The 144,179-nt window shown below is 43.0% G+C and overlaps 3 protein-coding genes and 1 pseudogene across 3 annotated transcripts in view; 3 read left to right on the top strand and 1 right to left on the bottom strand.

Annotated features, from left to right (window-relative positions):
• Positions 1–7,950, bottom strand: part of LOC145411870 (glutamate receptor ionotropic, delta-2-like) — an 86,642-nt gene extending 78,692 nt beyond the window's left edge. The window contains exon 1 of the mRNA XM_080281828.1: positions 7,916–7,950. Coding sequence (XP_080137954.1) covers positions 7,916–7,950 — 35 coding nt within the window. The remainder of the gene's footprint in view (positions 1–7,915) is intronic.
• Positions 7,951–40,760: 32,810 nt separating this feature from the next.
• LOC145411869 (angiopoietin-related protein 7-like) lies at positions 40,761–85,777 on the top strand. The gene is made up of 7 exons (XM_080281827.1): positions 40,761–41,012; positions 59,104–59,174; positions 62,302–62,393; positions 65,250–65,442; positions 77,290–77,415; positions 79,107–79,216; positions 85,087–85,777. The coding sequence occupies exons 1-7, from the start codon at positions 40,802–40,804 to the stop codon at positions 85,775–85,777; spliced, it is 1,494 nt and encodes a 497-aa protein (XP_080137953.1). The 5' UTR covers positions 40,761–40,801.
• Positions 85,778–90,584: 4,807 nt separating this feature from the next.
• Positions 90,585–90,703, top strand: LOC145412032 (5S ribosomal RNA; annotated as a pseudogene).
• An 8,643-nt stretch (positions 90,704–99,346) lies between these two features.
• Positions 99,347–144,179, top strand: part of Ttc7 (tetratricopeptide repeat domain 7) — a 486,033-nt gene continuing 441,200 nt past the window's right edge. Inside the window, exons 1-2 of the mRNA XM_080281945.1 lie at positions 99,347–99,476; positions 109,196–109,347. Of these exons, the coding sequence (XP_080138071.1) occupies positions 99,347–99,476; positions 109,196–109,347 (282 nt within the window). The remainder of the gene's footprint in view (positions 99,477–109,195; positions 109,348–144,179) is intronic.

Genomic DNA, 144,179 nt, shown 5'->3' with positions numbered 1-144,179 from the left:
ATATATATATATATATATATATATATATATATATATATGTGTGTATACACGGCCTTAATAACCAGGGGCTTCGGCCCCAATGGTTGATAGGCCGGGGAAAAAAAAAAAAAAAAAAAAAAAAAAGTGACGTCTGAACTACTGAGACTCGTGTCTAGATGACGTAAACTGGTGTGCAAAGGGGCATGGGTCGTATTATGAAAACTGAGTACCCATCGCTGTAAGGAAGCCTCTTATTTAAACCGGTGGTAGGGTGTGTGTGTGTGTGTGTGTGTGTGTGTATAATGGATCGCTCACCATCCACTTGCTTGGTGTAGTCATATATTCGTGTGACTGTGCAATGACTAACAATCCAAATGGATTCCAGAAGACCACGAAATCATTTACTGCGTTAGGTGGTAACCATTTAACCAAATGAACACCTGGTTGTCTAGTGGATTTAGACACTTCAACCGAATATGGTGAATAACGGTTTATATCCATGGGATGGCTGGGGTTTATTATTATTCTCTTCTTCATCATTTCTGCAACATTCGCGGCCTTTCCTCTAACTTTCGCTCTGTTAAGCACCACCTCTCCTCCTCTAAACCTCACCTTCTTTTTCTAACGGAGACTCAGCTGTCTGAGGCAACTGACAGCAAACCCTTTTCTGTATCCTCCTACTTTCTCTATACTCATTTCAAAGCCAAAGGTGGCTGTTGTGTATATATATGCAACGACTTATCTTGCTCTCGTGTTCCTGAACTCGATTCTTCTGAATTCTCTACACTCTGGCTTCGGCTTTCCTGTCATTCTCTGACTAAATATATCTGTGCTGTTTACTTATCCCCTAATTCTACTGACTATCAAAAATTCTTCGACTATCTTACTTCTACGATGGAACACATTCTATCCATTCCTCCTTTCTATGAAATCTCCATTCTAGGAGATTTCAATGTTCACCACCACCTTTGGCTCTCCTCTCCTTTCACGGATCCACCTGGTGAACAAGCCTACATCTTTTCTTTCCTTAATGACCTACAGCAGCTTGTACAGCACCCTACCCATATCCCTGACCGCCTTGGAGAGAGCTCCAACATACTTGATCTCTTCCTCACAACTAATCCTTCTGCTTACACTGTCAATCTTTTCTCTCCGTTGGGCTCCTCCGATCACAACCTTATTACCTTAACCTGTCCTATCACCCCGGCATGGCCTGTGGACCCTCCAGGGAAACGTTGTCTGTGGCATTTTGGAGCCGCGGACTGGGAGGCCCTCAGGCAGTGCTTCTTTGATTTTCCCTGGAATGATTATTGCTTCCATGGCCGGGAGCCATCTGAGTGTGCCTTGCGCATTACGGAGGTTATTCTCCCGGGCATGGAAGCATACATTCCTTTCTCATATCCTCTGACTAACGCAAGAAAGCCTTGGTTTAATCACGCTTGTTCTAATGCTGTCCGCAACAAGGAGAGCGCCTACAAAAGGTACCGGAGCCAACCCACCCCTGAATCATATCATCTTTACGTTTCTGCCCGGAATCGTGCTAAGTCTGTTCTTCGCTCTACTAAAAATAATTTCATCCATACTAAATGCTCTCAACTCTCCAACTCGAATTCTTCCCGTTCCTTCTGGCACCTTGCCAAAAATCTTTCTAACAACTTTACCTCATCATCCTTCCCTCCTCTTTTCTACTCTGATGGTTCTGTAGCTATTTCTTCTACTGATAAAGCAGATCTCTTCGCACATACTTTCTCCTCCAATTCCTCCTTAGACGATTCCGGTGCTGTTCCAACATCACTTCCCCAAACTGACTTCCTCATGGCTGACATTCAAATGTCTTCAGTTGATGTATTTTCTGCCATCACTGGCCTCAGTACTAACGACGCATTTGGGGCTGATGGGGTCCCTCCTGTTGTTCTCAAGAACTGTGCTTCTGTGCTTACACCCTGCCTAGGCAAACTCTTTCGCCTTTGTCTGTCAACTTGTACCTTTCCTTCTTGCTGGAAGTTTGCTCTCATTCAGCCAGTCCCAAAGAAGGGTGACCACTCCCAACCCTCCAACTATCGTCCAATTGCTTTAACGTCCTGTATTTCAAAAGTTTTCGAGTCAATTCTCAATAGAAAAATTTTAAGGCATCTTTCCTATTACAACCTTCTTTCCGATCGTCAGCATGGGTTCCGTCAGGGATGCTCCACTGGCGATCTTCTCACCTACCTTTCAGACTCCTGGTCAACCTCCTTTCGGGACTCTGGCGAAAGCTTTGCCATTGCACTTGACATCTCAAAGGCTTTCGATCGAGTCTGGCATAAATCTTTAATTTCCAAATTGCCCTCTTACGGTTTCTATCCTTCTATCTGTGCCTTCATCGCTAGCTTCCTTTCTGGTCGTTCTATAACCGCTGTTGTAAACAGCCATCGTTCTTCTCCTAGATCTATCAACAGTGGTGTTCCTCAGGGCTCTGTCCTATCACCAACTCTCTTCCTTTTATTCATCAATGATCTTCTACGCTGTACATCTAACCCTATCCACTCATACGCTGATGGCTCCACTCTTCACCTTTCCATTCGGTTCCCGCAACGCCCATCTCAACAGTTACTTCAACAAACAAGGGATGAGGCTATGGCACACCTAATGTCTGACTTGGCTCGTATCTCTGACTGGGGTAAAAATAATCTTGTTGTTTTTAATGCATCTAAGACTGAGTTCTTACACCTATCAACCCAACAAAATCTTCCACAGGTATACTCACTAATGTTTAATAATATTCAGCTTAATCCTGCATCATCCTTGAACATGCTTGGGGTTTCCTTTACTCGGGACTTATCTTGGAAAGATCATATTACATCTCTTGTAAAATCTGCTTCCAAGAGATTGGTTGTGCTAAGCCGACTCCGCTCTTTCTTTACCCCTGCACAATTGTTGACTCTATACAGGGGTTTTATCTGCCCCTGTGTGGAGTACAACTCTCATGTGTGGGGAGGCTCCCCACATACAGCTCTTCTCAATACGGTGGAGTCAAAGGCTTTTCGTCTCATTAACTCTCCTCCTCTTACTGACTCCCTTCAACCTCTGTCTCTTCGCCGCACTGTTGCATCTTTATCTCTTTTCTATCGCTACTTTAATGGTCACTGCACCTCTGAACTGTCTGCTTGCATTCCTCCACCTCTACGACGGGCGCGTAGCACCCAACTGGCAGCAAACTCTCATCCCTTTTCTGTCCAACTCTAATGCAAGAGTTAACCGTTACTCCCAGTCTTTCATTTATGCAACAGGTCAGCTCTGTAACTGTCTCCCTCTGTCTGTATTTCCTGCTGCCTATGATCTCCAGTCTTTCAAACGCAGTGTGTCTAGGCATCTCAAAATGATCGGATCTTGAATTTGGCTCTCTATTGTATTTTGTTTTTCTCTTGGAGGGAACTGTTACTGAGGCTCATGGCCTCTGGTTCCTTCTTCCTCGCATAAAAAAAAAAAAAAATCAAGAAAAGGTGAATGGCCACTCTTGCCTAAACGTCGCAACAAGCAGCCTAGCCTAAGACTCCTATAATCCTCTTAGGATAAAAAGGATTGGATGGTAAGCAGGTAGAATTTCAAATTACCTGTGAAAACAGAATGTGGATAGACTGCATTCTATTTACATAACAAGCAAGCTAGAAAGTTTTTTTTTTTTTTTTTCATGAACCTGTCTTTCATGAAGGATGTTAGACTTTAGGAGTTGCGTCTTCCCCTTGGCAAGCATGTCCATCAATGTGGTATTCTCGTGGGTAAAGAAGTACACCAGCACTCCTTCCATGTCGGTTTAGGTCATACTCTAACTTGCTTTGGAGATTTCGTAACACATCTTTATCGGTGATTTATTCTGCACGTTGCATCTAAGTATCCTCTTGTATGTAATTGTTGCAAACTGTTTATATAAAACGATATAACTTACATAAGAGGGAATGTTAAGGTGTAATATGCAAAGAAACCACCAGGAAGGAGGTGCTACGAAGCCTCCTGTCACCTAGAATACGGCCCTAATTCTTCATCTGTGTACCGTTTCGCAATCAAGCTTACAATCAGCGCCCTGCAGTAATTGATTTATTTTTGCAGGTAGGACATGAACAGCCGTGTGCAGAAACTGTCCATGCTTCTTGTATTTCCTTAAACACACACACACACACACACACACACACACACACACACACACACACACACACACACACAGTTACGACAGGGAACTGATCAGAAGTTGGTTTGTGGACTCCAGTTCTAGTATGAAAATATAGTATGTTCTAGTATGAAAATATAGTATATTCTTGTATATTAATTGTGTGCAGTAGATGGCAGTATCTTACCCAGAGTTGGTGTGATGGATGAGAAGGGCGTTGACCGCTCTAGGGAGTCTACCACCACCACCACCATCAGCTTCACGCTTACCATTACCATGCTTAACCACAGCCACCACCCACTTTCTCAGCAGTGCCCTCACACTCTCTCCTCCACCCTGCTCCTTCACACCGGCAAGACAAAGAAAAAGAAGAGTCATATTTTTGGTTTAAGTCATATTTTTGGTCTGAAACCGTATCAGTAATACTATGCGAGTATGTGATGTCTGTGTGTGTGGATTTCGACATGCTATACATCAAAAGATGCGGAACGACGAACTGACAACGATGGTGTAAATTATATTTGTGTACAGTTAGTTGCGTGCAAGCCACGTGCACTTTTGTGCCTAGTTTTTCGCCAAACAGGAACCCTCCACAAGCCATACAACTGGGTGGAATGAGCTGAAATTTTGCATGGGTATGCCCGGTATGTCAGAGCAGGTTCATGTCGAGTTAGGTGTCAATACTTATTTCTAGGGCCGCGTGACAGGTAATATTGTTTAATCCATCATTATTTTTAACGTTAGTCTTCGAGGGCGCCATGCACGTTAAATAAAATTTCTGTATCGAGATGAACAAATGAACAAAGCTGCCAGTTGCTATGGCAACCCTGAACCACTCGATTATATTGGCCACACAAACTTACCGATATCAGAGTGGTAAATGGAAACCATGCTTCTTGTTTAGTGCTTAACTGCTTAAAAATAAAAAGTTTCTTTTAACTTCTGGGTGTTATCGGTGAAAGCCCTAGGCAGGAGTAAGCGCTTTGCGGCCCATGAGCGCTTGCTCTGAACCACTGTAATCTGATGACGCCTTTCTTCACTTTATACCTGCTAATACCAAGTGATTTTATTCACCTTAGGAGAGATATTTCGACCTGAAGGCGTTACAGTAGATACTGACTTCAATATCCCCTTCAGTTCGTGTAGATTTTGCTGAGTTGCGCCTAACAGTCTACAGGCAGCACGAAATCACGAAAGGGAAGGCCAGACCACAATTTTTGCCTGTCATTTATGGAACACTTATAGTTTTTAATTCTGGCCATTTCAGTGCGATGGGGTATTTTTATTTTATTCCTGCTATATACAAAGTGTTCAAAATGCGGAGGGATGAGTGGGGAGTCTGACCCCTCCTGAAACATTTTAAGTCCCATGGAAACATTCTGAAGTACCCATCGAAGATCGTAACAATACCCCTCTCACCAAATAAGATGTGTTCATTTATTATCATTACGAAGGAAATGTTCTGTATGTGATGATTCTCTGAAAGTGTACATAACGAACTTAACGTATTGTTCTGATATCTGACGTTGTTGTTGCTGATAGACCTCAGTCTGTGGTCGAGCAGACCCATCAGCCGCAGGCAAACAACCGCCCATGCAGGGCTGTCCCTTGCAGTGGGCCGATGTTTGCCTGTGGCTGACAGCTCCTTGCGACAGTGAAGCGCGGGGCGCGGGAAAGAATGCGGAAGTTTGGTTCGTGAAAGGATGCCTCATTTGTGTCTCTCCACTCAGTTAACAAAGGCATCATAATAGGCTCCACGTCACCCCGTTATCTGGTTATATGGTTATCACCCAGTGTTGTAAATGTTTCCTGGGTTACAGGCAACCAGTTGGCTTCGTCAGTCAGTGACAAAGAATAATAACTAGAAAGGCACTCAGTGGAGTGCATCTCTCCGACAAGGACAACGTGATTTCCAAACCACTCTTTATAATGGGTTAGGTTTTCTCATCGCTGATTAAGGTTTCGCAAAAAGTGCTTTCGGATCCAGAATCTATGACACAATCCGAACCGGTCCCCAAAGTTAATCGATTGTTCTCGGGGAATAGGCTATCTACCCACCGATTTGGTCCAAAGCCTTTAGTTTTTAAGTAATCCTGCTAACAGACACAGACAAACAAACAAACAGGGGGAAAACATACTCTGCTTTCCCGAGGGAAAAAAAAGTGACAGGAAGGACGGAGAGAATAATGACGTTTGGAGGACAGATGCGAGACCGAATGATAAAGGTGAAGGAAGAAGTGGACTGCACTACATCAAATGAGTGGATGACGGTCGCCACCACCTACCGAAAATTATGAACTACTAATAAGCTTTGTGTATATATATATATATATATATATATATATATATATATATATATATATATATATATATATATATATATATATATATATATATATATATATCATCTCATCAGCCGTTTGAGTGTCCACTGCAGGACCGGCCTATCCCGACCAAAGTGGGGACGATACAGCCAATGTATCTCTAACAAGTGGATTAGGCTGTCTGGTAAAGACTGTATGTTGGGTGAGAAGTGCTTGTAAGTGTAACTGTTGTGTTGGAGTGGCTTTGGATGTGTGTGTAGTCTGTGAACCAAGTGTAATCAACCAGCGCAAGCCGACTGGGTGCAAATATACTTTACAGTATGCGACACTGGTTCAACCACAGCACCCCTTGTGTCTGCCAATGCAGTCCGTGGCACTCGTTAATGGATGAATCAGTGTTTATGTCCAAAACTACATTTTCGTCAACATTCCTCTACAGCTCTGAGGTTCCAAACTAATGAAGCGATATTCCAGTCTTGGAAATATGAAGGCCAGGGATTAATGTCTGTCGACTGTATAAGAGTTATTACGGCGGCAAGCGGGCTTATACCTGCAAATATAGTGCTGGGTGAACAAGGACACGTGGGAAATAAACTTCATCTTAAAGTCTAATGAGCCCGGAAACTGAACTCTCTCTAACTGCAAGGTAGACGTTCTAACCCACGCACCACCAGCTCCTCCTTCCAAACCATTTGAATGTATTGGTAAACCTTTTTGCTGCCATGGGCTCCCTTGCTTTTTTCATTTAGGCTAAATATAGGTTATTCATTTCAGATGAGGGTTAACCCAGGCAGTTTTGAACCCTTGACTACAAGAATCTGCCTCAGCTGAACGAAACCGTCTTATGATAGCCTGAGTTGTCGTTGCTGGGGCTCATCCGGAGACACAACCTCTGGACTGTAGGCTGTGGTTGCCCTTTACCTACAGTCCACCATCCTCCTTTTAGGGGTCAGGTAAGGAGTTACTGGGTGTGTACAATGCCAACATGTGAAAGCGTTCCCCTTCATCACTTGAGTAAAATAGCCTAGTGCCTCCAAGAAGACGACAGGATTAATGTGGCAAGGTCTTGCTATACTCGAATAGTTTCACGGCGGTGTACAGGGATTACAGACCGAAAGTGGACGGGAGAAAACAATCACTGAAGATGAGTTACTGAATATACCAGGTGGGAAAAAAATGATGAGTCAGAAACTTCACTATCGTGACGTATTTCAATTTTTTACTTATCATCAGACCATTTTCTTCAGTAAATGAGGAACTTTTCGTACTGAAGGAGTTACAGATTATCTTCATTAATTCCTAAAAGACTTGGGTGCTCTCCAAATCTGAATAAAATTTATTGGAGGTAGCAAAAATAAACTGAAAAAAAGTTATAGTTATGGACTAAAAACTTTTATGCTTGAGGTCCACATCATCATCATCATCATCATCATCATCATCATCATCCCAGCCTTTATTTCCACCTTACAGGACGCGGTGAGATCCTAAACTCATGGGGTTCATTTTCGCGAAGTAAACCTGCTCTAGGTTCTCTTACCATTAGCTGTTGGAGGTGGAGGACAGAAGGGAAGGGTGCGAGGCCGGGACACTTCCCCACCACCACCCTCAGCGCTCGCTTCACCTCCTCGTCTATCCTAGCACCACATTCCACCACCTCCACCACACCCACCACATCTGCAAAAACGGGATTGTATTCTAAGTGACTTGGAGCTTTCGTGATTTATTCTGCATATTGCACCTCAGTATCTTTTTGTATGTTGATCCAAATTATGCCAATATTAAAACGTTCTTAATAGCAAAAAATAAATAAAATCGATGTGGTAAAGATGCTCCGGGGTCCTTTATGCCACTAGAATAGGAGACAGGCTTCAACACCGGTGCTAATCTCAGCGTGTTACAAGGAAAGCTCCCAAACAGCCTTCCACTTCACCAGACTCAACTGACTAATTACATTCCAGGTCCCTCTTTCAGCTCTAGGTGCACATAAACTAGGAAGGGGATGGTCCAACCCAAAGGTCATATGGTTGGTCTGGTAATTGTACTCGGTTCCTCTCAATTCCGGCCCGAGTATGCTTCCAGTTACATCACCGCCTCCCCCTGGGCTAGTCCTTGCAATTACTACACCGGGATCAATATATCGAGGCACCCAGACCCTCTACCATCCTCACAGTCGCTTCTGATTAATTGATGTCATTATCGTCTCTTATTTATATGGCGTCTCCACTATTTAATCGATTTCCGTTTCCGCCCATACACATTCTCATAGAGCATCTGTTTAGCCACTACCACCTGAAATAATGTCGGAGAGCGAGAGGGTGAAAATGAGCACATCTAACCTCACAAGCATTGCACACCACCGCAGCGTTAGCTCAGTCACGCTCAAGAGGGACTGAATACATCTGAGTAACATGACTGCAGGTACTGTTGCGGACAATTATATCGGTCTACTTTTTAGCAGGGTAATTAGTAACTTACCAGAAGCTATTTTAAAATATATGTTAAGCTCCTATGATTACATTACCGAGTTTCAAAAGATAGTGTTTACTGTTTGGCTATTCACAGTCATGAAGTGTATCATTATTCATTATGTGCAGCTGTGCATCATCACCATACAATTCACAAAATACGCATGAAAAGATGATAACAGGTACGAGCAGCTACACAGCCAATAATCACAAGATAAATCGACAACGATACTAATTATATCACATCTGCCTTGAATTTCTGGCCACCTTGAATGACTCAGATATTCCTGCCGAGTAACAACACAAATCATCAAACTCTTCTGGTTTTGCTGGTGCAGTCGAACCTGCATACAGGTATTTTATTTGAATTAATATTAGATAACTTGATTTAGCAGCGAAGATCAGGATACGTAGTTGACCATTTACTACTATGAAAGTAGGCTACTATCGTAATCAATAATTTCTTTACCTTCCTCCCCCCCCCCCCCCACTCCAGCTCCAGGGAAGATGAACCCAGGGCTGAAAAAGAGCCAGGTGTGCGGACACGGTTAGTCTAGCAGCCTGATAATGATTAACGAACTGACGCCGACTTTTTATTTAAAGAGTTGCCATTAACTACAACTGAATCAGGAATTCATTCATACCACCTGATCCATTTTTGAATCCACGTGTATTTCACATACACGTTGTGATTTCGGTCCTTGTCCGACCTCGCTATATCCAAGCAGAGACCCAATACCTATGGGGTCTGAATATTAGAGTGGGCACAATACTTATGCAGTACCAAGCATTTTTAACTCCGAACTTTCTTTCCCGGTTTTATTCTTCCTCAACATTTACTATTATCTGCTTGATTTGTCTTTCACACTACTTATATCCTCATTATCCAACCACTTATAACTATAGTAATATTTAATCACCACCACGGTCAATAATGTCAACAACAAAACTGCTCACGTTACAGATATCATTACCAAAAATAATAAATGTAATACCTAATACAGTAATAGCAAAACACTGTCTGTGACAACTGATGCGCTTTGTGCTTTCTTTGAGTTACTTTTATGAACATGATATTAAAATCCTAACAGTATAACATGCTATGGCAAGCGATTCAATACTACTTCATAACTGTGTTCAGTCTCAAGGACTGAGTTGCAGTTCAGGCTAGTCAGCCTGTCATAATGAAGTGTCCTGTTTCCGCTCGTCTGATATGTCTTCTACCGTGGCTTCAGCCCACCTCGAGCTACTGGGGTAAAGAAGTTAGTGATCGTGATAGTATTAGGTACATTATTCAAACTAACACCAGCTAAATCTTTAATGTAGGATGCTGCACAATAACTATTCTCATCAACCACAGTATTAAAGGAATGGCATTGTCCAAGGATTAACATTAACTCTGGATTGCAATGAAATGTTATTCCCAAGAACTTACCAATTCACTGACTACAGTGTTCATGGGAAGATACTGTGACTGACTTTTTGAACTTTAACAGTTTTATCCTGACTTACACTCAGCATGATGAAGCTGAGCTAACCGTAACACTGAGGGAGGCGTTGTGTCCTACAGCATCTCTCGCCACCCCAACAGAATCCACAACGTGGAACCCATGTGGGTGCATCGACACCCTTCACGTGGACTCTGCACAGAGGCGTCCTGTGCTCACTCGAACGCCCACGTGAACTGACACAGCCTCATGCATAATCTCCACGTAAAATATACATAGGCAGGTGCACTCTGCGCACTTGTATTCGTATTTCACGCTCATCACTGACTGTGACACAGGAACCCACTTCATCCACGGTGGATGCATGTGAGATGGCTACACTGCCCCGTGTCTTCTGGAAGGTTTGGGTTCATTACTGTACGCGTGGGTACCATTAGGTCTCGCCACTTGTCATACGCAGGCTCCTCTCAATCTCATAAAGGTGACCTCTCCTCCTCTCCGCCAGCTGACCTCGTTACCTTGACCTTATCTAGCCTTGTTTTCCCTGTGCTCGCCAGTCTTCCCTATTCTTTCTCCTCAGTCCTAGCCACCTCCTGGTCGCTCACCTTCCCAGTTCCTCTTGCACCTATCCTCTCTGATTCATACCATCTGGTTCCTATCATCTCTAACTCTCCTACCCCTTAGCATTCCACCTATACCATCACTCTCCAACCTGCTTTATCCCTCCTGCATCTTCTCACCTTTTTCCCACATAATACCTATTCAGTTATCACACGTACCAAGCTCACAGACACACCTGTCCACCCTCCAGCCCTCTCATTACCCGTGAACACATAACTGTTGGGCAGTGATGACGCTGAGGTCAAGAGACGAAGAAAGCCGATTGCTTTACTTGGTATCAGCTACAGCAACTTCAGCAGACACTGTTGTCACCTGAAGAACCTAATGTGGGGCTGCAAATGGTGCCCGCCTGCGGAAAATGGGCCAAACTATTGTGCCCTGAGATAAATCCATGATGGGCTCAGAAGATCCTGAGAACGCTGATAACTGGGGAAACTATTCGAGATTTACTATCCCATCCAGTGATTGCAGAAACATTGTTTCTTGGACCCGGAAGGTCCACTTCGAGTACACTGAAAAATCTAATAAAGAGCAGAACGACCGCTAGTTTCTGTACCCATCCACATGACACCAAGTTGAATGGAATTTAAATGAGAAAAGGAAATGAAAGAGGGCAATACTGAACGAAGAGACTAGAGGCCATAAGTTTGAAATTCACTTCTACGAAGGCAAACCCTAGGTTTCTAACAAAAATTTCTGAATCAGGTGACAAAGATAGAACGTATTTGGACTCCTTACTCTGCTGCTGACTATATTCTGTAATATGTGGGATGCAGACAAGTCACACCAAGTAACCATAGTGGTTCCATAAAGGATAGTCGAAAGTATGGAGCTTTTCTTCCTATTCGCGATACAAGTTTCAACTTTAGTATATGGCCGAAGACCCCATCAGTGTTAAGTAGGCCTATACAGGAAAAATATTGCCTGAAAAGCCTTAGGATTACCATACGTAAGGTTGGTGTGTGCAGAGAGGCTCCCAGTAGTGTACATGACCCTGAGAATGAAGCCCAAGTCCCTGCTGAGGCCCGTCATCATCTCCTTCAGGGATCTACGCCCCATTATGGTTCCATCCACGGCCTTCTGAAGTCCTGTTTCCGGCACCTCTGACGTCCCATGCAGCACCAGACCTAAAAGGACAAGATTATTTCTGTGGACGCTGATTTCTACAGAGTCTGCTGAGGAAAAGTGGAGCTGAAAATACAAGAGTGTAAATTAAAAAAAGAAGAGGTAGCTTGCTGCTTGATGGGATGTGGGGGTTGGTAAAACAGTAGGGAAAAAAAAGGAAGAAGTGGCTAAGATACAAGAGGGGAATTTAGATGAAAGAGGGAACACATTAAAAGTGAAGAACGTATAATGACGTTCACAAAGAGAGAAAAGGAAAAGGTGAATCAGCTGACAGTCGTGCACAGTTTATGATTTTTGTTCCAGCAGGTTGTCTCTTCGGTGCAGCTGAACCTTGGTAGCGCTGGAGACAATGTCTCACTGCTGTCTATGTCTGTCAGTTGATTCTAACGTTCTGTGATTCAAGGCCTCTTAGTACTATTTTGTAGGTGATGTGTTTGTACATTAAAATGGTGGGGTCAAGGGGTGGGAGTAGGTCACTAAAGGTTAGTATCACATGACGTATTATACCCACTTCGTTCATAAATATTGTATGCTGTTAGATTTCAGCTTTGTACATGGAGTTTGGCAGTTGCAACTCTTGGGTATTGTCAATGCGGTCATGCTTTTGGTAGTAATGACATTATCATTCTAATGATGCTGGACGTGTTAGACTGGATTAGTACTTTTGTTGTTGCAACCCAAGGCGCATCTGGACGTGAATCCAGTGGACTGCAGGAAACCTTCAATTGAAGGTTGTGATTACAGAAGATTGTGTGTTATGATAGCGCGGTATATGAAGCAAGTAGGTGTGCTGAGGCAGAGGCTGCACTGCAGTGTGGGCATAATGAATCGTCTGTGAGTCGTATTATGTTAGTAATGTAGCAAGGAAGCAAGGAAGGGTAACTGCTGCATGTCTGGTTAGACGTACAGTGCTCGTGTCTCTTTAGGAAGAATATTTTCCGAGAGGTGTATGTTTGGTGGCTGTTAATGTAGGATGTTATTTGGCTGAAGGTTTTGTATGGTTGTGGTTGTTATATATATTTATGCAATGTAGTGTTGGGTGAACGAGGAGTGATGTTGCTGAGATAATTTGTTTAATGCTGGACGATTGTGTGCTTTTTGTTTGTTTGTGGAGGGGTTATGTAACGTGACGTTACAATAGTGGAGTCGTGGAACTGGTTTAGAGCTGACGAGAGGAGCTGTGTCTCTCATATTCATTTGACGTTTGGAAGTATTTTATTAATTGTAGGTGATCTAAAATTGTGATCTTGGTACATGCTTTTATTGTTCATGATATTTTTTTTTTTTTTTCTCATCCATGTTTGTGTCTGTTAAGACTGGAGTTCGGTTTAGGTTAGCGTAATTCACTTTTGTTGTAATGAACTGTTTACAGACTGTTTTAAGTATTCTTTTTGCTGTCCACAGGAAGCGCCTGTGAATGTCTTCAAGGCATCGAGTTTTCGAGTTCCCTTTTCACTGTTACCCATGTACTGAAAAAGCGTTGCGTGTGTCCCAAAAAAGCTGTAGAAATTTTTGGCGTCTTTCCAGTGGGAGTAGTTGGTAAAAGACGGAACTTGAGGGGGTGGTTGATATATATGTCAGTCTGGAGTGAAGAGGGTAGTGGTTAATTTGGTTTGTGAGGCAGTCATTCTATTTCGTCTAAGCCAATTTTCTAGTAAGTATAGGTACAGCTAGAGTTGGGCTGCTGGTTGTTGAGATTTTGGGTGTTGTGAAGCTAATGCTGAGTGGTCGGCATAGGACAGTATTGCTGGTGAATGAGTAGGGTTGGAAGGTCATGGAGGAAAAGGTTAAAAACTGACGGTGAAGGACTGACCTCTGTGGAACTACTGGAAAGTATTTTCAAATTAGAACTTTAGTTATGGTACAGCACCTGGGCTTGTCCATCTAAGAGATCTTGGCCAGTCATTTTTTCTTTCGATATGATCCATGATTGTGAGGAAGATTTTAGAATGTGTCTGTGCACAGTGTCAAAAACTGTTTATGTCTGTTCCAGCTTGTGTGGTTCTTAATAGTGCTTGTTTCTAACTGTGAAGCCATCCAAGATGGGTTTCGTTAACTTGGAGAGGTTGGCGGTGGTTGATTTTTTATACTGGAGTCCATGTTGGGAGTCATAACATATACATACATACATACATACGGTATATATATATATATATATATATATATATATATATATATATATATATATATATGAGAAGTCAGAGCAAGAGTTATGGAAAGGAAAGGAAAGTTGGTGATTAATTAAGTCTTACCACATGTATGCTTAATGTGGTGCTGTTTCCTAATACTGCAAAGGATCGTTGCAAACTGGTTGAACTTTGTGAATGTTTGAGCGTCGTGGTCTGGAAATAGTGACAATAACAATGATGGGGAACTCTGTTCCTGTTGGTGAATTGAGAGAGACTGGAAACTTTGAAAGATTTTAAGTATTTTTCTGAGATGGTGTAGATGAAAGGAAAATCGAAAGTGACTATTGCTTGGGATGTCTTGGTATGAGGTAGAAAAGAAAGAGAGAGAGAGAGAGAGAGAGAGGAATGAGTACAGGGCCTGCAGAAAGGCTCCATAATGTGTATTAGTACCCACAGGAATACGTGACGAGATATTGATACAAGATGAGTTAGAGCTGATTGAGTGAGAGCAGTGGATAAAAGAATGTAATGGCAGATACGTGGGCTGCGTTGGCTGGACAAAAGGAACACAGAGGCCCACTGATGAGCGGGTTGAAGAGAGAGTACTCAGAGGATACGGCCATATGGAGAAATTGAACATGAATAGAAAGATGTATGTATGTAGAGTAGCTGCCGACTTGTAGATTACATAATTATTTGATATGGGCAGGCGGCCTTGTTTTACGAGTCCCGAAGGGTAACTAATCTGTAGGGCCAAGAAAATCCAGTTGCTGTCATTGGAGATATGACCCACCGCCACCCAGTGCTTTACTTAGGGGTATAGGTAGGAAAGCCTTTGGGAGTGTATGTGGAAATCTGTGTTGTTGGAGTGGAAGACAGAGTGGTAAGAGGGGAGGGCGTACGTGACTGAAGGTGGAAGAGAGGTTGGAAGTCCAAGAATATGGGTGGGAATGGTTAATGAATATGTAAGAAAATGATGCATGAACGGTGAGGAAGCAGAAGAAACGGCGAAGGAATGACAGGGTGGACGAAGCATGTTTGGAGAGCTTTATGGCCAGACAACCGCTTTTTTTTTTTTATCTCGTCATTACGTAACTTAATAGTTTAGTATATTCTTGCTACTTCCTGGCGGTTTTATAAAATTCAAGAAAGAGTTCTCGTACTGATGGGGTCTCTCTCTCTCTCTCTCTCTCTCTCTCTCTCTTCCTCCTTACTGATAACTGGTGTATAAGTGTCCATGGCCACCACAGCGCCTACCACCAGCACTGCCGTCACCACCGCCTCAGCACGACACCCCACCATCCCTGCAACACAACACGCCAACAACAAGGATAAGATTTCTGTGTATCGACTGCGCAAGGAATAACACTCAAGTTCCTACACTCACTCTCAGCTGAAAAAAAAATCTTCTGGGATAAATTATGACAGGTAAATATCTTAACTCTGGTGACGAATTTATTTTCTCCCTTCAAAAGATTTTATTCATCTATAGGGAGACATTCTGAACGGGAAGGGATTGATATACTCAACATTAGCCACCTGAGTACCTGATATTAATGAAGTGAATAAAACAGCTCATTAGTGGCAAGAATTAATCGTCATCCAACTGAACAGGGTAGAACTGACATACCCAGCCTCCTGTGCTTAATCTGAGTTCAATACAGTGTTCTACTGTTAGCTGCAATGAAATGCTAGAGTTTCCCAGGGCATCACAGGGTTAAAACACACACACACACACACACACACATGCATATATAGACAGCCAGATATATATATATATATATATATATATATATATATATATATACATACAGTATACAGGTAGATAGATACATACATAGATAGACATAGAAACAGATAGATAGAAAGATAGATAGATATATAGACAGACAGACTTTCAGTGAGAGGTATGTAAACGAGTGGGAGGGAAACACAAAACCCCTTCAACCCGGGTAACTTCCTTTTGAGTCTATTCCTGCCTCTATCAGACGATTTTTTTTTTTTTTCCTGCAAAAGGCCACTTGTATTGAAGGCGATTATTTAGGCTGTACCTGATCCTTCCAGCTCGAAATGTGTGTCCTGAGCTGAGTAAAATCTTCTGGAAGCAGGAACAAAACACATAAACTAAACGGAACGAGGCTGGGCAGAAGGGGTGCTAAACTTCTCTAATGTTGTGGACCACACGGAGGCCAGCTTGAGAGAGACAGTGTTCCCCCCACCTCCTCACTCACATACACGCAGGCACAGTGACAATCAGCGTTGCCAGCTACCAAAAATTTGAGACTGCTATGTACATACTTTCTTGTTGTTCTGCGTGGAGAAAACTTTGACTTAAAGCATTACCACGGTTATATTGATCAACTTACAGTGTGCACATTCACATGTTGTATTTCTCCCGTCCTGCCCCGCCATAAGCCACTGTCCTGGTCCTGCCTGTCAGCTGCTTCCCAACATCCCCACCTCTTTTTCTGCCCCTCACATCAAACTTCTTAGGAAAATCAGCAAGTAAAGCTTTCCCATCACCAAAACCGCCCCTCAAACAGCACTCATTTTCACAGGGTGTTCTCGTCCCACCCTGCCCCACCTCAATAGCAACTCATCCTACCTACCTCTCCCCGGACATGTGCAGTCGCTCAGATGAAAACGTTCCCTTACCAAGCCCGGCCACCCACACACACACCGCAACTCAGCCAGGAGACAGGGCGTGTGTGCTGGGCATTCCCCAGGCCCTGTCTTCCCCCCTTACCTTTACTCAAGACAACCACCAGCAACCGGGCTACAGCAAGGCCCGGTCTCCTCGAATTGAGGAGAGAATCATCAACAACAACAACAGCCCGGCCACCGACATTTTGTTTTGGTAACGGTGGATAGTACACACACACATACGAACGTACAAACACCTATCTCTTTGGCGTTAATTATAGTCATCATATAACTACGTCTGTAAGGAAAGTCGAACACATATTTTCCCAAAGATATATCACCGCACAAAGAGTATCAGGTCATATTTATCTATGCATAGGAAAATTAATCACTTTTCTCCATAATGTTGTTGTCCTATTCCTCCATGGGAACCTCCTGCCACCACACGCTGTTTGATTATCATTAAAGTAAGGATATGTCTGTGTTTTGCAGTCGCAATATCTAGTAGAAATGTTTTTTACGGACAGTGAATTACTCCATTATAGCATTACTGTTTTTCACGAAGTTAATTTACTCCATTACAGCATTATTGTTTTTTACGGACAGTTAATTTACTCCATTACAGCATTATTGTTTTTTACGGACAGTTAATTTACTCCATTACAGCATTATTGTTTTTTACGGACAGTTAATTTACTCCATTATAGCATTATTGTTTTTCAGGAACAGTTAATTTATTCCATTATAACATTCTTGTTTCCTGTCCCTGAACTCGATATTTGAGGAACAGCCCCTTATGATTCGGGAATTGCACTCAGGGAAAGCTTCGTATCAGTCCTGAGGTTCACAATGACAGCTGAAGGGAGTGGGAGGGCAGGGTATGGTAGGAGACGGTGTGGCTTGCATAATTATGGAATCAAAGTTAGTGTGTTCAGTCACTTGCAGTTATACAGCACAGCAATTATTCACATACGAGTAATATCTTTAACAAAAGCTGGGTAATCAGAAGATGACAGCTCATGACGTCACATAGCACAATCCCCAACAACAGTAAATAAACAGCACACACACACACACACACACACACACACACACACACACACACACACACACACACACACACACACGCACGCACGCACGCGCGCGCGGAGGAGGGGTAGAGAGAGAGAGAGAGATTATTCCAATTGCAAGACTTCGTTTTCTGGCGATACTAACGATTAAATCCATTAATTAATATATTCATCCACTTCAGGCTTTGTTTATTTCTATTTTTATTATTATTATTATTATTATTATTATTATAAGTCTGTGCAGTGATGCCAACGTCCTGTGATGTTATATTCCGTTGTTTAACTCTATCATTTTACTCGTCCCAGGGAGAAAACGACGTCGGAATGAAGACAGTCATTAACCCATTAGCTCCCAGAGTTCCTGTGTGAGGGATCTTGCCGGATTGGTAGCCTCAAGGCCCATAGGGTAGCCTACTAAGCGTACCGCTCTCGCCCTGTCGGCTCGTAGTCTCGAAGTTCATAGGTCCCTATCTCGGGGCTCCCTTCGTTATTAACTTTTGAAACTACCCAGTTCCGTCTTAAATTGATGACACTGGGCGCAAATGAATACGCTAAGACATGTGGATATGTGGTGGAAGTAAAGTAACACAGACTGGTTAGGTCTATTTCCGTTGTCCGCGCCAACGTTACGACAGTTTTGTTCAGAGATTTAATAACAAATTTAAGATATCAGCATTTATCTACATCCAACATAATTCAGTAATACTCTCTGCTATAGGTGATTCCAAACATATTTCACTGTGTGAGTCTCCACCCATCTCCTGTTCACCTCTATGCATGTATAATACATGTTAGGGGATGGAATAACGGGAAATATCATATTCATGCTAAGAAGCTGTGTACAGGCCTTCCATGAGCAAAAGTCGTCTTACCCTAGGCAGGGTCCAATGTTACCCTAAAACCCAACATTTTACCCTAATATATATATATATATATATATATATATATATATATATATATATATATATATATATATATATATATATATTCTCTATGTATACACATATATACACTAAACCATGAAATACATAATAGCTGCTTTATTTGTTACAATAATGAATTTTATAGAAAAAAAGTGTCAAATTTCATGTTTTAATACAGCACTTCTTCTTGACACATCAAGATTTTTCATTCATTCACACATACTATCCCCGAAATAAGAAAGCAGTACATTTCTGAAAATGTGTGTGTGTGTGTGTGTGTGTGTGTGTGTGTTTCATTTCTCTGATGCAAGGAAAGAATAAGATAGTTTCTTGTATCCTACTTATAAAGGAAATATATACTGTAAAACATGTGAAACTTCAATGAAACCTTGATTAGCCTAGTATTATCCAGAAAGGTACAATGTGCATTACCTTAAACAGTTACCTAAAGGGGGTATGATCCTAGTTTAGGGTATTTTCACCCTAAAATAGAAGCGCTTCTATGCACTAACTGTAATACAGGGACCTCTGTCTGCGTATTTTCTCATGGTTCCATTAGTAAACAGATCCCACAAGTTAGGATCCACAGCCCACATAGTTCGACTGACAACAGAAGCTATGATATATTATTAAGTTGCTGGGTAACTTTATTTAGTTGATATTCCCGTTTGTCCTGCCGTGAATTGTACTATTCGTATATCCTGGAAGGTGAAAGATGATGGGCCAGTGTGATGTTGTTTCTTTCGTTGTCACTAGTAATTTTATTAAGCTGAGAAACTGCATTTGTAATCAATTCGATTAATAGTAAGTTTTTACAGGGACTCTTAAAAATATAAAATATTAAAACAAGTCGTATTTTTTAATTGTACTCTACCCTCAGGTAGTCATCTAATTATCATCTAGTATGAAAGAAAGTGTTTGGGATAATGAACAAAGTAGGGAAAAGCATTTTTTTTATATGCCATCCTACCAAAGATAAAAACATTGTTAGTACATCCCAGCCTTTTTAGACTGATGGTTAATGCATTCTGCAGTGACGCCAAAGGAAGCTTTGGTCATACAACTCAGTATCTGAGACACAGTCCCTGCACTGTCCCTTGTTGTTTCTCAGTGTCTGATGACACATGAAGTGAAGTTGGCAAGCATTAAGTGTAATAACTAAGAAAATAAATACTGCGAACGCGAGAAGCGTGTGTTATTCCGACGCCTGCGCTGATCTAGTGTACATTGAAAGGCTGACCCTATGACGAACGATTCTCTGGGCGACGTACTTCCTATACTGAACTACTGCGTTGGAGCCTGAGGCAGTGTGGGACGAGGACGTAACAGCACTAAGCGCTGACCTCACTGGTCCTGAATTGACCTAAATGGTGGTGCTCGACTTGAATTAATCTGGCTGGGCTGGACTGGTGGTGAAGGGCCTCAATGATCTTAAGTGAACCTGACTTAACCTAAACAAACCTGAGTACCCCGTATCTGACCTTACTCCATTGAATCCAGAGTTGTATTTCATACAACTTGCTGTCTCGGCGGTGGTCGAGTCGGTAAAGAGGTAGACTACTGTCTCAATGAATGTGTGTTCGAATCCCACCTGGGGCAGGAAATGGTTAAAAGGATTTGAATGCTTTAAACTGGATTTTACTGATCTACCAAAAGACCCGTCGGCATGCCGCAAAAATACCCCAGCTAATACCAATACACTAGTCCTGTATGAGACAGCCCTAGCATATGTTTCGTGTAGACGGTGGGTGTTAGCGACGAAGTGGTGACAGGTGAAGGTGTATGGTGCACTACGTAGAGGGTCTGCGAGGCATGTCAATAGCCGGGCGCACAAAAGAAGACTATATTTAAAAATGTGGTGAAATCCTTTTTAATGGTGAAATAAGAGTTTCAGTCAACACATCTTGGACTAATTTTTTTCTCTAGGTTGAATACAATCGTCTGGGAGCAGCAACAATAAATTCAAAACTACATCATGGACACGAAAGAGCTGATTGATGAAGACTGGCCTGACCATAATTAAACCTTCCGGTCTGGTAACGTATAGGCTATTTAGAGTTTTTTCTTGCTAACACCAGACGAGTTTTGCCCAACTTAGGAAGGATCTGCAAAGTGTAAAGGGGTTCATTAATGCCGTATCTCACCCCTCTAATCCAAAACGCGTCCTAAACTGAATAAAAGTCGCCTGGAATTAGCAAGAATAACGTAAAATGTTGGTTAATCGGAGTTCGGGCTGTTCTCGGCGGTATTGCAGGCGTCACACCCACCAATCTCCCTCACCCAAGCTTTGTATGTTTCATCCTGACATTTTCTAAGTTGTCATTTATATCATTTTATGGCGACAAAGTTTGCATCAATAATACACAAGAAGGTATGGAGGTGTAACGTGTACAGTAATTCGCTAATTAAGTTTTGTTACGAAATCGCCGAAGCCCCTTAAGTCAGGGCAATAAAATGTCCGTATTTTTTCGTATATGTCAGGACGCCCCATTCGGAGTTGCGGCCTTGCAATGTGCGAGGGTTTGGAAGAGATAAAGAAACTTTATCATGCAATGTTGCCATACTGAGTAAGCTGGTCATCAGTTTTTTTATATACTGGACTATGTTAACCTAGCCAGGGACCCATACACCTCGAAGGGAGTGTATGAGCGAGGCTGTTTGCCAGTTACTGTACATACTGAAGGAAAGCATAATAAAAGATAACTATAGTAGCCGCAGCGAGAAATGAACGCTGTGGTGGGGCAGCCGGTCATCCGGGGATTCCCCCACTGTAGCCATATCCTCATGTCACCGACCATAGAGGTAGGATGTCACCGACCATCGGCCACCGCTGCAGCCCCGCTCCATGATCCTTACCCTGTGTCTCTGGCTTTCTCTTTCTCTCTCGGTTTCTATATAAACTGCTGTATTTCCGAAACTAATTATGAAATTATTATGACTTTTGTTCAACACCACCTTTGAGGTAAAAATCAAGGAGAGTTTTCTGTATATAGGTTTCACCCTCCTTGTCTGAGGGCAGGTCTGTTCTTGCGAGTGTATAATTATAGGTCAGGCGGAGGTATCGGCAAGGCCGCACTCCCCCGCTCATATGCCACATTTAGGAGGGGGGGGAAACCTTTATACAGAAAACTCTCCTTGATTTTTACCTCAAAGGTGGTGTGGAACAAAAGTCATAATAATTTCATAATTAGTTTCGGAAATACAGCAGTTTATATAGAAACCGAGAGAGAAAGAGAAAGCCAGAGACACAGGGTAAGGATCATGGAGCGGGGCTGCAGCGGTGGCCGATGGTCAGTGACATGTAAATATGGCTACAGTGGGGGAATCCCAGGTCATCCCGGCTGCCCCACCACAGCGTTCATTTCTCGCTGCGGCTACTATAGTAGTGTATTGTAAAAATATTAAAAGCAGTTTTTGTACAAAAACTGTGCTGCTGCTGCTGTGAAACATTGTAGACAGTGTCCTATTCACAGCGCCACTGCAGATTTCTACAGTATATATTTTTCATGGCAATTTATTTTCACATTTCAGTATCCTCTAGTATAGTAATAAGTCAAACTGTATTGATATCAAAGCGATATAAATGAAAGTATAGGGAAAATTTGCGTGTAATATGAAAAATAAATCATCAAGGAAGTGTGATGAAGCTTCCATGTCACCAAGATTACGACCCAACACACGGTGCAAGAAAAGAAACAAAGAGAAAGGTTATGCACAGTTGTACTGCACGATAGGAATATTACTGAGACACTAACGGTATGTGAAAGCATCTTAACTGGTGCAGATGCAGAGAGAGAGAGAGAGAGAGAGAGAGAGAGAGAGAGAGAGAGAGAGAGAGAGAGAGAGAGAGTTATGTATACCTGTGGATGAGTTGTAATTCCACCCGTGTTCACAACTGGATGGCGTGGTGGAGACTGACGTTCTGCCCATTCAGCCAAGGCCTCCTTAAACACTGCTGTGCTTGATTCAGTGCGACTGCGCGCACACTTTGGGATGAGGCTGGACGGGAGGGAGGCAAGGGAAGGAAAGCCATGAGAGAATATACTATAAGGGTCTCAGGAAGAGCATTTTATATATATATATATATATATATATATATATATATATATATATATATATATATATATATATATATATATATATATATATATAATCTAAAAACCTAATACCGATAGGCCTAACAAACAAACCACTGCACTAAACTAAAGCCTAGGTACAAATAGCTAAAACCAGCTATACTATTCCTACACTAATGGGTAAGATACCTCGACCAACATAACTCCATCGACTGCAAGTATGTAATGAATGTCTATATTACACACCTGCACTCATTACCTGCTGACTGTAAGTCGAGGCACATAGAATAATACAGGGGACATTAATATATCAAAGAGAACCAGAGGCGTCCGAAAATATTCCATATACTGTACATACGCTGTCAGCCCTAATTAAGAAACCTTATACACGAGGACGCAACATTTACATATGTACAAGTAGTGAAATACCTATTCCAACACATATGTCCAAGTTTCATTCGTTAAGTGTCTACAATTACTGATGGTCTAATGGGAGACAGTGGTCTCCATAATTCACCCATAAGGCCATCAATAATTCTTGCCCCTTAATGGGGGAGATTTGGGCCCATGTTGACAGCATTTTTTTGCTTAGAATTCCCTCGTCTATCATTTCTCACAGTTATGCCCTTACCCCGCCTAGACACCCTTTATATTAGCCCCAACAACATGGAACTTAGTCCATGCTAGTATGTCATTACTTTATGCTCACTTACTGTAGTCTCTTGAGCAAACCAATTCTGTTCCTATGGGACAATTATATATATATATATATATATATATATATATATATATATATATATATATATATATATATATATATATATATATATATATATATATATATATATATATATTTACATGTCTGTCTATCTATCAATCTATGTGTATATATATCTACACCTATATCTATCTATTTATCTATCTATCTATACAGTATATATACAGTATATACTGTATATATATATATATATATATATATATATATATATATATATATATATATATATATATAGGTGGGTAGTACCGAGGTACAGAAGTACCGGGTTACATTACCGAGTTCCAATCGAGTACCGGTAGCAATAGTGACACTACTTTTTTCGCCATGTACTGAAATTGGTACCGACGGTACATTTTAAAGTATATTTTGTCGGTACTCGGTACCGGTACATTTTATTTATCTATATTCACGCATCGTGTGATAAAAAAAAGGTGAGGAGAAGGCCTACATGGCAGTGCTGCTGCCGACCCTGGCCATGTGCCTCAAGAAATTAAAAGAGGTGAAGGAAAGCGCCTATCTGATGGTGTGCTAGCCTCTAGTGAACGCAGTGATTGGGAGTGTGAAAGGCTGCTTCGGCCATCGTTTCGAGGACATTGACTGCCTGCTTGCTGCTGCCTTTCATCCCCAATTCAAGCTATCGTGGTTGGCGTGGTTACCTGAGTCTGCCTCCTACGACATAGAGAAAATGAGGAGGAGGGTGGAGAAGATGATGTCACTACTGGAGAGCAAGCTAGAGGATGCGGAGAGCAGCACCACTGATGATGATGACGAGCAGGATGTCAAGGAAGAGTTTTTCGAACCCCTCTATGTAAAAGGGAGGAAGAAAAGGAAACTGGGATAAAGCTAGTAAAGGAAATTTTGGAGAAACCCCAGAAACATCAAATCAACAAGGACTGCTTTCGATGCAAGGTTTTCAGAGACATTTGTAATTTATTACACGCCAATACCATCCAGTGCTGCTGTGGAACGTCTGTTTTCATTGGGGAAGGACGTGCTGAAACCAAAACGGGCTGGACTCAGTGACTATCATTATGAAATGCTCATTTTCCTCAAGGGCAACACTGGAAAAGAAAACTGAAGTGCACTGTGTAGTTATTACTCTGATTATTGTGCATCTAATGACACGAAGTAGTCATAAAATTGTGTTTATTTTGATAAACGTTACACTAGGTGTATAAGAATGTGAATTACAGTGGCCGGTTAAAATTTAGCGATCTGCTGTATGTACTGAAAGTAAAGGACTGAAAGTCGCAAAACCTTATGCTTTAGTCACCCCATAGTTAATGTGACTGTGACAATTGTCTGACATCTTTCATCTCTCCTCAGGTCCGGCTCTGCTGACAAGACTGGTCTCTGGGTCCTCAGTGTGGTAACAAAAAAACAAAAACAAAAAAAAAAAGTCAATACTGAGCAAGTTTACTTGATTCATATTCATGTACCGAGTACCAAGTCGGTATGAGGTACTTCTTTTTTTTTGTACCGGTATATATATATATATATATATATATATATATATATATATATATATATATATATATATATATATATATATATATATATATATATATATATATATATATACTTGCCGAAAAGGTCCGCCCTCCGGGCGGAGTTTCTTGGCTAGCTCCTACAGAGGGCTGATTGGGCCTTTGGCCAATATGCCTAATTTAACTTTTCAACATAAATTAATCCTAATAAATTATATACCAAAACACTCCCTGGATCATGCTGATTCAGAATATGTATCATATGTGGGGGTAGACCCTAAGGGAGCCGAGTTTATAGGTAACAAACATACAAAAACTTGCCTTTATTATTATAGATATATATATATATATATATATATATATATATATATATATATATATATATATATATATATATATAATATTCCTTATATATTTCTCGCCTTACGACCATCCGACTTACGACCAGTTCGCACTTACGATGAAGGCCCCATATAACCTTCACAAGTGCTTCCGAGCTGCAACCGACGGTGGCCGTTGTCCTACACGGCAAGCCAGAGGCAGGCCGAGGCAGTGTTCCCTAGGCTCACTCATAGAACTAGAAAGCACTCAGACAGTGCATACCTTCGCCAATGCCATTGCAGGATCCGGATTCGGATTCAGATCAGCCTCAAAATTTAATCAGTACTTTCTTGGCCCATGGCCCACCCTTCCACAAAATTTCATTGAAATTAATTGAGATCTTTTAGAGATATAGTGTGGACAAACAAACAAACAGAGCGTTTGCCGGATGGATCTCCCCTCTTCTCCCCTCCCGTTTTTTCCCCGCTTTCCCTCTTCCTCCCCTGCCCCCTCTTTCCCCACCCTCTTTTCTCCCTCTTACCCCTCCTCCCCATTTTTTTAGCCTTTTTCCCCTCCTCTTCCCCCTTCCCCCTCCCCTCTTCTCCTCTCCCCCCTTTCCCCCCCCTCTTCCCCCCTTGCCGGATGGATCCGAGTGCCTGTTTATTTTTCACTAGTGTGTCGGCAGTCATTTAGTGAAAATTCTCCCGTTTCATTGCGAAGCACAAGATGGGTTCATGAAGCTAAAAAAATGCATTGCAAGGTGCTCCTGACGTTTCCCTTCAATTTAGTAAGAAAAATAAAACTCAGTTTTCCAAAACTGAAAAAAATCGTGCTGGGGCAGGCCGGCCACTGGGTCCCGACGATTTCTGGACCCACGACCATTGAAGGGTTTCAACCCGCCACCCACCCCAAGGCCTTTGACCGATTTTAATGAAAAACAATAGGCTTCCATAGTTTATGGATATCTACTTTCTGATTCTTTTTTTTTTTTTTTTTTCCAGAACGATTGGCACAAAGCTATATCCTGTAGATTGCAGACAAATAAACAGACAAACATACGGAACATACAAACATACTTGCCGAACCTTTCGATTCCGGCAACCAACACACATAGGTGAATACATGACCTCCTCCAACTACGTTGGTGGAGGTAGCAAACCGACTGCGCTGCTAGCGGTATGAATAATTGTACTGAGTATCAAATTTATAATACTTTACAGCTATGATAAACAGGTACGTTATCGATATGTCAGTATACTGTTTATTGTTATATGTTATTTGTATATAGTTTCCCTTTACTGCGAAAATACGTACATCACACTATGATCGTTTACTACCAAGGATGCACTCGTTTCTTCTCGAACCGAAGCCTACAGCCTGTTTTCTTTTTGCAGTGCTAAAAGGGACATGCGGACCCTAATTGTGATGCGTAGTTTCATGCATGTCATGACCAGTTTATGGTGATTAAAGCTGTTTTACCTTCCATAACGTTACCGTGAATGGTAAGGCTGCTGGTGCCGACGTGGAGGCAGCTGAGGCGTTTGTTATTACTGCTGCTCTTTGGTTCTTTGAATACTGCTGTATATATTAAGTAACAGTTATTTGCAGTATTTATGCATGTTATTAACATAAAAATACGTATGTGTGACTTCGTAATGTGTAGGCTACTGCATTTCTGACTTCTGACAGTACTGTATTGTACTGTACATGCATTTTGACTTACGACCAATTTGACTTATGACGGATCTGTCAGAACGTAATCCCGTTGTATGTCGAGGACTAACTATCTGCCTATACATACATACATTACATACATACATTACATACATACATTTCATACATACATACATACACACACACACGCGCCTCGCTCAGGTTGCGAAAAAGTTTCACTGATGAAGTGGGTGGTTACTGTCCCCCTTGAGCAAAGGGGATGGGTGTGTGTGTGTGTGTGTGTGTGTGTGTGTGTGTGTGTGTGTGTGTGTGTGTGTGTGTGTGTGTGAAGGTCACAGCTTTGCCCTTAGATCGAACTATATGAGCTCTCAGCTCCCTTCCGGGAGGGTAAAAAGCTGACGATCACGACCACCAAGTGATAATGACCGACCCGGTGAATTACACACACACACACAGGCTATATATATATATATATATATATATATATATATATATGTAGATAGATAGATAGATAGATACGTGTAGATAAAAGCGGGACGGAACTGGTTTGAGGATGGGGGGAGGAGGGTGGTGGTACATTGGTCACCACATCCAGCTCGTAACTGAAAGAATCTAAGTTCGATTGTCGGACTCATCGAAAAACTTGTTACCTCTGTGTCCCTGTTCACCCAGCATTACAACTGGGATCTGGGTGTAAGATGATGGCTGCAGGTCCAGTTCAAAGGCAGGATTGGGACTTACCCCCCAGAATGATTGTTTGCCTTAATGTCGCTCCTGCAGTCGATGGACATTACTCTAAACCTTTCTTCTTCTTCTTATTCTTCTCCTTCTTATTCTTCTCCTTCTTCTTCTCCTCCTTCCCCTCCTCTTCTTATTCTTCTTCTCTTCTTCCTCCTCCTCCTCCTTCATATAGTGGAAAGGAGTAGGAGGGAAGTAGACTAGGGTTCTTGTAGTCGGCTTTTTTCCTCCCCACCTGAACTGCATGTCGAGGCTGCAAGCAAATTTATGAGTCGTTAGTATGAGGCAGGAATGACCTCCGTGGGTACTACTTGAACAGACCAATAATGATTCCAAATGGCCGTCGACACAGCAAAAAAAGGAATAGGGATCTCAGCCAGGTTAGAGCAAACACACTTAGTAGGTGGTAAGGAAGGAGCCAGGCGAAAGAAAACACCCTAAGTAATATTAGAGAGAGAGAGAGAGAGAGAGAGAGAGAGAGAGAGAGAGAGTTAGGGTGCGCATGGACTTGAACAATAAATATCTGAACATAACCTTCTATTTTTTTTTTTTTCATAGTAATCAACATGTGTATCTTTTACTATCAACAGCTGTAACTCTGAGAAGAAAAATGATTAGATATGAAAAAGAACTACAGCACTTCTTGCCTGGTGACTTGTTTTGCTTATTGCACCTTAATTTTTTTGTGTTGCATGTTATTCCCATATTGTTAATGCTTGCGATATTTGCATTAATACATTAAGGTGATAAGAAAAATGATTTGCTGTCAGAAGGATTGGGATAGTGAACAGTTTGATTATTTGAAGGTCGTTAAAACTGGCTTCACTAAATTTCCAAAAGACACGGATTTGTCATGAAAACACTCCAGCGAATACCATCACAAAAGAATGAGAGCCCTGGCATGTATTAGGTATGGTTGGTGGGTATTAGTGCCGAAATGGTCAAATGTTAAGGTGTACTGCACGTAAAGGAATGGATTGTCAAGTCAGTGCCTAGAGTCGGTCGGCCACATAAAAAGAGAAGGAAGGTTCAAAATATATCGCTAAGGAGGATGTGCTACAAAATCTGCTAAGCTCGCGAGAATACCGCTGCCCTGACAACACTGGCCGTAGACGTTATGGCATTCAGCACCCTCCCTCTCTGACGTATTCCGTATTTACTTCTTGTTTTCTTCTGACGATCTTATCCAGCTTAGGAAGAACTTTAGAGCGGGTGGGGTCGTATTTAGCCTTGAGTAGCTCCTTCAGTATGTCATATCTTTTTTAAACTTCAGTAAGCTTTTCTAGAGGTCTTTTTTTTAACTTGAGTATTTTTTTCTAGAAGTCTTTTTTAACTTCACTAATTTTTCCTAGATATTTTTTTTTTTAACTTCAATACAACTTTGTAGCGGCGACAGCAATTCTAATATTATCATTCCAGTGAAGGTGTTAATCCACTGAATCCCATGACATATTTTGCACTTTATTCTTGTGCTTGTTCTTTCTTTCTTTATTTATTTATTTTCGTATAGGAGACACATTTAGAGGTGTATGGGTTTAGAAATGGTTTTCATTAATCCCCTTCCTACTAGATGTTCCCTGTAAGCTACATACAATCTCCTGGAAGAAGAGGGGAAAAACAAAAATGCGTCACCAGACTGAATGTGTTGATACTATAGTCAAACAAAAGCCAGATCACTCGTCCACGAATGCGTATCGTCCGCAATCACTGAAAAACTATGATTAGTAATTCTCTGGCAATCGGAGGAATATCTTCGCAGCTCCGGCCAAAGAAAAGCCTCAGGATTTCGCCCGCCGCGTTTCACTGTCTCTTTGCGTTCCTGTTAAAAAAAAAAAAAAATCTCAATCAGTAATCCTTTAGCAATCGAAGGCATTATTACTGCAATTTCGACAAAATCATTGACGAACACAGCACATATCCTGAGATACAGCCCACAAAGATTGGTTATAATTTGCCTACTTGATTTTGAGATATTTTGGTTACACACACACACACACACACACACACACACACACACACACACACACACACACACACACACACACACACACACACACACACACACACACACGAAGAAAGATTAGAAAAATTAAAACTACCAACACTACAGGAGAGGAAGAAATGAGGAGACATGGTTATGCTATATAAATGCATCTCAGGGAAAGACAGAAGAGACATAAATGAATATATAACCTATGGGGAAGCATCAGCAAGAGGACACTACAAAAAACTACATAAAAAGAGAGGCGATAAATATGTAAGGAAATTCAGTTTCCCAAATAGGGCAATTGATCAGTGGAATGCACTACCGAATGAAATAATGTGTGCCAAAACTATTCATAAATTTAAGGATATGTATGATAAAAATGGTTTAATACACGGGACAGTACAAGCATGACCCATTCCTGTAAAGATACAATTAGGTAAGAACAATTAGGTAAGGCAAGAACACACACACACACACACACACACACACACACACACACACACACACACACACACACACACACACACCATAAAAAACAGAGTACATTAACTATGAGACACGGTACAGCAATAATATTCTGTGACATTCCCTCCTGAGGCAAAAGATGGATCTTGACATTTTCAACAATTAACATCGTCACATCTGCCTTGTAATGAAAACACAATTATATCTTTTTAAGCAGGTAGGGAGAAGTTTTTTTGGTTACAGCCATGACAGAAGATGGAGAATGTGAGAGGAACATGACTAGGTGTGGATGAAAATGTGACGGGAGTATGAGTAAGAGTGGATGAAAATGTGACGGGAGTATGAGTAAGAGTGGATGAAAATGTGACGGGAATATGAGTAAGAGTGGATGAAGATGTGACGGGAGTATGAATAAGAGTAGATGAAAATGTGACAAGAGTAAGAGCTGGAGAAGATGAGAAAGCGACCCCAGTATGAGCGGAATTATGTGAAAAATGCAGAGTGAAATATAAGGAGGAATGGATGAAAATGACAGCACGCTAGAGGGTGTGTGTGTTTAACCCTTTAGTTGTGCAATAGCTGATTAACGTTTTACTTTAGCTAACATAAAAGCAATCTAAGGCACAAGAAAAAAGAAAAAGCTAACACAGTCATGATGAACGTTTTGATCGAGTGCTCATCCATCCACCACCACCCCAGCCCGTCCCGCCCACTTCTGCCCTACCAACCAAACCTTTCCCTGCCATCATACGTAGAATTTCGGAGAGAGAGAGAGAGAGAGAGAGAGAAGGGGGGGGGGTTAATGTTTACCTACTGCGCTCTTTCTCGACTTTCCTTTACCATTTTTTTCTTACGGGGGGGGGGGAATTGGAAACATGTATTTAGAAATTAAACTACTGTTATCTAAGCAATCGAAAGAGATTATAACGCCTATAGATTACAATACTTCGTTATGCACCAGAACAAATGGAGCCCATCCCTCACCAAAGAACCTCGTCCCCATCATAATCAATCTCATGAGATTACTGTAATTTCTTGAAACACCTTTCCGACCGCCTACAACGGGGCTTCTCAGTTACTTTCTATGAAAATCCAATCATACTACCTTCCTTTTTGGTACAGTTCCATATAACAAAATCTATCGAGCTCCCTATTTATTGTCAGACACCTCAGTCCCGCAAGGGGTGGCACAAACAAATCGCCTCCATGTCGACCGTTCCCCCGCCATTTCACTGCCTTTCCCCCAGCTCACACACCCCTCTCTCATACACCTCTCCACTCCATCCTCCATCTCATCTTTGGCTTCCCCCTCCCTCTCCCCCCTCCACTTCACTCACATACATTCTCTTCGTTAATTTCTCATTCTCCATCCTCTCCACGAGGCCAAACCACCACAATGTGTTTCTCCTAATGCTTTCTATCACAACCACATCCACACCACGACACACCTTCACTTCCTCACTTGTCAATTTGTCTCTCTATGTAACTTCACATGCTCCTTTCAAATAACTCATTTCCACTGCTCTCACTCCTGACTTGTGTCTTTCCAACAAGGTCCAAGCTTCACCTCCATACGTTAGAGTTGGTATCGCAATACTGTCATGCAGCGACTTTTTTTTACTTCCATGTTCACTTTCCTATTTCATATCACTGCTTTCAAAGAACCAGCAAGAACCTAAATTAGTGTTATTAATGGAATAAAACACTTTGATTTACTTTTGGATAAAGGACTAATTAGTTCTTTAATATATAGTCTAATGGAACTGTTGCGAAAAGTTAATACCCTGGGCAAAATTAAAATAGGCTATCTAAATAGTAGATAGTATTTTCTGTTAACAAGGTGGTTAAATAAACACAACAAACCATTCTTCACACTCCCACCCTCTCATATAGTCTAATTAAAATCTTCTACTGCCTTAACGACAATTACTTTCACTACTTATGCACAGTCGCTTGAGCACTACCACCACCGACAATTTAGCACCAAATCTTTCACCAGTATGTAGTCCAACACTTTTCAAAATATCTCCCTGTCAAATTGTGGGTACTTGCAGAACAAGTTGCTACACAGTATTCTTACGGCTAGGAATCCTGCTTTCGTATTACCAATATTTGATTCTGACGAGATTACAGTGATAATATGCTATTTACTATTTTGAAGCTCACGTTACTTTCAGCGATGTGAGCACCTACAGATGCTGGAAAAATTAGTGGCTTCTGTGTTGATCAATTGTCTCACTCTTCTGCACCGTAACCACAAAGTGGACACTTTGGTATTACTGCAGTAGCTAAACATAATCTATAATGATAACCTGATGAAATGGTATTTATCTGAACTGTAATGTGGACGAAACTCACTGAAAGATCCAAAGTAATGAGATTCCTTCATTTGAAGAGGACACTCAACATTCAGTGATGGAAGTCACTGGGGTCCATACCAAAGCTCCTCACGATCAGGATTCGGACCCCCCCCCTTTTTTTTATGCGAGGAAGGAACCAAAGGCCAGGAGCCCACAAAACAGTTCCTTCCGAGAAAAACAACAAAAACAATACACAGGAGAGCCAAATTCAGGATCCGTTCATTTCGAGATGCCTGGACACATTGCGTATGAGAGACTGGAGATCAAAGGAAGCAGGAAATACAGACAGAGGGAGACAGTTCCAGAGCTGACCTGTTGCATAAACGAAGGACTGGGAGTAACGGTTAACTCTCGCATTAGAGTTAGACAGAAAAGGGATGAGAGTTTGTTGGTGTTACGCACCCGTCGTTTAGGTGGAGGGATGCAAGCAGACAGTTCTGAGAAGCAGTGACCATGGAAGTAGCGATAGAAAACAGATAAAAAGGCAACAGTGCGGCGAAGAGACAGAGTTTGAAGGGAACCAGTAAGAGAGTTAATGAGACGAAAAGCCTTTAACTCCATCCTATTGAGAAGAGCTACACGTGGGGAGCCTCCCCACACGAGAGAGGTGTACTCTACACAGGGGCGAATAAAACCCGTGTATAAAGTCATCAACTGTGCAGAGGTAAAGAAGGTACGGAGTCGGCTTAACACACCTAATCTCTTGGAAGCAGATTTTACAAGAGATGTAATATGATCTTTCCAAGATAAATACCGAGTGAATGAAACCCCAAGCTGTTCAAGGATGATGCAGGATTGAGCTGGATATTACTGAACATTAGTGGATACTCCTGTGGAAGATTTTTTTAAGTTGATAAGTGTAAAAACTGAGTCTTTGATGCACTAAAAACAATAGGATTATTTCTACCCCAGTCAGAGATACGAGCCAAGTCAGACATTAGGTATGCCATAACATCATCCCTTGTTTGTTGAAGTAACTGCTGAGATGGACATTGAGGGAACCGAATGGAAAATTGAAGGATGGAATCATCAGAGTACAAGTGGATAGGGTTAGCCATACAGGTTAGAAGATCACTGATGAATAAAAGGAAGAGAGTTGGTGATAGGACAGAGCCCTGAAGAACACCACTACTGATAGATCTGGGAGAAGAACAATGGCCGTCTACAACAGCAGCTATAGAACGACCAGAAAGGAAGCTGTAGATGAAGGCACAGATGGAAGGATAGAAACTGTAAGAGGGCATTTGGGAAGTTAAAGATTTATGCCTGACTCGATCGAAACCATTTGAGATGTCAAATGCAACGACAAAGCTTCCGCCAAAGTCCCGAAAGGAGGATGACCAGGAGTCTGAAAGGTGGGTGAGAAGATCGCCAGTGGTGCGACCCTGACGGAACCAATACTGACGATCAGAAAGAAGGTTGTGATAGGAAAGATGTTTTAAAATTTTTCTGTTATGAATAGACTCGAAAACTTTTGCAACACAGGATGTTAAAGCAATTGGACGATAGTTAGAGGGTTGGGAATGGTCACCCCTCTTAGGGACGGGCTGAATAAGAGCAAACTTCCAGCAAGAAGGAAAGGCATAAGTTGACAGACAAAGGCGAAAGAGTTTACCTAGGTAGGGTGTAAGCACAGAAGCACAGTTCTTGAGGACAACAGGAGGGACTCCATCAGGCCCATATGCCTTGTTAGTAATGAGGCCAGTGATGGCAGAAAATACACAAACTGACGAAATTTTAATGTCAGCCATGAGGAAGTCAGAGGAGGGAAGTGATGGAGGAACAGCACCGGAATCGTCTACGGTGGAATTAGAGGAGAAAGTCTGAGCGAAGAGATCTGCTTTATCAGTAGAAGATATAGTTACAGAGCCATCAGGGTAGAAAAGAGGAGGAAGGCTTATGAGGTAGAGTTGTTAGAAAGATTTTTGGCAAGGTGCCAGAAGGAGCTGGAAGAATTCAAGTTGGAGAGTTGAGAGCATTTAGTATGGATGAAATTATTTTTAGCAGAGCGAAGAACAGACTTAGCACGATTCCAGGCAGAAACATAAAAAAAGATGTGATTCAGGGGTGGGTTGGCTCTGGTACCTTTTATAGGCCCTCTCCTTGTTGCAGACAGCATTAGCACAAGCGTGATTAAACCAAGGCTTTCTTCCATTAGACAATAGATATGAGAAAGGAATGTATGCATCCATGCCCGAGAGAATAGCCTCCGTAATGCACAAGGCACACTCAGATGGCTACCGGTCATGGACGCAATAATCATTCCAGGGAAAATAAAAAAAAGTACTGCCTAAGGGTCTCCAAATCTGCAGCTCCGAAGTGCCACAGTTGACGTTTCTTTGGAGGGTCCACAGGCCGCACTGGAGCAATAGGACAGGTTTAGGTAATAAGGTTGTGATCGGAGGAGCCCAACGGAGAGAAAAGATTAACAGTGTAAACAGAAGGATTAGTTGTAGGGAAGAGGTCAAGTATGTTGGAGCTCTCTCCACGGCGGTCATGGATACGGGTAGGGTGCTGTACAAGCTGCTCTAGGTCATCAAGGATAGAAAAGATGTAGGCTTGTTCACCAGGTGGGTGGATCACTGAAAGAAGAGGAGAGCCAAAGGTGGTGGTGAACATTGAAATCTCCTAGAATGGAGATTTCAGTGAAAGCAGAAATGGATAGAATGTGTTCCATCGTAGAAGTAAGATAGTCGAAGAATTTTTGATAGTAGAATTAGGGGATAAGTAAACAGTGCAGATATATTTAGTCAGTGAATGACAGGATAGCCGAAGCCAGAGAGTAGAGAATTCAGAAGAATCAAGTTCAGGAACACGAGAGCAAGATAAGTCGTTGCGTACATATACACAACAGCCACCTTTGGCATTGAAATGAGTATAGAGATTGTAGAAGGATACAGAAAAAGGTTTGCTGTCAGTTGCCCCAGACAGCTGAGTCTCGGTTAAAAAGAGAAGGTGATGTTTAGAGAAGGACAGGTGGTGTTCAACAGAGAGAAAGTTAGAGGAAAGGCCACGAATGTTAGAAACAGTGAGTCAGACAGTGGTTCCAAGCAGTTTGTTAAGTCGTAACCGGGAGAGGGGCGGAGGGTGGGGGCATTTATGGTTCCCCCCCCCCCCGCAGGGAGTCCGAGGCATGGTTAATGTGCGCCATTTTCCTTCTTTTAATTTTGAAAAGGAATTGTAGTGTGTACTGTGCATGTAGACTGGTGCTGACAGTTAGAGAAACTTGTATTGGAGAGCATGCTGGCCTACTCTCTGTGTTACAGAAACTATGAAAAAGATCAGCAAAGGGGGATGGTCAGGAACTAGTCCCAAGGGCTGATGAAACGGGAGCTCCAGCTCTCTCTGTCATCAGCTTTCCATCCACCTTGGAAGTATTGCCCTGCTCGATTGATGCTACAGTCTACTCCTCTACTGGTGCCACAGGCCTACAACATCGTCAAACACATAGTACAAAAAAAATAAAAAATAAAAAAATAAAATAAAGCCAAAAGAGGAGCCTGTAAAGTAGTTTCTAATTAAGCTATCACCGCACTCATGCTATACAACAACCACCAAACATGGTTATTACTTGAACCCAGTCTCACCAGTCAACATCTCAGTTCGCCCCACCCACTCCTGCACACCTACTCACTCTTCTTCCAACACCCAACACCCACCCCTCATCCCATATCGAACTTTTAAAAGAAATATATTCCTCCTCTTAATCTATGCCCACCACCCCTGTTCGTAGTCATCTGCCCTGCCCCATCATCATTTAAGCCTGTCCCACTCACCCCTACAACTATCCGTTCATCCTACAAATTGTTTCTCTCCCATCTTCGACCAGCGTCTCCTCCCCTGCCTAAATACAACACCCACTTTGGCAGCATACGAATATCATTCCCTCAGCATGCCACACACTCATCACCATGCCAGTCCGACTTGCTCTTTCTATCTATCTATCTATTGCCAGACGCCTCAATCCCGTTTGGGGTGGCCACAAACAAATCGCCTCCAAGTTGCCGTCCCCCGCCATTTCACTGCCCTGCTCCCAACTCACACCCTCCTCTCTCATATACCTCTCCACCCCATCCCTCAATCTCATCCTCGGCCTCCCCCTCCCTCTTCCCCCCTCCACCTCACTCACATACACTCTCTTCGTCAGTCTTGCTCTTTCCTCTCTACATATCTCACTGATCTGTGCTCTTTAATGTGTATAACGTCCATATTCAACAGGTATACATACCTCATTGTTGCCTGTCACCAACCACCATCTCAGCCCATACGCTGCCTTTATCTTTGCCAACCTGAACCTCATTCAATCCTAAAAGATCGGAATCAGTATATGCCAATCACAGTACTGATAGGGCTCACATTAGGCAACCGTCTTTACAGACATGACCTGAAATGATCCAAACTGACCTGATCACCATCCCACCCAATCCTACTGACTTCATCCATCCCAGCAGCTTCTCGTGTGATGTTATGAATTTGCTAACACTGGCTGCCTAGATCACCAGTCGACCCACAATGCCCATATTCACAAGAGATACTTCCCTCATCATGGTCCGCCACCTACCATCACCCAGTCCATCCCGCCCACTCGTCTCTGCCCTATGGTTCATTGCCAAAAGCAGGTCTTGGTTGGTGTGACTGGGCAGGGACAAGGCTGATAATCTTGACCAGAATGGGTGGTATCCTCGAAGCCTGGGTGAGGTCTGGGCCGACAAGAGCGAGGGAAAGCCTCCTGAAGGAAGATAACAGCAGGGTGTTGTGATGAAGCATAATGAGAAAGGTCAGCCAGGAGACAGTGGACGCTCCGTAAGTTCCAAGATAACATTTTGTATCGTGTGGGTCTGGGAGCCATAAGGACAAGAGGGGAGACGGAGAATTGTCATGGGAGGATTGGGGAACAGATGGTTGTGGAAGTGGGGGAAAGGAAGAGGAGAGTGGGTGGGGAGGTGGCAGAGAGGGGGGTCACATGTGTGTGGTTGCCGTCACCGTGAGAAAGTGAGGTAGGGGGAGGGGAGGGGGTGGCAGAGAGGCGAAGATGGATGGGGGAAAGAAGTGGGTGAAGGAGTAAAGACAGAGAAGGCTTGTGTGAGAAGGTGGGGCTGGGACACAGGTGGAGGGACAAGGCTGGGTGGTGGCGAAACGGGAGGGAGGGAGCGAGAACAGATAACAGCACCGATGGTAGTTACATGGGAGTTGGTTTGTGGGAGCTGTGAGGTAGGAAGAGAAGAATATTAAGGTAAGAGAGTATATACGAAAGAAGACTGCGTAGTTCCTCGTACTGTTGTTGCAGGAGCCGCAGTTCATGCTCTGATGGGTGGGGCAGGGGGTGAGGGGGGAAGAGGTGAGCAGCTAGTTGCGGGGCACGGGGAGGGACAGGGGCTGAGCGGGAGGGCATGATGTTGAACCAGCGGCGGGTGTATCGGCTGATCGGGAGCAGGGGTGGCGATGGTGGCAGGAGCAGAGGCAGAGCAGGCTGAATGACCACTTGGGCAGTCCAGGTGCCAAGCGGTGACGCCCACACCGGGGGCACTGGAATTCCGGTGAATGTAAGAGACGAGGGTGGGCAGCCATCGGGCCAGTGGGGGCTGGTGGCGTGGGAGGTAGGGGCAGTTCCAGGAACTGAGATGAATGGAGGTCAGGTGCACGAGGACTAGACAGTGAACGGTGGCGGAGTGCCTGACAGGGCAGGTTGTGGTTGACTGGGGGCCACTGCACAGACCACACCGTTCTGCCGACCGGCAGTAGTGTGAGATGTGGCAGGACTCATAACAGAGATAACACAAAGGCTGTGATGACGTGACCTCAACGAAGGTACAGGGGGGAAAGAGTAGCTCATAGAGCATTCAGGAGGGAGGGGGAGTACTCTCCCTCCCATACAACAATGGCACGCTTGAGGGTTCATCCAAGGAGTTGTATAGGCGACATGCCCATTTGACACCAGATAATTCGTATAGGACTACCAAAACAGTTAGCTGCAAGGCGTTTGACTAGGTTTTCCGGCATCTTTTTCTGGCGAAGTAGGGCATCATAAAATAAAAAAATGCCCCCAAACCCCTCACTTGTTAGGGTCTGGATGAGATCGGGATAATTCCTGTCGACGTTGATGTTAGGAGGTGTGGGAGTCAAGGTGAACCTCTTCCGGGTGTCGAGTGATGAGGTGGTGGGTGGATGTACGCTGACGTCAGACACCGCAGACAGCAGGTGTGCATGTGGAGGGGAATGCCAGCAGCACATAATGGTGTCGTGGTATGACAGGAGTCAGCCGGGGCCGGGGCCGGGGCCGGGGAGGGGGTTATGGGGCCACAGGAGGGGTGTTGGTGGTGAGGGTAGAGGCAGGGTCAACAGGGCCGGAGGGGTGTGAATTTATGGCAGAGGGTCGTTCTGGGTGGTTGGCACTTGGCGGGCGCGGGGATGCTGGGGCCGGTGACCGCCAGTTCAGCACGCTCCCTTGTTGGGAAGCGTGAGGCACCAGCATCATCATCATCATCATCATCAAGAGCACCATCGAGCCCGATGCGTTTAACTGTTCCAGTAGTAGGTTCGTTGGATGCAGCAGGATCACCAACAGCCAGGGCTGAAGTGCAGGGGGCATCAGCGTCTGGCGGGGAGTGTGTGCGACGGCGTACAACAGTTGGGGGGACACCACTGGGTGTAGTAGCAGTTTGTGTTGTGGTACTAAGCGGGCTGGCACCCCGCTTCGGTTTGGCTTTGCGCTTCCCCTTACCCATAACCCTGACCTTGCCGGGTATTAATGTTATTACAATGGTGTAGGTAACAATACCATAGTGAGCCATAAAAACGTTTTCTGTAACACTCTTGGTTACCATGACGACGCTTCGATTTAGAAGCTTCCCCTTTTTTCATCATCGTCTATCTGGAGAAATCCGGCGACCTGTCCATTCTAAAAAAGCTGTTGTGTAATAATAATAATAATAATAATAATAATAATAATAATAATAATAATAATAATAATTATTATTATTATTATTATTATTGTTGTTGTTGTTTTTGTTAATTACCTGGGGAAGGGGGGACTGGAGAGGAAGACAACTGGTCCAAAGAGAGGCGAGCTGAATGACTCCATTTTTAGACTGACACAGGTTTTCCAGTATACAGTATAGTATTTGTGTTTCCATTTCCATTTCCATTCCAGTTCGTGCATTCTTACAGGAGGAATTTGACGACAGACAGACAGTCAGACAGACGGCTGCCATTCCGGGTCTTCCAGCGTAGTACAGTACGGCGGGGGGGGGGGGGGTGAAGACGAACCTACGAAAATGATACTACTCCTCGGCTGACAGCGCTGTGATTAGGGAAAATATCCACCATGTCAAATTATCAATTTTACATTCCCTCCCATTCTCTCTCTCTCTCTCTCTCTCTCTCTCTCTCGCAAGGCCTACTCTATTTGCCCTACTCTTTCTCAGGCAAGGACTAACACCCCACTACGTATGAATGACTGAATTAGCACTCTGTCTGCTTGAAGGCTTGTGGGATTCACTCCTTATTTCATAGTTCCTGACGTAACCACAGCCACGTTCATCACAACTGCTTGGGGCATTTCACCGTCGCGGCAAGGCCAACGACCGGATTGCTTGTTGTTCACTACGATTAGAGCCGAAAATGAAAGCTATTCAATATGTATTTTTTTTCATATCCCTGAACGCGCTCAGGCTTGCACAAAATTCATATGTTTGTTGAGGTACTTATCAATACTGGACGTTGTGTGAGTGGTTATGCCTCTCCAATATACCATTCACCCCGACCCCCCCGCCTCTCCCTCCCTCTCCTCCTGACAGCCACTTGCCCTCAAGCAGGTTCTGATTTACAACAGTGCCACAGACGCACAACAGTCGCCTCCTTGATAAAGATGGTAGTGTTAGCAAGAGGAAGAAGGAGCGCGGGTGAGAGTATGTGTTGGTGTGAGCACTTCATTTCCTGCCTTGGTAAGGCAGACGCACGTACTGTACACTCAAACTTACCCACAGTTCTGAAGAAGGTGTAAAGGTTAAAAGAGGTATTGATAATATACCGCTAGAACAGCAACATGAAATTTATGGTGGTGACTGCGAAAGTGGTAATGTGGTGGGTGTGGGTGTGTGGTGGGGTGTGTGTGGCCGGCATGGTGGGGCCCAGGACGCCCGATGCTACTGACGAACAGGCCACGAGGGCCTTGTGCAGCGGGCTGGAGTCTAGCGAGGCACTCCTACAGGAACTCCGCACCATCACCGACCTCATAGTTAGGTCAAGTCAGGAAGGTATTTATTTTTTAACCTCTTCTCTGCCAGGATCAAACCACTCCAGTTCGAAAAGTGTACCCCTGGCTGAATAAAATCGTCTGGAGACAGCAAGAATATAACTAAATCTATGTCTATCTATTGCCAGACGCCTGAGTCTTGGAAAGGATGGTGGCCACTAACAAATCGCCTCCATGTCGCCCTGTTCCGCTCTATTTCATTGCCCTGCTCCCAGCTCACATCCCTCTCTCTCATATATCTCTCCACACCACCTCTCCATCTCATCCTCGGCTTCCCCCTCCCTCTTCCCCCCTCCACCTCACTGACATACACTCTCCTCGTCAGTCTCTCGCTCTCCATCCTCTCTACATGGCTAAACAATACTTCTTATTAATTGAGTTAACAGTTTTATATGCCGTGGGCGTTTCGAGTAACAGACGATTGTGTGTGTGTGTGTGTGTGTTTGTAGGGGTCAAGAGTGTAGCTGTACATCGGGTGGGATCGGGCTGTTATCACCAAAATAGACTGAGATGATATGTTGTGTTGTGAATCTGGGAACTGACAATATCACGTGGATATCCACCTCTTACTAATCAGTGATTGCGCCTCTCTGGTGACAGCCTATGCGTGCCAGTGTTTTATGGTATAATAGCAGGTTGGAATAATAATGCACTGTACTGCCACTTACATAATAAAACAATATCATATTAAAACAGTCGAATAAGTCTGATGTTATCCTTGCGGTGTGTCATAGCTGGCAGTTATGGTGAGTTGATGAATGCATTCCTTCGTTTCATTATCGGTTACGATAGTACCTGATATGCTCAACGACGCACTGACTTAATATCTTAGCATTCAGTTAATTATAATAAAATTGGAGTTAAGGGAGCACTGGAGTTTGAGATTTGAATAAGCTACTGGTAATGCAACAAATGTTTGGTTAAGAATTATATTACCTTATTGCAAAGACTATCTTAAAACACTGAGCACTCGTTTTCTCACACACACACACACACACACACACACACACACACACACACACACACACACACACACACACACTTGAAATAGATCCAGACGTATTTTTGGTGTTGGAAGCAACTGAACAAACGTCCGTGCACATAAAATATTCAGCTTTTATTGGATGTGTTTTTCTGTGTACGTCCGTCGTGTGTGGACACATCCTTACGGCAAAGATACTTGTATATGCGCTACTTAAGATTATGTTTCTTTATGACTGTACTTTTATAACTTAGTTTTATGTGATCCGTTCGACAGTGTGCAGGTATGAGATATATTCTGATTCTGTTAAGTGTGCTGTGGCTGTTTTATACTGGACTGTGGAATGTATCATTTTACATGCAGTGTTAGGTGTGATGTGTTAATGTTGGTCTGATGTACCAATGTACCACGGTGTTCTGTGGTATGCCAAGCTGTGCCATGGTTAAATATACTCCTGGTATTTGTGTGTCACATGCCATATAATAATATGCTTTGTTGCGGGTATGGTGTAGAATACTATATATGTTAAGTAGTGTTGTGTTTTCTATGTTATAGTGTACTACGCTATGTTGAGCCTTCGCGTCAAGGAATATTGGCCTTTGCCTTAATATACCTTGCTATAGCGTTTCCTCGTTTGCTTATGAACTTTCGTGTCACTTTTTCCTAAGCAATTTGTTTTTCCCATTACACGTATATTCTCTGGTACTGTACATTCATGATACAAACTATACAGATACTTAAAAGAAAAACACAAGAGGGCATTGACTGTAGGTGGAATACGAAAAAATAAACCAGCAAGGATGAAGTATTAGGAGGCCCGTTATGGCAGTGGGAGTGCGGGTCACTGACACCTCAGAGCCACTCTTGTGTCTACCACTTCTTCATTCCCCCAACTGCGTCTTGGCCCAGGTTACCGCACTCACACTCTTATGCCTTACTCTTAGATGATCAAAGTCGCCTGGCGTCAGCTGGAAATATAACCTCGCACTAGAGTTCTCCCTACAGTAAGAGGGTTATTAGTCGGAATATTACCACCCTTAGGCTACCATGACACACTCTCAACTGAATAAAGTTGTCTGACGTTATCTGGAATGGAATCTAAGAGATGTCCCGACCATGAAGGGGTTATTCCCTTCATAGCGACGACCGATTGCTACATTTTATGCTTGGTACCACCAGGTTACTTTATCATGCCCCCTACATTTCAAGAGATTTTAGAAGGGGAAAGACCTCTAACCCCTCCAGTTCTACAAGTCTCTCATAGGCAAAACAATATCGCTTTGTGGCAGCAAGAACTGTTAAAAAAGAAAAGTAGTGTAGTGCAGTGGTCGTCCTTCAGCAAAACAACGTGTGTATTATAATGCTTACCACCGGCACGCAGTTGTATTCCGGGGCAGTGAAGACTTTGGTCCTTGAGGTTTAGAAGTAGCTAGCATTAATCCATCCACTAGTATCACTTTGTAAACCAGTAAGCACTCAGGGAACGCATACCTCCGCACCAAAATTAAATAAATTCTTCCTTGCTCCATGGCTCACCCTTCCACAAAATTTCATTGAACTACACTGAGAGTCTTTGGAAATATCGTGTGGACAAACAAACATGGGTGGATACATAACCTCCTCCAGCTTCGTTGGCGGAGGTCATTGATTCTTGCTGCCGATGATTTGGTGATAGGTTATGTTATGGTGCTTTGGTGTGGCATGGTATTATGGTGTGTTACAGTGCTTTGATGTGGCATGGTATTATGGTGTGTTACAGTGCTTTGGTGTGGCATGGTGTTATGGTGTGTTACAGTGCTTTGGTGTGGCATGGTATTATGGTGTGTTACAGTGCTTTGGTGTGGCATGGTATTATGGTGTGTTACAGTGCTTTGGTGTGGCACGGTATTATGGTGTGTTACAGTGCTTTGGTGTGGCATGGTATTATGGTGTGTTACAGTGCTTTGGTGTGGCATGGTGTTATGGTGTTACAGTGCTTTGGTGCGGCATGGTATTATGGTGTGTTACAGTGCTTTGGTGTGGCATGGTATTATGGTGTGTTACAGTGCTTTGGTGTGGCATGGTATTATGGTGTGTTACAGTGCTTTGGTGTGGCATGGTATTATGGTGTGTTACAGTGCTTTGGTGTGGCATGGTATTATGGTGTGTTACAGTGCTTTGGTGTGGCATGGTGTTATGGTGTGTTACAGTGCTTTGGTGTGGCACGGTATTATGGTGTGTTACAGTGCTTTGGTGTGGCATGGTATTATGGTGTGTTACAATGCTTTGGTGTCGCATGGTATTATGGTGTGTTACAGTGCTTTGGTGTGGCATGGTATTTGTTAGTTATTATCACTGTAGGGGGTCTTAATTATTAACTAACATAAAGCGGAATAACAGCTCACCATTATATACAGTATGTGGAAATGGCATTTTGATCAGTACTCAATATAAATATTATAAGGCGTAATAAATATGCAGAGTACTTAGCTGTGGTGTCGATGGTATTAAGGGGCAGAATGATGAAGCTCAAGTCGATTACTGGAGGAGGTTTGAAACACGCATGTTTCCTGTCTGGTGGCAGCCTTCGAGCACCTCGTGTGCGAAGTAAATTAAGTTAAACATCATAAATGAATGTATAACTAAATATGTTTTTTCTCCACGACCATATTTATCTCTAGTAATAAATATCTTACACAAAATATATCGCAAGAATTTATTTACAAAGAAATGTGCTGTCGTGGGCGGGAAATTCAAATCCGAAATCCACGACATACTCCCCCGCCCAAACTATGTACAATATTTACAACTGTCCCGTCTCAATCAGGGTACGCCATAGTTGGGAGGAACCGAGAGCTGTCCGACGTGGTCCTTAAAGGGGCATCACATCGGTTATTTACGGGTATAGAGGAGTGTTGGGTAGCGCCGGTTTGCCTGTCATCTTCTTTCATTTCTAAATCAATTTCTAGTGGATACAGCTTAACCACCGGTCTAGTGGTCAAACCGGCGCTTGTCCTTTGCTGCACTACCCTACATTCTTGATCAGGAGTACGTAACAATTTGGTGACCCGACCTAGTCGTCAGAGAAGTCGAGGCCCATCGTCGTGTATTGGCACGACGTCCCCAACTTGAGGCGCTGCCTTCCCATTCTTGGATGTCAATTGACAATGTTGCTCCCTGAGCGATACTAGGTAGTCAGTGGTCCATCTCCTCCACAGATCTCGTGAGATCTTTGTCATGTATAGGAGACGTCTGTTTATTCCCGAGTTAGTCCACTAGGTGTCGTCCATGAGATCATCATCCCTGACTTCCTGTTTAGGGAACTGTCTAAGACGCCTTCCATTAATAAGTTGTGAAGGAGTAATAGGAAGCGGATCATCAAGGTCACCGTATGTATATCCAAGTGGACAGTCATTGACTGTGGCCTCGAGTTCCAATAGTACAGTATTCAACTCTTCACGGGTTACTAAAGCTTGACCCAATACCTTTCTCAAGCCAGCCTGCAGGATGCCTATCACTCTTTCCCAGATGGCACCGAACCATGGCGCCCTGGCTGGTATAAACCGCCACTCAGTTTATTTTTACCAATTCATTCTGTAACCTTGGATCGTTTTTAACTCCCTCAACACACTGGCTCCACTTATAAATGTTGTGGCATTATCGCTTATTATGAGTTCGGGGAAGCCTCTCCTGCTACAGAACCGACGGAAGGCATGAATGAAGGACTCACAGGAGAGGTTCGACACCGTTCCAATGTGTATTGCCCTAGTAACTGCACAGGCAAACAAGACCAGATATAATTTTCCTACGGTACCCTTCTTTAATGGGTAGAGCACCTGTGTAGTCTACTCTTGTTACTTGAAATGGATTCACTTCCTGAACCAAAAGTACGGTAACGGCAGAGCCTGTTCAGAACTATATGGGGCGCCTTGTAACCTTTCACAAGTTACACATTTTCTTAAAACCTTCCTTACAACTTGTCTGATCCTAGGAATCCAAAATTTTTGTCTTATGTAACTTACAACATAACTTACTCCACTATGGCTACACACCTTGTGGCAGTACTCAGAAAGGAAAGCCGCTAACCTATGTTTAATAGGTATTAGGATAGAGTACTTTGTTTCATCTTTAAGTCCGACAACTATAACCTACCTTTACAATGCAGTAGCCCATCTTCCATATAGAGGCCTAACTGCTTCACATTAGTTGGTGTGCCCTTTCCAGTGGACAAATAATGGTAATCCTCAGGGTATTCTTCCATTTGAGCTAACTTAATCATTACTGATTCTGCTGTCCTTAATTCCGGCACTGTCAAATAAGCCGTTATTGCCTCATGTGTTCTTTGTCTCCTATCTTTCAGTGTCTTGATAAATCTCAATACCCATGCCATCACATGCCTTGTCTTCAAATAAGAACCATATCGGTTCCAATTCAATATGGCAGGAAGGGTTACTGACGCTGGCAATGACAGGGTCTCTTCAAGGAGACACCCCGAAGTGGCGTCTTCAACTTCCTCAAAAGGACCATTTTCCGGCCATATATTTTGGTGAGGTAGCCATGTGGGCCCTCCCCACCAAAAGAGGAACCTATTAAGGACGCATGTGACGTCCCTCTGGAAATCATATCACTGGGGTTGTCCTTTGTAGACACATAACGAAATTCAGCATCAGGGACTAATGCCTTTATTTCATCAATTCTGTTCTGAACATATACAGGCAACAGTTTTTTACTAGACAACCAGTATAGGGTTATCTGGCTATCCGTCCAGAGGTATATGTTCTCTATGCTTAACTCATCGGCATAGGCCTCATAAATATACATGACGAGACGAGCTGCTAGCATGACAGCAGTCAGTTCTAATTTTGGTATAGTGAGGGGCTTAATGGGTGCTACTTTGGCCTTTGCCATAGCTAATCTACTACTTCCCTCACTGACTAAGTAGGCTGCTACACCATAAGCAGTGGTGCTTTTGTCACTAAATAGATGCAGCGTGACCTTTTTACTATCAGTGACTTGGTGGGGAAATACAATATTGGTACTGTTAATCATATCCTCATATATCCCCTGCCATTCAGCCTCCATATCTTCCGGTATGGGAACATCCCACCCACATTCAATACGCCATAGATCTTGTACAAATTTTCTTGCACGGATGGTCACCGGCAATAATACTCCCAGAGGGTCAAATACACCTGCAGTTATGCTCAACACCTCACGTTTTGTCACTATTGTGGGTCTACTTTCGTGTCCCTTCACCTGCAACATGTCCTTGTCAGTTAGCCAGTTAATGCCAAGTACCTTCACCTTGTCCTGAACTTCAGAAGCCAATCCCTTTAGGTGGAGTATCTTCTGCAATTTCACACTGTTTGTTACCCACTCTCTTAAGGACAAATTGGCATAGACAAGGATTGTGGAAATTATTAAGAATATATGCAGTAAATGGGAAGTTGTTGAATGCTGTGAAGAGTATGTATGATTGTGCAAAGGCTGCAGTGCGTGTGGATGGTGAACTGAGTGAATTTTTCTCTTTGAAGGTTGGATTGAAACAGGGATGTGTCATGTCTCCATGGTTGTTCAATCTGTACATGGATGGGGTAATAGAAGAGGTACAAGATAGGGCAGTGGATGTTGGAGTGGCCCTGGTGAGAGAGGGTAGTGTTTGGAAACTCCCTGAACTGTTGTTTGCAGATGATACTGTGTTGTTGAGTGAAGACGAAGGGGAGCAGCAGGGCTTGGTGGATGAGTTTGGGAGAGTGTGTAAGAAACGGAATCTAAAGGTGAACGCAGGGAAGAGTAAAGTGATGGTCTTTGAGAGAGGTGAAGTCAGTGAATGTACAGTGACAGGTTGGATGGTGAGGAAATAGAAAATGTGAGTACGTTTAAGTACTTGGGTAGTGTGATGAGTAAGGATGGAAGTTTGGAGGGTGAAGTGCTTGAAAGGGTACAACAAGGAAGAAAGCTTGCTGGTTCCTTGAAAGCAGTGATAAGTAACAGGGGAGTGAGCATGGAAGTGAAAAAGTTACCGCATGACAGTACTGTGATACCAACTCTAACGTATGGAAGTGAAGCTTGGACGTTGTTGGAAGGACACAAGTCAAGAGTGAGAGCAGTGGAAATGAGTTATTTAAGAGGAGCCTGTGGAGTCACATGGAGAGACAGGCTGGCAAATGAGGATATAAAGGAGCGTTGTGGTGTGGATGTGATGGGAAGCATTAGGAGGAACACATTGAGGTGGTTTGGTCATGTGGAGAGGATGGAGGGTGAGAGACTGACGAGGAGAGTGTATGTGAGTGAGGTGGAGGGGGGGAGAGGGAGGGGGAGGCCGAGGATGAGATGGAGGGATGAGGTGGAGAGGTATATGAGAGAAGGGGGTGTGAGTTGGGAGCAGGGCAGTGAAATGGCGGGTGACAGGGCGACGTGGAGGCGATTTGTTTGTGGCCACCCCGTACGGGATTGAGACGTCTGGCAATAGATAGACAGATAGATAGATAGAAAATACTCTCAGGGCATCCCAACACAACTGTTGTAAAGCATCCTCATCTTCTTCGGTTCCTTGCACTTTGTCAATATACAACCCTTTCCTTAATTTATCAATCAAGGCTTTATCCTCCTGAACCACTGATAAATGTATTTGTATGGTGGCATTCAAGAGGAATTGGGAACAAGTGGCTCCAAACAACACTGCCTTGAACCTATATATCAAGTAAGGGCTATTTAGATTTAAAGGTTCAACAGGCCAAAGAAATCTAGTGGCATCCCTATCCTTTTCAGATAACCCCACCATAAGAAATGCCTTCTCGATGTCACTCACCCAGGCAAAACGATGACACCGAAAGCGCAACAATATCTGTGTGAGGTCATTAACCAAAGATGGGCCTGCGTGTAAGCAGTCATTCAGACTATATGCCCTCTCATGCTCTCTACTGAACAATCAAACACTACTCTAATTGGTGTTGTTAAGCTATCTTTAGTGACACCATGATGAGCTAGATAGTGTACAGGATGGCCTACCAAACTCTTGTCCTCCACCTTTTCTATGAATGCTCTTTCTAGTTGATCCTGGATGACTTTACTGTTTGCAATAGTTGGGATCCTTTATGAATTTACGCTGCAAACCTCTTAATCTGCCCAAGGCTAACTTAAAATTAACTTAACAACGTTTTCTTTCCATGGTAATTCCACAACATATTGTCCCTGTTCTTTGGAATATTGCACCGTTTCATAGATGTTACCTAATACCTTCTGTCCCTTCTTATCGGTCTCACTGGGACTGATACCTATGTGATCTAAGTCCCAAAGAGCTGTCAGATCCTTGATTTCCGGAGTAATATTCCTGCCATCAATATTTGCTGATTCCATTATCGGATCTATTGCCAGTTTCAGAGCAGTTACCAACTCTACATGAGTACCTTCTTCTTCTGACCGATAAGTACCACTCAGTGTATACCCGTAAATTGTGGGTAACGAAATTATGCCTCCTTCTCTTATACAGTACAGCCAGCGTGTACAAAGTGATAAAAGTCCGCCCCAATCAGCAGTACGCCCATATCCCCATGTGACACTTGGATCAGCTAACTTGTAGCCCCGAGCCTTCAGATCCCGCACACTACGTTGCAGCCCCTTCCCTGGTTTTATAGTTGGGTAGTTCGTCTAAAACCACCGCCCTCAGCTTGCGCACTTTTCTACGATGGCGGTAAAACAACTCCACTACCTCATACTCATCACTACCCATAGAGCCAGTAAATCCTTGCAGTTGTAAACGTTCCTTTCTCATCTCGTTTACCTTCAAGTTCACTAAACTTGATCTTAGAACAAAGGTACGTTGTGAGCACTGATCAAATAAAGCCCTGACCTTGTTCTCCTGGCCCGTCTGAGTAACCAATGGAATCTGAATCGTTGGCAAAACCACTGCATTACGACTCGAAGCCACAGCCATTGTCACTGTTGGTTCTTGGGTTACTGTTTGTTCATAGGGTTCAGAACGAGAAGTCGGACACAAATAGTTGTAGTGTTTCGCTGGCAATGTCGGCATGGCCTTACTTCGGGATCTGTACAACCCTGACTACCATGATCTGCCGAAAAACACCCGACACACAGCTTCAATTGGTTTGCTCTATTTACTTTTGCCTTCTCTGTTTTATACTTTGCACACTTAGCCCAAAAATGTCCTGGTTTAAAACACAGTATACATCCATTCTTGTGCACAGGTTCAGCGTGTTTCACTTGTTTCACTGCATATGCTGCCGTAGCGGTTGCCCCCAAATGTTCCTAAGGTCAATTAAGTGGTGAAGCGCTCCGAATTATTAGTGCATTCAGTTTGGTAGCAGTATTACACACTTCCGTCTTTAGCACACGAACGTAATCATCCACATCCAACCATTTCTCTTTAAGTTCACGTTTGATCACTTCCGCAAGTGTACTACGGAGTTTATTACGCAACAAACCAGCACAAATTTCACTCAGTCACTCACATCGCACGTAGTGATTCTAACGCACACTCAAAGGATGCAGAAAAGTCTTTTAGTTCATTCACTCCGTGAGCTAGAGGAGGTAAACTACATAATTTTGCAATGTGAGGAGCCTTAATGTGATCTTCTTGACCACAGTTATTCTTTAAAACTATGACAGCTGATTCATAACTAGCTGCTAACTGAATCCACTAATAATTCGGAGCGCTTCACCACTTAGGCTAATTGACCCTTATGATATGTAAATTTCTGGAGGTCTGTCAGATCTGCTCGGGAGTGCACACTAGTCCAATAGCTCCCCCAAACCCAGCCACTAAATCGGATCACCATCAAATACTGCAGTTGTGTTATTGTTGGTAAGATTTACCTCCCATAGGAGGACCGGGCCAAGTAAGGGTCCGCCAGAGTAATTCTTGGTGGTTAAGTGGGCTCAAGTTGAGCTCAGGTGGTGGAGATAAATGACGGGAGGAACTGGCTTGATCCAGTTAGCCGGTAGTGCTGGAGAATTCGCGAAACGATGTAAATGATCGCGGCCACGTCTTCGGAGTGAGTGTGACAGGTGGTGAGGAGACATTTTTCATGAAGATGGTCAAAGTCAGACGGCGTGTGGAGATGGTAGAGGGCCTCAACGACGTCGGCAAAGTTCTCCTCTGAGTACCGGGACTGCTGATCAAGAATTTGGTCCATGGTGAAGGACTCGAGGTATTCGCGAGTCCGGGACTCAGAGGCGGGAGGATGGCGGTCACACGCTGCTGACGATCTGAAGGGGAAGAGGAGGAGGATGGAAGGATCGGATGGTCAGTCTCCATCTCTTCAGCAGAAAGTGGCTGTGATTTCTTTCCCTTCTTCTTTTTCTTAAGTGCTGGAGGGGGCGAGGGAGAAGCACGAGCCTCCTCGGTGGGCTGGAGGTCTTCCCCTGGTGCCACGTCAGGAGAAAAATCGGCAGCCTCGACGACAGCAGCAGGTGGTGGTGAAGGAGGGGTATGGTCACCTCGTCCTGATGGATGGAAGAGACGGAAGAGGCGGCCCTCCTCTCAGCTGCTGACGGCGGGCGGTGGTTGCTATCATCTGTGGTGTCCTTGGGCGGGGCAGAGGTGGTAGTGGAGGAGGAGGCAGTCGCTCTGTTTAAAGAAGCGTCAAGCTGCAGCCTTTGTTGCGGTGTTGTGCAGGGTTTGGGAGGCTGCAGCGTGTTGGAACGACGCTCCTGACGAAGGGCTGGCCGAGCATCACGAGCGAAGCTCTGAGGGATGATAAGGCACGGCAGCCCGTTCTTCTCAAAGATCTGAGGGAGTAGAACGAGCAGCGCCAGCTTATCATCGCCACAGAACGCCTTCGCCGTCGCAATGCACATAGCAACGATCGTGTCCACACCTCGACATCAGGGACCATCAGGCCGGCATCCTCAGGCCAAGGGGCGCCGCCGTGCATGGGTAGCGCCCTGCACGGCCGCACCTCCCGGCCCGGTGACTGCCTTAGCCTCGGAACCCATCGGTGTCTGGACGATGTGGAAAATGACCGTCTCGCCCTGGCCTAACGATAGCGAGGGGCGCCGTGAAGAGGGAGTAGCGATGCTGGAACGGTGCACGAATACATCGGCACTAGTATCCTGGCGCCGGATGAACCCGTACCCCGCCCTCACGCTGTACCACTTTACAGTGCCTTTGATGGTCTGTTCGCCTTCATGCCCGATATTGCCAGTGTTAGCCCCCCTCGACCGGTCGTAGGCTGTTGCAGTAGAGGAAGAGCCCATGGTGGAGAGAGAAGTTCTTGCCGCCACCGCTGCTGGACACGAACTGTATAGGCAGTTTCAGAGAAGGCAATTTAATTCCCGTTGCTTTCAGACTCTCTGCTTTCTTTTGCACCATGGAGTCCTTGGCGGGTACCGGTAATTCTAGAGCACTTTCTAATACGATCAAGCGTCTGTTGACCTTATTAACATACTCCATGTCACTGACCACTTCTTCTTCCAGGTCTTCATCAGGATATAATTCATATAATTCCTGATTGTAAGACTCGATCTCAGCGAGGATCGAACCGTCACTGTCATACGTTTGATGTCATGAACGGTTGCCGCATGTTCTATAAATTCTGTCAAGCTGGTGGTCAGTTTAGTGATAGCTCCCTTTTTGGCTGCTCTAAGCCTCCTTAAAGATTTTATTTTATGCATTTTTAACGATAAACCAATTAAGTGAAAGGTGACAGCAAATGCAGAATTTTAAATGTAGCCTTTCCTGGGCAAAATCCAAATAAAATAAAACGAAATAAAACTAGGCCGAAATTCTAAATTAAAAATATTGACAAAATTTTGTCAAGCTCCCGTGAGGGTAGTATGCTGGTCAATCCTGGAGATCCTTAAACCCCCTCACGAGCAGCTTGTTGCCCAAGAAAGCAACACACACTATTCAAAAGGCCATCCAACACCCGTAATAACCCCCTATTATTTATCACAAGATATAATCCTGGTCACGGCACCAATTTATGTTAGTTATTATCACTGTAGGGGGTCTTAATTATTAACTAACATAAAGTGGAATAACAGCTCACCATTATATACAGTATGTGGAAATGACGTTTTGATCATTACTCAGTATAAATATTATAAGGCCTAATAAATATGCAGAGTACTTAGCTGTGGTGTTGATGGTATTAAGTGGCAGAATGATGAAGCTGACTGCTGTAAAAGGTTCGAGGCACGTGTATGTATTACCTCGTGGCGAGGAGAGAACTGATACAGAGCTACCAGCGCCAGAGAAAATATCTTTCAAGAATTGTATCAAATTTCTTTCAAGATTAATAAAAACATTTCAAGATAATGCAGACCACAGCAACAACCATTACTATACATGCAATTTTTATTATTTCAAGCTCACAGACTCCCAGTACATACAATGTCAAAATGCATTAAAAAAAAAAAAAAAAACTGCTGCTGCAGTTTGCAGTATAAAAGAAAACGTTCATTCATTCATTCATTGCCAGACGCCATGTATCCCAAACGGGGTGGCCAAGGGCTTAGAGTTAATTGTTTTACAGGGAGGAGCACTAATCCTCCACCAACCCCACTTGACACGTAGGGAGGAAAAAAAAAAAGAAAATGTAATTCTTCAATAAGGGACAAGCAAAACATACTCGTGTTACTCCACTCATAATAGTAGAGAAGGGTTGAAAATTATTATACTCTTACTGTAGGCTAATTAACTCTGAAAGCAATGAAGCTTAGATATATGGTAATAACATCAGAAGCAGGCAAGTATAATTAATATTATAATTACAATAGTCACATACAGACCTACACTTTGAAGGTAAATTAAGCTTTGGGTATAACTTTAGAAGTAACCAACATTACCAATTTTCATTATATTACATCCCTGAACTATTTTAACTAAGACTTGCCTTTTAAGCCTAGTTTGAGTTGGGGGAGCAAATTTTGTAGGGGTAGTCATATAGTGGCTTAGGTTAGGCTATCGCTCAGTAGCGGATGAGTGTCGCGCCATATTGGCTGGTGCAGGTGTGTGCACTTGGTCTATGTCAGGCCCTAGGTTAGGTTAGGTTAAGTTAGTTTGGGTTAGTTTAATGCAAAATGGTGTGTTTTTAATTAATTTTGATCTTGATTTTGGGGGATAAACCCTCTTTTGGAAATCTCAAAATTCCAAAAGGGGGATTTTCCCCAAAAAATGAAGGTCAAAACTAATTAAAACAGTATTTTGCATTAGAAAACATAAAATATTAAAAGAAAACGTTGGTTACTTCTAAAAATTTACCAAGCTTTGATTTAAAGTGCTTCTCTTTCACTTTCCGAATCTCACAAGACAGTTACTGTAGATGCCTGCTTTGAAAGGTATTATTTGTACCTCCTATAGCACCGTACTTGTTTGACGTTCTCAATTATGCATTTCGGTGGTTGCCAAGAATAGCATTCTGCGTTCTGACGCGAAATAGCCTGCTCAGCACGCAGTCTGCTTGCTACACTCCGATTTTTGAGGCTGCTTGCGTGTTTTGTCTTCACCAAATACAGTTGAGATCAGAGAAAAAATATTCTCTCAACACACGCTAAAGAGTGTGGCAGTACAAGCAGGCTATACATGAAATGAGAGAGAAAACTATACTTGGGCCGGCCACTGCCATCCTTTATCTTTCTCAGATTATGCCAAAATGGGGGTGGGGGAGAGAAAATATGGCTGACAAATGCAAACACAAGTAGGTCTTTATTAACTGGCCTAAAACATGCCTTAAGGTTAACAGTCACTCTACTTACCCATAACTACGTGATTTTCAGTACCTTAGGATTATTATGAACATATATAGAAAGGTATAAAATTACATTATACATGACGAGAAACAGAATAATTAACTCACGTGCGCATTTTCGCCAACAGTCGCTCGTCAGTCATTCAGCTGATCGGTCCTCATGCAGTGATGCAAGGGCTAGCAGGATTTTCCGCTACATTGTATATGTAGCAATTACAGACTTTCGTACATCACCAAGCACGGTACAACCCACAGAGTTATACATAAACTCTGTGGTACAACCCACAGAGTTATACATATAGAGCGCGCGTCCCTGTGTTGTGGTATGGGCGATAAGTGAAGCCAGCGGGCCCGGGGCGGCGGCCATCTTAGGATGCCCACTCTACCGAGTCCCGACCTTCTCGTACAGCTCATCATAATTCACAAATACTAACCTTTCCCGAGTGTTTTTTTGCATTATATCCTGATGTAAATAGATAGAGCAGTTATCAATATAATTACTTTAGCTATTTTAAGCCTTTTCTCCATTACTATTGCGCTCTGAATGAAGTGAGAAGAAAAGTTATTCCCGGTCCCCTTACCTTGTCTCTACGCACCATTTTACTTTGGATACACAAAAATCAACGATTAGAAGCGAACATATACCAATTTATTAATAGCATTACAGTAATTGAGTGGATGGTGAGTTCCCTCACTTACTGGTTCTTAAATAATACTAACTTAGTTAGTGTTTTCCTAACATAACAGCCTCTTACTTTAGCAGTGGTTGCTTTTGCAAGATGATGCAAACGTATCTTGCAATATGCAAGCACCACTGCTTTAATAAGAGAAAAAATGTGATTATTATCAGGTGAACATTCAAACATATGGGAATCATGTGTTTTAAATGCAGTGCTACCAGTCTCTTTCAATACAGAATATGCAACTAGAGAGGAAATTCTGGGAATGTTACGTAGCTTTTTGTCTTGACTTTTCAACATTTTCTGAAATATTTTCTCTGTTGATCTGCAGACAGACACAGCACTCATAGAGGGCTTTATCAAGCCGCCTTTGTCCTTAACCAGTATCAATGCACAACTTTTATCATTGTTCTTAATTTCTGTTGCTGTAAGTGCAGACAAGCAGTCTGGACATGAAATATTTCTCTTTACCATTTTAACTGCATATCCGGCAATGTAACCTACTGCAGCTTCCTTATAATCTGACACATCTGTAAAGTTTGGACAGTCTACATAATCATGATCTTCTTGGGCAGGACTGCGAGGAATGATATCATATCTTCTTGCCATCATAATATCTTCAGTTTTATCCTCTAAAGCTTTCTTCATGACACTGCTAGATGTTGCAGATGTGAGCACTTCAGTGAGGTCTTGTGCAGAGACATTCCCGTTTGACGTTTTTATTTCATGCCTCAGAAGGAGTCTCTTGTATGCTGCCATGAGGTTTAACGCAGAAGGGTTATTTCGAAAGCCACCAGATGCTCGAATTGCACAGAAAGAGTTCTAAGTGATCCTGTGACAGCTTATAAGTTAGAAAGTACTGGAGTGGCTTATTTACACCTACAAACTGTTTATAAAGTGCCTGAGCACTGTTAATGGCAGCCAAAAAACCAATGAAAGGTGTCTTTCTAGAAGTTTTGTACATGAGGATGTCATCAGAATTAGTGATAGTCATTAGATAAGCAAATGCTTGATCTAAGAATGACATTGAAACTACTTCTGTCTCAGGTTGAAGTGCTGCTTTCATTCATCTAGCAAATTTGTTTCTCGAGTTCAGTACATCAAAAAGTTTATCAGCCATTTGCAGAAATTTAACTGTACCCTGACAATCCTTAAAACTGTGGGAGATGTAATGAATCCCGACAGAAGATTAATGCATCAGCTACACTAGAACTCAGTGTTTGCGCAGCAAGTTTTACTTTCATCTTTTGAGTGTGCCATGAAAGATGGATATCCCTGAGTTTATTTCCTAAATGAAGGCCCTCCTCTTCTTGAAGTTGATGCAGTGCTTGAATATATTTCCATTCTATTTTATTTCCTGATCACAGAGAAGCGAGAACATCTTACCTGTTTTGAATTTAGCGTGAGACTGGGCATCCCAATATGGCCGCTGAGCCACTTCCGGTTGCGTCACTTTCAAACCAGGGTGGCGCACTCTATATGTATAACTCTGTGGTACAACCCCACCTCACCTTAGTTATAATTATGTCGGAATATTGAAGAAAAAAAAAAAAGTCCACAAGCTGAATTTGTAAGGTATGAACCAATCCCCACAGTAATAAGGATGTTACGATGTTGGTGCAGGCTGCTACGCTGGCAATCTGGCACTGTGAAAATCTACTTTCATACCCACTGTCTAACAAAGCTGGTCACGTTAAGCTCTTAATTGTACCGTACGTGGTACGAAGAGTACCCCCCTCCTCTCTCTCTCTCTCTCTCTCTCTCTCTCTCTTACAGGGCGTAAATTATATTAATTTCAAGATTCGAGAGATTTGCACATCTTTATTTCAAGCTTTCAAGCTAAAGGCAAATATTTCAAGATCTTGAAAGAAACTTCAAGCGCTGGTAGCCATGGAACTGCTTCGAGCTCGAGCACCTCGTGCGCGAATTAAATTAAACATCATAAATGAATGTATAACTAAATGAATTTTTCTCCATGGCCATATTTATCTCTAGTAATAAATAATATCTAACCCAAAATATATCACAAGAATTTATTTACAACAAAAAAAATGTGCTGCCGTGGGCAGGAAATTCAAACCCGAAATCCACGACAGTATTGTGGTGCTTTACAGTGCTTTGGTGTGGCATGGTATTATGGTGTGTTACAGTGTTTTGATGTGGCATGGTATTATGGTGTGTTACAGTGCTTTGGTGTGGCATGGTATTATGGTGTGTTACAGTGCTTTGGTGTGGCATGGTATTATGGTGTGTTACAGTGCTTTGGTGTGGCATGGTATTATGGTGTGTTACAGTGCTTTGGTGTGGCATGGTATTATGGTGCGTTAATGTCACAGCGTGTTATGCTTACAGAACACTTCTACTGGTGCTGGCGTAAAAAAGCCGTGTTCCTGATCTTCCAGACCGAATGAACAGAGAAAAAAAAAAAGTTAACAGTAATGATGATGATGATGATGATGATGATGATGATGAGGAGGAGGAGGAGGAAGAGAATGTTGACGGTGATGATGTGGTTGGCAGTCCTTAATTAACTACTTCATTACAATTGGATATCTTTCTTACTTATTCGTACTGTCCCCAATTGATTTTATTCCGATCAGGAGAGATTCCTTCTGTCTAATAGCCTTCCTTGGTTTAATAACATCGTCTGACGGGAACTTGATCCAAATATTTCCTCGGGTGGAATGAGTTAGGGAATGTTTTAGTGTGCTGCTGTTTTTCTTATCGTCTTAAGGTGTGGTATTGTATTTCGTGTTGTATGGTGTCTAGGTGCTTTGCTGTTATGGTGTGTTAGAGTGATTTGGCGTGAGATGGTACTGTATGAAGGTGTGCTGTAGTGTTTTGCCGTGAGATGGTACTGTATCATGGTGTGTTACAGTGTTCTGGCGTGAGATGATACTGGTTCATGGTGTGTTATGGTGCTTTGGTGTGATATGGTGTTATGGTGAATTATGGTATTTTGGTGTGGTTGGCTGCTATGGTGTGTTACAGTGTTTTGGTGTGGCTGGTGTTATGGTGTGTTTTAATGGTATGGCGACTAGGGTGTGATATGGTGTTTTGGTGTGTTATGGTCTGCTATAGTGATATGGTGATGTGTGGTATTAAGATATTATAGTGTTATGCTACACTGAGGAATGGTACACCGTAATGGTGTGGTATGGTGTTATGCTGTGTATGATGTATGGTGTTATAGTGTTATAACGTATTATGGCGTGGTAGTGTGCTGTATTGGTGTGGAATAGTGTTAAGGTGAACACTGCTGAGATACTAATGTGTTACAGTGCCTTATGCAGCTTCGTGCCATGGTGGGTTATGATGCTATGGTGCGGTATGATGTGTTAATGTGTTACAGTGCCTTATGCAGCTTCGTGCCATGGTGGGTTATGATGCTATGGTGCGGTATAGTGTGTTAATGTGTTACAGTGCCTTATGCAGCTTCGTGCCATGGTGTGTTATGATGCTATGGTGTGGTATAGTGTGTTAATGTGTTACAGTGCCTTATGCAGCTTCGTGCCATGGTGTGTTATGATGCTATGGTGTGGTATAGTGTGTTAATGTGTTACAGTGCCTTATGCAGCTTCGTGCCATGGTGGGTTATGATGCTATGGTGCGGTATGGTGTGTTAATGTGTTACAGTGTATTATGCAGAATCGTGCCATGGTGGGTTATGATGCTATGGTGCGGTATGGTGTGTGTTACTGTGCTATAGCTTTATAAATGGCTTCTTTCTCCTCCCAGTGCCTCCTCCCCCGTCCCCACCCCCGCCACTGGTGCAGGACTGTTCCACCCTCAGGCAGGCGGGAGTCACGGTACGTCCTCACAACACCACTGTCCCCACCACACCATTGTCCACCATACCACTCTACCACACCACTCTCCATCACACACCACCTCTTGACAACATACTTAACCACACCACGAAAATCACCAACACAGTCACAGTCACAAACCCTCCACTCGACCTGTCTATCTTAACCACACAACTTTCTCTCGCCACACTTCATTATGATATGACCAGAATTTTAAATCATTTATCATACTTCGCTACATTTTCGCTGCATGTCCTCAGCATAATGACAACAGCACCACACTATCACACTCAACACCGCCACAAGCACCACTCTAATTTGCAGTCACCATACCCATCACATCACCACACTTACCGGAACACCAAAGCTCCCCAAGGCAGTCAGGATATTGATAGGACGCCCTGCGAACTGCATTAGGTCATTTAGGAGATTAAATACTTAAGCTTGTTCATCACGTATATATATATATATATATATATATATATATATATATATATATATATATATATATATATATATATATATATATATATATATATATATATATATATATATATATATATATATATATATGGTGTAGGTGGGGACGCTCACCACCCATTCGCTTGATGTAGTGCTGCTTTGGGAGTCTGTCCTTTCCTCTCTTCCTTCCTTCCTCCTCTGTCGTTCTTTCTTTCATTTTTTCCTCTTCCTTCTGCCTACAGGTGACTCTACACTCCCTCTTCTGTCTTTCTTCCTTCATTCTTTCCTCTTCTCTCTGCCTATGGGTGACTCTACACTGAGTGACAAGCTGTACACCAGGGAACCATCTACTGTGCTGTATGGTAATCATCTAACCAAATTATGGCGCCTGGTGGGTTAGTGGGTAATTAAGGCGCCCCAGTCGGATTGAGGCTGTGTAAGTTTACATCCAGTGGGCGGTTGGGGTTTATTGCCAACGTAATGCCACTCAGGGATGAGTGAGGCTGGTCACTCATCTTGCATGTCAGGACCAACTTGCCTAGCCCTGGGCTCTAAATACAGCCCACCTGGGGGGTGGGCTGTATTTACGATGGAAGAATTGAGGGGTAGGATGGGACTGGAGTGTGTTGGTGTTGTGATGAAAAGAGGTAAATTGAGATGGTTTGGGCATGTTGAGAGGAAGGGGGATAATAATTGGGTGCAGCAAGTGAGAAATGTTAATGCTGGGGGTAAGGTAGTGAAAGGTAGACCGAAAAAGACCTGGAATGAGGTCATTGAGTGTGACCTCAGGGTTTAGGGACCAAATAGGGAAGCTGTCAGAGATCAAGCCGCATGGAGAGCCGCCATTAGATGACCAAGGCCAACGCATGCAAACGTGTTGGAGCCTTCATAAACGAAAACGATGTTTATATAGGAATGAGTGGGACAGAAAAACAGGAAAGAACTTGAAATCATTATTCCTCTTACGTTTCGGACTAAACAGAGTCGGTCCGTAGAGCGACAGTCTGTCGGACAATATATCTATATCTATATCTACAAGTATATCTATCTATCTCTCTCTCTCTCTCTCTCTCTCTCTCTCTATATATATATATATCTATCTATATATATATATATATATATATATATATATATATATATATATATTTATATATATATATACAGTATAGCCAGGGTAAGAAACTTTGGGAGTGTTCTTCCGGCCACGTACTGCTTTGGCAGACACAAGGGGTGCTGTGGTTGAACCAGTGTCGCATACTATAAAGTATGCTTGCACCCACTCGGCTTGTGCGAGCCGATTACACTTGGTTCACGTACTACACACACATCCAAAGCCACTCCAACACTACAATTACACTTACAAGCACTTCTCACCCTACATACAATCTCTACCAGACAGCCTAAGACACGTGGTAGAGGTACATAGGCTGTATCGTCCCCAGTTCGGTCAGGATTGGCTGGTCCTGCAGTGGACACTCAATTAGACAGAATTTTGGTAGTATCACTCTCTCTCTCTAGATAGATAGATAGATAGATAGACAGACAGATAGATAAATATAGATATATAGTCTTAAGAGTTAAGGAAGAGGTAAATAACACAGATATGCTTAGTCAGGGATTGCCAAGCTTGCTGTGGTTATAACGTAGGGAATTCGGATGACAAGTTCAGCAGCAGGAAACCATATGATGTTGTTGGAAATGAGTATGGAGAAAGTAGGATGATACAGAGGGGTGTGCTATCAAAAGCTACAGGCACCTGAGTCTTAGAAATAGTTGGTGAAGGTTAGTAGAAAGGTGATGTTCCACGGAGGAAATCAGAGGAAAGGCTACGAACACTGTAAATAATTTTAGAAAGTAAATCCAGGACATCTTGAGAGGTAGTCACTGGGAAAGGTGCCGATATCGAGGACATATCCGGTCCTTTCTCGTGGTGAATCCGAGGCAAGTCATTCGATTTAATTTCTTTTTTCTTTTAATCTGAACCGGCTTTGTGGCGAAGAAATTGCACATAGAGGGAATTGTTATGAAATCATGCTGGTTTACTGTTATTATTGATGAATATTTAAAAAGATAAGCAAAAGACGACAACAAGGAGCTGGGGTTCTGATGGCTGGTGAAAGGGGAACCTTAGCTCTCCCTGTCATCAGCTTTCCAGGCTCACTGGGAGTGCTGCCCTGTTATAGGTGCATATCTAGGCAAACTTAGGGCAGTAAAACTTAGGGAGCAGTTGATAGCAAAGGGTTTTCAGTGCAAATTTGAAGAAGTCTAGGCAAGCAAATACGTTATGAAGGGGAGAGGGTTTTAAGTGCATATATGAGTAAACATAGGGAACGCTAAAGAGCTGAGGGTTTTTAATGTATATTCGAGTAAATATAGGTATGTAAATATCTAGAGGTGTAGGATGTTAAAAGATCTGAGTGTATATCTGAGTAAATATATGGAACTGTATACATGTGGAGGCTTTAAATGCATACCTGAAGAAAAATATAAGAAACTGTAAAGAGCTGACGGCTTTAAGTGCATATCCCTGTAAATATAAGGAACTGTAGAGTTGATGGTCATAATAAGTGCATAACGGATGCATAATATACACTAATGTAGGAGTACTTACATACCGTAGGGTGAAAATATTTGCGAGTAAACCAGTGTTGTGTGCTTGTGGCAGGGAAGTGGGCTGTACAGGATGTTCCCCTTCGTCTTCCCCCTCTACTGCGACATGACCACTCAGGGCGGCGGATGGACAGTCATTCAGCGCAGGTCAGCACTTCTTACACATGGTATTGTACTTCTCTGGCAATACTGGTGCAGGGCACAGATTCACAAACAAACTTAGTCATTTCCATCTCATAACAACGATTTGTATTTTGCAAGAAGAAGGAAGTCCGAGTGTACAGAACCTTTACGTTTCACTTACATACCTCCCTCAAACACAAACCTAAGTTACGAAAGGGAAATGATCATAAGTTTTGGTCGTGACTCTGGCCCTAAGTTAGTACTAAGACCGTTTCCCTATTTGCACTTTATGCGTCACTAATACTTATAAGGACATATGACTCACTTTAGACCGTAGAAAATCGTCTGATATTTGCTGCAGGTCAAGAGAGAGTGAATGGGGTCAGTATTAACTCTCACAAGCCCATATGGCTGACCCTCATCCGAAATAAATAATCGTTTTACGTTATCTGGAATTAAATCAAAATAGAGTACCTATATTTTGCAAGAGTTAAAGTCCTAACACCACTTTTCACGCTTAAACACATCATTGTTGGCATTCCAATATTCTTTAAGGCACTGAGCGCAGCTCAGTGCTGACACCATTTCTCTGACATAAGTTCCTAATTCTTTGCACTTTACTCTTATTTTATACAATTAGCTTGTGCTCATGTCGGTGCTTTTAATATTCATGGTCAGAACTACTCGATTTTTTTTACAGCTAACACCTGATGAATTTAATCAGTTGAGAGTGAAATATATTAGCCTGAGAAAATTAATATTTGTACCATTAACTCTCCCTTGTTCGTAACAACTGCAGCACTATGTATCAGCAAACGCCAGACTTCACCTAACTAAAAGTGATTCATGGAAGCCAGAGAAATTGATATTCTTGGCCGAAATTCACAAACAGACCCATGACCAAATCCCTCTCGTAACTCAGAGTATCGTTTGCAGGAAGAACAAGAGCCGTGAGAAGTTTCCGTAATCTCCTTTCCTTGTGCTTCATGAAAACACAAAAAGTTGTTCATAAACTTTCCCTCTTGACTAAAGAACACCTAAACCCTTTTTACTCAAACTTGGCCTAAAATTGCCATATCTCCATCTTGGACACAGAGATGTAACAATGATTTAGCACTAGAATATGATGCTAGCAACGCAAAGAGCCATGGGGAGGCTGTAAATCTATAGCCTTATCATATTCTGCCACTGAGATACGCAAATAAACTGCAAAAGAACAAGAATATGGGTCAAGTTAAGGTGGAAGGACTATAGACATGGAAGGATTTTATTCCCTATGTCCTTCCTGCAAAGGCTAAAAATAGATACGAAAGGAATTTGGTCGTAAGTTCGTATGTTCTCCTAGGTCCTCGTCTTTGTGCATCTCCCCACGGTTCTTGTGTTTATACTGTAGACGATATGCTTTGATAAACCAGTTACAGTCAGTTCTTGTAACATGTCCAGGATGTGTTTTAGAATATCACATCTTTTTCCGTACATCTATATTGAGGTCATTGACAAATAAGCGTTAGAGGTATGCATGATATTTTAAGTGGCAATATTTCTGGGGAATTTGCTGGGGAATTATATGCCTTTTATTCGCTTACTTTTGCCACCTTCTGTTTATTTTAGAAGAGGCCTTTAGTCATGAAGGGATCAGTGAAAGTTCTATCCAACTCCCTAGTTCATAAAGTCTCCCTTAAACTGAACAAAACCATCTACAGGCGGCAAAAATGGATTAAAAGTTGAAAAAGCCACTCGTATGTTCTGTCACTTCCATATCATTTAGAGGGCTTTACAGATGTGTGGTGTGTGGCCCAGTCCACTGGGTATGCTGTTGATATTTCTTCTGCCTCTGCGCTTTATTCTTCTTCTTTTTCTAGATCCCACAGTGCCTCTTTAAGTGGAAATCTTAGCATAACCCGTTCAGTCCCGTGTCAAGTTTGTGTTTATTCTTGCTTCCTCCAGATGATGTTTACCCCTACGAGTGAACGAGGTTAATGAAAGCTTTGTCTAACCCCTCATATTAGAAGTCTCTGCTACGCTGGATGAAAATCTGTAGAAAAGAAAAAATATGTTATGGAAGTGAAGGGTTGAGATGATTCTGACGATGACGATTTGCCCCCCCCCCCACACAAGAAAAAAATTGTAATTGTTGACTTAATGACCCTCGCGCAATCAAGAGGCATTGTTAACTCTATCTATCTAGCGGATTCGTTTTATTTTATTCTTGCTGTCTCCAGGCCATTGTATTCACCTTAGAGGAGACTTTTCTATCTGGAGGGGATACAGCCTCCATGAATGCCCTCAGTACAGGAGATAAACTGAATATAACAAGAATTAAAAAAAGAGCAATGCCTCCTCTGGTTGAACTGGAGAGGCTACTTACATACTTCATTAATCCCTTCAGTATAAGACAGCTTTACAAATACAGTCGTCTTACGATGCCAAAAAGATACTATTTAAACATCTGACTGAATGGGTTAAGATGATGATGATGATGATGACTATTATTATTATTATTATTATTATTATTATTATTATTATTATTATTATTATTATCATTATCGTTATTATTATTTTTATTATTATTACTGTTATTATTACTGCTATTATCATTACTATTATTTGTGTTTCCCCACTGGCCTCCCTTTCAAAAAAACTTGTCAAAAACTATCTTAATGACCCTCGTTCAGTCGGTGGGCATTAAGCTAAGGCCACTTACTCTCCTCAAAAATGCCACAGGAGACTTGACCAACTGGAGGATTTATACACGACACTCAATTAGCTGTTCAGTAAATGAGATCTTCCCTGACTTGAAAAAAGTCGTCTAGACATAGCTAGAATGAAATTCAAAAAGGAAAAAATATCTACGTACTAAGTGTTGTATTTATTGTCAAGGCTGCCACAGGAGACACCGCTGAATTTCGCTCGAGGTTGGCGCGATTACCGTGAAGGATTCGGCAGGGTGGATGGCGAGATGTGGCTGGGACTGGAGGCACTGTACCAACTGACACACTCCGGCCACCACACGTACCAGCTCAGGGTGGATATGGTAGACTACCAACAGGGACCCAAATACGCTCTATACCAGGTAAAAACACTCGCACTTGAGGCTGAATAGAGATTGTTTGAGGGCAGCAAAACTAAACTAAATTAGAGTAACAAAATTTGCGAGCAAACGAGTGACATGTTGCGAAATTTGCCATTACTGAGTGCTGTAGGCAAGGCAAAGTCTATGCAAGGAATATCGTTGAGAGAGTATGGAATATGATCAGGTCTCTTGGGTATCGTACAGGGTGGTTCAGGAGGCGTAGGGGATGTGTGGATCAAACATCTGCAATGAGACAGAAGCTGAGAAAGACTGTGAAAGGGTCTGTTGATTATTTATGGAATTTCTAAATCTAGTAAAAACGCACGAGAAGGTAAACGGAAAGGGATTAGGGAAAGTTCTTCCAATGTATGGTGTGACTGAAGAGCAGCTGAGTACCGTTAAGAGTTTTCGTGATATAAGGGTACGGGGGCGTCTGAGTTGGCTATTGAATATTAGTAATGGCGTGAGAGAATGATGTGTGATGTCCCCATGGATGTCAGTATATAAACACGTAAAAACTCAAGTTGTGGTGAGAGGAATGAGGTATGCAATGAAGGTGAAGGGTGGAGTATCTTAGATCTGACGTAGGTAAATGATGCTGTGCTGCTTGGTACTAGGGAAGAAGATCTTTCCAAACTGGTGCACAGTTTTATTGATGTCTGTGAGTGACACTTTAAAAGTAAATATACATCAGAATAAATTGACGCGTGTTGAGCGAGAGGTGAGTTCTGTGTAATGTGCTGGTGGATGGTTAGAGACGTTAATTGGTGAAGGAGTTTAAATACCTACGCGCAGCAGTAAAGATGAGAAGTGTGAAAAGAAATGGAAATTACAGTAGCAAAGGGAAGGAAAGTAGCTGATGTTATGAAAGCCTTGATACGAAACAGAGGTACGGTTGTGGCGGTCGCGAGAGGATTGCATAGGATTTTAGTGCCGACATTAACTAACATATTGGTGTGAGACTGTGTGGTATGTAAATGAAAAGTCAAAAGTTAAAACAAGAGAGATGGAGTCATGGCAGATTGTTTGTCGAGTACAGAGGGTGCATAGGTGAAAAAAAAAAAACGTGATTTGTGAAAGATAAAGGGTAGAGAAGTTTGGGCAAGAGAGCTGAATAGTCATATGGAGTGAATGGGTATATAACAAAGGTGGTGAAAAAGGTGTGTGTGAGTTACAGGGTGAAAGGAGGCGTGATAAGCCAAGAAGAAGGGTGACAGATAGGATAAATGAATGTGTAAGAAATGAGTTATAGAAATTGATAAGGCATGGGAACTGACAATGGACAGAGCTGGCTGGATTAATTTTGTACAGAGGCGCATATGACACTGATTTGACAGCCATTGTTTATCTTGACAGTCATCGGATTGACTGATAGGTAACACGAACCACGTATGTGTAGAAAGCTATGCCTGTGAAGGGGAGCCAGGATTCCAGAGGACTGAATGGTGCGTGAACGAGTGTGTGGCCCATTCAGGGCACGCCGTTCATTTTTTTGATTTTCTCTGTTTTGTTTATCTTTTTCCTTGTTTCTTGGGAAAAAGGAGTCGGGATAACGAGGACTACGATGATGATGATGATTATTACAGTGGTTATTTTTATACCGGTAATTATTATTGTTATTGTTGTTATTATTATTATTATTATTATTATTATTATTATTATTATTATTGCATGTAAATAAATATATTATTTTGAAATAGACGAATCACTGAGCAAGAACCATAATTCTTTAGACGCCGAACGGGAAGGTTGTCTTGGGGTCTGGTGGTTGTGCCCCTGTGTTTTGTTGGTTACTTATCTGTCTTCTTACAGTTTGGGCGTTGAAAAAAATGTTCTGAAAAGCTTACTCGAAAATCTGAGAAACGTGTCATAAGATATCAGGCCCAGGTATAAGCACAGTAATTTTCAGGCCAATCGGTTCAGAAATAAAGGCTGGATGTCCTGGCAATAAGATTTGGAAAGAGGGAAAATATGAAACTGAGAAAGACAATATATTTTCTCTTCGGGAAGCGCAAAAAATGAATTGCTATGTTTAGCTACCAACACGAGCCCCAGAATGCTTTCCGTCAGATGGAAGGATTTTTTTTTTCCCCCTCTTAATCAATCCATCCGCGGCGTTTTCACCATTTGACTCAGGTGATGTATTCGTACTACATTTCCTAAAGGGAAGATGTTCGTCTTTTTTATTTCATTTTATCTTTTACTTGTTTCTCCTAGGTGGTGGTGATGGTAGTCTCACGCCTTAAGCTTTGTAATACAGTATACGTCATTGTTTTGAAGGGGCTATACAGGATGACCGTCTTTTAGGGTTAGAAAGAGTAAGGTAAACAAAAGTAAACATTATGATAAACTACCAGCACAGCCCAAGCACCCTATGGCAGGCAAAAGGATCTCAGTTGATGTATTTTACTGGATTGTTCTTGATATCCCCCCCCCCCTTTTTTTTTACTTTGGCTAATCGTCTTGAAAAGAAGGACTTAATGAACGCTACATCTGACTTCTAGTTCCAAAAGCTTCTCCCAAGCTGGATATAAGCCTCGATAAATCAAAGTAATAGAAGACAAATATCATCTGAGTGACGCGGTTGACGCCATTGGTCCGAGGCGGCTCCGTGACTGTGAATGGAAGTCGTCTGAGGGTGGTAATAGTAAACTCAACAAGATGCTAAAAAACACAATTGTTGATCTGAAAACCTTACGGCAGCAGTAATCCATGAGCCAACCATCAGTTTTTATATCGGGTATCACCGTTATAAGTTTCATTAACGGTCCTACCTTCATGTATCAAGACAGAATGGACTGTTTGCAGGAAAATATAAGAGGGTTCCAGTATTTATGGATGATTGCCATTTTAGAGACCATGCCACTGATGTTCTGATAGCCGTATTGCTAGTCTTATTTCTTACCACCAGTTCCTCGGCGATTTTGGTCCATTAAGCTTTTCTATCGTCTTGCACGTTATGAAATTTGCGAACACTATCAATGCTATAGATACATAAGTACCATATATGAGAAACTGAATGTGTAATGCACTTCATAAACCTCCGAGAAAAAATATATAGTTCTCGTTGCTAGAAATGGCCCTGGCTCATGTGTCTCTAGGCGCTGCTGAAATCTGTCTACGAGTATACAGTATTGCATCTTTACATACATCTGATAATTGACTCTTGGCCATCATTAGTGATTTCTCTTGTTTTATAGATCCTACCCCGCCACGTTCTTAGCTGATGATGGTGATCATAAAAGCTTTCGTCTCAGTCTTACAGAACCTCATAAGCTTACCAGGGCTGAGATTCGAAAACAGACGTGTAAATCATAATCTGTGTCTGCAGGAAAAACAAGGATAGCATCAGGGTCGGGTCGTAAAATCCAAAACGGTGATCCACAAACAGCCCTGCGAACAGTTTCCATTTGTGGGTGTAAGTTGATTTTGTAGTTAAGGAAAAGAAAGTGCAAAATTCTCTCATGCCTCTTGTCCTCCCTCCCCCCCCCCAAAAAAAAAAAAAAAACTTGGTTACATGGAACTGCTCAGGAGTTTTTCATGCGTCTCACTCATGGCCAAATAAACAGCGTATTCTTGTCAACAGAGGAGGTTCCCCAGCACCTCTTCCTCACCATTTTATTTTTACTGCCGTAGCTCGTTACAGTTCTCTAATCGCTAAGTTGCGCTATAAATCTTCCTAAGACCAATTAGCATACAACTTAGTGACACCAGCATGATCCGGGGATATCATTATTAGCGAAGAAGAGTGCAGTTAACTTCCTTACTACGGTGGTCTTGTCCTTCTCATTCGTGTTACAAGCAGGTAGCTTTTTTTTTTCTTTTTTTTTCTTTTTCTTTTTTACCAAACCTGAGCCCTTCAACACGGAAAGGTTTAATATCTTCATAAATCGTAAGAAAACTATCAGGCTTTCCTTAGCTGAATAAAATCGCCATGTAACAATAAGAATAAACTAGCAAAGCAACGTCACTGTACAGAAGGGGTTAAGAAGGGAGGTTATCGTTTCTGTTGACAATACATCAGCTTGATATGATACTTAATTCTTGTCATAAAGCCACACAAAATGACCGTCATTTCCCAGCATCAACAACAGCAACATATTCAGCAGCATCCTTCTTGAATCCCCCAGTACAGAGAATCAAAACGCCTTCAAGGTTTCATCGGTCTGCGCTGGGACTAATTTTTTTTTTCCTGTTTAATGTGTTCTTGTAACTATGATCTGATACTGCAGGAACAAGAGTCATGAAGAATTCCACACGCTTTTCTTCTTATACGTCCTGCAAAACCAATTTTAGTGGGCCAGACAGTTGATCGGAAGTCTGTATACCGTAGGTGGGATTCTCGAACATCTTACGATCCCTTCCCTGCCGTAACGTAGATTTATTTTTGCAGGAAGAATTAGAGCCATGACATGATTCTGTGTTCCCTCTCTTTTTTCCTCCCGGCAAAACAGACTAACGTAAGAAAATTTTCCTTTCACAGTTAATATATGTTCTTGCAGTGAGAGCAACATTCACTGAAAGATTCTGCATTCTCCTTGTCCTTTTTGTGGAAAGAGATGACAGTAACGACAAGGGACTGATTGTAAATTATCTTTTATTGAATCCTGACCGCTGAGTTGACCCATTCTGCCTAACTAACTAACTAGCTCTTTCAGTACGAAGATGTCTGTTGTTTATTATTGTTGTTGCTGAAACACGATTTTTATTTTCACCTTTGGGAGAACAAATGAAGGGGTAAATAGTGGCTATATTTAATCCAATCAGTTTAAAAGTCTCTTCTCAGTTGAATGGAAGTGTGTGGAGACGCCTGCAATGGCATATAAGTCGTCACCGGATTTGACCTTTTCAGTACGATGACGTGTTTCAGTTTCCTCATGCTATTTCCTAATTATTTTTAGCTTAGACACAACCTTGTGTACCGTACAGGAGGGATAAATTCGGATAGTCTCTCAAAAGCTGGATAAAATTGTCTGGATAATAAAGACCAGAAAAAAAGTTACCTGTTTGAAGATGTTATTAGTCATTACCCCATAACACACGTCACATCCCACCCCCTGTCGTAAAGCTTTCAGTCCGATTATGAATTTCCGTCTTACCTTCTCCATCAGTACGCTATCTTATTACACCTAAGAAGGACCTATAACAGTGGTCGGTTCAGTAAAATCCACATATAACTCCATCTGTTTAAACGTCTCTCCTGAGCCGGATAATAGACTAAGCGCTGTACTAATCAACTTAAGCTGTGTGTAAGATCGCTTGTGTATACGCTTCACTTGATCCATACAGCTACCAAGCCTGTACATTCAAATCGAAGTGAATATTAAAAGGACTAAGTATGAATAGTAATATGATCTGTGATAATAGTTTCCCCTTATGAAAGTTTGTCTATTAAAAAAGTTTTGATGCTTTACAGATATTTCCGTCAATACTTCCAGAACACATCAATACCCAATTAGCTTGTGTCACATCCCTTCCTGGTAGTTTAAGTTCTTCACTACCATAATCTGTTTTTTTATGTTCACTCGTACTAGCTTCACACGATTTTATTCAACCCTTTCGTACAAAATGAATTAACAGAAATTACATCAAATTCCTTCTGTTCGAAAATATTCTCCTAGGCTGAATAAAAGCGACTGAAAATAGCAATAATGTTCTAACTATGAAAGCTTTGTATGTTCCTATGCCCTGAGATGGTTACCTTTAAAATGAAGTGATAGGTTGGGAAGTGACATGTCCTACGCATGAAGTAGACGCAGTAGACTTGCAGACCAATTTTGTGGGTGAGTGTACTGTGTCACGAATCAATTCGCGACATTTCCTTTTTGTGAGAAGCCACGAACTATTAGTGGAAAACTCACTGTGTATCGCTCAGTTAACCGTTTCTCTCTCCATTTCGGGGTATACTTTTCAAATAATTCGTCACTTTCAAAAGTGACCGATTTAATGCACGTCACTAAGTGCGCTACTGAGCGATACAATTGTTTCTTTATCGTTCGCCTCTACTTGCATAAACCGTTAGCCACGCCTTCTTCCGGTGGCTCGTGCTTCCTGCCCATACATTATTTGAATTCAGTCTTGTGTTTGCTGTGACGGAGAAAAGGTCCTGTGCTCCAAGAAGTGTGAGAGGTCGCTAGCACCCAGGCTCCACTGAGACAGTATCAAGTCCTCCCACTCCTCGGGTGATACATAGTATTCATCGACTGGTATTTCTTTTGTGTATTTCCTAGTTTTAAGAGCTTAGTTAAGGTGTTTTCCCTAGGCGTAAGTATTTAGCTTTTGTGAGAGTGAGTGAGTGCGTCTCATTGATTTGATTTGAAATGTAATGTTGAATTTATTTTTGTGATTAATAAATTTAACAGTTCTATTTCTTGAGCTTAATGTAGAGTAAAAATCTTGTTTCATTTCTCCATAATTAAGCTTATTTTCCATACAGCTCCTAGCTTGCATAAACGTTTGCTTTCATAACTGGTACTTAGACCAGTCTTGTATTAACTTAAAATCCGTTGTGCCAGGAGTTAATGCATCAGCAAGAACCTGATGTTATTATTATTAGTATTAGTTATTTATTGTCAGGGGTGATGTAACTTTCTCCAGAGGCTAACAGTACAGTAAGTCAGCAATTGTGAGTAATTAGTCTCTGCTGTGTACTGTTGAGGAAGTTTATAAATTCTCGTTCTCAGAGAATCGTGCTAAGCCAACGTAAAGTAATCGTTGCTTGATGTAGCAAGACAACCATTGTCTCTGCTCTTCAATATTATTGAATATTATCAATTTAAATAATATTTAACCATTTATATCAAAATTACTGAGATATTATAAAAAAACCCCGTGACAATTGGCGACCTCGCCAGGATATTAACTCCTAGCTCTAAAGCTATTCACGAGATAGTGCTCACTCATTCATATTTAGGTATTTATCATTAAAGTTTATAGGCACAAGCTTACTGGTGTTTACCCTTAATTTAGCAAGTGAATTTTGCTTTATTAATCAATAGAATACTTAACTCTAGTTTATTTTTGGTAACGCCAGACAATTTTATTCGCTTCTGGGAAGTCGCCGTACCCATTGTGTTTATTATTGAGTCTTCCCAGTCATTTACATTTTTTATTTATTCTTTGCCAGTTAACTGGATAAGACTGGTCACCACTAGCTTGTGTCTGTACTCTTTATTTTTGTTTATTAGTATTCGTCGCTAAGCAGTCAGTACTCAATTTCGGTTTGCTTAATAAATTAGCGAAATGGCTACTACTGTATTTTTACAGGAAGCCAAAGAAATGGGTCTTTCGGACCCAACCGAAATTAAAGAGTATATACTCTCACGGCATAATCAGGAGCAGCAGCGAGAATGATGCCCGTGAAGAGCGTAAGATTCAGCGCGAATCTGACGAGGTGAACAGCGCGAACAACGTGAAAGAGAGCGTGCATATGAACAAGAGCAGCGTGAGAAAGAGCGCGAATACGAGCGAGAAGAGCGCGAACACGAGCAGAAACAACGCGAGCTCGAGTTAGAAAAAGAGCGAGAACAGCGCGAATACGAGCGTGAACAACGAGACAAAGAACGAGAACATGAACTTGAAGTGCTGAAGCTCAAGCGAGATTCCTTGGCTTCAGACACGTCTGGTGCAGTTGGTCAAAGCTCCACGAGCGTTCTCCCTGCACATGTCCTGGCGACCCCACGCATCAAGCTTCCTTCATACAAGGAAAGCGAGCGAATCGAGCCGTACATAGCTCGTTTTGAGGACATGGCAGACTTATATCAACTGGATGAGGCAGCTAAGCGGCTTCAGTTTCTTAGCCTATTTGAGGGCCCTGCCCTCGATATTCTCCACAGAATTCGTGGAGACAATCTCACATATGAGATGATGAAAGCTGCACTCATTAAGGCGTATGGTCTCACAGTAGACGACGCCAAAGTTCAGTTCATGCGAGCTCGTCTCCAAGACAAGGAGACAGCTGTTCAGTTCCTTGATCGTCTCACAGCTTACTTAAATGAGTGGATGGAGAAAGATGAAACTCCTTCCACGCGTGAGGGGATAATTGACCTTATGCTGCGTACACAGCTAGAGAGGTCGTGGCCTGCTGAGCTCATAGCACAGCTTAAGATCTGCCAGGTGAAAGATGCCAGCCAAATGGCAGAGAAGGCTGACGCATTCTTTACTGCATACGGGTATCAACCTCGTAAGCAAAACACCTGGAGCAGAAAAGATACTGCCAAGTCTGGGGAAGCCGTCTCAGACTGAATCCCAGCACCAAGGCCGTTCTCAGAGTAATGGTCAAGGTCCAAAACCGCAGTGGAAGGACCAGGGGCAAAACACTCAGAAACCTGAGTGGAAGAGGTACAACAAGTACCCTAACCAGCAGCAGTATCAGCCACGCAACCGACCGACGGGACAAAGTTTTTCACCACCAACTCAAAAGAGGCAGGAAGCGAATGCAGCCTTCATTCCTCAGCAGCAGCCTGGTGGTCACGTCCCTACCAGTGTGGGTACTTCCCCACAGTTCACTAGTCCCACAGTGACAGTGAACCCCCTCCACAGATGGCCAATGTTCCATCTTCCCAATATAACCCTCAAGGCACAATGTTTGCCACATCAATTCAGCAGCCTCATGAGTGGCTAGCTGCTTCCTCCACAGGCCCTCCCACAGGTGACAGTACCTTCCTTGTTCAGCCAGGGTTTGTGGGAGGCATTCCTGTGAAGGTCCTGAGAGACAATGGTTCCTCAGGTTGCTCTGTCAAGCAGAGTCTAGTTCGGCCTGAGCAGTATACAGGTCGACAGATCCATGCAAAGCTTATTGATGGATCAGTGAGATTGTTCCCTGAGGCATGTATCCAGGTGGCATCTCCATTTTATACTGGTACGACACTTGCGGTTGTCATGCCAGAGCCTCTATTTGACTTTATAGTAGGCAATATTAATGGAGTCAAGGATAGTTGCTCCGATGGCGCTACTCAGACTTCGGCTGCTGCGGTAACACGAGCCATGACTGAGGCTCCAGACTGTGTCACCCCAGTGATCATTGAATCGCCGCAAGATCTGATGTGCAGTCAACTTGTTGTACAAGAACAACATTCTGACCCGACACTTGCTGCCGTTCGGAATAAACAAAAGGGTCGAGTGATTAAGTATTCACGGGGAGGTCGAGCCAAGTTCCTTCGCAAACAAGGACGGCTCTACCGTGAGTCACGAACACCCGAGGGCGAGGTTCGACTGCAGTTTGTCGTTCCCGCCAAGTACCGCCCAGCAGTGTTACAATGGGGTCATTGTCCAGCCTCAGGAGGTCACCTGGGCAAAAGGAAGACCCAGGGCCGTATCCGAGCTGACTTTTTCTGGCCAGGGATGGGACGAGACATAGACAGTTTTGTCCGTTCCTGCAGTGTGTGCCAAAGTATCACCACTGATCAGGGACATGTCCTTCCTGTGCCGTTCATAACCACACCTGTAATCTCTGAGTCAGTTGAGAGACAGGGTAGTGGTGAAGTGGGTGCAGACCTGATGTCTCGCCCATTGGCCCCACAGGACACAGTATGTCCAGGGCCTGTACATGCATATTATGTACCTTAAGTTAAGGGGAAAGTTGAGAGGCGACTTGAGGCTATGGAAGACCCAAGTTTGCACAAGGATTCTCAGCTTCCCGATACTAATATAAGTATTGTAGGTTAAGGGGGAAGTTCGAGAGAGAACTCCGCAGAGGTGACTTGAGGCTATGGAAGACCCAAGTTTGCACAAGGATTCTCAGCTTTCCGGTACTAATAGAAGTACTGTAGGTTAAGGGGGAAGTTCGAGAGAGAACTCCGCAGAGGCGACTTGAGGCTATGGAAGACCCAAGTTTGCACAAGGATTCTCAGCTTCCCGGTACTAATATAAGTATAGTACTGTAGGTTAAGGGGGAAGTTCGAGAGAGAACTCCGCAGAGGCGACTTGAGGCTATGGAAGACCCAAGTTTGCACAAGGATTCTCAGCTTCCCGGTACTAATATAAGTATAGTACTGTAGGTTAAGGGTGAAGTAAGTGATAGAACTCCGAAGTGGCGACTTGAGGCTATGGAAGACCCAAGTTTGCACAAGGATTCTCAGCTTCCCGATACTAATATAAGTACTGTAGGTTAAGGGGGAAGTGAGAACTCTGCAGAGGCGACTTGAGGCTATGGAAGACCCGAGTTTGCACAAGGATTCTCAACTTGCCGACCATAATTGTGTGCTATAATTAATGGCGACCTCGAATGTACGTCGTAGCACTGACTGCTAGGCAGAGAGAGTAATTGTAACTTAATAAGAATTTTGTCTCATTGACACTTTTGATGCTCCACCTCAATTGGTTTTGCAGGTTCAGCAATGGGTGTAGCAGTTTTGCTGTGCGGACCAGCTGATCGTCTGCCGCACGCTGCCGCCTCTTCTCCTCTGCCTTAAATCGTCGCCATATTATTTACTGTGTCATTTTACACGTAGGTACAGTTACACTACAACTGTCACACCTACACCGTGTATTACATACACCACGCTACACAACAATTAGTTGTCAGAGTAAATGTAGCGAATTTTCGCTCAGTTTGACCTGAGTACAGGATTTTCACCGTCGTCAAGGAGTTTTTCCCTCAAGCTTGCTTCTATTAACGTAAATACACGAGGTTTTTTCGCTCACTGACGACTGCGACTTTCTCCTGTAGCAGGATAGCACACACACCACAGTGTGAATCTTGTGTGACTGAGTTAGGATTTATATGTATGTATATTGAAATCTTTCTTCTGAAGGAAGAAAGATTTAATTTTCATTGGGCGTTATGTCTCGAATCAATTCTCGACATTTCCTTTTTTTGAGTAGACACGATTTATTAGTGGTATACTCACTGTGTATCGCTCAGTTAACCGTTTCTCTCTCATGTCCGGGGTATACTTTTCAAATAATTCGTCACTTTCAAAAGTGACCGATTTAATGCACGTCACTAAGTGCGCTACTGAGCGATACAATTGTTTCTTTATCGTTCGCCTCTACTTGCATAAACCGTTAGCCACGCCTTCTTCCGGTGGCTCGTGCTTCCTGCCCATACATTATTTGAATTCAGTCTTGTGTTTGCTGTGATGGAGAAAAGGTCCTGTGCTCCAAGAAGTGTGAGAGGTCGCTAGCACCCAGGCTCCACTGAGACAGTATCAAGTCCTCCCACTCCTCGGGTGATACATAGTATTCATCGACTGGTATTTCTTTTGTGTATTTCCTAGTTTTAAGAGCTTAGTTAAGGTGTTTTCCCTAGGCGTAAGTATTTAGCTTTTGTGAGAGTGAGTGAGTGCGTCTCATTGATTTGATTTGAAATGTAATGTTGAATTTATTTTTGTGATTAATAAATTTAACAGTTCTATTTCTTGAGCTTAATGTAGAGTAAAAATCTTGTTTCATTTCTCCATAATTAAGCTTATTTTCCATACAGCTCCTAGCTTGCATAAACGTTTGCTTTCATAACTGGTACTTAGACCAGTCTTGTATTAACTTAAAATCCGTCGTGCCAGGAGTTAATGCATCAGCAAGAACCTGATGTTATTATTATTAGTATTAGTTATTTATTGTCAGGGGTGATGTAACTTTCTCCAGAGGCTAACAGTACAGTAAGTCAGCAATTGTGAGTAATTAGTCTCTGCTGTGTACTGTTGAGGAAGTTTATAAATTCTCGTTCTCAGAGAATCGTGCTAAGCCAACGTAAAGTAATCGTTGCTTGATGTAGCAAGACAACCATTGTCTCTGCTCTTCAATATTATTGAATATTATCAATTTAAATAATATTTAACCATTTATATCAAAATTACTGAGATATTATAAAAAAACCCCGTGACATACTGTCCCTGGTGATGGCAGGTGTTCAGCGTGGGTCCTGAGAGTGACGGCTACCGCCTCCTCGTGTCCAATTACTCCGGCACCGCTGGTGACGCCCTCTCCCTCTACCACTCCGGCAGACGCTTCTCCACCTTTGACAAGGATCAGGTGAACTCTTCTTTTAGCCTTTCTCATTTGTCAGTCCTTAATGTAGCGGAAGGGCAACGGGATAGAGGGAACGGCATTCCCTGCTATTTTAACAGAGGAAAAAATTCATTTTGTCACACTGTTCTGTGGTATGACATGCAGCCTGCTCGAACCCTACCCCCGTGAATGGCCCCCCCCTCTCTCTCTCTCTCTCTCTCTCTCTCTCTCTCTCTCTATATATATATATATATATATATATATATATATATATATCATGAAAGATCCTAAGAAAAGCAGATAACTGCATTGGCCCGCTTAACGTTAGCAAAAGTCAATGTGTGATAAGTTAGAGAGGTATGACAAAGAATCTAAGTTCTGAATAACCATATTCTCTCTCTCTCTCTCTCTCTCTCTCTCTCTCTCTCTCTCTCTCTATCTATCTATCTATCTATATATATATATATATATATATATATATATATATATATAATTGTAAATATTTATGTATGTATTTATGTATGTTTGTTTGTATTTATTTATATATTGGGATACATCACCACTAATAATATAGATTTTTAAAGTCAGTGTAGTTTGGTTTATTAAACTGGCGATCCTTGCCCTTCTTTGTTAGGATTAAGGTGGTACCAGTACAGCAGTATGATGATACTCTGTTACATATGTCGATCATAAAATGTAAATAATTCTGTTAAATATCTGAAGGTAAGTTAATGTGGAGGGTGCCAAATGACGGTAGGTCAGTGGCGGGATGGGCTGAACCATGGCACAAATATTCCCCCACCTCAACCTGTCAGAATTTTAATCTCTGTACAGAATATGTCCTGTAGCTCAATGGCAAACCAGGTTAGTACACAGCTCTACATCCATTCAAAAGAAAAAAAAAAACAGATGGGGGGAGGTGGGAGGAGAGGAAGAGGTGGACTGGCCAAGGATCGTTGTAGGGTAAGTTTGTTTGATTACACCCTGTAATGATTGGTGTTGTGGGACGGGCAGCATTAGGCAGCAAGGCCTTAACAACAGATTTCACTCAGAAATCTGAGAGATAAGAAGGCAGAGAAGGAGTGGTTGGGTGGAAAGGAGTGTAAATGATGGTGAGCGGATAGGGCGAGGATGGTATACCCTGAGAATATCGGCAATGGATATTGGCAAGAATGTCCGTGGTTATTATTTGTATATAAATCCTTCATTAAGGAGAACAGCAACAAAAGGAAGAAAATAAGTACTTGTCACTCTCATATACCTGGCACATTATGACGCAGGTAGAAAAACCTGACCTCTCAGTTTATGTTGTTTTTATTTTATATTTCTTTGATCAGTGCCAAATTTCCCGATCATTCCTAGGTTTCTTTTTCCAGACAAAACTGATTCTTTTCTGGCACATTTTCTATATTGGGAAAAATATGCCTTCAACCAAAGAGTAACAGTAACTAAATTACTCTTCTAATTATCAGTTCAGATTCAAGAAGGATTTAGAAAATCACTAAAGTGCCTAATACCCCGGCTTCCCCAAATCCCCATTTGCATAAAAATCCCCTACAGAAAATTCCTCAAATTCCTCACCCATATATATCGATAGACAGATAAATAAATAGAAATAGTAGATACATAAATTGAAAGATGGATAGAGAGATATAGACACAGCTAGATAATACAGTATTATACAGCAAAAGTAAAACCATTCCCCCTACCCTCAGGACCTGGCAATGAACAAGAGTTGTGCTGTGGAGAAGGAAGGCGGTTGGTGGTTCCACGCCTGCTACGCCGCCCACCCCAACGGTCGCCACCCAGCACACCCACCGCGCAGGTCAGACAACACCAGAATTACTCACCCCTAAACCAGGGCAAAGCAGGGTCTCTCAACCGATTGGTCGCGAACCACAGGTGGACCACAAGGTTTCGTCTAGTTGGCCGGGCGGAGGGGAAGAGGCTAATTCATTGAAGGTCCTATAAACTTAACCCAGCTGCGAGAGTCGCTGAAGGGCATAATCAGGAAACCACCTGTCAGTGATCAATCTCAGATACGGACTCAAACTACCAGCCTCATTAGTGAATCCCCTCCTGGGGGATTCTTCTTTTCAACTCAGGCTTTCTTCTACCCCATCCCGCCTTGATTTGAGCATTTCTCAAGAAGAGTAATTTTCTTCCGGCCAGCCCGTGTTATTAGGAGCCAGCAATGATGTTTACTCTCAGTTAAGTTTGGAAATAAGCAGCCCGACCCGGCCCGGCCCAACCCGGCCCGACCCGCTAAGCAGAAGCTAATAACTTTACTCCTATGTGAAGTAGAGTTGAAATTATTTCTACATGTGATACATTTATTCATTAAATTTTGTTATCAACTTAAAAATCACCCATAAAGGCATAGGAACCCCTTGGAATATCGAATTTTCCAAGCGAGTGTTTGTGTGAGTTTCCTTTGTCTGTGTGGGTGTTTTTGAGAGAATGTCTATCGTTCCAGTATATTTTTCATTCTTCAGCTACCATCATGAAGAAATAATTTGTCAGCGGGAAATTGTTATAACAAGGCGTTCGCTCACTCGTCACGCGCTCACAAAGCGCACTTACTGGTCTTATTTACCAGAGTCTCCCCATATTTTAATGTGCTTTAATTCACACGGTATTAATGTACTCGTTAATATTCTAATAAGATATGTCTGCATTCTTTTCTTCTTCTTGAGGTATTTGGTTATATAGAAATAATTATTACAATAAAATTTCTAAGCAAATGTGTTCATACTCGTACGCATACTAGACCGCGACTGTACTGGCACAAAGGTGAACCTCTCTCCCAAACAATAATTAAACAGCCTTCTAATGGTTTGTATCTTTCTCTCTGTGCCTTGATCTCTAGCTTCCTCTCTGGTCTTTCTATAGCTGCTGTTGTAGACGTTCACCGATCTTCTCCTGGAGCTATCAGTGGTGGTGTTCTTCAGAGTTCTGTCCCATCACCAACTCTTCCTTCTATTCATCAGTGACCTTCTAAGCTGTGTATCTAACCCTATCCACTCATACGCTGATGACTCCACCCTTCACCTCTCCATTCGCTTCCCGCAGCGACCTTCTCTGCAGTTATTTCAACACACAAGGGATGAAACTATGGCACACCTTATGTCTAACTTGGTCCATATCTCTGATTGGGGTAAAATTAACTTTGTTGTTTCTAACGCATCAAAAAATCAGTTCCTACATCTTTCGATCCGTCAAAATCTCCCACAGGAGTATCCGTTAATATTTAACAATATCCAACTCAATCCTTCATCATCTCTTAACATTCAAGGGGTTTCATTCTCTCGGGATTTATTCCGGAAAGATCATATTACCCCTCTAGCAAAATCTGCCTTCAAAACATTAGGTGTACCAAGCCGACACCATGTCTTCTTTACCTCCTCGCAGTTGTTGACTTTATACACGGGTTTTATTCGCCCCTGGTTAGAGTACAATTTACACGTGTGGGGAGGCTCCCCACATACAGCTCTTCTCAGCAGGATCGAGTAAAAGGCTTTTCGTCTCATTAACTTTCTTCCTCTCACTGATTCCCTACTATCTCTGTCTCTTTGCCGCACTGCTGCATCATTATCCTTTCTCTACCGTCACTTCAACGGTCACTGCTCTTCTTAACTGTCTACCTGCATTCCTCCTCCGTTACGGCAGGTGCGTAGCACCCGTCTGGCAACAAACTCATCCCCTTTCTGTCCAACTCTCAAATGCAAGAGCTAACTATTACTCCCAGTCCTTCATGAATGCAACAATCAGCTCTGGAACTATCTTCCTTTGTCTGTATTTCCTTGTGCCTATGGTCTCCAGTCTATTATATGCAATATGACCAAGCATCAAAATCTTGAATTTGGCTTTTTTTTTTTTTTTTTTTCCTTCGGGGGTACAGTCTTGTAGACTCTTAGCTTTTGGTTCCTTCTTCTTTGCATTAAAAAAAAAAAAAAAAAAGGCGATTTCTGCGACCTCGGTACCCCGCAGATAGGGATATTGGGGGAAAAAATCAGCTCTTCAATAAATCACTTTAAACTTTATGAAATGTGGAAAACAGTATACAGCATAAGAAAATGGATCTATTTATTATATATTTTTTCCTTTATACAGACGCCTTCCTGGCAATGAGGGAATATTAACATCTCCAGCCAAGTCTGCTGAAAGTACCAAGGCTTGCAACACGCGCTGAGTTATTTGCAACCACCAGGAGTGCGTAACATTGCACAATAATAATCTCAACATCGTAAATACCTTCAGTGAATATATCAAATGGTACTACTGTGGATGTTATAGAAAGTGTTAGGAGAAATACACCGGGGTGGTTTGATCATGTAGAGAGGATGGAGGGCGAGAGACTAACGAGAAGAGTTAATGTCAGTGAGGTGGAGGGGGGGGAAAGGGAAGGATGGATTAGAGAGGTATAAGAGAGAGAGGGGTGTGAGCTGGGGGGAGGGCAGTGAAATGGTGGGGGACAGGGTGACACGGAGGCGATGTTTGTGGCCACCCCTTACGGGATTAAGGTTTCAGGAAATAGACAGATAGATAGATAGATAGATAGACTAGTTTGAGTGAAAAATAAATTCACATTAAAGTTACTATTTCATTGCATTTATGCAGACTGGATGAGGATGAAAGCTGTTTCCATTACTTTAATACACGCACACACACACACACACACACACACACACACACACACACACACACACACACACACACACTCACAAGAAGTTTTTTGCTGGTAATGTGTATCTGTCGATTTTTAGGCTGTGTATTTCCCGTAGGTCAGGGGCAGGGTAGGGCAGTACGGTACCACAGATCTGTATCCTGTTCACTGTGGTTCTTCGTGACAAGCATTCAAGGATTTATCTCTCGTTACAAATTTGCATTCGTGGCAGTTTTAGGCCAGGTTAAAATGGACGGAGTAGCTGTGATCTGCTTTTTGTAGGAAGGCCAAGAAAATGAGGATGTGATCTCTTCCTGTGCCTCTTGTTCTTGCTGCAGCAGAGCCCATGATCAATCCCGGTGGTTAACAGAGAGAGAGAGAGAGAGAGAGAGAGAGAGAGAGAGCATTAATTAATTAATTAATTAAAAACCTGAAAACCTGCAAAAGATGTCATTTCTAAAGAAGTGCCACTACAAGGCTTTGTGTAAACTGTTCTGAGGGTTGCATCCCCCCGGTACTCATCACTACCATGGGTGGGGAAAAAAATAAGTAAAAAATGTGATTCTCAAATATATAAATACTTTTACGTGGAACAAAATGTAATTTTATACATGGAAATCATGTTTCATATTTCAGGTTTTTCATACTTCAAAGCAGTACCATATTATGGATATAATGAGTTTGTATCCTGCCTATTCTGTTTCACAAGAATTTCCTTTTTAAATATATAATTTTCATTTGAATACATTTTACTAGACCCACGGGACTTTCTCCGACGCGCGGCTTAAGGTCTCATGACCAAGTCTGCCTCCCCTTCGACCTCCCGCTCCTAAATCATAGTTGCTGATTTTCTGTGCCTTCAGGATCTAGATTCAAGAATACGGCTGATTTTTTTTTTTTTTTTTATGCGAGGAAGAAGGAACCAAAGGCCATGAGCCCGCAGTAACAGTTCCCTCCAAGAGAAAAACAAAATACAATATAGAGCCAAATTCAAGATCCGATCATTTTGAGATGCCTGGACACACTGCGTTTGAAAGACTGGAGATCATAGGCAGCAGGAAATACAGACAGAGGGAGACAGTTCCAGAGCTGACCTGTTGCATAAATGAATGACTGGGAGTAACGGTTAACTCTTGCATTAGAGAGTTGGACAGAAAAAGGATGAGAGTTTGCTGCCAGACGGGTGCTACGCGCCCGTCGTAGAGGTGGAGGAATGCAAGCAGACAGTTCAGAGGAGCAGTGACCATTAAAGTAGCGATAGAAAAGAGATAAAGATGCAACAGTGCGGCGAAGAGACAGAGGTTGAAGGGAGTCAGTAAGAGGAGGAGAGTTAATGAGACGAAAAGCCTTTGACTCCACCCTATTGAGAAGAGCTGTATGTGGGGAGCCTCCCCACACATGAGAGTTGTACTCCACACAGGGGCGGGTAAAACCCCTGTATAGAGTCAACAATTGCGCAGGGGTAAAGAAAGAGCGGAGTCGGCTTAGCACACCCAATCTCTTGGAAGCAGATTTTACAAGAGATGTAATATGATCTTTCCAAGATAAGTCCCGAGTAAATGAAACCCCAAGCATGTTCAAGGATGATGCAGGATTAAGCTGAATATTATTAAACACTAGTGGGTATACCTGTGGAAGATTTTGTCGGGTTGATAGGTGTAAGAACTGAGTACGTGTTGTTTTCGCCATGTACTTTCAATAAAAAACTTGAACACTATTTTTTTTTTTTTTGTTACTTTACAGTAAAGTACTGTACAAAGTCTCTCACAAAACATTTTTTCTCGGGGCAAGAATCTACTACTGCAGTTATCAATCACCTTGGCCACAATAACACATCCCAGATTAATATCATCATTACTGCATTCTTACCTTCCCCTACATCTCGTGTATTAGTCAGTGTCTTCTTAACTTCTGCAGTTACATAGTCTTACTTAAAGCTTTGGTACTCTTTGCATCATTTCTCTCTCCCGCACTCCACACTGTCCATACTTGCCCTACTATCCAGCAAAGCAACCCTCCTCATCCACCACACCAGCCTCCCATCCATCATTCACTCCTTGGCAGGGGCGTCCGCAGGATTTTTTGTAAGGGGGGAACAAAATAAAAGAAATTATACATATAGGCGTGGTTATAATATATCAAAATACGCACACTCCAAACAGGCATAGGCATACTGTATACTTACATGAGTTGCATGACTTATATATTACATGAGTTATATATCATAAGCTGGTAATATGCTATAACTTAAAGGAACGAAAATATACGTGACGACCGGGAAAGTTCCAAACACACTTTGGAATTCCAAGGCTGGGCAACTGCCCCCGTTTGTCCCCCGTCCGGACGCCCACGTTCCTTGGCTCGTAATCTTATGGATTTAAAAAGCACTGCCTATTCCATCGTGATTTATTCTGTATTGTAAACCTTCTCATTCTCTTGTGTATTATCTGATATGGATAAATATAGATAATGTGCACAAATAATCAGCTAGAGATTATTAACGTCCAAAAAAGAAAAAAATAAATTATTTGATAAGGAAGAGGTACTAGAAAACTTCCCAAACTGACAAGAATACGAACACTTACCCACCACCCAAACTGACAAGAATACGAACACTTGCTCACCACATTGCTCCAGTCAACACTTCTTCCCTATTAACTCCTCGCAGCCCACCACCCCTGTCCTACCCGCTACCTCTTCCCTACCACTGCCTATAATTTTGTTTCCCATATCTACCCATGCGCAACGTATCCTCCTCCCTTACCCATTCTTCCTCCTACCCACAGCCTCTCCTTCCTACCTACAAACCCTCCCCCACCACTCCCTCTTCCCCCACCCACCCCTTCGTCCGTCATTTGGGGGTGGTGGTGGTCTAATCAGAAGCACACTCGGCCCACAACAGGAGAGGTTAATTACGGGTTTGATTCCCGGGTCGGCCACGAGATCTTTGGGTATCAAAAATTAAATGTCTGCCTTAATGCCCCCGTGTAGTTGACAGGCACTAACCTCAGCCTTGTTATGCCACACAGGAAAAACAACAGCACCGAGATGCGCTGGTGGTCCTCGCGAGAACACGTCCTCGTTCTTACACACATCGAGATGAAGATCAGACGGCGACCGTTCCCACACGACGAACACGACCACACTGATCCTAACGACCGGTTCATTGGCCAAGAAGGTGATTTCAGCAATGAGACCGCCCATGAGTACGAAAGAGGTGACGGTAACCATGGCAGCGAGGACTACCAGGAAGATGATGTCGACGATAGAGAAGAAGAGGACGACCAGAAGCATGGTAGCCAAGGCGAACAGAAGCATGGTAGCCAAGATGACCAGAAGTATGGTAGCCAAGATGACCAGAAGTCTGTTAGCGAAAATGACCAGGAGGATAGTAGCCAAGATGACCAGGAGCATGGTAGCCAAGACCACCAGGAGTATGGTCGCCAAGATGACCAGGAGTATGGTAGCCAAGACCACCAGGAGTATGGTAGCCAAGACCACAAGGAGTATGGTAGCCAAGACCACAAGGAGTATGGTAGCCAAGACCACCAGAAGTATGGTAGCCAAGACCACCAGGAGTATGGTAGCCAAAGCCATCAGGAGTATGGTAACCAAGACCACCAGGAGTATGGTAGCCAAGACCACCAGGAGTATGGTAGCCAAGATGTCCTGGGGTACAGCGTCCTGGTCCTTCACAGCAGTGAGAACGGCCAAGGTTAATGATATGATGATGAGGAGGGGGAGGAGGAGGATAACACTGATGGGTATGGTGTATGGAGAGAGAGAGAGAGAGAGAGAGAGAGAGAGAGAGAGAGAGATGCCATTAATAGTGTCTCCATTAGTACATTTATCACCACCGTTCCATAATGTAGATACTGCTTTAATATATTGTATGTTTAGCGGCGAACAAACTGATTTCACAGCCATAAGTTTGTTTCTCTGTGCCTTCTTCTTTACTAAACTTGTGTTGTCCTGTCTCAGTATCAGCTTTTATCCAGTTTAGTTTTAAACACATAGCGTTTTCCCCCCACTGCTTTCCCTTCCAAGCTAGTAAAGCATCTGTACCTCTATTTGGATTTTTTTTTTTTTTTTTTTGCCAGATGAGGTGCTTCTCCGTAACTGGCACTCCCTTCCTTACTCGCTGAGGAGGATAGTAACCAAGAGGGCAAGGTGTATTCTTGCTTGAAGAATTGGGTTCAGGCCTTATGGGAGGAGTGTTAGGAAAACGAAATTTAGCACAGTGGTAGATCTCCCCCGGGTCAGGTTTGACAGGATGGGACTCCCAAGGGTTGCTCCCCTTGGGGGCGGCGGCCCATGGCTGTTCCACCCGAAAATGTTAGGAACGGATTTTCTTTTTTCCACAGTGGGAGAATTTCACTCGTGCCAGATTATAAGCATGGTGGGAACCCAGAGGGCTGCCGTCTAGTCCGGGGCTAGGTATAACATATTAACTCATTCAGTACGAAGGATCTCATTTGACCTGAATCAGATCGTATGACGGTAACAAGAACAAAGTGAAAAGGATGACCTCTGGCTGGAGGGGTTTACTGCTTCAACGCAGCTGTTGTAAGTATGCCACAGCACTGGGGAAGGCACTTGCTGTTTCTGTATGTATGAAATATCACAAGTGTTGCTGAAATTACCAGAATCAGTCAGCTGTCTTCCTCGGTCTGTATTTCCTATTGCCTATGACCTCCAGCCTTTGAAAAGCAGTGTGTCCATGCATCTCAAAATGAAAAGATCTTGAACCTGATTCTCTGTTATCTTGTTTTTGTTTTTTCTTGGAGGGAACAACCTTACGGGTTTCTGGCCTTTGGCTCCTTCTTCCTTGCATTAAAAGAAAAAAAATGTAATTACAGTATGTTTAATATTACACTGCTGTGGACAGCAACCACCTTTGTGTAACAACTAAAAAGGAGTGGTAAGAAGGTGTGTGTGTGTGTGTGTGTGTGTGTGTGTGTGTGCGCGCACACACACACACACACACACACACACACACACACACACACACACACACAAATATAACTATCAGCAGCTCGCAATGAATTACTATGATACTCATTATTCTTCATGGTGCGTCTGAGTAAGGAAACATTAATAATAATAGACAGGGCCAGACTAAGGCACAGACCAAGTAGGTCGTGGCCGTCCCTATAGGGTCTTACTCTGAAGGAGTCCACACGGACTAGATCATCAGTGATGGAAGTGGCCTGCAAAAAGTAAGCATATTATTAAAAAATATAATAGATTTATTTTTGTTAGTTCTATCTTTTTGTACTGTGAATGAAGGCACCACTAATAAGCTTCAGACAGGAGAGGCCTAATGTGACGTAGTCCATCCATCCATCCATCCATCATCCAATCCTACATTGCCCCATGAGGAGCGTAAGAGGCCGGGGCTAGGTAAGAGGCCGGGGCTAGGCAGTTGGTCCCGACATTTAAGATGAGAGTGACCAACCTCACTCATCCCTGAGTGGCATTACATGAGCAATCAACCCCAACCACCCCCTGGATATAAACCTTCACCGGCTCAATCCGACTGGAGCGCAATAATTACCCATTAAATCACCACGCGCCAAAATTTGGTTATATGGTTACCACTGAGCGTAGTAAATGGTTTCCTGGTGCACAGGAAACCATTTGGCTTGTCACTCAGTGTAGAGTCACCCACAGGCTGAAGGAAGTGGAAAGAATGAAGGAAAGAAAGACAGAAGAGGGAGTGTAAAGTCACCCGTAGGCAGAAGGACAAGGAAAGAATGAAGGAAAGAAAGACATAAGAGAATGGAAGGAAAGAAGGATGGTGAGGAAAGGGCAGACACCCGAGAGCAGCACTACATGGAGTGAGTGGATGGTGAGCGCCCCCGCCTACCACATAATGTGACGTAGTCACAAGTAATAATATCTTTTGGCTTTCCCACAAAATAACAGGATAATAGAAAAATATGCTTTTCACCCTCATGACCCTTCATGCAGGTGTGAAATGTATTGAGGTTCAGATGAGTAAACCTCTGACGTAATGAAGTATTACTACGCTGCTGAGCCGACCAATGTTTGTTTACCTGGCCTTTCTCCAGCCTTGCCTTAGACTTCACACACGCCAGGGCGGTGAACATATTACTCGTATTGCTCGTGACTGTACAGTACAGTACAGCATGTAAAACCATCGTGGATGGCATGGGAACCTGCTCTGTTCAGATAACCAACATTTTATGTACCTACCTTCCAGTATAGTATGTAATGACAATTACTGCATGACACTTCAGAAAACAGAATTAGCATGACTGTGTGCAGATTTAGTCCTGGCAGTTATGACTTGGATTGTGACGGATGGCGAGATTCCTTCCTCTTCTCTTGTTTTCTCGCGTACCTTCCCCTTCTCCTCTATATTAGCTCTCCTCTCATCTAATCCCCTCCACTCCCCTTCCCTACCATCCCATCTCATTTCACCTCATTTCCTCCTCCATTCCCTCCCCTCCCCTCAGCTTTTCATCTCTTTCTTCTGGCCACCACTGCTTTTCTCATGTCTTCTAGCTGTCTCTTCTCCTCTCCTCTCATTTACCTACCTCTTATCCTCTCCTCTCCTCTCATTTACCTACCTCTTATCCTCTCCTCTCCTCTCATCACTTCTAGCTACCACTTTCAGGTTCTCTTCTCTTGTAGTTACCTCATCTCTACTTTTCAGTTCTCGTCTGACCACCTGTTCTCTTCTAATCGTATCTTTTCTTTTCTCGGTCCATGTTTTCTCTTCTATTCTCACCAGTTCCTCTCTTCTCATTCTTCTAATCACCTTTCATATTCTCTTGTCGCCACTTCTTCTCTCCTCCTCTTCTCGGCTCTTCTCTTCCCCTCCTCTTCTTTAGCCACCTCTTCCTTCTCTTCTAGCCACCTCTCCTCACCTCTTAGTTACCTGTTTTCCTCTATTCTCTTGTAGCCACCTCTTCTCTTTTACCCACCTTTTCTCCACTCTTTTCTTCTCTTTAAACCCATCTTTTCTCATTTATCCACCTTTTCTCTTCTCTTCTCTCTTAGTCATCTCCTCTTCTCTTCTCTTTTAGCCATCTCGTTTTCTCTTCTCTTCATTTCTCTTCTAGCGGCCTCTTCTCTTCTCTTCCTGCCATATCTAGTCATATCTCGTCTTCTCGGCACCTTTTCTCTTTTATCTTCATCCCTCATACCTTCTTCTGTTCTAAGTCCAGATTAACGGAAGAAGTTTTGAGTTTTCATACATGTATATATTTGTAGATTTTTATTGAAATTTTTTATTGTACGTGTAACTCTCCAGTCTCCAGTCGACGCTTATTTTGTGGTGTTACAAACCTTTCCTAGTGAGCAGGGTTTGTGCTGTGGGTGAACTGGAGAGGAAACTACGACTTAAAAAAACACTAAAGCCAGACTTGGTTTACTGTTTTATTATTATTATTATTATTATTATTACTTTTGGAGAGTGGTGAGGGAACAATGTAGGATAATTCAATTTACTTTCCATGTAATGCTTTCAAAAATCTGGAGTTAATTTGTACTGTTCTGAAGCGGACTTTCCCAGTTAGGTAGGTTTTGGTACGAGTCAGAGTTGCCAGTTTGCCTGCTGTTTGTGAGTGTAGTTATTTCGTAAGTTTTGCATTAATTTTTGTGCTCTTTTTCTCAATAACGTTTTAGTTATGTGATTGTTAAATTATGCAATTCAAATTAAGCTTGTATGGTAAATAATTTATAGTGTTATGTACAGTAAGAAAATTTGCATGTTTTGGGTTTCTCCGAGTTGGTAACTGTGCTCTCCCTCTCTCTGAAATACATCAGAGCTGTGGAGAAGTAATCACTCTCGAACAATGCAAAGTTACATAAGGTTGGAGAAGAGACTAGTTCAGGTTTCAGTCGGTTTTCAGTTCAGTTTGAGTGAAGTGAAGTGTCAGTGCCGTGAAGTTTGTATATTTTCGGTACTTGTGAAAACAGTGAAGTGTTTATTGAATTTGTCCATCATCGGTGCTTGTGAAAACAGTGAAGTGTTTATTGAAGTTTGTACATCATCGGTGCTTGTGAAAATAGCGAAGTGTTGTCAGGCAGTTAGTAAAGCTTGTATAGCTCCAGTGCTTGTGAGAATAGTGAAGCTGGCAAGCATTAAGTGTAATTATTTGGAAAATAAAGACATTGAGCTTGAGAAGCCAGTGTTTATTTACAATGCCTCAGCTGATCTTGTGTACTGTACACCTAAAGGCTGACCAGTGGAAGAACAACTCGCTGGGCAACGTCCTTCCTATACTGTACTACTGCTGTTGGAGCCTGTGACAGCGTGAGGTGGGGACATAACAGTACTAACACCACCACCTTCTTATCCAATAGTTCTATAATAAACATTTTTGTAAATAAACAAATAAATTGATAATAAAAAAAATAATAATAATAAAAACGTAGTTTAAACTTCTCATCTTCACGTAGATTTAATTATTTCCGAAGAGTTATGATCACTGCTATGAAACTTTATATATATATATATATATATATATATATATATATATATATATATATATATATATATATATATACTACGTTGAGTACACCGCTTCCCGTCCGATCAGTGAAGTTAAGCAACGTTAGGTCTGGTTAGTACTTGGATGGGTGACCGCCTGGGAACACTAGATGCTGTTGGCATAACGTTGTCCCTACGTGTCAAGTGGGTTTGGTGGAGGATTAGTGCCCCTCCCTGTAGAACAATTAACTCTAAGCCCTTGGCCACCCCGTTTGGGATACATGGCGTCTGGCAATAAATGAATGATATATATAATATATATATATATATATATGCCAAATATCTCAACGTCAGTGTGCTACAGATATGCAATACTTCCACTCGGCAAATTAATAAATAATGGTAAAGTCTCAAAGTGCATTTCATAACCTTATCTTTTTAAGGTCCAATACTCAGGGAAGCACTGAACTTAAACTATTATTTAAGGCTGAGCCTAAAATATTGGGGCTCACTCACCAATCTAAAACCAAGGTTTGGGTGGGGTCTGGCGCTGGGTGCAGCCATGCCATACTTCCTAAACGAGCGATGAATAGATTCTGTTATATATGTAATAGGCATCACAGATAGGTACACACATACTAGTACAATATAAACGTAAGTATTCTAGCATATCAAAGGAAGGTAAACTAGTAATGCATATGGCTCTTGTACATCAATAAAGAAAAGTGGCATACATATTTTACAGTGTTGCTGAAAAAAATGTGGTTACTTTTACCGACTTTCACGGTAGTTCTAAGCTGGGTAAGTAATGTAACAATTACGTTTATAATATAATTTGAAGGAATCACTAGAGCATACGCTATTTTCTTAATAGAAATAAATAAGTTAAAAAGCTCACGAGCGGCAACATCCAGGCCCATACTGGGAATTGATCCACTGGAGGGAGATTTAAGCTTCTGTTACGTGCTTCCACTGTTCACTTTCTGTTATATATATAACTTAAATTATATTTATGACTTAAATTAGTTTGTCTTTACACACACACTCACACACACACACACACACACAAGAGGGTGAAGTCATGTCAGGCCAGGTGGCGAGATGTGAGCGGACGAACTCTAACGGTGTCAGGTCAGCCACTAGCCAATCAGAGTATAGGAAACAAGGCAGCGCTGTACGCCGGGAAATCCCCGGCTGGACTCCACCCAAACCTTGGTTTTAGATTGGATAGGCCTACAACATGCTTTGTTTTTGCTTTCTATCTTCTAATTTGGTCAGGCATTGGCTTGTGTGTGTGTGTGTGTGTGTGTGTGTGTGTGTGTGTGTGTGTGTGTGTGTGAGTGTGTGTGTTATAATATCAGTTCTTAAGCCCAGCAAGCCCCATATCCCCCCCCCTTCATCTCGTGCTTTCGGTGCTAACATCACCATATATAAGACAGATGTAGCTGATGGATCCGGGTTGGATTCAGTGGATCCACTTAGCCCCTGCCTCAAAGCCTAGCACAGCGATTCTCATACTTCTTAGTGTGTGACCCTATCTGGAATATTTCAAAACTTCGCGACTCACAGGGTAAAGAGAGAGAGAGAGAGAGAGAGAGAGAGAGAGAGAGAGAGAGAGAGAGAGAGAGAGTAATCGGATTATAGCCTATCGTAGTTATTATGAATATGTTAATAGCTTACTAAGGATAATTACAATTTCAGTTAAATAAATAAAATACACTGAAGGCATTAGGCCAATTCTATGTCCCTGCGACCCATCAAAATTCCTCTCGTGACCCACCTTTGGGTCGCGACTCATAGTCTGAGAATCACTGGCCTAGCAGAACCCCTGCAGTGGGCCGAAGTCAGCCTTAGAAAATTACAAAAGACAAGTTACTAGAGAGGGAAAGGTGTCAACAGCACGCATAATTAAGTTGACCTTACTCTCATCAAATATACAATAATCCTGTGTGTGTGTGTGTGTGTGTGTGTGTGTGTAGTGCAATCAAAAGGATTTTGATGAAACTTAGCAGGATGGTTGGAACTGGGCTCCATATAGGCCAGTTTCAATTACATCAATTGATATTTTCTGATGAGGTGTTTTGGTCCCTAATAATTGTTCCCATGGGTGTTGTAATATGTGCACATGGTAGCGGTGGCGGACCATTTCCATGGAGGTTATTACGTCTTTGCAGAAGACAGACAGAGAGTACATCTACACTCTGACGTCTATTGTTTCATTGATGCTACGAACTGACGATTTTATTCAGCATAAAATGCTGGTGATGATGGTGGCTATGGCGATGGTGGTTGCTGTGGTGGTGTTGGTGGCGGTAGCTGTGATGATGACGGTGGTGGTGGTGGTAGCTGCGATGATGGTGGTGGTGGTGGTAGCTGGGGTAGTGGTGGTGGTAGCTAGGGTGGTGGTGGTGGTGGTGGTGGTGACGGTAGGTGGGGTGGTGGTGGTGATTGCTGGGGTGGTGGTTGTGGTAGTAGCTGTGGTGAAGGTGGTAGTGGTAGCTGGGATGGTGGTGGTGGTGGTGATAGCTGGGGTGGTGGTTGTGGTAGTAGCTGTGATGATGGTCGTAGTGGCAGCTGGGGTGGTGACAAAAATTGTAAAGTCATTAAATGCAGAGATAGGATGGTGAAGAGTTGAAGAATTTTACAAAGAACTGTATGCATCTATGACAATAGTACCAATAGCTAACATTTCAGTTGACACAAGTGAAATACCTGAAGTAACACCAAAGTGAACATTTCTCTTAAAAGCGTGGAAAAAGGGAAGGCCCCTGGAGAAGATGGAATAGTAGCAGATTTACTGTTGGATGCAGGAATAGAAGTACAAAACAGGCTCACCCGCTTATTTACTAAGAGTGGCTGGAAAGACACAATCCGGCCGCACTATGGAGTGGTACTACTACTCTGCGGCCAGGTTGTGTTAGGAAGAATACTGCCACCGTATTCCCTGCGTGTCGTAAAAGGCGACTAAAAGGGGCGGGGTGAGGGGACTAGGGACCCCCTCCTCTGTTTTTTAGTTCCTAAAAAAAGGCAGGCCAGAGAAAGGGATGGGGGATTGAGTTATCCCCGTACCCTGAAGATTGGGTCTATGAATGTGCGTGGATGTAGTACGATTGAGGCTAAAAGGGAGGAGATTGGGAGAATGTTTGTAAGAAGAAAGCTGGATGTGTTAGCTTTGAGTGAAACGAAGATGAAAGGGAAGGGTGAGTCTACGTTTGGAAGTGTGACTGGAAGATTGTCTGGTGTTGATAGAGGAAGGGCAAGAGAAGGTGTGGCTTTGTTAGTGAGTCCGTAAGTACAGCAGTGTGTGACTGAATGGAAGGAGGTGTCATCGAGACTGATGTGGATGAAAGCGAAATTTGAACGGGAGTTGTGGGTGTTTGTGAGTGCATATGGGCCTGGTAGTGAAAGAGATGAAGAAGAGAGGTAGTCTTTCTGGAATGATGTTGATGCGTGTCTGCAGAGTTTTGGAGCGAATGTGAATGTGGTAATGATGGGAGATCTGAATGCTAGAGTGGGAAATGTAGCAGTTGAAGGAGTAGTTGGTATGCATGGTGTGCCTGGAAGAAATGAAAATGGGGAACGAATGATAGGGATGTGTGTTGAGCGAGAGATAGTGATTGGAAATACGCTGTTTGAAAAGAAAGATATTTATAAGTATACATGGGTGAGACAGGAGGGTGGAAGGGTTGTTGATAGAGCTTTGATGGACTATGTGGTTGTGTCTAGGAATGTAATAGGAAGATTGTTGAATGTGAGAGTTCTGAGAGGGGAGGGTGGAGGTATGTCTGACCACTACCTGGTGGAGGGAAAGTTAAGAGTAGGTATGAGATGGGTGAGAGCTAGGAGGGTTAGGTGTGGCAGGGAGGTTTTGAAAGTGAGTGAGTTGGATAAAAGAGAGAAAATTATAGGGTATCAGGAGAAATTGAAAGATGAGTGGAACGCAGTGAAAGATCAGGAAAATGGCAGTGTGGAGGAGGAATGGCAGTTGTTTAAGAGTGCTGTGGTGGGGCATGCAGAAGAGGTGTGTGGTGTGAGACGTGTGGGTGGTGGTGTAAGAAAAGGAAGTGAATGGTGGTGCGAGGAAGTAAGTATGGCTGTGGCAGAGAAGAGACGTGCATACTGTATGAAGTGTGGCTGCAGAGGAAGGATGAGGTGTCATATGAGAGGTATAAGGAAAGGAAGAATAGGGTGAAAAGAGCTGTGCGTGATGCTAAAGTGGCAGCAGATGAGAGATGGGGTAGGCGGCTGACTGAGAATTTTCAACAGAATAAGAAAATGTTTTGGAAGGAGGTGAAAAGGGTGCGGAAGGGAGAGTCGGGGAAGGAAAAGCGAATAAAAGCAGAGGATGGAAGGATGTTAATTGAGATTGATGCAGTAAGGAAGAGATGGGCAGAGTATTTTGAAAGACTGTTAAATGTAGAGGAGGAAAGGGTGGCTGAGATTGTGGCAGATGGAAGGGTGCAAGGAATAAATGTGTTGGGAGAGTTGAATGATTCTTTGATCACGAAGGATGAAGTGGAGAAGGCAATAAAGGAGATGAAAACAGGGAAAGCTGCAGGTATGGATGGGTGTGCTGTTGAATGCCTGAAGGGTGGTGGAGTGACTATTGTTGACTGGTTAGTAAGACTGTTGAATGTGTGCTTTGTGAAAGGTATAGTGCCAATTGACTGGGCAAGTGCTTGTGTGGTCCCGTTGTATAAAGGCAAGGGTGATAAGTATGAATGTACTAGCTTTAGGGGTATAAGTCTGTTGAGTGTTGTAGGTAAGGTGTATGGTAGAGTGTTAATTATGAGAGTTAGAGAGGGTACAGAGGGAGTAATTGGTGATGAGCAGTGTGGCTTTAGGAGAGGGAGGGGATGCGTGGATCAGGTGCTTGATGTGAGACAAGTGTGTGAAAAGTATTTAGTGAAAGGCAAGGATGTGTTTTGGGCATTCATGGATTTAGAGAAAGCGTATGACGGAATTGATAGGGAGGCTTTGTGGACTGTTTTAAGATTGTATGGACTTGATGGTAAGTTACTAAAAGGGGCGAAAAGTTTTTATCTAAATAGTACAGCGTGTGTAAGAGTGGGAAATGCTGTGAGTGACTGGTTTCCCGTGAGAGTGGGGCTGCGACAGGGATGTGTGATGTCGCCTTGGTTGTTTAATATTTATATGGATGGTGTTGTAAGAGAGGTGAATGCAAGTGTTTTAGGTGGAGGTCTGAGTCTGGTGAATGTCGATGGCGGAGAGTGGAATCTTAAGCAGCTGCTGTTTGCAGATGATACTGCACTGGTGGCTGATTCAGAGGAGAGATTGAAACAGTTGCTAGAGGAGTTTGGAAGGGTGTGTGAAAGGAGGAAATTGAAAGTAAATGGGAATAAGAGTAAAGTGATGAAGTGTACGAGGTTGGTAGATGGTAGGGGGATGAATATAGTTTTGAATGGTGAGTTGCCTGAGGAGGTGGAGTGTTTTAAATATTTAGGGTCGCATGTTGCTATGGATGGAAGAATAGATGCAGAAGTGAAGTTTAGAATAAATGAAGAAGGAAAGGTGCTGGGAGGAATGAAAAAAGTGTATAGATGTCGTTTGCTTAGAATGGATGTAAAGAGAAGGCTGTATGAGAGTGTTGTGGTACCGACTGCGTTACATGGGGCTGAAACATGGAATATGGGTGTAGCAGAAAGGAAAAGTTTGAATGTAACGGAGATGAGGTGTCTGAGGAGTATGTGTGGAGTGACGCGTATGGATCGAGTGCGAAATGATGAAGTGCGAAGGAGAACTGGAGTCGTTCGGGAGATGGCTGGTAGAGTTGAGCAGAGGGTGTTGCGATGGTTTGGGCATATGGAGAGAAAGGATAATGAGCGATTGGTGAAAAAGATAACTAGATCTGATGTGAGAGGTGTAAGGCTGAGAGGGAGACCACGAATAGGATGGATGGACAGTGTGAAGAGAGCGCTGGATGCGAGAGGGATGTCTGTTGAGCAAGGAAGAGTGGCTGTGTGTGACAGAAATAAATGGAGAGAAATTGTGAATGACTAAATGATGATGCAGACCTGAGGGGATATTCTCCCGCATTTGGTCTGATTAGCTAGTCAGGTCAGGTGCGAGTAAGAGGATGGGTCTATCATGATGTGGCAGGGGTAAACCAGCTCTGCTGTCGGGCCCTGCTGCGGATGGCACTGATTGCACTGCGCAGTTGACCCATGTGTGGTGTGGTGTGGTGAGGATCTGTCCCTTCTCCCCTTCGGGGCTAAAATGCGAATGAGTGTTTGAATGGATGAGTAAATGGGGAGTGTGTCGTCCTGTCTCGGCTACCTCCCTTTCCATGGGGGAAGCAGCCTAGGTATATAGATAGATAGATAGATAAAAAAGAGAGTGTTACGCTACGATTTGCTAGCTGGACCTCCTACTTCGGTATACAATACCGAGGACTACAACAAGGTCCAACTTGCAAGATTTCATTGCATACATAGTGAAGTACGGAAACGATTAAAAGCCTCAAGAGCGGAGATGATGGCGAAACAACACAAAGGTAGTCAAAAAAAGACATTGGAGATGGGCCAGAAGGTGATGATCCACAATCCTGAGAACTTCCAAGCTCAACCCTAAGTTCCGCGAACCATGTAGCCTACCATTGTGGAAAGAGTGCGTGGACATACCTACAGAATAAGGAATGGTGCTAATGGAACTCAGGAGATAGTACATGCTGACAGGATCAAGCCAGTAAGTCAAGAACTAGGCCTAACTAACCAATCGTCTGATGTGTTGTCCCCTCTGTCTTCGTCGCAGTCTACGTCGTCGTCTGCACCTGTCCCTAACCAAGAGTATCGTAGCAAGCTGCGATCCCACAGCAAAGGCGATTAGGCTAAGGGAGTATCTCGCAGAAATGTGGCTGTGGCTTGTACTCCTCTCGCGTTGCTTGGGATGGACCTATGGAACGACATCGGATACGACTGTATTAATGCCAGGAGCACTGAAGAGCCCACTAGGAGAAATCGTGGTGGTAGGGGATGCAGTTTGTGTGCACTACCCAATGGATGACTATCTCCAAGCTCCGGACACTATCAAAGGTGCTTTTGAGGGATTGTTTCACCTAAAACACCAAGTGTTGGAGATGGGGAAGTCACACTGCTTGAAACAGTATCTAATGGAAATAGGGAAAGGGAAATCACCTGACCTGAAACAGCAGCTGATGGACTTGAACAGTGAAGCTTTCCTACAAGCCTTACATGGTTTACTCGGACTTCAGACTACAGGCTTACTAAGTTGCATATCGCTTTACCTAATGCAGATTCTGATCTTTCCCAGCATGTCCATGCGCTTACTAAGAGGGGACTTGTGGACTTTCTAGGTATCCTGTCTCAGAAGCTCTTTGGTACAGCGCTAGACAAGGACGTAATGCAATTATTGGGCAGAAAATGCATGATTTGGCATTAGCGGCTAATGTAAATAACAGGCTAATCGTACACACGTATGAACAATTAGGTGAGTTCACTAACAAGGCCAACGAGATAATTGTGACTACCAACCATCTTGTAGGAACTGTGAACAATATCCAAACAAACCTACCAACCCTAACTAACTTAGTGTTCTATAAGGAGTTCTGTAACATACCATGCAAGGCGGTTCATTCCTTTCCCTTTTGCTACTACTAACAAAATACTTGTCATTCTAAACGAGGGTCCAGAGGTGTTAGTTGTGTCTGATGACAAAAGGTATATAGCAGAAACGACTATGGGTGAGTTTGAGAAGTGTAAGGCTTCCTCTCTCGATCTCCATGTGACCATTTTGTCTTTATACCATCAGAGATAGAGGAGTGTAAGATGGCCTTGTTGGACACGAACTCTTCCTCTACACTGCAATGAAACACTTTCCAACCCATCCAACTCGTCAGTTTTCCATGCTCATGTACATGCGAAACACTGACGTGTGCATCACAACACCAGTTCCTTACGGTAATCGGATACTATGTAGCACCCGTTTTTTGTGAGCTGCACAGTAAAGAGATGGTAATTCTACCTAACAAGCAAGATCTAGCTTTGTCGATGAATTTCTCGTCCCAGTTACGACCCTTTCGACTTTCATTCAATGTTTCTCTGTTGAATATGAACAGGCTGTCTCATGTGTTAAACAGTAGAGTTTGTCACCTACCTGATTTAAAAGCAGATGTACTGCCCTATCTTCCGTCATACCTTTCTCCTTCCTATTTTGGTCCTGGCGTTGGACTTCTACTTCTTGTGGTCTTGTCCTGTGTCTGTGTTTGGGGCTATTATCTGAAAGGCCTTAAAGTGGGAAACCCACTAAAACCACGGGTCCATACTCGCGGATTGCAAGTGGACTTGCCTGAATGGTTAGTTACCCTACACACTGGTTTGGCTACACAGGAACACGAGAGCGCACGTTTTAGTTTGCAACTTATTATTTTCAAACTTAACGATATTGAACGGACCTAGACTTTGGTAGTTTCCCATGAAAACTAATGATAACGGTGCTCATTAATTAATTTTCGGTATGATTATTAAATGACTGGGAATCGTGCAGGGTGTGAACTATTGTGACGGACTCGTCCAGGTATTGACGGGGAAATGGGAATCTGGAACCCTCTCAAGCCAACGAAGGTGTTTACCTTAGTTACGCCCCATCTCGACTGCAGGATGATACTGTTTATTGTTAAAGCTTACTAGTGCATGACACTTGCTTACAAAATAAAGTAGTGTGGTATAGTTCAATTTGTAATAAGCCTACGACTGGAGAACACAATCCATGGTTTGCTAATAAAAATGTCTTTACATTAAGGAAGATTAGGCTAGTAGTGTGAGGGTGTCGTCTGCAAGCCTGTCAAAATGTCAGGCAAGACGAATTATAGAGGAAACCGTTTGGAGACGGAAATTGAAAGAAGTAGAGAAGAATCAAACTGGAAGAAGGTGATAGAGCTAGCAGAGTATCTAAAGGCGAGGAACCAGCCGGGCTTAGGTAATTCAGCTGCAAGTGATGAAGCTTGTCTGAAGTAGCTGTAGTGTTTACTTCCTACCTGTAGATGAGCAGCGCTACCTTTTTGTTTATTTGTTTATTCTCGGGTTGGTACGTGTTTACATGGCCAGTCTGAATATACTTTACAGTCAGATTTTAAACTGAAACAAGCCATTTTCCTCAAATTTTTAAGTTTCACTGAACTGGGGGAGCTCATGACATCAGGTTATTTTCATAGTAATGAATCTCTTACATGGTATAAACTAAAGAGCATTGCTGTATCTTGAATTTTTGGTCAATTTTTACACGTTTCCCACATCTGATTTTTTCATCCAACCTGAGTGTTTCCTGTTGTTTTTGGTGTGATTCGATAGATTTTGACCTTCGTTTCTATCGCCAAGTCACTAGTTTTTGGTGAACGCCACTAGCGACTTCCGGTGGAAAGGACCGGTCCAAATCAACAAAAATCACACCAAAAACAACAGAAAACACTCAGGTTGATGCCTGTTATCACGTGAAACGTATTTTTTTGCAGTTCTTCCCCCTCCCCCCAAGAATACTGGGGGACCTGTGGGAAACCGGGGTTTTGGGTGGGGGAAAAATGCAAAAGTGAGTGATATCCTACTGGAACTGTTATCAAAATCAAATGAAAAACACTAAAATCCTTCAGAAGAAAATAATTTTAAGCTTCTTAGGGAGTTCGTGTTTCCTAACTGGGGGACTTCGCCCCCCAGACCCCCCAACCTGGGCCGTGCTTCCTAACTGGGGGGCTTTGCCCCCCAGACCCCCCATGAAATTAACCAAACCTCATCTAACCTAACCTAACCAGGTGTAAATAAGAAATAATGCATTTACCTAGCAGTTTACAGTTCCTCGTCTGCATCTGAAGAGTCATCTGTAGCTGAAACGACAACTGGTGATGGGCAACAGTGTAACACTTTCTGATCTTCATGTAAAATGAGACTTCTGCCTTGATTTGGGTACTTTGTTCCTGTTGATGGTAAAATACCATGCGATCGCACAAAAGCTACAGCTTTATCTTTTTACGGATAGAACTGTGAAATAGCAGTGAAGTAATAAATTTTGCAGGCTTCCCAGTCCATGGTTGGAGACGAACTGACTTTCAAATCTTGCTGGCCCTAGCATGGGGCATTTGAAATTCTACTTTGTGATTGGCTGATTCATGTGCTACACATGCGCTTTATCCACCCACACACATAACACGCACCAACGAACACACACAACTGTCCGACCATGGCAAGGAAACTCTCCCACAGAAAAAAATAAGTGTAATAAATTGCATAACTCATCAATGGTTGATTTAAGACAGAAGTGTCATAGAAGAAAAAATCCTTGGAATTCTGTAAAGTATAAGGTGAGTTAGCCACTGTTGTTGTCAGTGAGTTGGGTGTAAGTACAAAATAATACCACCTACCTGTGATTGTGATTGGCGGAAGTGAATCGCGTGTAACTCGTTTATTATCAATTTGCGAGAGAAATGTCAGAGGAAAAGATTCTTAGAATGACCAATTCTACTAGAAAATGTTAACGAAAAGTCGAGAATAGGATGAGGGCAACGCGTAAAATTTGACCGAATTTTTTAGACTTTGCTATTGTTACAGATAACCATTCCAAAAACTAAAGCAACCTAACCTAATCTGATCTACCCTAAACTATACTAACCTAATCTAATCAAACTTAACCTAATCTGTCTCAACCTAACCTAACATATTCCAGCCTAACCTAACTTATCCTCTTCTATCTTAACATAACTTACCTTTATCTTATGTCATGAAAGGAATAGATACAAATGAAATGCACGGATTCGGTAACTTGAGAGTGTTCTCTTTTGTGTTGCTACAAACATGTATTGGCAATAAAAATTTATTCACCTATAATATGTCAGAAAGGCTGTGGGAGGTGCATGGTGAGAATTCACATTAGATTATTATAGAAAATACAGTACTCATCTCTAACAAAAATGACAAAATACTCAGAAAGATACCTGGTACTAAAAGAAATTTCATTGATTAGTAAACTCCTTCTGGTGATTCCCCTTGACAAATAATTTTACCAGTATTTCTTACACATACTTTTCATTACTGTGTTGTCAGGTTCACATATTTTGGTAGGCTACAGTAGCACTTGTGTTGTGTGCACAACGTAGGGTTGCTATAAGTCCAGATTTCCCTGGACATGTCCTGCATTTAAGTGTCAAAATCTTCGTCCAGGAGAAACTTTTTAAATTCTCCAAAACTCTGGAATTACAGCTTCCATCACTTTTTCTCAAAAAAATTTGATATACTATTCAACACTGTAATGAAGAGAGAGAGAGAGAGAGAGCCTTTTGTTGTTTTCGTCAGTTGGTAAGTGTTGCCAACTTGGCTGGTTTAGTGCTTGCGGCTAGCTAGAATATCCTGCCTTTTCTTCTTGTTCAGCCATGAGTTTTTTTTTTTCTTACTTTGTTCTGTTATAGCCATAAAATAAATGGTAATTGCATACAATTATCGGTTAGGTGGGGGCGCCCATCATCCACCCACTTAGTGTAGTCATACTGTACTTTGTTTTTAGGTTATCTCTACATTGAGTGGCAAGCCAAATGATTTCCTGTAAACCAGGAAAACATTTACAACTCTGGGTGGTAACCTTAAAACCAACCAACATGTCTTCCCTATGTGACAATAAGTGGGTTGGCAGAGGGTTAGTGCCCCTCCCTGGAAAACAAATAACTAAAAATACGAACAGGAAGCCTCGGGCCAGGACTGACCAAAAGTTGACGACAAAGGACCGAACAAAGGACATGATACGGATGGTGACTTGGAAAGTAAGGGGTGCAAATGATGAGGTGAAAGAAAGAGAGATTGTCCAGGTGCTTGAGGGTGCGAAAGTGGATGTATCTGGGTTAACAGAAACTAAATGGAGAGGTGAGAATGTGAGGGAATGGGAGTATGGAAGGGGTATATGCGCAGGATTAGGTGAGAATGAGAGGGCAAAAGACATGTGTATTGTTGTAAGTAACAGATGGAAGGAGAATATAAGAAAGTATGGATCAGTTGGCTCGAGGATTGTGCGGGTAAGATTGAAAGTTGGACTACAAATGTGGGCGATTGTGTGTACCAACGCAAGATTGTGCGAATGGACAAATGTGGAAGCGTGCATGGAAAAGTTTGAAAGGAATGAGAGAGCGTTTTTTATTGGAGATATGAATGGAAAGGTAGGGACTGTGAAGGTGGATGGAGTAGTCGGTGAGTGGGGTGTGCCTGCAGAGATGGATGAGAATGGCAGTGAGTTAGTGGACATTTGTGCCGGGAGGGGGTTGGTGATAGCCAATACCCTCTTCAGGCTTAAAATGATCCACAGATATACATGGTGAGTGATGAGAAGGGTGGGTGGTGAATTGAATGAATGGAAGGCAATGATTGATTGTATGTGTGTGTGGATGAAAGGCTGAGAAGGTGAATAAGGGATGCAAGAGTATATAGAGGTTGAGGGAGTGGACTTTTGGACCACCACTTGGTGGTGGTCAGAATTAAAGTCCAAATAAAATGGAGAAATAGAAGAAGGGAAGGACAGGAGGAAGTAGTACATACAAGGAGAGTGGAAAAGTTACAAGAGGATGGAAGAAAGGCAGAATATAATAGGGAAATGGAAGTGCGATTGGGTAAATATAGATTGGAGCAGATGGGGGATATAGAAGGTGTGTGCAAGATATTCACAGAAGAATCTGTGCAGCATGTGAGGTGGTGTGTGAGGTGAAGAGAAGACGAAAGGGGATGGAGGGAACAGTGTGGTGGACTGAAGAGGTGAGAGAGGCTTTGGCACAAAAGAAGAAAGCATATAGTGAGTGGATGAGAAACAGAGGCATGGAAGAAGTCGAGAGATGGAAGAGAGAGTTATATGTAGAGGGGAAGTGAGAGTAAGAAGAGAGTGGATGAGGAATTTGGAAGGAATTTGAGTGTAAAGTGGAGGGAATGTAAGAAATTGTTCTGGAAAGAGATAAAGAAAGTTAGACAGGGAGCCAAAGAAGTTTGCTGGGGACTGAAAGATAAAAATGGTAGATTATTAGTGGAGAAGGGAAAAAAGTGAGCAGATGGAGGGAACACTTTAAGGAATTGTTGAACATAGAGAATGAAGGTAATGCAAGTATAAGTGGCTGGGGAATGGCCGGGAGAAGAAGGGATGAGAGAAGAGAGGAAGAAATCAGTAGGATGGAAGTTGTGGAAGCAATGAAGAAAGTTAAAATGGGGAAAGCCCCAGGAATTGATGGAGTGTGTGGTGAAATGATGAAGCATGGAGGAGAGATAGTAGTAGAATGGATGTGGAAGATGTGCAGATTGGCCTGGGAGGAAGGTAGAGTCCCAGAGGATTGGAAGTCAGGTATAATTGTGTGTGGTAATCACAGGGGCATTTGTCTTCTTAGTGTAATAGGAGAAGTATGTGGTAGGATACAGTACCGGGTACTTATTGACAGAGTCAGGGAAATAACAGAAGAATTAGTTGGAGAAGAACAGGGAGGTTGTAGGAAGGGAAGAGGTTGTGTAGATCAGATATTCATTCTTAAATTTTTAGTGGAAAAGAGAAGAGAAACAAGTTATATGCAGCCTTCGTATGATTTGGAGAAAGCTGATGACGGGGTGGATAGACAAGGATTGTGGAAAGTATTAAGAATATATGGAGTAGAAGGGAAGTTGTTGAATGCCGTGAAGAGTATGTATGAGGGTGCTAAGGCTGCAGTGCGTGTGGATGGTGAACTGAGTGAATTTTTCTCTTTGAAGGTTGGGTTGAAACAGGGATGTTTCATGTCTCGATGGTCGTTCAGTCTGTATACGGCGGGGTTATAAAAGAGATACAAGGTAGGGCAGTGGATGTTTGAGTGGCCCTAATGAGAGAGGCCAGTGTTTGGAAACTCCCTGTACTGCTGTTTGAAGATGACACTGTGTTATTGATCGAAGATGAAGGGAATCTGAAGGTGAATATAGGGAAGAGTAAAGTTATGGTCTTTGAGAGAACTGAAGTAAATGAATGTACAGTGAGGTTGGATGAGGAGGAAACAGAAAATGTGAGTGCATTTAAGTATTTGGGTAGTGTGATGAGTATGGATGGAAGTTTAAAGGGTGAAGTACTTGAAAGGGTACAACAAGGAAGAAAGGTTGCTGGTTCCTTGAAGGCATTGATAAGGAACAAGTAAGTGAGCATGGAAGTGAAAATGTTACTACATGATAGTATTGTGATACCAACTCCAACGTATGGAAGTGTAGCTTGGACCTTGTTGGAGGAACAGAAGTCAAGAGTGAGAGCAGTGGAAATGAGTTATTTGAGAGGAGCATGTGGAGTCACATGGGGGGACAGACTGACAAATGAGGAAGTGAAGGAACATTGTGGCATGGATGTGACAAGCATTAGGAGAAACACATTGAGGTGGTTTGGCCTTGTGGAGAGCATGGAGAGTGACAGATTGATGAGGAGAGTGTATGTGACTGAGGTGGAGGGGGGGAGGGTGAGAGGGAGGGGGAGGCCAAGGATGAGATGGAGGGATGGAGTGGAGGGGTATATGAGAGAGGGAGGTGTGAGCTGGGAGCAGGGCAATGAAATGGTAGGGGACAGGGCAACATGGAGGTGATTTGTCTGTGGCCACCCCTTATGAGATTAGGGCATCTGGCAATAGACAGATAGAAAAAAAAAAATCGATATGAAATCTACATAAAAGATTAAGAAATTATTTCGCTGACACTGCAGTTGTAACAAGAAGCCTTCTTCCTTTGTCTCTGCTGACACATGATCACATGACCACACACTATCATCGATTACTCATATGTCATACAAAGTTCATGTGAAAAAAAAACATGAACAAAAACAATGACAAAAATGAAATAAATAAATAAATGGTTAATTTTAACAGGGTCCAGAGGGTCCTGGGGTTGCTGTGTCCAAGCCTTCCTGAAATTTTACTGTTATGCAATAAACTGTTTATAGTGGCATTTGAGAAAGGTAAGTGGCAAATGGGATATTGCCACGAGTTAGGAACTGGTGGGGTGAAGCAGATTGGTCGCCAAGATGCATTTCATACTCGAAAATACCTTCTTGTGCGTGTTACAAATGGCCTTTATTGAGTTAAAACCATGCTAAAATTATACTGTGTTGTGCAGCAGACTGCTTATAGTTTTATATGAGAGAATAATGGCCAGACTTTTGTGAGAATCCCGGACTTGTATGGGCATTTGTCCGGCATATGATAATATTGTCTGGCCTCAGCCCGTGTCCGGGAAATCCGAAATCCAGGAAATAGGGGTCCGCCAAATCAAGGGTCGAGTGTGTATATATGTATATATATAAATTTGTGGTAGGTGGGGGCGCTCACCATCCACTCACTCGATGTAGTGCTGCTCTTGGGTGTCTGCCCTTTCCTCTCTTCCATCCTTCTTTCCTTCCACCTTCTTCTGTCTTTCTTTCCTTCATTCTTTCCTTATCCTTCTGCCTACGAGTGACTTTACACTCCCTCTTCTGTCTTTCTTTCCTTCATTCTTTCCTTTTCCTTCTGCCTGTGGGTGACTCTGCACTGAGTGACAAGCCAAATGGTTTCCTGTACGCCAGGAAACCATTTACTACGCTGGGTGGTAACCATATAGCCATATTTTGGCACCTGGTGGTTTAGTGGGTAATTATTGCACTCCAGTCGGATTGAGCCGGTGAAAGTTTATATCCAAGGGGTGGTTGGGGTTGATTGCTCATGTAATACCAGTCAGGGATGAATGAGGCTGGTCACTCTCATCTTAAATGTCGAGACCAACTCCCTAGCCCCGGGCTCCTACACTCCTCATGGGGTAGTGTAGGATTGGATGATGGATATATATATATATATATATATATATATATATATATATATATATATATATGGAACCTCTGTGGTACAGTGGTAAAGTGTGTGTTTTCGTACACTGAAGAAAGAGGGTTCGCGCCCTGCCAGGGTAATAAACATTGGAAGCGTTCTTCTGGCCACGTACTGCTTGGCGGACGTAAAGGGTGCTGTGGTTGAACCAGCGTTGCATACTATAAAGTATGCTTGCACCCAGTCGGCTTACGTGTGTCGATTACACTTGGTTCACAGACTACACACACATCCAAAACCACTCCGACACTACAATTACACATACTGTACAAGCACATCTCACCCTACATACAATCTCTACCAGACAGCCTAAGCCACTTGGTTGAGATACATTGGCTGTATCGTCCCCACTTCGGTCGGGATAGGCCGGTCCTGTAGTGGACACTCAAACGGATGATGAGATGAGATGATATATATACGTATATATATCTATATCTATATCTATCTATCTATATATATATATCTATATCTATATCTATCTATCTATATATATATATATCTATATCTATCTATCTATCTATATATATATATCTATATCTATCTATCTATCTATCTATCTATCTATCTATATATCTATATCTATATCTATCTATATATATATATATATATATATATATATATATATATATACTTTCACTCTCATCGTAAATGTCGGGACCAATGCCTAGCCCCAGGCTCCTACGCTCCTCATGGGGCAATGTAGGATTGGATGATGGATGGATGGATTAATATACTCTCTCTCTCTCTAGATATAGATATAAGTATATATATATATATATATATATATATATATATATATATATATATATAGAGTATACTGTACATCTATCTGTCTGTCTATCTATCTGTCTATCTATCTATCTATCTATCTATCTATATATATATATATTTATATACCGGGTATATATACCTATATATATTTTTGGCAGAGTCCCTAGAGAGGTGGTGAAGTGGGCAATGAGAAAGGCTGGCAAGGAGGAGTGGCTGGTTAGGGTAGTTATGGCCATGTATGTTGGTGCATGCACCCAGGTAAGAGTGAATGGAGATTTGAATGATGAGTTTTCCGTGAATGTTGGTGTACATCAGGGGTCAGTTTTGAGTCCCATGTTGTTTATCATGGTACCTGAAGACCTCTCACGTGACTTCAGAAATGGACTCCTGTGGGAGATATTGTATACTGATGATTTGATGTTGATTGCAAAGAGTGAAATGGAGGTGGAGGAAAGATTTAGGAAGTGGGGAGATGGTATGGGGCACATGGGCTGAAGGGTAAATGCAGATAAAACAAAAGTGATGATATCTAGGGTTGGTCGCAGTACAGTCGAAGAAGAGGGAGAGTGGCCATGTGCAATTTGCCACAAGGGCGTGTGAAGTAATTCCATCTTGTGCAGTGTTTGTGATAAATGGGTGCACAATAGATGTAGTGGTATTAGAGGTAGACTGCGAGGTAATGCTGATTTTATGTATGTGGCGTGTCAGGGAGAGCACATGGAGATTGTCAGGCTTGAAAGGATTGAACTTGCTGGTGAGTTTCTTGAGTGTGTGGAAGAGTTTTGTTATTTGGGAGACATGTTATGTGCTGGAGGTGGGGCTGGAGCTAGCTCTGCAGCTAGTGTGAGAAGTGGTTGGTTGAAGTTCAGAGAGCTGTTGCCTCTCCTGACATTGAGAGGACTCTCCCTACGTGCTAAGGGGTCTTTGTATGCAACATGTTTTAGGAGTGTGGTGTCGTATGGTAGTGAGACCTGGGTATTCACAGGTTCAAATGTACAAAAATGACAATGATTAGGTAGATGTGCAGTGCATTCCTACATGCAAGGCCTGGATTTACTATGGAAGAGTTGAGAGGTAGGATGGGACTAGAGTGTATTGGTGTTGTGGTGCGGAGAGGTAGACTGAGATGGTTTGGGCATGTGGAGAGGATGAGGGATGATAATTGGGTGCAGAAGGTGAGTGGTGTTAATATTGGGGGTGCAGTTGTGAGGGGTTGACCAAGAAAGATGTGGGATGAGGTCATTAAGTGTGACCTCAGGGTTAAGGGATTGAACAGGGAGGCTGCCATAGATCAAGCAGCATGGAGAGCCACGATTAGGTGACTAAGGCCGATGCATGCAATCATGTTGGAGCCTTTAAAAATGAAAACAAAAATATATAAATACAGTATATACAGTATATACCAGTATATAGATAGATAGATAGATAGACAGATAGATAGGTAGGTAGATAGATAGATAGATAGATACCTTAGCTAGGGTTAAATGTAAGTAGAACAAGATGAGGATCAGACAAATTACCCATTCACCACTAAGACATGCAGTGTAGGCAGTCTAAGTTATCACATGCTACACTTAGCATGTGGCCACCCGGTAAACTAGTCTGATGGGTGCGGGAAGTTCATGAGCCCTCCTGTACTTTTGTACAGATTAGACGAGGTGTGGGACCATTTGATGCTGGAAAATTGGTACTGTACTTGCATTACTAAGCCCTTTTTGTGTCCTTTGTTTTTTGGTTAGCCTTCTTGTTAGATTCTCCACATTTTTGTGTAAGTGTCAGGAGTTTTTTTGCACCTGTTTGGTACATCTTGTGTGTGTGTATGTGTTTTTTATTGTATGAGTGTTCATCTTGGATTTTTGTAAGGGGGCACTGGAGGGAAGGGAATGACAAGAACTCTGAAAATTAATCATCTGGGCCTTTACCATTGACCTGTTGTGTCCGTAAAGCTATGCAGCAAATGGTGGCCTTGTTTCACTGGCAGCAGCAGGTGCATTTAGCCTTGTATTTTAAAATTTCATGAACATTATTAAGATAAGTTTTCTTACTGAATTTTTATCTTCTGCAGAAACACTAGCTAATTTCCTGATAGGGGAGGGTAAGCTGGAATCATACCTGGAGGAGAACCCTCCCACTGAAGCCAACATCCCCAGAGCCAAAACAGGTTTGGCTGATGCCCGAAGGTACCTTATGATGTGTATCGGGGAGCCAGCTAAGAAGGTGGGATACTTGTGATAACAGTACTTTCCTTAGCATTTTATAGTAATGTTTTTATTATACGAGTAATTGATGATTGCCTTCAATTGGTTATGTCCCTGAATGTTGATCCAAGTTGAGATCTTGATAAGACAAAGGTTAAGGCTGCATGAATAGACTTATTGTGTCAGTGTCTCTATAGATGAGATGCAATTCCTGTTAGTCACCTACATGTTTCTAGGTAATTAGTGGCTTTCAGCCTTTGTAATGATTCAGAGACCATCAGACTTGAACACAGGCATACCTCAACTTACGAACATAATTGGTTCCAAGAGGCTGTTCGCAAGTCAATTTTGTTTGCAAAATGAAAATCCCATACAGTACTACACATACAACATAAAAAACACTGTACTGTTCACTGATCTGTCAGTAGGGTTTTAAATGTTTTTAAGCAGTTTATATTGTACAGGTATTATGAAATATAAATGTATAAATTAACACAAGAAATACACAAGAAAAACATACATTATAAGACCCAACTCTGTTCCTCTATTGTCCGATGCCTGTTTACAACTGACAAAAGATAAAGGAATGTTTGCCGCCTGCGAAGATGTGGATGTGGCAAGCATTTCATTTTGTTTCGTTAGTTGTGAATATACATCGGACATAAGCGATAACAGAGTTATTTTATAAACATTACTGTAGCTCACATGAGGGCAGACATAGCAGGACTTGCAGAAAGTGAGAGAAGGCAGGTGGAGGAGTGGAGTTAGTTGGAAGATGCAGGTGGGGAGAGAGCAGTGGGTGAGTCAGGATTTTCAGGATAGGCAGGCTGAATAGATGTAGCTGAAGGCTCAGCAAAGGAGGTTGAAGGCTCACCATAGGAGGTTGAAGGCTCACCATAGCAGGTTGAAGGCTGTGGTTAATCTAATTTTGTTTCCACCCTTGAGAAAAACCTTGTGATTGATGACTGGGAAACGTTCTTTTTTTTCTCGTCAAGGATGAGACAATAGCAGGCCAGGGCATCATGCACAGCAGCATAGACTCTGCCAAACCGGTCGGCATTCGAATCCTGTTTTTCAAAGGAAACAAACCCTTTCTCTTACTCCAAAGGCACCTGTTAACCCCTTGATAGCCATTTTCCTGGTCTGAGCTTCCGGCTCAGCCTCTTCTTCCTTCCGCTGTAAGTCTGACTCCATTGACTCCTCATTTGTCACTTCCTTATTATTATGAGCCTTCAATAACTTATCAAAGTCCTCTTCCTCCAGGTCCATATTTAGTTCCTTACTCAGTGCCACCATGTTAGCAACAATGTCAGTGTCCATGAAGCCTCTGAAGTCCTGCACAAACTGTGGGCAAAGGTCTTTCCACACACCGTTCATGTTAGTCTGTTTCACCTCACGCCAGGAAGCAGCGATGTTTTGGATGGCCTTATAGATGTTGAAATCCTTCCAAAAATCACGCAAAGTCTTGCCTTCCTGAACTTCGGTTGCTGCTACTGCCTGTCTCAATGTATGGCGGAGGTAATACCTCTTGAAGGTGGCAGTAACTCCCTGGTCCATGGGTTGGAGGAGTGAGGTTGTGTTTGGTGGCAGGTACACATCCTTAATGTTGGGGTGATAATCATTAAGGTTGGGAGGGTGACCAGGGGCATTATCAAGGACAAGGAGAATTTTGAAGGGAATGTTCTCCTTCTTACAGTATTTCTTCACTTGTGGCACAAAGTGGTTAAAGAACCAGGCCTCAGAAAGGGCAAGGGTAATCCATGCCTTGCTGTTTGCCATCCATATCGCTGGGAGGGATGCCTTAGGGATGTTGTTCAGGGCATGGGGATTGGCTGAGTGATACATGAGGAGTGCCTTCAGTTTGCGGTCACCTGAAGCATTGCCACGCAGCAGGAGAGTTAGCCTGTCCATAGAGACCTTAAATCTTGGCATAGTCTTCTCTTCCTTAGTTATGAAAGACCTGTTGGGCATTCTCTTAAAAAATAAACCTCTCTCATCAACATTGAACACTTGCTGAGGGAGATAGCTGCCTTCCTTGATGATCTCTTCCAACGTAGACGGGAACTCCTTCGTTGCTACTGTGTCCACACTAGCTGCCTCACTGCTTACTTTCAGGTTATGGAGGGTAGCCCGTGATTTTAAAGCGGTAAAACCATCCAAGACTTGCACTAAACTCTACATCCTTTTCCTCAGGATATTTCATCTTTAGGTCCTGGAACAGCTTAGTGGCCTTCTACTGTATCAGCCCTATGCTGATGGGGATGCACTGGTGAATCTGGTTGTCTATCCACACACCCAGAAGTTTCTCCATCTCCTCCATAATAAGCCCACATTTCTTGGCAGTGAAGGTGGACTTCATGAACACAGCACCATTTACATGCAAAAGAATACGCTCCCTATCCTTAACAGTTGTCTGCACAGTTGATCTGTTCATCCCAAACGAATCTGCCACTGCACTAATTCTTTCACCTCGTTCAACACGCTTTATTATTTCGAGTTTTTGTTCCATAGAGATGGCACGTTTCTTCCTAGGAACATAGAGATGGCACGTCACATCCTAGATGAGCCAGAAACACCACTATCAACATGCTTGCATTTATCAGCCATATTAAATGGAGTGAAAGTACTAAAAGCAGAATGCGCAGCAATCCTCTCTCCTCAAGGTGAACAAAACAAAAACAAAAGATGGCAGGTTAGCCCCCTAGCACCCACACTCGCAACTACTGTCACCCGCCGCATTCAAAAGCAGTCACAATGGGCCACTACAAGCTACAGTAAGTTAGTTTTTCATGGTTATGTTCTTACCTGTGAAATGTTCATTATTTTTTTTCGTCTTCGCATATTTGAAATGATTGCATCTTGAATGATCGTAAGGTAAGGTATGCCTGTATGTTCTTGCTGTGGTGCTCGACTTCTGAAAGAGCAGAGTTTATGAGTCATCACTCAGAATCACTGGGGGAAATCAGCTGAAAATAGAAGTAGTATTAATTAAAGGTATATGATGCATGTAGATTAACTGAAACTAAATGGAGAGGTAAGAGTGTAAGAGAATGGGAGTATGGATGGGATATATGTGTGGGATTAGGTGAAAATGAGAGGGCAAATGGAGTGTTTATTGTGGTGAGTAACAGGTGGAAGGAGAATAAAAGAGAGTATGGATCAGTTGGCTCAAGGATTGTGTGGGTAAGATTGAAAGTTGGCCTGCAAATATGGGCGATTGTGTGCATGCACATGCCAACGCAACATAGTGCAAGCAGAGTGAGAGAAGAGTTTTGGACAAATGTGGAAGCATGCATGGAAAAGTTTGAAAGGAATGAGAGGGTGTTTTTGATTGGCGATATGAATGGTAAATTGGGGAGTGTGAAGGTGGATGGGGTAGTTGGTGAGTGGGGTGTGCCTGCTGAGGTAGATGAGAATGATAATGCTTTAGTGGACATTTGTGCTGGGAGGGGGTTGGTGATAGCCAATACCCTCTTCAGGCACAAAATGATCCACAGGTATACATGGCGAGTGTTGAGAGGGGTGGGTGGTGAACTGAATGAACGGAAGGCAATGATTGATTATGTGTGTGTGGATGAAAGGATGCGAAGGTGTGTAATGGATGCAAGAGCATATAGAGGTTGGGGGAGTGGACTTTCTGACCACCACTGGGTGGTGGTGAGAATCAGTGTCAAAAGTGAAATGGAGAAATAGAAGAAGGGAAGGATGGGAGGAAGTAATATATGCAAGGAGAGTGGAAAGGTTACAAGAGGATGAGAAAAAGGCAGAATATAAGAGAGAAGTGGAAGAGCGATTGGGTAAATATGGATTGGAGCAGATGGAGGATGTGGAAGGTGTGGGCAAGATATCACAGAAGAAATCTGTGCAGCATGTGAGGTGGTATGTAGGGTGAAGAGAAGATGAAAGGAACAGCATGGTGGAATGAAAAGGTGACACAGGCTGTGGCACAAAAGAAGAAAGCATCTAGGGAGTGGATGAGAAACAGGGGTGTGGAAGAAGTTGAGGGACAGAAAAGAGAGTTATATGTAAAGAGGAAGAGAGAGGTGAAGAGAGTGGATGAGGAATTTGAAAGGAATTGGAGTGTAAATTGGAGGGAATGTAAGAAAATGTTCCGGAAAGAGGTAAAGAGAGTTAGAAAGGGTGGCAGTGAAGTTAGTCATGGAGTGAATGATAAAATTGGTAGATTACTAGTGGAGAAGGGAGAAAAGTGAGCAGGTGGAGAGAACACTTTAAGGAATTGATGAACATAGAGAATGAAAGTAATGCACGTATAAGTGGCTGGGGAATGGCTGGGAGAAGGAGGGATGTGAGAAGAGAGGAAGAAATCAGTAGGATGGAAGTAGTGGAAGCAACGAAGGAATTCAATGTGGGGAAAGCCCCGGGAATTGATGGAGTGTGTGGTGAAATGCTGAAGCATGGAGGAGAGATAGTAGTAGAATGGATGTGGAAGACGTGCAGATTGGCCTGGGAGGAAGATAGAGTCCTGGAGGATTGGAAGTCAGGTATAATTATTCCCTTGTACAGAGGAAAAAGGGAAAAAGACGTGTGTGGTAGTCATAGGGTATTTGTCTTCTTACTGTAATGAAGGACCTTCAGGTGTCGTCTGCTACCTAGCTGGTGAACCAAAACTCGGTTCTAGACCTGAAAAAGTAACATAACTATTGTGATTACTCTATATGTCTGGATAAACTTACAAGAGTTAGCAACATTATAGACCATTAAAGTCACTAAAATACTCGTTGATAAAAAATATCACACCCATGGATGAATACTTTTGACTGGCTATTTTGCATATGCATACATTGGCCTTCCATCCGGCAATCCCTCACACACAGTCATATTGTTGTGTTACTGATGAGTTCAGTGCAATTGGCTTTCATATCTACATTCGTATTGTCTTTTTGAGTAAGGATAGTGCGTTCTTGAAGCTTGTCATAGCCCTGGTTTTCTTAAATTTAATATTTGCCAAATACCACCACTTGACATCTGTTTCCCTAAGTCATAGGCGACCATCCCCATGTTGGGATAAAACATAGCTCACATTTCGCTAGTTGTTGGAGAAGGCGGATGCGTAAATGGTTCGTTTACTAGACCATTGTGGCGATTAACCAAGGTTTTGAAGTCCAGTACCTTGATTTATACAATGAGGAAAAAACAAAAAGACATTTACAAGTTAGCCTAGAGCGTGTGCTGCTACATGAGGGTGATTAAACAACTTTCTTCACTCTGACGATGTACAGTAAATCATTTTATTCTTTATTCCGATCACTTTGTTCAGCTTAGGAGAGACTGAACTGGATGATGATACAGCTTCATTAACCCCCTGCAGTATGAGTATTCTAAATGGTAAAATTGTTTGGCAGCAAGAATAAAACTATATATCATCAGACTGAAAAAGTTAGGCTTCGGACATGACTTTCTTGTTCAGAGGCTCAGAGGGTTATCTGATCATTTGATACATGTTTTATTATTTATTTTATCATCCCTTCCAAAAATTGAAGGAACATACATAATTCTAAATGACTCTGGAGACATGGTATGACTTCATCTGTATTACACATTAATATCCTTTTGTACTTTAAATAATGCAGACTGTCGATATTAAAATATACGTACATTTTGTGTCTTCATTTTTAATTTAACCCCTAGGTGACGGGCAAGGGTTTACCTATCCACGTCCCAGAACTGGGTTATTATCAGGATAATCGATTTTCCCCAAAATATATATTTTTTTCATTACAAATCAGTCATAAATGACAATAAACACATAAAAAGCGTGTACTTATTCTCTGTTGGTGATTTGGAGGTGGTGGTGTGGTGTGAGGGAGCCGGTGTGTGGCAGCTGGGCTGAGCATGTTCAAGGTCCCGGTGGTGTGTTGGCGGTATTAGTGGAGGGAAGAGGGATGGATTACCTCACGCCAAAATAAGTGTTGAGTGTGTATTTGTTTCTCTCACTAATTCACAGTGCTGTATGAACACAATATTACAACGAAAATAGCAAAAAAACACAAGAAAGTAACTAATAAAGATTGGCTTATTTTATGTTTTCCGTGATTGGCTACTTATTTTCTAACAAATTTATGTCTGTTTATTTATTCGCTATTATTTACACACTATTTACATATTATTTCACTCTTTTTAGTAACTCTTGACAGTATGATACTCACCGTACACTCTCCACACCCCTCATGGCCCCCTAGTAGCCCTCCCCACCACCCCACCCCACCCCTCCCGACCCCTACCCCAACCCTGAACCAGTATCAGCTGGTTCCAAGGCCACACACTCCTTACGCTGGCCTCCTGCCACCCTCCACCACAGCCCTCCTCACTGCTGGGCTGCCCTCCCAACCCCCCCCACCCCCTCCTCCGGCCAGCCAGCATTACCCCGCTCACCAGCCATGCCGGGACAATACTCTGAGTCCATATGAAACATTCCCGCAAAAAATTAGAACGTCATATGACATGGACTGTAGGCCTCTACCAACACGTCATATGACGTGGACTGGTGCCTAGGGGTTGAAAAAACATCAAGGTGGTAACTTTTTGCTGAGATGTCTATTAAATGCAAGGTATTATACAATTAAAACTCGGCCATATAATGTAATCTCATCATAAATACAAATCAGATGGTAGCCTAGCAGCAAAGTAATAACACTAGTAATAAAAGTAACTAGGCATTTTTTTTCTTTCTGGTGCATCAGTGCAAGCCATTAATTCCCTTTGTACATCAGCTGATAGAAAAGGGATAAATCTCTCTCTCTCTCTCTCTCTCTCTCTCCAGTGAGCGAGTTTTGAATCTTGATGTTACTAGGATAGGATATTGATAATAATGAAGGCTGATAAGTAGTCTCTGATTTGATTCGGCAACCTCTGAGTTGAATTATCGCACTTAATCCCTTTAATTCAATATAGTTCATTCTAAAACATTAACACAGGATGGACGAAACGGACTGGTCTTTGGTAAACATTGAGCACAGACTGTTCTCCTATTCAGGGCTGTCCCTTTAATGCACATGCCTAAGTCTCACGGCGATATGTTAAATGCTTAAATTTAAAAAATATTAAATTTCAAATAACAGTAGGAAAGCTGATGATAATAATGTATAATAGTCTATCTATCTATCTATAATAGGCAGGCCTTAATATATATGAGAGACCAGCCACAGTATTCCAACAGATCAAATATAATTTATGCAAGGTGTAGTTGTGACATCCTGATGCTTTGGTATCGAGTCTGTGATCATGGATTATAAAATTTTGAAAATAAAGGAGATCATTCTTATTAGTTATGATTTTTCTGAGTAATATTTTAGTAATTTCTATGGCATATGCCATTACTATATCTCACAGTTAGACATTGGAGTACAAATAATCCACGGCTATTACAAGCATGGCAACCGGCAAAATACTAGTGTAGGACCAAGTTTGGAATGACTCAGCACTCCAAAAGTCGTTTCGTTTCGTTTCGTTTCGTTTTTAAAGGCTCCAACATGCTTGCATGTGTCGGCCTTGGTCACCTAATGGCGGCTCTCCACGCTGCACGATCCATTGCAGCCTCCTTGTTCAGTCCCTTAACCCTGAGGTCACACTTAATGACCTCGTCCCATGTCTTTCTCGCTCTACCCCTCATAACCCCACCCCCAATATTAACACTTCTCACCTTCCTCACCCAATTATCATCCCCCATCCTCTCCACATGTCCAAACCATCTCAATCTACCTCTCCTCATCACAACACCAATACACTCCAGTCCCATCCTGCCTCTCAACTCTTCCATCGTAAACCCAGCCCCTCCAGGCCTTGGACGCAGGGATGCACTGCACATCCCCCTAATCATTGTCATTTCTGTACGTCTGAGCTGGCGAATATCTTCCTCTGTCACTGCCCAGGTCTCACTACCATACAGCATTACACTTCTAGCACATGCTGCATACAAAGACCCCTTAGCACGTAAGGAAAGTCCTCTCAATGTCAGGAGAGGCAAGAGCTCCCTGAACTTCTTCCAACCACTTCTCACCCTAGCCACAGAGCTAGCTACAGCCCCACCTTCAGCACACAACATGTCTCCCAAATAACAAAACTCTTCCAAACACTCTAGAGATTCACCAGCAAGTTCAATCCTTTCACGTCTCCAATCTCCACCTGCTCACCCCGACACGCCGTACACATAAAATCAGCATTATCTCGCATAGGAATAGTATATGGTAGGATACTTACTGACAGAGTTAGGGAAATAACAGAGGAATTAGTTGGAGAAGAACAGGGAGGTTTTAGGAAGGAAAGAGATTGTGTAGATCAGATATTCATGCTTAGATCTTTAGTGGAAAAGTTTCTAGAGAAGGGAAAGAAGTTGTTTGTGGCCTTCATGGATTTGGAGAAAGCATATGACAGGGTGGAAAGACAAGGATTGTGAAAAGTATTAAGAATATATGGAGTAGATGGGAAGTTGTTGAATGCTGTGGAGAGTATGTGTGAGGGTGCTAAGGCTGCAGTGCATGTGGATAGTGAACTGAGTGAATTCTTCTACTTGAAGGTTGGATTGAAACAGGGATGTGTCATGTCTTCATGGTTGTTCAGTCTGTATATGGATGGTGTTACAAAAGAGCTACAAGGTAGGGCAGTGGATGTTTGAGTGGTCCTAATGAGAGAGGACAGTGTTTGGAAACTCCCTGTACGGTTGTTTGCAGATGATACTTATTGTTAAGTGAAGATGAAGGGGAGCTGCAAGGCTTGGTGGATGAGTATGGGAGAGTGTGTAAGAAACAGAATTTGAAGGCGAATGCAGGAAAGACTAAAGGTATGGTCTTCGAGAGAAGTGAAGTCAGTGAACGTACAGTGAGGTTGGATGATAAGGAAATGGAAAATGAGAGTGCTCTTAAGTACCTGGGCAGTGTGATGAGTAAGGATGGAAGTTTTGAGGGTTTTGTGCTTGAAAGGGTACAACAAGGAAGAAAGGTTGCTGGTTCCTTGAAAACAGTGATAAGGAACAGGGAAATGAGCATGGAAGTGAAAAAGTTACTACGTGACAATATTGTGATACCAACTGTAACGTATGGAAGTGAAGCTTGGACCTTGTTGGAGGAACACAAGTCATGAGTGAGAACAGTGGAAATGAGTTATTTTAGAGGAACATGTGGAGTCACATGGAGAGACCGACTAACAGATGAGGATGTGAAGGTGCATTGTGTTGTGGATGTGGATGTGATAGGAAGTGTTAGGAGAAACACATTGAGGTGGTTTGGGCATGTGGAGAGGATGGAGAGTGAGAGACTGATGAGGAGAGTGTAGGTGAGTGAGGTGGAGAGGGTGAGAGGAAGGGGGAGGCCAAGGATGAGATGGAGGGATGGAGTGGAGAGGTATATGAGAGAGGGAGCTTGGAGTAGGGCAGTGAAATGGAGGGGGACAGGGTGACACTGAGGCGATTTGTTTGTGGCCACCCCTTACAGGATGAAGGCGTCTGGTAATAGATAGATAGATAGATGATGATGCATATTATCAATCCAGTATCAGTTTATGTAAAAATCTGTAAGAAACTCAACCATTTAATTAAGGTGAACATGACAGCTCGGCAGTCAGTGCTCACCGCAGAGGGGTCCACAGATTTCATAACGGTATTGCATTTAAGATATTATGACATTTGTATATCAGATTTATGTGGGATTGTTCACTGCTGGAAAATGCCACCTGGTTGCTTAAATGTTCTGGACTATGTTAGCCTAACTTTTGGTGCCAGTGTCTTATGTCTCACATGACCAGTGGAGAATTAGCTGTTACTGTTTTTTGGTGTGTGACTTGTATCCAGTGTAGGCTGCGTGTTAATGCCAGCTATTGTATTGTGCATGGTTATAATCCTGATATGGCATGAGATATGAAGAGTCAGGAGTGAGAAATGGAAATGGTAGCATTAAGAAGTATGCTTTTGGTATGATGGTTGGACTAGGCAATTTCAGTTATATGTCTCCTAAGCAGGATTCACAGGAATATTTGTTTTTTAATATATAAGAACTACTGTATTAAAAAAGATTTTAAAGGCTTTATAGAAGGTGCTGAGAGGGGCTGGAGGACAAAAACCCTCCTCCCCATGTCTCAGAACACCATCATTGTCTGAAGCACATCATGCCTCCGACAAGTTGATGTGATATTTTTCTCGCTAAAACTGTTCATTAATCAGATCTTGCCTTACATTTGTTCTTTGTAGCCTAGCCTTACTGAAGAAATACCAAAGGATATAAAAAATTGTCAACAGGATTTAGGGTTGGGTAGGCAGTGGTTGTTGGATGTCCAAAAATGGCATTCATTTGAGTCTCAAAATGAGTTTATAGGTCACTTTGATGAATGACTGAATGTTGAGTTGGTTGGATGAATTTTGTCCATGGGAAGGTATGACAAGGATTTACCCCATTTTAAGTTGGTAGTTATCGGATTGACTTTGTCTGATAGGTAATATGAAGCATGTATGTTTGGATGATTATGCATGTAAGTTGGAGTCAGGAGGAGTTGGGATTCTAGGGGCTTGAATAGTAAGTGAATGAGTGTGCGACCCATTTCATTAGGCATGCTGATGATTAATTCTCTTTCTGTCATATTTTTCATTTTTTCTTGCTTTCTGGACCCTCTAGTATGTTTTTCTTTCTTTCTTTCTTTCTTAACCCAACCTCACCCCATATTTGATTGGAAAGCGAAGGTGGAAGGATGGTGAACAATTAGTGTCTAATCTGTTTCATTGGCACACTGGTTGTGCTTCCCTCTTGTCATGCCTTGTCTTTCCTTGTTCTTTGGATCCTACATCACCCCATCCTTAGATGGGAAAAAGGTCAGGATGATGAGGAGCATCATCATCCTATCTGTGAAATTCTTTTCCACACAGTCTGTATGGCTGGAACTACTGTAGTTAGTTGCATATAAAGGGAGCCTACTGTACTTGTTTACTACTGTATACGGTATAACATCACCAGTGGATGTCAGTTACAGCAGGTGAATTTCATTCCACTTGCTGCATTCTGCTGAAGTGTTGAAGAGGAGTCTACTACTGGTGGTGCTGTGCATCATGGGTAGACCAGCTGTGGCAGCCACCTGGGAGCCAAACCTTCTGGTATTTTCCTTCACCTTGCTGTGGAAAGGACCCCGATCTGAGCCTTGGGTAACTGTCTACCACAAGGGGATTTTGGATTTATGCATGGTGTGTGTACTGTACTGTATCTTTAGGATGGCCATACAGAAGCAGTTGTTTACCTGTGGTCAGCAGTTCTGCTCAGCCAGACATATTGGGGTTAAGCAGCAACAGTATACAGTAGACCCTCGTTATAATGGATTATGTGGGGGGGCAGCCTGATCCAATAAAGCTGATAATCCATTTTATCCAATGGTCCTCCCTCCCTCTGAGGAGGGATTTCAAGCACATGTCCCAAGGGGAATGGGAATGCTGGTGATAGGGAGAGCTGGAGCTCCTGTTTCACTAGCTATCTAACCATCCCCCTTTGCTGACCTTTTCAGTGTGACAGTAACATGGAGAGTAGACCAGCATACTCTCCCAAACATTTCCTCTAACTATCTATGCACTACACCACATGCACTTTACATTTCACACAACGTATCCCACTACGTTACAGGGGTTGGCGCCAGCAAGGGCATGCGGCCAGAAAACTTTGCCCCCGCTACCTAGTGGCGGACTTCTGGGGGGAGGCGTGGCGGGGGTTCCGCCGGCATAGATCATGGGTCCAGGGCGAGATGGGGCTCGGGCCTGTGCTAGAGGGTACAGGGCACTGCGGTTCCCAGGCTGCCGCTTCCGCCCAATAGAGAGGGGCCCGAACCTGGGAGTAGCGTCCCAGGAGGCTGCCCTATCAGTGGGTGTATAATGGCGGGATAGTTGCAGTGCCAAGACGCGCTTGGAGGGTGTCCCTGCAGCTGTCCTGGCAGGGTGCCCCGAGGCCACTACCACAGCCACTGGTAAGCTGGTGGGCTAGGGGTCCCAGATCCATTGCCTGGACCTGGGATTGTGCGGTGAGTGGGACCTGTGCTGTGTCTGTCCCCATTTATTAATACTGAAGATGACAAAACAAAAAAGGTTTCAAAGCAAGCCTGAGGACAGTAAATCACCCATGGGGATGAGGGTGGGTTCATGGAATGTGGGAAGTTTGAGGGGAAGAGCAGGGGAAGTCGTTGAGGCATTCAGTAGGAGGTGGGTGGACGTGGCGTGTTTGCAGGAAGTCCGGTACAGGGGTGGATCAGCCAGAAAGATTGTTGGGAAGGACTGTTGCTATAAGTTGTTTTGGCAGGGGAGGACAGACGGATATGGAGGTGTTGGTGTGATGGTTGCGGAGAAATGGGTGGAATATGTTATGAATGTTTTGAGAGTAAGCGATAGGATATTGGTTGTGAAAATTCTGTTGGGAAGAAAGATAGCTGTGATTATATCGGCATATGCTCCACAGGCAGGATTGGATGAATCAGAGAAAGATAGATTTTGGGATGATTTAATACGTGTAGTGGGTGGTATGCGGGATGATGAGATAGTGATTTTGGGAGGGGACTTAAATGGTCATGTAGGTGAAGCAGCCCAAGGTTATGAAGGAGTGCATGGGGGATGTGCATATGGTCTAAGGAATGCAGAAGGGGAAAGGATACTCGAGTTTGGGGAGGCAACGGACATGATTGTGTGCAACACATATTTTAGGAAAAGAGACAGTAGGTTAATTACTTATGAGTCTGGGGGAAATAGCAGTCAGATAGATTATTTTCTGGTTAGGAGGGCCGATAGGAGGTTAGTGAGGGATGTTAAAGTTATAGGAAGTGAGGAGTGTGTGCAGCAGCACAAACTATTGATTTGTGATATGGTGCTTAAAGAACAAATGATGAAAAAGAGGACTTATGTACCTAGGAGGAAAATATGGAAGCTGAAAAACCAAGTAGTAAGGGATGCCTTCTATAGCGAGTTGAGGAGAGTGGTGGCTGAACAGGGAGCTGTAGACAGAGGCGTTAATGAACAGTACAGAGCCCTCAAGAACAATTTCTTGAGAGTTACTGATGTAACATGTGGCTGGACAAGAGGACCACCAAGACATAAAGTAACTTGGTGGTGGGATGAAGGTGTAGAAGCTGCAATTAAGGAGAAAAGAAGGCTTTTCCGGGAATGGAAGAAGGGTGGTAGCAAAGAGGAATATTTGGCTGCCAAGCGTAGGGCTAGGAGAGAGGTATACAGGGCAAAGTCTGAGTCACAGAGACAATTACTTGATAACCTAAATCATGGGGAAAGGAAAAATATATTTAGGGTGGCAGGTCAGGTGAAGAGGGATAATCGGGATATCATAGGTGAGCAGTGTGTGAAGAATGATGAAGGAAGGGTAGTGGTGAACAGTGAGGATATTAAAGATGCATGGAGAGAGCATTATAACCGGTTGTTGAATGAGGAGTTTGACTGGGACAGGGAAGGTTTGGAGCCAGCAGATCCAGTGTCTGGCCCTTGGCCTTTGATTGATACTGCTACTGTGAGTGAGGCAATAGGCAGGATGAGGGTGGGGAAGGCAGCAGGTGTGTCTGGGTTGACTGCCGAAATGTTGAAGGCCTCAGGCGATATAGGGGTGAGTTTAGTCACTGACCTGATAAATAGGATTATTTATGAGTGTGTTGTCCCAGATGATTGGCTGAAGAGTGTAATTGTAAATGTGTATAAAGGGAAGGGTGATGCCCTGGAAAGAGGGAATTATAGAGGTATAAAGCTTTTAGATCAGATAATGAAGGTAATGGAGAGAGTTTTAGAAGGTATGATTAGAGAAAGAGTGAATATTGATGAGATGCAGTTTGGGTTTATGCCAGGTAGAGGGACCACTGATGCCATATTCATTGTTTGACAGCTTCAGGAAAAATATATTGGTAGGAGAAGGGATCTTTATTTTGTTTTTGTTGATTTGGAAAAGGCCTTTGACAGAGTCCCTAGAGAGGTGGTGAAGTGGGCAATGAGAAAGCTTGGCTTGGAGGAGTGGCTGGTTAGGGTGGTTATGGCCATGTATGTGGGCGCTCACACCCAGGTGAGAGTGAATGGAGATTTGAGTGATGAGTTTTCCATGAATGTTGGTGTGCATCAGGGGTCAGTCTTGAGTCCCATGTTGTTTATCATGGTACTTGAAGCCCTTTCACGTGACTTTAGAAACGGACTCCCGTGGGAGTTGTTGTATGCTGATGATTTGGTGTTGATTGCAGAGAATGAAAGGGAGGCGGAGGAAAGGTTTAGGAAGTGGAGAGATGGTATGGGGCAAAAGGGTTTAAGGGTAAATGCAGATAAAACAAAAGTGATGATATCTAGGGTTGGTGGCGGTACTGTCAAAGACGAGGGAGAGTGGCCATGTGCAGTTTGCCACAAGGGCGTGGGAAGTAATTCCATCTTGTGCGGTGTGTGTGATAAATGGGTGCATAAGAGATGTAGTGGTATCAGAGGTAGACTGCGAGATAATGCTGATTTTATGTGTACGGCGTGCCGGGGTGAGCAGGTGGAGATCGTCAGACGTGAAAGAATTGAACTTGCTGGTGAATCTCTTGAGTGTGTGGAAGAGTTTTGTTATTTAGGAGACATGTTGTGTGCTGGAGGTGGGGCTGGAGCTAGCTCTGTGGCTAGGGTGAGAAGTGGTTGGAAGAAGTTCAGGGAGCTCTTGCCTCTCCTGACATTGAGGGGGCTCTCCCTACGTGCTAAAGGGTCTTTGTATGCAGCGTGTGTTAGGAGTGTAATGCTGTATGGCAGTGAGACCTGGGCAGTGAAGGAGGAAGACATTCGCCGGCTCAGACGTACAGAAATGACAATGATTAGGTGGATGTGCAGTGCGTCCCTTCGTCCAAGGCCTGGAGGGGCTGGGTTTACAATGGAAGAGTTGAGAGGTAGGATGGGACTGGAGTGTATTGGTGTTGTGATGAGGAGAGGTAGATTGAGGTGGTTTGGACATGTGGAGAGGATGGGGGATGATAGTTGGGTGAGGAAGGTGAGAAGTGTTAATATTGGGGGTGGGGTTATGAGGGGTAGACCGAGAAAGACATGGGACGAGGTCATTAAGTGTGACCTTAGGGTTAAGGGACTGAACAGGGAGGCTGCAATGGATCGTGCAGCGTGGAGAGCCACCATTAGGTGACCAAGGCCGACACATGCAAGCATGTTGGAGCCTTTAAAAACGAAACGAAAACGAAACGATGTTTGAAAATAAATGAACTCAGTAGCATATTCTAGTACTAAAAATGAAAACTATACCCATTTTACATTAATTTGGCCCATAATTTTGCTCTTTTGCAGCTTATTTCACATCCCTTTAATTGGGGAGAAGCCTGATCAGATAAAGCTGATAGTCCATTATATCCACTGGACCCCCTCCCCCCTGCAGTGGGATTTCAAGCACATGTTTGAAAATTAATGAGCATAATAGCATATTGTGTTACCAAAAATGAAAGCTATACTATACCTGTTTTACACTAACAACCTATAATTTTGCCTGTTTGCAGCATATTTCACATCCTTGTCATAGCACTTTTTCATGACTGGTACAGTATTACTGGATAGTCCTAAGTGTGATGGGTTACGTCTGATGGATCCATTATAAGTTGGAAATGCACGTACAATACTGTATAGTGCACATAACCAAGTCATGCATATGTCGAGACACTTTTAAAGTTAATAATATGCATAAACATTGCAAATAACTGTTACTCAAAATATAGAACAGTGTTTAAATACTCGAAGAACAGGAGTAATAACAAATGAGTAAAAAAAAATTCCACAAACACTTCAGCTGCTCCCATATCGGCACTAGCAGCCTGAATACTCACCTTGATGTTATGGAAGGAAAAATAATTTTTAAAATGCATAAGCCAGTCATGACCAGCATTAAGCTGCACATCACAATCAGGGCCCACATGTTCCTTTCACATCGGAAAGAGAAAACAGGCTGTAGGCTTGGGTGTGAGATGAAACAAGTGCATCTTTGGTAGCAAACTACAGTATCATACTGTGTGGTATATGTATTTTCACAGAACAGTGCAATAAAAAGAAATTATAAATAATAATGTACTGTTTAACAATAAACAGTACATTCATATACTGATAACATAACTGTGTATTATAGATGTATTGCATTATAAATTTGATATTCAGTATCGTTAATCATACTGCTGGCAGCACAATCGGTTTCTTATGTGAACAAGCCATGGGAAAGCTGCTGCTTGCTGCTTACAACTGCGACTGCTGTCAGTTGTAAATCGAAAGTACATGTGAAGGCTATATGGTGCCTTGGTGCAAGTGCAAATTGGTCAAAGTTGAACACTGTCTGTAGTTTGTTATTACAACTCGACAGTCATGATGGGGAGAGTGCAATTTCAGGCCAGGTTGGAGTTAAAAAGGTAGGAAGCACATGTATTGCCATCCATTGTGTCCCATGTAACAGACATTGTTTGTTCTGCGAGTTGACAGAAGTTCGGTGGCCTTTGTAATGTTCATTAAATCCGATATCCAGTCTATTGAGGTGCATTAAAGCGAGGGTCTACTGTATGTAAATATACATAATAATGTAAAAAATACAGTGTTGTATACTCTTGTATTGTATTCTTCTTCAGAACTTGTTACATTGAGGTATATAAATGTAACATGTCAGTTGACTGTGATTACAACTGAGCTGTTATTAGTAAAAGCTTGTATATTCTCTTTACTGTAAGAAAAGAATTATCCTTGCTCTTTGTGGCATAACACAGCTAAATATTCTTCAATGATTTTCTCCAACAGGGAGAGGTAAGGCAAAAGGACATCCCTCATGGATTTGTGTGAAGTACAGTATGTGTACTTGTATAAGTGAAAAAGTTATTTTGCTTCTTACACTGTACAGTATTTGCTTTTTTTTTTTTTTTTTTTTTTGCATAAATTAACACAGTAAATGCAGAAGAATGTGCTCTGTAGTATTTCGGATGTACTGAAATGTGCTTAGATTAGAATGATGATGTTCAGTCCATTTGATGGTAAAGTGAGCTAGCTGATGGCACAGATTTGTGTATTTATATTTACATCACTTTTCAGTTAAATGTATTAACAGTACCATTATTCTACTTCATTTGAAGAATTTTTATGACAAATTGCATGACTAATGTAACACCTTAAAGCAGTATTGTACTGTATTATAAAAGCAATTGGAGAACTTGTTTTTAATAATAGTATTCTACTGTGACTCAAGTATGATCATAAATTAAATATCAAACAATATGGTGTTCTATGTTTGTACTGTTGTAAAATTTGATTTTCAAAACTTGTGGTTTGTGGACACTACTGGAATGATCACCTTTTACCCTTAAAAACATCAAGTGATATTAGATTTAGGGAATACTTCAGATAGAGGGTTGAATGTACGGTAACTCTGCTGTGCATAGAAAGTCGTGGGAAACCTGTTGCATGGATGCTTCACCACATTGCTTAGGTTTTTTCATCCTAACCTCCTTTTATGAAAATTTTTATTTGCTTATTTCATATATATATATATATATATATATATAAAGTTCCCAAACCTTTATGGCAGAGTGCACATGGCCATACCCCATTTACTTTGACACTAATGCCAGCAGTTGTAGATATCATCACTTTTGTTTTTATCCACATTTATCTATGTAATTATTGTCATCTTTTTATGTTTGAACGTACAAATACTGTATCCTCTTCCTTTACTGCCCAAGTCTTACTACTGTACAGCATTACACACCTAACATGCTACATACAAGGAACCCATCAGATGGAGAATGGGCCCTCTCAGTGTCAATAGAAAACATTGCCCTGAACTTAATCCAACCACTCCATACTGTAGCCGCATAGCTAACAGCAGCTTCATCCCACACATATTATGTCCCCTAAATGCTGAAAGGTTATGTGGTCTTAGGCTTCCTCCCTATTTCCATTGAGCCCATGTTATGTTGATCTCGTTATACAATAATTCATTATCCAGTGCATTTTCACTTGAAGTAACCCCATCATATACTGAGTTGTGACTGTACTTAGCATCCTTCAACACCACTACGATATTGTTTATGGCATTTTTTCTGCCAAAAGGTTTTGATGTTCCTGTCCTTGGAGCCAGTTTTTTTTTTTTTTTTTTTTTTTTTTTTTTTTTTTTCAATGCAAGGATGAAGGTACCAAAGGCCAGGAGCCCACAAACTGTCTCAGGTAGCATGCCCTAAATTCTGCCATGACCTCCTGATCCACTGACTGAATCAGAGCTGTGGTGTTGGGGTCAAAAACACCACTTGTGTTATCTATCCAGTCATCCCTGGCTGGGGGGAGACTAGGGGTATTGTTTATCATCAGGAGAAGACTGTTGGTTAAGTCACTCTTAGCAGTTTAGCCCTTAGGCATTAGGGATAGGTAGCTGGCTATGTAGGAGTGACAGATGGAGGTGGCAAGCCACATCTTGGAGTTGAACTTCCATGTCATCCCAAGGATTTCCTTCTCATAGCCAGCCAGTGCTCTCCAATTCTCCTTGTGGTAGATGAGCAGCAGGTTCGGTTTGAGTTTGCCCTTGGTGTTCCCCTGCAGGAACAGCATCTGGTGGTCCTTTGCCGCCTTAAAACCTAGCGCATGCTAATGAAAGTTTTCTTTGACTTTCATTTCCAAAAGAGGCCAGTCTCATAGATCTTCTGCTTTGGACAATCATTACCAACCACGATTCAGTTCTTGAGTAACTCCAGAAAGTTCTTTATCACTTCATGACTAGCACCAGCAGCCCCACCATGCTGTGTGATGTTCTTCAAGTCATAATGTGGCATGAAGCAGTTAAACCAGCCTGTGCTGGCAGTGAATGACTCCTTAACCTCAGTCCCCATCCTTTCGTTTACATCATTCCGTGAGGATGGCCATTGTACAGATGGACTTCGTCCCCAGGGGTACCCTCTGCTGATTCTGGTCCTTCAGTCAGATGATCAGTAGCCATTACATCTCCCCCATGATGGGGTCCCAGGTCCTTGTATCCACTTTGCGGGTAGAGAGGACACCTATTCCCGAGCTGCAAGGACAGCATCAGACTTCTTTATTGCAGTAAAGACAGTTGATTGTGGCAGCTTAAGGGCATTAGTGATCTTATTGTTCTCCTTGTTCAGCCTTATGCCACCTTCACTATGTCCAGCTTGCCCTCTTAGCCTTACTTTCTGCGGCCTCTCGCCACAGTTGCCACTTGCCCCAGCACCATTGCCAGACATGATTTCTCACTGTTAATTCACAACTAATTTGTGCACTTTCCACTTTAGATTTCACACAATGCTTAGGTGAGCACTTGCATTACGATAGTATTGTTGGTCCCATGGCTAGTCATTCATGAAAAGGTGACTTAACATAATTCATGCAAAGGAAGATGTGATCACAGCAGATCAACACAGGGGAGAGTGGATAAGCATCATGAGGACTTCAAAGTGATGGGAAAAGAAACGGGATGTGCACAGCTGACTGAATATGGGGCTCTGTGCTTGTAAATACCAGGTGGCCATCTTGGTTCAAAAGCATGGCCATCAGCTTGGGTATCGCCACCTAGGTGATTCTAATGTGGTATTGCTCAGATTATGTAAGCAATTTTGGCAAACCGCTAACTAAGGAAAGGGTGCAACTTCATATGGATTGTACAGTATAAGCAAGGATCGCACAGTGATCAGTCATATAACAGGGTTGGACTGTATTATGGACTTTGAAGTAACAAATAGAATATTTTGTTTTTAAACCTGCCAGTTTATTGACCTCTTAGAAGCAGTGCTTCAAAAGCTATGAATACCTCCTGCTGGAGTAGGTTCTTTCAGTCGAAACAAGGATGAAAGAAATTCCCTCTTTTGTGTGTCATTGTCCCTCTCCCTTTATTTCCCTGTAATTGCCAAAGAGAGGATGATGAGGGCAGTTAAGTTGATGTGAAGGAGAATATGATCTTGGTCTTGGTGTTGAGTAAAGGGTTGTCACTGGCTGGAGCTCCAGAGGAACCTTCCCAGAGGCTCACAAAGAGAATTCTTTAGCTAGAGATGGTATAGTAGTCCAGATGTGGTAAAGAACTTGTCATTGCAGATGGCTCAGGCCCACCCTGCCAGGGAGTGTTGGAAGGGAGAAGTCCGTGATTCCTAGGGCAGCTAGACGATCCCTCAAGTTGGTGTGGATGGAGTAGAAGGCAGTGTACTATGAGGTGGACTGTGGTTTCCTGTTTGATTTGTGCATCACAGGCAAGAAGGTTCTGGGACTAGTCTGTGGCCGTGGATATGGGACGCCAAGCCAACATGCCCAATGTGCAGTCTGGGGAGTGCCACATTCAGGACAGGGGAAGATGTTCGGGCCCAAGGGTGATTAGATGTGTCCATGTGGTATGACCCCAGTATTGTGGCAGGAAAGTGAACCTTCAGATGAGTGTCCCAGGCTGCTCTGCAGGCGACCACCAGGAGTCGATGATGCATAGCTTCCGAGAGAGGCAGAGGCTTTGAGAATGATGATGACGAGGCCATCCGTGCAGTGGTATCTGAGATCTCATTGTCCCTGATGTCAACATGGGAGAGGACCCACTGAAAATGGAGCTCTCAGCCTCTACTGAGAAGGCACTGAAGTAAGTCTTGGATGTCTTGGGTCAGATGTTCAGCCAGTTGAGGTCGTGTGAAGATGATGAGATGAAAAGCTGCCAGACAGTTAGTGTAGAGTACCACCTTCTGAGGCTGGAAGTGGGAGCTGAGGAATTCAGGTACCTTAAGGAGAACAAAGAGTTTTGTAACTGCATTATCATGGTGAGGACCCAGTCACTAAGTTCGACACATGCATGTATCCGATATATACACTGCTGCTGCTGATGCCACAGGGGGCAAGTGGGAGCAGTCTCTGTAGGTATCCGCTTGTTCCACACAGGTGGTGGATGCCAGCCCTGAAAGACTTGGGAGGTGATATGTCCATCTCAGGACTTACGGAAGGACTCCTTGAGCTGAAGTGAGACCATGGTCGAGAGGTTCCACCAAGGAGGGGGAGGAGGTACTGATGCCAGTGGCTGACGGGGATTAGGCTGGAGTGACAGTGTCCGGAGTGTTTGGAGAACTTGTATTAACAAGGGCCTTCTGGACTTGATGGGCCATGAACGGTTCAAAGGGTCGACCCCTGCCACAGTATGGAGAGCTGGTAGAGGGTGGTGAGGGGGAAACAGTTGGATGGCTAAGAAGCATTTGCAGGTACGTTTCATCCTGGTGAGGAGGAGGTGAGGAACACCATCTTTGTCCCACAGAGACACAGCAGGGGAAGAGTAAAACACCTCAGGTGCTATCCTCAGTGCTGTATTTTGGACAGAATTCCACTTCCAGAGTTGGGTGTTGGAATCTGAGATGTAATGTGCAGATCTATAGTTCAGCTTGACAAGTATGGAGGTTCTGTGATAGGCTAAGAGCATGTCACGAGTGGCACCCCAGTGTGACCCTGCCTGGCTCTTTATAATGTCCAACCGCTTAACACAAGAATTCCACAGATACTCTACATGTTGGCTCTAGGTAACAACTGGGACATACAGATGAAGTTCTGTGACAGCTGGTTGTGAAGGTAGGTGGCGCAACTAAAAAGCCATCACTGCACTTTTATGGATATACATCTGCATACCCCACTTATGGGGCCATTCCCTGAAGCTGGACACTGCTAACTGAAGATGCCACCAGGCCTCGGCAAAAGTGGCCGCTTAGCTGACAGTACTGACGTCATCAGCATAAACCAGGTAGGTGGCATCAGAAGAGTAAGGCAGTTTGGACATCATGATAGTGAAGAGGAGGGGGCTTAGTGGTGATACTTGAGGCACCCTTCAAGCAAATGAACATGGACTGGAGAGAGCCCCACCAACTGACACTCTAAAGTTGCAGTTTGTCAGGAAGTCGTGGAACCATGCTAGAGGGTGAGCCAGTGATCCAGAGTAGGGAGAGTATGGAGAGCATACCCAGGTGCAGTGCCAAGTCAAATGGCCCCTTCAGGTCTTTGGAAATGGTCAACATAAACATCTCCCTGCTGTAAATATCATGAATTAGGTGTTCCACTTGACACAGGATATCCATGGTGCCTTGGCAAGGGCAAAATCCACACTGTTTCTGCAAAAGCAGTGACTAAGACTCCAGTCACCAAAAGAGGCAACACATCACTATCTTCTCCCACAGCTTCTGCATACATGATAGAGCTATGGGGCTGTAGGACAGTGGGATAGTGGGTCACATTCTGGTTGAGGAAAGGCAACAGCATGAATTTTTTCCAGTTCCTCGGGAACACACCCTGACACCAGCTGTGGTTGAAGATAACCAGGAGCCTGTATTGCAGCTGGGAAAGACTTCAGGCATGCCAGACCTGGCAATGGGCCTTGCCCTCTGCAGCACATGCCCCTTTCCATCAGAGAACCCCTGCTTACTGTAAGCAATGATAGAATGGCCACCAAAAGACCCAACCTCCTGCCTCCACCAGCAGGGAAGAAAATTCCCGGGCAGTTATGCCTGGAGAGCCTCAGCTACCTGAGAAGCATCCAGATAGTTTGACTATGTAAGCAGATCATTTGTCATCCTGCAGCTGCCAGCGGGGCTGACTTGCACTGGACAGTTTTGGTGACAACCTAGGAAAAGTGCAAAACAGTGGCAGATGAACACTGCCCATGTGTGGTTCCACCTTTATGTTGGGGTGCCGAAAGGAGGCATCCCAGGGGCAAAGGCCCAGTACAGAAGCCCTCCCAGTGTGGGGGTCAAAACCTGAGCCAAGACCTGGAGGGGAGAGGAGGCCAATGCGTGGGAAGTCCAAAAGAACCTGAAGGAACAATAATCCAGTGATATTAGTGGTGTCCTGAGCAGGGTCTCATTGGTTGTGATGAGGATTCAAGTCACCCATGATAAATGACAGGACTGGCAGCTGATGGAAGTAATATAGATACTCCTCCCAGGTGACATCTCTGCATGGGTTGAAGCAGAGAAGAACCAATGCCCAACCTGAGCACAGAGCCACCCTGATGGGTAACACCTCAGATTGACTGCCAGGAAATGGGGTGAGTGGCAAATTCATGCACTGAGACTCCTCTCACATAGCTATGAACAGGCCTCTGCCCCTCCCCAGAGGACAGTCAGACCAAAGGACAGAGTAGCAACCCAGGAGGAACCGGAGGCAAGGCTACATCCAGTTCTTGCTGACTCCCAGCACACTGGGGCCTGTTTCGGCCACCAGTGGTTTAATATCCAAGGTCTTACACACCAGTGACCTTGCATTCCACAGCATGAAAGTGAAGCTTGTTATGCCTGGCATGATGATGATGGAAAAAGAGCAAGTAGCATAGATCAGAGGCATGAACATACAGTATATCCATGAAAGACCAACCCTATTATAAATCCAGGGCTTCTGTTAGCAGGATGAAGAAGGTGCCACCAGTACCCACACCATCATTAATACTCAGTCTTGGCGGTGGCACAGAATGAAAGCAGGGTATGAATTGGTAGCCTGGTTGGTAGAAGATGTCTGAGATGGTCTGCAGATGAAGCAGGAGACTGATATCATTGGTTGGGGTGGGGATGTACAGGTCTTGAACCAGCTGTGGTCCCTTGGAGACTGATGAATATGCCAAGCGTTGTTGATGAGATGGTCACTGGTGGAGAGGCACCCTCCTCCTGGCAGATCATTGGCATGGATCAAGACCCCAGCCTGAGATGACAGGTTAGGGGAGATCCATACTGTGTCTGTGACCTGCTCAAGGCTGATTTGTTAATCCTGATTGTCCAGCACATCGCACCTGTTTTTAGTGGCACAGGCGCAGCTTGTCCTGTCCCTTACACTGGCATACCAGGGAGGCATGAAAGGTGCAAATGGATTGGACAACATAGAATGTCAAAGTGTGGAATGTAGTGCATGAAGTCTCTTGTTGATGTCCATGGAGGACATACCATCTCCACACAAGGTGTTACACATCTCACGAGCTTCCAGGTACACCAGGCATTGCTGAGGCACCATATTGTTGTCCTCATCACATATGTAATACTTGGGGATTTGCAAACATGTCTGCCCCTCTGCCTCACCAGATCTGAAAAGATGTTAGATGCTGCACATAGAACACCTAGTTTATGTTCCTACGGGACAGTCTCGTGTGGCCAAAGTGGTAGCAGTTGTCACAACAGAGAACCAGTGGCACATATTCTGCTAGGAATGATACATGCCCATATATTACCCGAGATGGTAGAGGTCCTTTGTACATCAGCTGCACCCATTGTGAATAACGCCGTGCCCCTGGGGCTGGGAATCATGCTGGGATCCAGGATGCCTCTAGCAGCACCGACGAACCATGGTCCATGGGCTGAAGCTTGCTTACCAGGGCTGCGACAGCCAGGTCCGGTGACACAGATCCAATTTTCCCAAGCATGATGGGCAGGCCATTCTTGGGGCGGGCACTGTGACAGGTCTCCTGTTTGTTGTAGAGGGTCATGATCTTCTGTTGGCTTGGTAACTTGGGGAGGTTCTTTGCTAAGATCTTTAGGCAGACTGAGGAGCCATTGCCCAGAGATGTAGTTTTTCCCTCAATGCAGTATTTTCCAAAGGGTGAGGTATTTATGGCATTTGTGAGGCACTGTGGGTTGTCAAAAATCTGGGCACCATATGTGGACTGGATGATGTACGTAACCAGTCCTTGTTTGGTTACATCTGGGCCTCGTCTGGGCAGGACCCTTCCCCTGCTGCTGTTGCCACTGATTTTGACACCCTCAGAAGTTTCTCCGAGTGTGTCACTTCCTCTCTGTCTTCCTTCTCAGCCGAGTCTGATAGGGCTTGCTTCCCAGCGAGCCAGTCGGCTTCCAAACTGTTACCTCCCAGGGTCAAGTCCTCCAGCTCACCACCACTGCTTATGCCTCCTTCATGAGCCATTGTGGCCTTGCTGTCAGCAAAATGCTAGCGACGCAGGGTAAGCCTCTCAGCACTCACTAGTCACCATTTACACTATGGGCATCGAGACTATGTTGACATTATGGCGGTCAGCAAGGGAATCCTGAAGGAGGGTATATACCATGTTGTTGTTTTTGTTGCTTAACTCCAGCCCACCTACTAAGCAGACCCATCGGCCACAGATAAACAAGGGGTTGTCTGCTTGAGCTGTGTAAGTGGAAGTCAATGACTTGTGAACCGGTATCAAACATTTTATCACTGTAACAAGAAAAGGAATGATATTGAGAAAGCGAATATAGTTTGGGGTTCCTGTACTCATCAGTGCACAGTGTTAACAAGGATTACCATAATACGAGCCAAAAAGTTTGTAAATGCAAAAAAGGTTGCTGTTAGAATCTCCCTGTGAATAAAACAGTTCTATGAGTTAATAGACTCTGCTGCCATGCAAATCATAGCCGAGAATTGGGATTGCAGATTGAACTCAAAGAAGATACAGTAATGGGTAAAGTTCACAGACCATGTTGGAACAAACCTGCCTTGGATTTATGGCCAAGTAAATAACTGAAGAAACAACTTTTCTTACCTCATAGGCATTAGGATTGGAAGTGAAACTTGCCATCTTTATTACTGAACACGGCAGCTTAAGCACTGCTGAGGAGCATATGTGTGGTGGCATATTGCACCCAGAGTGGAGCAGCTGCAACATCCGCTCAGGAGCCAAACCTATTTCCCTGCATCTTGCCATGCGGAAGGACTTTGATCTAAACCTGGTGAGGCACTGTCTACCACAGGAGGCAATGACTCCGCATTGTATGTATTGTACCGTACCTGTAGAATGCCTCCACAGAACCAGTTGCTTACCTGTTCTTGACAGGTCTGCCCATCCATACAGACCAGGATCAAACAACAACAAGAGCAGCAATAACAACAGTAGCAGCAGCAGCAGCTTAAAAAACTGAGATGAGGAACAAGAATTATTAGTGTGGTCAGATCCAGAAAACACTAAAATTTAATGGGTTTGGCCTTTTCACAATAATATGCAAAGCATGAATTGAACACTCTGAATGGTGACTAGAATTGCAAGGTCTGTTCAGAAAGCATCCAACCATAGGCTCTAAAAAAATGAATAGCTAACTAATCCCCCTCAAAGTAGGCCTCTTCCGACTTGACACATGTAGCCCAGCATTCTTATCACTGCCTGAAACATATTTCAAAGTTGGTCTTTGGTATCTCCTGCAGGAGCTTTGACGCATTTGTTGTGATCTCTTCTCTCATCTCAAATCGATAACCCTTCAGCGGAGTTTTGAGCTTGGAGAAAAACAAAAAGTCACATGGAGCCATGTCTGGTGAGTAGGGAGCCTGGTGGACCTGCAGGCTGTTGTGCTTGGCCAAAAATTCCTGAATCAGTTGAGAAGAATGGGCAGGGGAGTTGTCATGGTGCAGCTTCCACCTTGCCACTTTCCAAAGGTCTGGTCTCTTCCACTGAACTGCATTGTGAAGACGACAGATAATGTCGATGTAGTAATGTTTGTTGACAGTCTGACTTTCTGATGCATATTCGTGATGTACAGCACCACGATATTCAAAAAAGAAAAAAAAAAAAAAAATCACCTGGCTGTGGACCAGTTGTGCATTTTTTGGCCAAGATGACCCAGCATGTTTCATCTGGGATGACTGTGCATTGGTTTCTGGGTCATACCCATACACCCAAGTCTCATCTCCAGGGATAACAGTCTTCAGAAAGTCTGGATCACAATATGCACACTCCAACATGTCTTGAGCAATGTTCATCCACAGAGCTTGTTGTTCTCGTGAAAGGAACTTTGAAATGAACTTGGCGGCAACTCTTCACTTGCTCAAATCATCCATTAAAACTTTGTGTCTTGATCCATTGCTGATTCCAGCTTCATTTGCAATTTCTTTGACAGTCAACCGATGATTTCCCATGACCAATTTGCAGACTTTCTTCACATTTTCAGCACTCCCGCTTGTTGATGGCCTCCCAGGACATGGTTCACTCTCAACTGACATTCAGCCATTTTTGAAGCAATTGTACCACGCCTTTATTTGCATTACCCCCATAGCTTCATTCCTCAAAACTTGCAGGATCTTCCTGATAGTTTCAAGCCGGGTATCACCTAGTTTTTGGCAAAATTTGATGCAGGAACGTTATTCAACTTTTTTGGTCATCATGGCAAGGACAGGAATGTGACGTCTGTAAGGTGCACGACCATGAACACAGGTTGACTGACAACCACTGAGTCACTCGTGGCGGCTGGCATTAATCACACATGCGCATAGAAGTCCTGCACTTCATTACACAAAACCCCACCTCCCATCCTCCAACTGGCTGGTGAAAAAAAAAAAAAATGAGGTCAGATTTTTTTCTGAACAGATTTCGTAAACAAAAGCGCTGGGATCTTCCAACGTTTAAATCAAAAGGATATGGATAAATTTTTTTTTTCTGACAAACTCTGATAGAGAGAAAATAGTTACTGAAATCAAGTCAAGGGGAAACTTAGGTAAATTATCATATGTAGTCATTGCGTTCAGTTCTGAAATCCTTGCCTCCAAGGTTAGGTCCCTAGCAAAGAAGGCTGTTTACAGTCTCCACAGTCCCTGGGTCACTGAACAGTGAGGGGTGAGGGGAGAATTTGGACTTCGACATGGTTAACCTGAGGCACCCCATTGATGTGTGGATACAGCACACGTTTTGTCACGGTGACACCTGTTGACGTACATATGTTTTGCTATTGCGAGGTCTGTCATTTGCACATTTTTCAAATTTTACACATGATTTTTGGTATGTATATGCTAACTGCTGCCAGTTGGGGACACTGCCTTTACCTGCATGACCCCCTCCCCCCCGCACGCCATTGTCTCGGCAACTTATCTGTTACCAGTGACCTGGCCAGTAAAGACAAGTCGCGCCACAGTACGAAATTCAAGGCGAGAGTGATTCCCCACTCGATGACAATGTGGAGGACAAAGATTACGTGGCGCCTGAGGAAGAAATGAGCAGAAGTGATGAGGAGGCAATGTCGCGAAGGAAGGTGCGGTATGTTGATGTGTTCAGTGAGTGAAACAACGCTTATGCTGCCTATATTATTCCGTGAAAACCAATATATTGTACTGCATATAAATTCGTACCAAATGAACAATTATATCAACCTATTTTGAGTGGTTTGCAATAGTTACCGCCACATAGAAAACGTGACATCCGCAGCGCAGCTCGAGAGAACATGGTACCAGCTGTTTAAAGGGTCTCCTGTTTAGACCGCTTCTAAGCTCAGTTGAGCACTTTTTTGGACATTTTCCAATGTTTCTCATAAAAAGTGGAGGTTTTAGTCCAAAAAAATTTTTTTGAAAATCTGCCGGGATTGGGGGGGGAGGGGTCAGTGGTGAAAAATCCGTCGGGATGCAGTGTGTTAATCTTTTATAGGGATCACTGAGGTGTAGGCATGAGAGATGAGAGTATTTGGGGGAGGCGGTAGCTCAATCGGTAGAGAGGTGGCCTGCAGTCCTGCTGGACCCAGGTTCAAATCCCTGCTGGGGCAGGGTAAAAGCAGACTTTACTAATCTACCGGAGGACTCGCCGACATGTCGTAAAAATACCCCTGCTAACACCGATACACCAGTCCTGTATGAGACAGCTGTAGCATGTATTCAATATGGACAGTGGGTGTTAGTCCCAAAGTGGTGACATGTATAGGTGTATGGTATGTAGGAGGACTACTGGGCCTTGGGAGCAGGCTGTGAAGCCTTTGCCCAGAGTCGGACACATAAAATATATATATATATACATATATATATATATATATATATATATATATATATATATATATATATATAAAGAATTCTCTCTTTGAGCAAAAAACCATCTCCTGTAGGCTTGACGTCAAAACACAGCATCTGTGGGTCGCTTAAAACAGCCACGATAGGAACGCTGGAGTGTAAGTCTTTACTACAACTTTTGTCGGAGGAGATTGGAGATAAACTATAATTCTGAGTTGAAACCTTTACTCTACCTGATGGATGGCCAAGAGGAAGTTGTTTGATCCAAGGCCTTACTGGTTCATTGTGGGCAACTAATATCCCCTGTGAAACCATTTGTAAATGACTGAAGGCTGTCTAAATATCATTCAAGCATTTCCAGTCCTGCAGAGGCTTAGGCATTGAGGAGGCAGGAGCAGTCTTTTGAGGCATTTTTCCGGAAGAGACTTTTTCCTTTTTTACCCCTGGGGGTAGGGGGGTTTTTCAAGAATACTCCCCCAGTATCCCTGCTTGTCGTAAAAGGCGACTAAAAGGGTTGGCGGAGGGTTAGTGCCCCTCCCCGGAAAACAACTAACTAAAAAAACAAACAATAAGCCTCGGACAAGGACTGACCAAACGTTGACGGCCAAGGACCGGACAAAGGACATTGCAATTGGAACGTGGAATGTAAGGGGAGGGAATGATGAGGTGAAAGAGAGAGAGATTGTCCAGGTGCTCGAGGATGCGAAAGTGGATGTATGTGGAATAACTGAAACAAAATGGAAAGGAGAAAGTGTGAGAGAATGGGAGTATGGATGGGGTATATGTGCAGGAGTAGGTGAGAATGAGAGGGCAAAGGAAGGAGTTTGTATAGTTGTGAGTAAAAGATGGAAGAGGAGCATAAGACAGTATGGATCAGTTGGATCAAGGATTGTGTGGGTAAAGTTGAAAGTTGGAATACAAATGTGGGCGATTGTGTGTGTGTATGCACCAACGCAAGATCGTGCTAGAAGAGTGAGAGAAGAGTTCTGGACAAATGTAGAAGTGTGCATGGAAAAGTTTGGAAGGAATGAGAGAGTGTTTTTGATTGGTGATATGAATGGTAAAGTTGGGAATGTGAAGGTGGATGGAATAGTTGGTGAGTGGGGTGTGCCTGCTGAGATAGATGAGAATGGCAGTGCATTAGTGGACATTTGTGCTGGGAGGGGGTTGGTGATAGCCAATACCCTCTTCAGGCATAAAATGATCCACAGGTATACATGGCGAGTGATGAGAAGGGTGGGTGGTGAACTGAATGAAAGGAAGGCAATGATTGATTATGTGTGTGTGGATGAGAGGATGTGAAGATGTATATTGGATGCAAGAGTTTATAGAGGTTGGGGGAGTGGACTTTCTGACCACTACTTGGTGGTGGCCAGAATTAAAGTCCAAGTAAGATGGAGGAACAGAAGAAGGGAAAGACGAGAGGAAGGAGTAGTTGCAAGGAGAGTGGAAAGGTTACAAGAGGATGAGAAAAAGGCAGAGTATAAGAGAGAAGTGGAGGAACGATTGGGCAAATATGAATTGGAGCAGATGGGGGACGTGGAAGGTGTGTGTAGAATATTTACAGAAGAAATATGTGCAGCATGTGATGTGGTGTGTGGAAGGAAGAGAAGACGGAGGGGGGTGCAAGGAACAGCGTGGCGGACTGAAGAGGTGAAACAGGCTGTGGCACAAAAGAAGAAAGCATACAATGAATGGATGAGGAATAGGGGCGTGGAAGAGGTTAAGAGGCGGAAGAGAGAGTTATATGTAGAAAGAAAGAGAGAGGTGAAAAGATTAGTAAGAGAGAGTAAGAAGAGAGTGGATGAGGAATTTGGAAGGAATTTGAGTGTAAAGTGGAGGGACTGTAAGAAAATGTTCTGGAGAGAGGTGAAAAGAGTAAGACAGGGTGGAAGTGAAGTTAGCAGGGGAGTGAAAGATAAAAATGGTAGATTACTAGTGGAGAAGGGAGAAAAAGTGAGCAGATGGAGAGAACACTTTAAGGAATTGTTGAACGTGGAGGATGGAAGTAATGCGAGTATAAGTGGCTGGGTAATGGCTGGGAGAAGGAGGGAGGTGAGAAGACAGGAAGAAATCAGTAGGATAGAAGTTGTGGAAGCAATGAAGAAAGTTAAATCAGGGAAAGCCCCAGGAATTGATGGAGTGTGTGGTGAAATGCTGAAGCATGGGGGAGAGATAGTAGTAGAATGGATGTGGAAGATGTGCAGATTGGCCTGGGAGGAAGGTAGAGTCCCGGAGGATTGGAAGTCAGGTATAATTATTCCCTTGTACAAAGGAAAAGGGGAAAAAGAATTGTGTGGTAATCATAGGGGCATTTGTCTTCTTAGTATAATAGGAAAAGTGTATGGTAGTTAGAGAAAGAACAGAGGAATTAGTTGGAGAAGAACAGGGAGGCTTTAGGAAGGGAAAAGGTTGTGTAGATCAGATATTCATTCTCAGATCTTTAGTGGAAAAGTTTCTAGAGAAGGGAAAGAAGTTGTATGCGGCTTTCATGGATTTGGAGAAAGCATATGACAGGGTGGATAGACTAGGATTGTGGAAAGTGTTAAGAATATATGGAGTAGATGGGAAGTTGTTGAATGCTGTGAAGAGTATGTACGATGGTGCGAAGGCTGCAGTGCGTGTGGATGGTGAACTAAGTGAATTTTTCTCTTTGAAAGTTGGGTTGAAACAGGGATGTGTCATGTCTCCATGGTTGTTCAATCTGTACATGGATGGGGTAATAAAAGAGGTACAAGGTAGGGTAGTGGATGTTGGAGTGGCCCTGGTGAGAGAGGATAGTGTTTGGAAACTCCCTGTGCTGTTGTTTGCAGATGATACTGTGTTGTTGAGTGAAGACGAGGGGGAGCTGCAAGGCTTGGTGGATGAGTTTGGGAGAGTGTGTAAGAAACGGAACCTAAAGGTGAATGTAGGGAAGAGTAAAGTGATGGTCTTTGAGAGAGGTGAAGTCAGTGAATGTACAGCGAGGTTGGATGGTGAGGAATTGGAAAATGTGAGTACGTTTAAGTACTTGGGTAGTGTGATGAGTAAGGATGGAGGTTTGGAGGGTGAAGTGCTTGAAAGGGTACAGCAGGGAAGAAAGGTTGCTGGTTCTTTGAAAGCAGTGGTAAGAAACAGGGAAGTGAGCATGGAAGTGAAAAAGTTACTACATGACAGTATTGTGATACCAACTCTAACGTACGGAAGTGAAGCTTGGACGTCGTTGGAAGGACACAAGTCAAGAGTGAGAGCAGTGGAAATGAGTTATTTAAGAGGAGCCTGTGGAGTCACATGGAGAGACAGGCTGACAAATGAGGATATAAAGGAGCGTTGTGGTGTTGATGTGGATGTGATAGGAAGCGTTATGAGGAACATACTGAGGTGGTTTGGCCATGTGGAGAGGATGGAGGGTGAAAGACTGACGAAGAGAGTGTATGTGAGTGAGGTGGAGGGGGAAAGAGGGAGGGGGAGGCCGAGGATGAGATGGAGGGATGGGGTGGAGAGGTATATGAGAGAGGGGGGTGTGAGTTGGGAGCAGGGGAGTGAAATGGCGGGGGACAGGGCGACTTGGAGGCGATTTGTTTGTGGCCACCCCAAACGGGACTGAGGCGTCTGGCAATAGATAGATAGATAGATAGACAGTACTGTCTTGGGCTTAGTTGACTGTGTACTGGTAGAAATGGGGGGAGTGTCTTTTTGATTGAAAGTTCTCAGTTGATTGCCTCCTTCGTGTCAAGGAGTTTGCGAAGTAGATACTGTAATTTGGAAAAACTTTCCAAAGCAGATGTATCAGTTGCAGGTTCTCTCGGTTGGTCTTCCTTGGGGAAGCATGTCCACCTTAGTTTCCAGTTCCACTGATTAAGGAAAGTGAAACACATGTGTATCAAGCCCCTGGGCTGGAGGAGGCTCTGGGAGATGATGGTATAAGCAGTTTTGCCAAACTGCCCATTCCTGTGGAAAAATGAAACTGGATTCTTTCTTGAATTGCCTTATTTTAGTGTGTTGGAAAGATTAACACACATTCACTGCAGATCTTGTGATGACCTTAGTTGCCTGTCTTATTCCTAACTTTATTTCCTCAGTCTCACAAGCTTAAGGTCAGAGGGTAAGTCAAAGGGACAAGATGGCCACAACAGCCCACCTACAGTGAAGATTTGAGTCAGCCAGCTTCTAATTAAGTTGATAGATATAAAAGGAAGTCAGGATGGAAGCCAATTTGAATTTGCCCAAGAAACCCAGAGGATCTTCTGTAAAGTGTTGGGAGAAGACTCTTGTGTTTGACCCCCATGTGTTAATACTGTTCTGACTTTTGATGGGAAGCTGTGGAGTTAAGGTCTGTTGTTCAACACAAAATCTTCAGCTTTTTATGCCATCCAGTCAACCAGAATGGAAGGAAATAGGCCATCTGTATCTGAGTTGGGGAAGTGGACTCTGCCTTCCACAGTGGACAGAGTGCAAAAAGCAAATGACTAGTCTATATGAGGACATCAGCTGCATTGACTTGAGTTTTAGTCTAAGGAGATCCAGGTTATCATGACTGCAGATCTCTTAGTAGCCATTTTCTTCCTATAGAAAGATGAGCAGAGTCTCATTTGTGGCATTGTGTTTCCATTGAAAAGCCAGTTAGCCAGTAGGAAAGTGTAGTTTAGCCCAGTTTGTGAGAATAGGACACTAACTTTGTTTAGAGAGTGATAGTTAATTATATAAGCCAAAGCTGGGCCCCCAGTTTATTGGGACAGGACACCAACCATATTTGGAGAGAGATAATGACAGTTAATTAATTATATGAGCTCATGCTGGTCCGCCACCTTAACCACCCTAAACGTGGAAAAGTGTAAAAATGTAGAAAGCAAACCTTGAGATTAATAACAAGTTGCACAAAGATAATGAATACAGGTCATTTGTATCGTGAAACAAAATATACTCCCCATTATTGAGCGTATGAGTAAGAGAGACAGAGATTATTGTTTGAGATCAAGACCCATCCTGTAGCATCTCAACCATGACTCACTCAGAATCAGTGTAACACACATGAGAGAGAGAAAAGAACCAACAGGATAGTTTCCTCCTAAGCCTAGGTTGTATCAGGAGGTGTGCATAAATGCAAAGGGTAATCTCACATAGCATACCATAAGGCAAAAGGGAGCTGGTCCACAAGAAATTCTGCATTCTGCCTGCTTTGTATTTCACCCCATCAAGACTCCTGATTCACACTGCAGGACATTTGCTTGAGCATATCTGCAAGTTGACCTTTATGGAGAACAAGAATAAGGAAAAGATGCAGATGACATTTCTTCATCCACTGTGCAAAAGGATGCCAAGAGAAAGGGAACAACATGTCTGTTTCCTTGCCAACACAAACAAGATAATATGCCCGAGGGCTGCCTGAATGCAAAGCTCTCATCCCATGGAGAATGTGTGAGAAGAAACTGGAAAAAAACAAGAAAAACACCAGGAAAAGAGCAGAGGAAAGGAAGAAGTACAAATGTCTCTCAGAAAAAAAAAAAAAAAAAAAATGTGGAAGTTGTTTTTAATGTTGCTGCTGCTCAACCCTGGTCCGTCTGATTGAGCAGACCCATTAACTGTAGGCAAGCAACCACCACTGTGGGGTTGTGTCGTAGTTTCCCAATGCCACTGATGTGTCTGAGTCAGTATGGCATGTGTTGTACAGTACAGTGCTCCATTATGTGTGTTGTATTGTGTGGGCCTGTTCTACATGCAGGGCATGCATTGTCAGTGGTTCTACTCAGTCTGAATCTAAGCTGGTAGTTAAGGAGAGTGGGGTGATGTCCTGCTAGGTGAACCCAGTCATCTCTATTTAAGGACACTTCAATGGATGGATATCAGGAGAGGGGCTTGTTGTACTTTGTTGTGATCAAGGTGTTGTATTGCCCTGTTCATGAAATGAGTATGTAGGTGTTTCTTCATTATTAGTATCAAAATGTCTGGAGGTGGGATATTGTTGTAAAGGGTTTGTTAATGTTTGTGTGGTGGTGGTTTTATGTGCCAAGGTGTGCTGTGTCACTGTCATCTAATGACAGGGTTGTTGTGTATTGGCACAGGCAGCAACATAAAATTGTATGCCTCTTTTACCAGGGTAGGCTCTGACAGGGAGGACTTTAGTTTCAGAGTGTGAGTTTGAGAGTACTTTTGATGCAGCCATTGAGTGATAATATGTAGGGCATTGTTCTGTATGATTTCAA

The sequence above is a fragment of the Coenobita brevimanus genome, chromosome 91, assembly GCF_032717465.1.
Source record: "Coenobita brevimanus isolate Jiangsu-jjx chromosome 91, ASM3271746v2, whole genome shotgun sequence".
NCBI classification, from domain to species: Eukaryota; Metazoa; Arthropoda; class Malacostraca; order Decapoda; family Coenobitidae; genus Coenobita; species Coenobita brevimanus.
The sequence above is the reverse complement of the archived record's forward strand: the minus strand, read 5'-3'. Positions and strand labels throughout refer to the sequence as shown.

Bases quoted from the DNA above. Each gene is read 5' to 3' on its own strand.
- LOC145411869 (XM_080281827.1), top strand. From the start codon at position 40,802: ATGAAATTTATGGTGGTGACTGCGAAAGTGGTAATGTGGTGGGTGTGG. The intron at 62,394-65,249 runs GTCAGCACTTCT...TTTATTGTCAAG, and splicing joins TGGACAGTCATTCAGCGCAG to GCTGCCACAGGAGACACCGC. The intron at 65,443-77,289 runs GTAAAAACACTC...TGGTGATGGCAG, and splicing joins CCAAATACGCTCTATACCAG to GTGTTCAGCGTGGGTCCTGA.